General features: G+C 41.1%; 5 protein-coding genes across 11 annotated transcripts; 2 read left to right on the plus strand and 3 right to left on the minus strand.

Annotated features, from left to right (window-relative positions):
* Positions 1 to 4,365: 4,365 nt before the first annotated feature.
* Positions 4,366 to 19,912, minus strand: MEMO1 (mediator of cell motility 1). Its single transcript, XM_035108316.2, has 9 exons — positions 19,470 to 19,912; positions 12,801 to 12,882; positions 11,781 to 11,849; positions 10,816 to 10,928; positions 9,484 to 9,595; positions 8,047 to 8,189; positions 6,708 to 6,784; positions 5,363 to 5,467; positions 4,366 to 5,014 (listed from the first exon to the last, which is right to left on the minus strand). The coding sequence occupies exons 1-9, from the start codon at positions 19,528 to 19,530 to the stop codon at positions 4,883 to 4,885; spliced, it is 894 nt and encodes a 297-aa protein (XP_034964207.1). The 5' UTR covers positions 19,531 to 19,912; the 3' UTR covers positions 4,366 to 4,882.
* An 11,015-nt stretch (positions 19,913 to 30,927) lies between these two features.
* DPY30 (dpy-30 histone methyltransferase complex regulatory subunit) lies at positions 30,928 to 34,512 on the minus strand. Of its 2 annotated transcripts, none has more exons than XM_035108314.2 (5): positions 34,377 to 34,512; positions 33,483 to 33,549; positions 33,352 to 33,399; positions 32,405 to 32,547; positions 30,928 to 31,096 (listed from the first exon to the last, which is right to left on the minus strand). In XM_035108314.2, exons 2-5 carry the CDS (start codon positions 33,516 to 33,518, stop codon positions 31,024 to 31,026), a joined length of 300 nt encoding a protein of 99 aa, XP_034964205.1. In that variant the 5' UTR covers positions 33,519 to 33,549; positions 34,377 to 34,512; the 3' UTR covers positions 30,928 to 31,023. The 2 variants fall into 2 exon arrangements, with proteins under 2 accessions (XP_034964205.1, XP_060128876.1); XM_060272893.1 differs by lacking the exon at positions 34,377 to 34,512 and adding an exon at positions 34,027 to 34,337.
* Positions 34,513 to 37,153: 2,641 nt separating this feature from the next.
* On the plus strand, positions 37,154 to 67,218 carry SPAST (spastin). Of its 5 annotated transcripts, none has more exons than XM_035108310.2 (17): positions 37,154 to 37,797; positions 41,213 to 41,299; positions 43,520 to 43,603; positions 49,468 to 49,563; positions 54,916 to 55,103; positions 56,791 to 56,924; positions 57,252 to 57,345; positions 59,533 to 59,607; positions 61,009 to 61,080; positions 61,605 to 61,680; positions 62,195 to 62,286; positions 62,695 to 62,774; positions 63,700 to 63,742; positions 64,433 to 64,512; positions 64,914 to 64,984; positions 66,002 to 66,042; positions 66,631 to 67,218. In XM_035108310.2, the coding sequence occupies exons 1-17, from the start codon at positions 37,374 to 37,376 to the stop codon at positions 66,751 to 66,753; spliced, it is 1,860 nt and encodes a 619-aa protein (XP_034964201.2). In that variant the 5' UTR covers positions 37,154 to 37,373; the 3' UTR covers positions 66,754 to 67,218. The 5 variants fall into 5 exon arrangements, with proteins under 5 accessions (XP_034964201.2, XP_034964202.2, XP_034964203.2 ...); XM_035108311.2 differs by having other exon boundaries at positions 41,216 to 41,299; XM_060272895.1 differs by lacking the exon at positions 37,154 to 37,797 and adding an exon at positions 37,831 to 40,106.
* A 5,077-nt stretch (positions 67,219 to 72,295) lies between these two features.
* On the plus strand, positions 72,296 to 86,853 carry SLC30A6 (solute carrier family 30 member 6). 2 transcript variants are annotated; one of them, XM_035108309.2, is made up of 14 exons: positions 72,296 to 72,466; positions 73,911 to 73,997; positions 75,058 to 75,142; positions 77,474 to 77,516; positions 78,345 to 78,410; positions 78,926 to 79,006; positions 79,611 to 79,646; positions 80,139 to 80,233; positions 81,568 to 81,616; positions 83,663 to 83,782; positions 83,873 to 83,963; positions 85,474 to 85,521; positions 86,116 to 86,184; positions 86,338 to 86,853. In XM_035108309.2, the coding sequence occupies exons 1-14, from the start codon at positions 72,464 to 72,466 to the stop codon at positions 86,836 to 86,838; spliced, it is 1,374 nt and encodes a 457-aa protein (XP_034964200.1). In that variant the 5' UTR covers positions 72,296 to 72,463; the 3' UTR covers positions 86,839 to 86,853. The 2 variants fall into 2 exon arrangements, with proteins under 2 accessions (XP_034964200.1, XP_034964199.1); XM_035108308.2 differs by having other exon boundaries at positions 72,298 to 72,466; positions 83,873 to 83,975.
* Positions 86,854 to 88,765: 1,912 nt separating this feature from the next.
* QPCT (glutaminyl-peptide cyclotransferase) lies at positions 88,766 to 103,236 on the minus strand. Its single transcript, XM_035108305.2, has 7 exons — positions 102,758 to 103,236; positions 97,099 to 97,245; positions 94,128 to 94,409; positions 93,853 to 94,032; positions 93,123 to 93,222; positions 91,127 to 91,243; positions 88,766 to 90,716 (listed from the first exon to the last, which is right to left on the minus strand). Exons 1-7 carry the CDS (start codon positions 102,878 to 102,880, stop codon positions 90,571 to 90,573), a joined length of 1,095 nt encoding a protein of 364 aa, XP_034964196.1. The 5' UTR covers positions 102,881 to 103,236; the 3' UTR covers positions 88,766 to 90,570.
* Between the last annotated feature and the right edge of the window lie 1,369 nt (positions 103,237 to 104,605).

Below are 104,605 nucleotides of genomic sequence, written 5' to 3' on the forward strand. Positions count from 1 at the left end.
GTATCTTTCCCTATCTCCCTTGCATTTTGCTTGCCTCCTCTCCTCCGCTATTTGTAAGGCCTCGTTGGACAGCCATTTTGCTTTCTTGCATTTCCTTTTCCTTGGGATGGTTTTCATTGCTGCCTCCTGTATAATGTTACGAGCCTCCATCCATAGTTCTTCAGGCACTCTGTCCACCAAATCTAAATCCTTAAACCTGTTCCTCACTTCCACTGTGTATTCATAAGGGATTTGATTCAGATTGTATCTTACTGGCCCAGTGGTTTTTCCTACTTTCTTCAGTTTAAGCTGGAATTTTGCTATAAGAAGCTGATGATCTGAGTTACAGTCAGCTCCAGGTCTTGTTTTTGCTGACTGTATGGAGCTTCTCCATCTTTGGCTGCAGAGAATATAATCAATCTGATTTCGATGCTGTCCATTTGGTGATATCCATGTGTAGAGTCGTCTCTTGTGTTGTTGGAATAGAGTGTTTGTGATGACCAGCTTGTTCTCTTGACAGAACTCTATTAGCCTTTGCCCTGCTTCATTTTGAACTCCAAGGCCAAACTTGCCAGTTGTTCCTTTTATCTCTTGATTCCCTACTTTAGCATTCCAGTCCCCAGTAATGAGAAGAACATCCTTCTTTGGTGTCATTTCTAGAAGGTGTTGTAGGTCTTCATAGAATTGGTCAATTTCACTTTCTTCAGCACCGGTAGTTGGTGCATAAACTTGGATTACTGTGATGTTAAAAGGTCTGCCTTGGATTCGTATCGAGATCATTCTGTCATTTTTGAGATTGCATCCCATTACAGCTTTTGCCACTCTTTTGTTGACTATGAGGGCCACTCCATTTCTGCTACAGGATTCCTGCCCACAGTAGTAGATATGATAGTCATCCGAACTGAATTCGCCCATTCCCTTCCATTTTAGTTCACTGATGCCCAGGATGTCGATATTTATTCTTGTCATCTCATTTTTGACCACATGCAGCTTACCTCCACTCATAGTTCTTACATTCCAGGTTCCTATGCAATATTTTTCTTTACAGCATCGGACTTTCCTTTCGCTTCCAGGCATATCCGCAACTGAGCGTCCTTTCGGCTTTGGCCCAGCCGCTTCATCAGCTCTGAATCTACTTGTACTTGTCCTCCGCTCTTCCTCAGTAGCATGTTGGACGCCTTCCGACCTGAGGGGCTCATCTTCCAGCGTCATAACTTTTATATGCCTGTTGTCTTTGTCCATGGAGTTTTCTTGGCAGGGATACTGGAGTGGCTTGCCAGTTCCTTCTCCAGGTGGATCACGTTTAGTCAAAACTCTCCACTATGACCTGTCCATCTTGGGTGGCCCTGCATGGCATAGCTCATAGCTTCTCTGAGTTATTCAAGCCCCTTCGCCACGACAAGGCATTGATCCATGAAGGGGATGATCCATGCTGCCCCCTAGCAATGTGTTATTTATCCCATAGCATCTTCTGTCTGCTGTATATTACCCTTTTTCATTTGGAAGCCTCTCCATAGCTGCCAAGTTCTCCCTTTTTTAAATGGAAATTCCCTTATGCTGAATAGGCTTCCTCGTGAGAAAAGGGAAAACTTGGCAGCTATGAGCCTCTCCAGTTTTATCATGCAGCATAAGCATGCAACTCCTTCTCAACTTATCTGTCCTGACTGCCGTTGTCTTCTATAGATTTGCTGGTCTAGCTTAAATACTCCCCTCTCTAAACATTCCTTTGTGCCTGTAATAAACTGTCCATTTGATTAGCCCCAACACTGGCTCTCATCTGACCACTAATAGAAAGGTCCAGTTGTCCCCATGGTGAACCATGATTCTTGACTCAAAGACCAACACATGCTCCTCCTGCACACATGTGAAGAACACACACTAACAATATGCACAAATGCAGTTAATTTCAACTGAGTTGAAGTAATAAGGACTTTAGGAGGATAGGCATCAAACTTCCAGGAGAAACGAGTATGTGGATTTGGCAGGGTAGAGATGTCGTATATATTTATTATTACAGGTAGGTAGCTGTGTTGGTCTGAGTCGAAGCAAAATAAAAAAATTCCTTCAGTAGCACCTTAAAGACCAACTAAGTTTTTATTTTGGTATGAGCTTTCTGAAGAAGTGTGCATGCACACGAAAGCTCATACCAAAATAAAAACATATTTATTATTATTCTGGAAGCCCTTCCTGCATGATACAATCTTGCAAGTCACATGGCATTGTATGCTTCCAGTTCTCATTTAACAATCCTATTCTCTGTTTACAATTCTAGGAGCTACTATACACCTCCAACTCAAAATATATTTACTTTTTGCTGGACTAAGGATGCAGACAGACCAAGAGTTTTTCCTACAGGAATTTTTAAAATTCTCAAACAGCCTGAAGAACAATCTGTACCAGCAGCACTAAATTTATAGATGAACAGAAGGGACATTTCATTGACAGGATAAGAAAAGCCTATGTGATGTATGCTCTGGAAAACAGAATTATTTTTAACTGTTGACTGAAAAGAGAGAGAGACCAAGTAGGATGGGTCGCATTGGCATTTATTAGTAGCTGTTTTTGCTGTTTTTAAAGTTGCTTCCCTTAATAATCAAAGCTGGTTCAGTAGGTCAGAGAAACTGGAGTTACAGCTGCCCCAATTATGTAACACTACAGGAAAGTCACCTCCCTGCACCATTTTTACCAATACTAGAATTCTTCCAAGCCTATGTGAAGCACGAGTTTAGATACCTTATGGGGAAAGTAGCAAAACACCAGGTGGGTTGCAAAGAAGTGGACAAAGAAACACAAGACAGAAGTGACCCAAGTAATGGATGCAGCATAAAAAGCTACATTAGAGCTTAGATGTCATTGACACCAGGACCTGCACAGTAAAAATTTTTTAATGTTATCTAGTGTGGTACCTTGTAGTTACTCCTATCTGAGAAGATGGAATGCTGTAGTGTCTTCCATATTGACTCTAAATGTGTCTCCTCTGAATGAACTTGTACATAACTGTACTTAAATCATAATCAACCCAGTGCATGGCATAGAAAATCTCTGAACTACACCTAGTAGTGTCCATAATTACTGAGTGAGCTGAATTTTCATTCAGAAACTTTGAATGATTTCTATTCATCTTCACGTTCCCTTCCCTCTCCTCCACCCTGCCACAAAGCATGAGGGCCCAGACTCTTGGCTTCTTTTTTAAAAAACAAATTGGGGGAAGCAAGTAAAGAAAGTTGGGAAGCAAACTGTCAACACAACATTCTAAGGCTTATTAGGCAAATATGGAGGCACTGATGTCGCTAGGGTTGTTTAGTCACTTAATCACTATTGCTAATAAATCAGAAGGAATGTGAGGCATTTCATGTATCTTCCATGCTGAACAGATCTGCAGTCTTGCAAATGGGGCTGCTTGTAGCAGGAAGTACAGGAGCAAAGCAAACAATGCCTTGCACCTTTAGCATCTGTATGGCTGGCACGCGAAGTCCTTGCACAGGGAGAAAGGGATGCCAAGAGACCCCAGGAAGCACCATTGCCACCAGCTGCCTTCACATGCAACACTGTTATTCCAAATCAATATACCCTTGCCCTTGGCTACATGCCTCTATTTTGGCATGCTGGGACCCAAGCGGGAATTCAGTGCTGGGATTCTTGAAATTGAGGCATATGAGGACCTCAGATAGACCTGAATGGCCTCACTGCTCAGAAGATTGGTGCCACATGAGGTGGCCAAATGAGGTAGCAATATGGCCCTACAGGAGCTGTTCTGCACCCTGTTGCTGATGGATGCAAGACTGACATTCTAACAGAACAGGATCCATTGTACTTTCAAGCAAGGGTGAAGAGCCTATGACAGAGTGGCCAAATGCAGCCTTCCACACCTATTTGGCTCTTGGGATATTTCTCAGGCCACATCCCTCACCAGCCCTAGTTCATATCCTTGAGTGTTTTTGCCTGGCTGAAATGTGTCCTTGAACTCTTGTTTGCCTGAATAGATAGGGGTGTGTGAAGGAACTAGCCTCCTGTAAAAGGACATTTGCAGTACATGCCGTGACCATTTTAGGTGCCTCCAATTGATGTGCAACTGCCGATGCGCAGGTCCTTATAGATCCAGAAGAGGGCATAACACGGCACGCTTATACGTGCTCTGCTGAAGTGTGCCAGGGCCAGGAACAGAATCCCTGTGAAAAATGGTATTTATTTTCCTTTGCCCACTGTGGCTTCTGACCTTGTCTACCACAGGCCTGAGGTGCTTGGAAGGTAGCTCAAATAGGAATAGGGCCTTTGGTCTGACAGCTTTGAAGAAATCACTCATGGGAATTTCTGGAGAGGAATAAGGAGAAAAGAAAACTTGCCTGTAGAAAAGAAACCACTCAAAGTAAATCACATCACACCATGTTGGTTTGTGCAGCCCTTTATTAGCAACTAAAATAGAATAATATTTGTTGTACAACATGGGTAGTAATTGACTATACTGGAGTTTTATTATATTCCGATACAGGATCTTTTATAAATGCATTTTTTATTAAAAAGCTTCCACCCTCGTCTGTTTACAACTCGCAAAACTATTCTGAAAGCAGAGTACATGTGCACAGGTCTGCAGAGTGCAAATCTGGGATGGGGTAAATGCTTTTACATGTTGTACCTGCAAGGGGACCGCGTCTGCCACCATCCCTTTATAGCCACTGGCTTTTAGAAGTCACAACATTTTTGACACCAGCCTTCCTTCCCTTGTCCTAAACAAGAAAGCATTTTAAAATGAGTTGTAACTAAGGAAGGACTACACCTACTAGAAAAAGAAGAGTTCTATTAGTTTGAGGTTTCAGTATACCCAAAGACCAGGAACTGCATCTTTGTAAGGGCAAGGCTGGGACCCCACTGGGTGTGCAGGTGTCATTCCTGAGTAGTCAGAGGTTCAGTGGACCATGAGCGCTCCCGCTGCGTAACTCACTGAGCTGTCTTGCCAGTTTCGACACTGGCTTGACTGGGCATAATTCAAAAACGAGAAGCTCATGTTCATTCCATTCTTCTGGAGCTCCGTGATAGCCTAGGAGGGGAGGAAAGCAAAAAAAGTTTCGCTGTTTTGTAAGTAAAGTTGACATTCTCAGAGCAGCAGCACTCCGACGCCTTATTCATAATGGACTCTTGCAAACTTGGCAGGGGAGGACTGGCAGGTATCAACACTTAGACCCCACATTACTGAAGGGAAAATCCGATTGGGAATTCAGTGTTTCCCTCAAAAATTCAGTTCCACTCCAAACTCTGCTAAGAACACCACCCAGCTGAGTACGACAAAAGCTAGACCACAGGAGGTTTTGTCACCAAGGGAAGTGTATGACATTTTCTAGTAGTGGCATTTGCTGCATTTGAACTCTGCTTAACAAACAGTACTTACATTTAGTAAAACCCCAATGGGATGTCTTCCACATATCGTATTATGGTATTTCTTCAAGTAATTGCTAAAGGACACAGGGTCAAGCTGCTCTATAATGCTCATACCCTAAGGAGAATATCAATATTATGATCCGCTATAATTTAGAGATGCATTTATTCATAACCAACATTTATAGCATGCCAAGCTTGTTACCCAAGAAATACAGATATCAAACACAAAAAGTCTTAAAATGTAAGAAAATAGCTAAGCTTTATAAACATTTTTTTGTGTGAAAAAGACAGTTATAATTGTATTACTGTGTATTATGAATACACAGAGCCTTCCACTCAATGTGATATAGTCGTCACATCACCTGCAGGGAAGATTGACACCAGTTTGAGAAGCTATCAGTGAAGCAGAAGTTCTACATAACACATTAGGTCTTCTCCTCCCTGACCAGCATGATCAAGAGTTTTCCCCTTGCATTTTAGCTCCAACTCCAAAGAGTTTTGTGATAAACTGGGAAGGCCCAACACCTCCTCCCATTAGAGCAGGCATCCCCAACCTTCACCCCTCCAGATGTTTTGGACCACAATTACCATAATCCTAGACCAATGGTCCTGTTAGCTAGGGATCATGGGAGTTGTAGGCTAAAACATCTGGAGGGTCGCAGGCTGGGGATGCTTGCATTAGAATCTACAACTGTCTCTTAGAACAACTGGTAGAATGCTCTTAGCATGCTTGGATGCAAAGAGCCCCACTGAATCAGACCAAGGGTTGTTCTACTCTAATCTTGTTCTAGATGTCTCAATGGAAACATCTACGAGACAGGCATGAAGACAACAGCCATCCCACTTGGCAGCTAGTATTTAGATGCAAAAGTGCCTTGGAACATGGAGACACCATTTAGTTATCATCACTAATAGATGTTGACCTTTTAAAAGCCTTCTAAGGGTGCAATCCTCTCCTTACTTACCTGAATTCACTAGGACTTACATGGTTATGATTGCACTGTAAAATAGCTATGAATTCTAGAGCATAATTGTGCCTTGTGAAAAATTACTAAGTTCTCCCTGCTCCACCCTGTCACTGAACCTATTGATGATCAAACACCATTGGGAAATTCTGGATTCTAACAATGAGGGAAGAAGAGGAAGAAGAGTTTGGATTTGATATCCCGCTTTATCACTACCTGAAGGAGTCTCAAAGCGGCTAACAATCTCCTGTTCCCTTCCTCCCCCACAACCAACACTCTGTTGGGTTGAAACAGAAATGGGAATGTGTTATTTGGGGCTCTGGAAAACTCCAGGAGCCCTTAAAAACACAGGAAGAGCAGACAACAGAAATTATGAAATTTAACACTTACCATTTTATCTAGGTTTTCAATGGACCTATAGATCTCTCCTTGAGACTCATCATAGTAACTGTATCTGAACCGCTGACCTTAATTAATCAAATTAAGGAAGACAAGAGTAACTAGACATCTATTATGTGGTTATGATTTTTTAAAATGAAATAAAGTGGCATCTGAGCAGGCAGCACAAATCTAGGGTGTATGGCATCTTTAAGATACTCTCATTCAGTATACTGACTGCATTTGGATGATCAGCCATCAATTTAATGATATATGAAGATGTTTTCTGCCCATGCACAGAGTCTTTATGCCCATCACTTTGTATGAATAAGCTCACAAACCAACAACTCTTTCATTAACTACTCCTTCCCTTTTCTTCCAGCACTGGTAACAGCTTTAAAACAAGCCATGGTGTTAAATCACAATGTGTGTAGCTGAAAGGCTCATTTGTATCTCAGGTTATTAAGGTAAAATATGACTTTTTGAATTTTTCCATTATATTGCAATAAAACTAATCCCAACAAGACAGCAACCAATCAGATTAAAGTGTCCTTAGAATGCAAACATGATTTCTATCAACATTTGGCGCTAAGGAAATATAATACGGTCATACATTAAATATTTATTATTTTAAAGTAAATTTAAATTTGTATCAATAGTTTTTAAAACTATAAAGACATCATTTTGGTTTATGTTGCTTTATTTGCAAAATGCCAGAAGAGCTGTTATTGTTTTTAATTGCTAGTGCTTTAAGAACACTGCCACTTGTCAGAAATGTTCTTCCTGCTTTGCCCCCATAGCAGCAGTGATAGAGATGCCTCCAGTAAAAGCTTGGGAAACTTTAAAATGACACAAAAGCCAGAAAAAACTACCAGTAGTTCACAGCTGCCTTCTTTTGCTGGCTCTGCAATTCTAATATGAGTAGAATGAAACAAATATGAAAAAGAATGATCAGATACAGGTTTGGAATGCAAATTAACTGCTGGTGAATCCTTGCTACCCTGACTCAACCATGGGAAGAGTTCTCATTTTTGATCACAAAGGAATGTGTCATATGATTTTCCTCTTTTAATAATGTAACTCTTAAGACTGTGTGTGTGTGTGTTTGTATTTATCTCTGTGTATTTGGTTGTGTGTGTAAAGTCAAGCTCATGCCTTAATTATGACTGTGTCTTTTGTCACCCCTGCCACACCATGCAGGTGTGCAACCAACAAACTTCAGCTTCAATTTTTGTCAAACTAAAATGGTTTGTCAAACTAAAATGCATTTCAATGTAACATACATGTATTTTGTGTATATTTGCCAATGTATGCAATTGGAGTTCACAACTATTAACATGCCTCAACTTACCCCAATGACAGAAGTCAGAGGAAACCACAAAAAGATTACAAGGATCTGCTAAATATTTGCTGAAGAGTTTTCCAAATTCCTGTTCTTTCGTCTCACTCAGTGCTCCAACCAGCACAGGAACAATGGTAAACTCATCCTTATGGCTTAAAGAAGAGAAAAATAAGTTTGCATTTTAGAGGTTCAAAACAAGATCGTTGCTCAATGGTGCCCTCATCCTCCTGATTGTGCTGCTCCCACATGCAACTTTCCCCCACTTCTTGTAGGCCTCCCTCCCATGTGAAAAACACTGAACATACCCCATGGCACATATTCTGAATCCATGATTCAGCCTTATTTCTTAAAAAAAAGGAAACAAGATCGTTTTGATCTGTTGCCATATTTATCTAACAAGCACTTTCTAAAAGTTTGCACCTCACCAGCACGCTTTGAATAGCGCTTAAGCCTGACAAAAACAGCATGCTGTAAAGCAGGCTTCCTCAACCTCGGCCCTCCAGATGTTTTTGGCCTACAACTCCCATGATCCCTAGCTAGCAGGACCAGTGGTCAGGGATGATGGGAATTGTAGTTGCAAAACAACTGGAGGGTCGAGGTTGAGGAAGCCTGCTGTAGAGAAACAGAGTATGCTTCAGATGACCAAGCAAGGCTCTCTTTGTATTTCAGAATCAGAAATAGGTACTCTGGTGGTGGTAGCTTCATAAGGAAAACAAGCTGTGGTTTTTTTCATTGTCCCATGCCCAAAGGGACAGTGATTTTTCAAACACTGTTTTGTTAAATAGGTGTGTTATATGTAGTCAATGGCTTATGCTTAGACTTGTATTTCGAAGTGGTTGAGTTGTGGAGTTTATTGCTGAGTGAACTTTTGTGATTAATTCAACACTGTATTGCTTATATGTATTATCTACTATTATAAATTGTATTCACAGAACTGTTTTGTTTGGATTTTAAATTATGTTACCATGTTTTAAACTGTCCTGAAGCTACAATATTTGATAAAGAGTGGTATATACATTTCTTAACAAACGTTTACAGGTAATTTCTTTATGGAAAGATGCTGCAGTTTTGTAGGATTTGGGTCTCCTATAATTGGAACAAGCTGCGCAAAGCGGGACAGTGCACTTCCTTGATTTTTGCCAATTCTTCCAAGTCACATAACGAAGGATGGAAGAAACATGTAATAACAGATGTAGTAAGATGAGATAAAAGTCCTGACCGCCTGAACTCTACCCAACCCAAATTATCCATGTGTCTAAAAGTTACATCCCACAGTTCTCTTACTTGTTTTAATGAGCTTAAGACTCTTGAGGATTCCAGCATACTGTATTCTACATTAGTGGGGTATGGGAGAAACAGATGTCTCTCTCAATATAGATTTATTAAAAGCAGGAATACAATATGTACATTCTACATATGGTGCAGCTTCTTAAAAATTAAATGTACCTTTCCATGGCTTTAGCAGTATAAGGCAAATGCATTTCAATACTGTGTTCGTCTTCATCTGTTTGCAGAGACATGCGTTCAAACATTCCAGTCTTCCATAGTTCTGCATAAACTGAGAAGTTTTGAATATATTAGTCTGACTAAAAAAATAGCAGAAGGCTGCAACAACTGAGTGAGAAGCTGTCTTTCTGCTTTATCAGCTTTCTGGTTAGACTGCACTTTACTCAAACTAGGATGAAGTGTATCTCCTCAACTGAGTATTGTGATATAAAGTGCCAAGTTAAAACCTTTGCCTTCAGGCTGTATGGGAAAGCAGACAGTTTATGTATTAAGATTACCAGTAACCACTGGATAGAGACAGAATCAAAAATAACCTATTGTCTGTTTATTGAAAACAATGATTGTAGGTGCCTACAAAAGTTTTCACGTGCTCAGAAAAGCTCTCTCTCTCCCTCCCAATCCGTCTATTAACTCAGCTAAAGTATTTAACTACAGAAACTCTCCTACTAAGTTACAGGCATGTCAGTCTCTTTTATGCAAGAAAAGGACCCTGTTCCTCCAGATGTTGTTGACTACAGCTCTCATCAGCCTTGTCATCAGCCTTGGCGGTTCTGGTGGGGTCCAACAACATCTGTAGAGTCAATGGTGCCTCCTCTCTGATGCAAGATTTGATATAAAGGCTATTACAACTGAAATTAAAGCTAAATTTTATTCTGTAACCCATCTCACTTATCTCCCAATATTTTATTTTAGTTACAAGCAGTGGCGTTATATATTTTAGTGTACTGCATCAACTTTGTCAATGAAGGACAAGTGGTTACTGTAAGCAGGCAAAATCCCAACAGGCTTTCTTCTACTAGGGAGGAAAATACGATTCTAGGCTCCTGAAAGTGTTCAGTAGTATCACAAAGGCAGAACTATGGCTGCCACAGGAATCCTTGGACAAGTGTCCATTTGGTTCATTCATAAGACACTATTCTGTTAGTCCTGTTAGTTCCCAAGGTTTTAAGATACAAACCAACCAAATGTTTAAAAAATCAAAACATGAAGAAAACAAACAAATGAATGCTTTCTCCCAGATACAAAGCGAAGGCCACAGAGTGCAAATAAAACAGTTGGATTTGCACTCCTTTACTACGTGAATTCTAAAAAGTGCTCTTCCTTAAAAATCCACATTAGAATTACATCCTGTGTCATACCCTATTTTTATTTTATGAGAATATTTAGAGGTACGGACGGCAAATAAAAGGAAAAGTCACAATGGATTAATAGTTTTTTGAGAATTAGTTTTGCTTGTGTACTTCAGTGGTTGTGTGTTTTATATACAATTACCCTTTTGATCAATTCGCAGATCATATAGTGGGGTTCTATATATATCCACACTGGAAAGTGCACAGCGGGAGAGGGGCACGTGGTGGGAAGGCCCAAGGATGAAGATTCTCCGTCTGAGGGTGAACAGAAAAGATGTAATATTAGCGACTGTCTACTCAACAGAAAAACAACGGATTCCATGAATAGCTAAAGACAGGTGAATGGTACCACTATCACTGTTTGCACTCCAGCACACATGGACATGCCTCCTGCTCCCTGGTTACATCCCCGTTACAGTTGTGTCCAACCACTGTAGGACTTGAAGGAAAAAGACATGGCTCCCAGTTGGATGCCTTTATTACAGCTCTTTTTTGCATAGCTGCCAAGTTATCCCTTTTTTACAGGGATTTTCCCTTATGCTGAATAGGCTTCCTCGCGAGAAAAGGGAAAACTTGGCAGCTATGTTTTTATGTTACCGCCGTAGCGTGGCAAGTGAGATGCTACATCATTTAGCATCTAATCACAGAAAATGAGGACTGTATGGTCCTGATTGTATACAGTTCCAGGCAATTTTAAACACATTAGTGCAACCCGAAAAATAGTGCTGTGCTCCAAACTGTCTCCACCCTGTATAGGAATGTCTTCACACCCATGTGCTCATTGGTGCAATCTGGAGCCCAAGCAATTTCGGATCCTGATGGCAACCACGACGCCAAAGCTAACACAAGTATTGGGTGGGTAGAGTAAAGTAAAGTAAAGTAAAGGGGGCATTGACACTAGACACACAGCATTTCTCCATTCATTCTACAAAGTATACTGTCTCTCAGAGGCATTATTCAATTTGCCCCAAGGGTTGGGACAAAACAGCAAGTTATCTCCATTATGTGTCAGCCACTACAGTACAGGTATCCCTCTGTCTTAAAGCCAGCATGTATGCAAATCAAGTTCTGTTGTACACACTCTAAGAATCTTCTAAAGCGACTTACGTGACTGAAGGATCCACTTGTTTGTACGCATGAGCTGCACACGACCCACAGTAAGTATAGCCTGCATGCCTGCAAAAAACAGACACATTGTACAAAATTAACAGTCAGCAAATTGCTGGTCCATATAGGGGAGCTTGCTGATGTTATGGAGTTGACAAGCAGCATATATTCAACTGGCTCTTGAAAAATGCAACAGCAGATATAAGCAGCATGCCCAGTTGGTACACTGACAATCAACGAGCAACTCAGCTTACTTACGTGACTCTCAGACAGCAGATATGTATATACCCTTATCAAGGTTATGTTTGCAAGACACAGCAGTGTCTTGCATGAATACGCCTATGACCTAAAATTGTGATAAGAGACGGCTGTAATTTGAAGCTATGAGCATTCTACTTCTTAAAGCAAAACCATGTTTAAGATTGAAATATATGAGTACAGTAGTAGTCTTCTGAGCAATTACAAACAATGCTGAAATGAAATAGCACTCTACCTTTCACAAACACAATAAGTGTTCTCTCCTCTGGTGATAGGGACTCAAGGGAAGGAAAAAGTTCACACATTCAGAATAAGGGGAATGCAAGATAAAGCACTCTCCTCCCTCTGAATTAGCTTGGTTTACCCATGGTGATGTAATCACATAACCTCAGTGAGTTGAGTCCAGAGAAGTTAGTCATGATTTAGTTTCACTGAAATCCATGAAATAAGTTAGTCCCAATTGACTAGCTTCCTCTGGATCAATTACAACATAATCATAGACTTTTTTTTTTACATTGGCACAAAACAACCAGCTGATCAGGATAGTTGATAGAAATAATCAAAACAAAATAGGACAAGGTAATCAGACACTGAAAATGACACCAAAGAATCAGCTGAATCAGGGCAGCTAACCAAAGTGACCGACATGAACTGGCCTATTTCTCTCCATGAGCACCACTTTTTGCTGCAAATATTGGAGTGTGACAATTTGTAACAGTTCTTTTAAAATGGTCTGCATGTGAAAATAAAGAAAAAACTTACGGTGCAATAATAGCTCTAGCAGGCCTCTTTGTAGATTGTACTTGAGAAAGCCAACCTTCAAGTTGTGCACTCAGCTGAGGTCCTAGAAAGAGAAATAAGGCTTTAAAAACAACAACCACAGGGGAACCAAAGAGCCCTTCTTAGAATAAGCAAAATGGGCAATAGTTGCAAACCATAGCTATAACTGTACACAAGTAGCATTCTGGTACATGCTGCTCAAATCATGCCTGTCCTGCTCCTCCCTTTGCCAAGCTGGGAGGAAACAACTGTATTGCTGGTTTAGCATTGGGTGTGAACCAATGTGCATGGTTTGTCTCTTTCCAAACAAACCACAGGCGGAAGCCAGAGAAATATACACCACTAGTTCTATTTGGCATGTGAACAATGTAATTTTAATACTTCCAGGTGGCTTCAAAGATGATACCTTGCTGATTCCATTTTTAATCAGTAGCATGTTTGATAATTCACAGGGAGTCATGGCAGGAAATATACCTAATAACATTTAAAAACATTTGAAAAACACTTAGACATTAACCGGTCTATTGACAAATAGCTGCCAGCTTGATTGTTGCTTTGTATTCACTCACATTAGCAACTGACCTATTTCAACTCAAAGGGAAAATGGCGTTCTAGTGTGACCCTTTCCAATATCTCTGCAACATCCCCTTCTCAGTGCTGCGTCCCCGAATGCATCTAGTTGTGCCAAGAGCTACTGCTGCCAAAAACAAATTTAGAAGAGGATTGCTTCATTAACACACCACTTGGAAGTTCTATAAATACATGCTTAAACAAACTACACAATAAGGATAATTTTAAAAAGCTAAAGAGGAGTGCGGAAAACAGTGCCTGGCTCCAAGGCATCATTGAATATTAACAAGGAATTCATGTGAATTCATGGAAGCTGTATTGTTTAATGATCCACTATGGCCAACAGTAGTTTGAACATTTACATAGGCACTGGCATGGAATTGAGAAGATTCTAGAACTGAAAGCACCTAATCACCTCATGCCATTGTTGCATCAGGTAATTGGCAGATGGGCAACCATCTGTCAAACTTGGTCTGAAAGACTAAATCCTGATAAAGATCTAGCCTGCAGAGCCAAGGTTTCCCATCCATGCAATAGAGCAGGGGTTCCCAAACTAAGGCCCGCCTCCTCAATCCAGCCCGCGGATGGCCCGGGAATCAGCATGTTTTTACGTGAGTAGAATGTGTCCTTTTATTTAAAATGCATCTCTGGGTTATTTGTGGGGCCTGCCTGGGTTTTTTTACATGAGTAGAATGTTACAGGTAGGTAGCAGTGTTGGTCCGAGTCGAAGCAAAATAAAAAAATTCCTTCAGTAGCACCTTAAAGACCAACTAAGTTTATATTTTGGTATGAGCTTTCGTGTGCAGGTATCTGAAGAAGTGTGCATGCACACGAAAGCTCATACCAAAATATAAACTTAGTTGGTCTTTAAGGTGCTACTGAAGGAATTTTTTTATGAGTAGAATGTGTCCTTTTATTTAAAATGTATCTCTGGGTTATTTGTGGGGCATAGGAATTTGTTCATATTTTTTTTTCAAAATATAGTCCCGCCCCCAACATGGTCTGAGGGACAGTGGGCGGGGCCCCTGCTGGAAAACTTTGCTGACCCCTGCAATAGAGTTTGTGTGGGATTTTACTTCGGCACATCCAGTTTAGAAAACCCAATTGACATTCCATAGTTCAGAGTAGGGCCTGACAGCTACAGTTTTTCCTCCTTTAAAATTTGGCCTAAATTTGCATCTCTAGATATAAATTATTAGATGCAAAATTTATGCAAAATTGTGTTCTGGGCATGTGCCGCAAGTCTTTCAAGTAGTAGCTCTCCACACCATGTATGTGAGCATCCATTTGATTTGGTAGTTCTCATTTCTAGACTGCAGCTCTGCTTTTTTTACTGCTATCATAAAAACCTAGACCTGGCTAGTGGATGAACAGTTGCCACACAGTGACCCCCTCCCCTGTATAGCTGTGAAAGGCAGCCACCTCCCATAAAACATTTGATGCAAGAAGATGCTCAGCATCAAGGCTGCCTGTGAGACACACAAGATGGAGGGGCTGCAGGGAGTTGGGCGGTGCCTACTATTAAACAATTTCACCACCTGATAAACAGGCTCACAACAACCAGGGCTTGTAGCAAAATGATGGGAGTGTTCCTGCAGACACATCTTCACAATTTCTGAGGAAAATTCATTAAAATGAGGAAACGGTAATCTTTGTGTCTCCCTGGAATAACTGGATTTGAATTATGACCCAAATAGGCCTCTGTTTTTAAATTTAAAAGGAAATGTTTTGATGGTACCCACTGAAGCAGTGAAGAAGTAAATTATTATACATGCTGAAATAATCTACAGGGTTTTTTTCCTTTTAGGGGGTGGGAAGGAAGAATCTTATAACTGGAGGCAGGGCCACAGTTCTCCAAAAATTTGCTCAAGGTCACATTGCCTGGAAATGTATGCTCTTTCTTTCTGCTATAGAATGAAATGTAAACCTTCAACAGTAGTTAAGAGTGCATTTTGCAACTCAGGATCTCTTTTTAAAATGCAAATGAACAAAATGAACAAAAATACAACTGTATATGATGTCCTATCACTGCAGGCTTTTCATGATATTTTTTTTTGGGGGGGGGACATATATTATCTCCTCTGTGCAAGTAAATCCAGCAGTTGCTTTGGTTACTTCCATTCACCTACTAGTAATTAGTTCACCTAGCATGTAAAACTTGGGAGGCTACTTAATTTCTGAAAAACACAGCATCTCATCCAAAATCAGCATGTGTGGAAGGTGCTTTAATGTTCAAAATGCATTTTCTTTTCCTTTTCCTTTTTAAAAAACCACTTCATTTGTTCATTTAGCATGGAATGCCCCTTAATGGACTACAAACACCCAGTAACTATATGAACTATATAAATTGCTAAAGTTCAAAAATCTGCAAATAGAAAACATAAAAACACCTATATGGAAAAGCTTGATGCTTCCATTGGTAAACTAAAAGATCTACAATGGACCAAAGTTGCTTTCATAAGTTATCTTTCATTTATATAAATATACTTTTGAACACCACTTGAATGCAAGAGTGTAACATCATATCTTAAGCCGTAACAAATTTATCCATGACACGACCTTTTGTAGGTGCAGATGGCTGCCTATAAAAACACATGCCACAGTATATGTTATGGTGATAAAAGCATACAAAGAAAACAATTCTATGAATGTTTAATCAGATGCATGACCAGCTGTGTTCAATAGTATTTACTCACTAGGAAATGCATGTAGGATTGCAGCTTATTTAAAGAAGAAGCATTAACAGCCTCTGGAATACATTTTATCCAGTATTTCTTTGGTTAAATGCTATAAAGCAAAATATGGTGATAGCTCTCACTTGAGTCAATGACAAAAACAGGATACAAAACTGTCCTTTTTTCTGAATTTGTTTGCCTTGTAAATAAAATATAATTTGGGGTGGGTTGGCTTTCCTTCTTTCCTCCCCATCACAAAGTAATTTGTATCAGGAAATTTTCTGATGCCCCAGAGTGATCGAATTTAGCATTTCTATTTTACTTGTATTTAGCATACAAAGCTAAAAGCTTTGAAACTGCCAAGCTGGCCTAAACTGTATCTGCAACTGACATCTATTCAGTTACTAAAGAACTTATCAAACAGGAAAAATATCCACAGAAAAAAGCACTGTAAAAATTTCCATCCATCATTGTTGCTTGACATATCCCTTTGTGATGCAACAACCATTGACAACTTGCTGAGAATGGTCAAGGTGCTTATCTTGCATACATACAAGTTTTACAGAACTGTCAAAGACTGACTTGTATTTCATGGCCTTCTGACACATCCTTTTACATATTTTTCACACACACATATACCAAGCGAGAATAACACTTTGTGCATTTGATGACATGGGCTCTTTTCCATGAAATCTTGTGCCATAATAAATATGGTAGTCTTCAAGAGCCACAGGACTCTTTCTTCTTTAAATGAAATTTGTGTTTGCACATCACTTTGTGGTTTGGCAGTTAAGTATTTGCTACAGCAAAATGGCCTGGCATATACAAGTTTCTCTTATAACTGCTAAGCTCACATTAGGTTTTTCTGTAGAGTAAGCAAGAGACCCCAGGAAACCTGTCTAGCCAGCCGGTGCAGTCTTCTTTGTCTTGCTGCCAGCTCCCAAGAGCAGAAAATGTGTTTATTCAGCATTGCATCCAGCAAGCTTGGACACTGCATATGTATGACAAATTACTAACCAGTTTTAAATCCACCGCTACACCTGTTAGAAGTTGTAAATTGACACTATATCTCCTGCAGCAATATCTTCGGCAACCTGATTTCAAGCTGTCAAAATTACCAATAGCATTGCATCATCCACTTGCATGACTTCCCCTTGTTCCCCCATCCATACTTTATTTATTGATTTATTTATTATATTTATCTGCTGCCCCTCATCTGAGGATCACAGGGTTGTTTACAATATCAAGACACAAAAATACATAACATAGTAACAAATAAAAACAATTCCCCCCCCCCATTTAAAGGGTCATACCTTGTTTAATTAGCCAAAGGTCTGGGAGAAGAGAATGTTTTTGGCTGACTGCAAGGAGCAGTCTGACTTGTTGTGAGCTGCTTTGGGGGAGACCTGCTCCACCTCATAACAAATCCCAAAGCATTCAGAAGCACCATGCTTCAGTTCTGGATTCAGGCTTCCTCCAAAGTAGGTGCACATTAATGGCATGTATTGCAGCCCTAAACCTACATTTCTAGTTGGAAACCATCTTTCTTATGCTAAATACAAGCAATTAGGAGTGACTTCTAAAGGTTAAGATACCTACTACAGTTGCTAACAAGCAGACATGCAGCTAGCAAGTTGCAAGTAGCCAGCTGCAATGTACTTATGCTTGTCAAACCTGCTGCTACCTTCTCTCTCCACATCACATTTTTCAGGCAAGACCATAAACCATCAAGCCAGAGGAAGTGTTTGTTTTGTTTCAGCCCTGAAGGTTCTTTTGTTTCTTTGTAAGGCCAATTGAAATATCTGGTTGCTGCATACAATACATACAGGAAGAAAACTCATTCTGGAACATGTACGCCTTTCATCCTGCAGAGGGCAGTTCTGTGTGCAGCATTTCCTCAGGAGGGCCAGAAGAAAGAAAAGGGGGCAAAGACTGACAACATCACTGGTCCTATTTGCTCTTTTTAAATGGTATCAGAAATCCAGAAACACCAGTTAAAAGCATTATCTCCCTCATATCTTCTGTGCCTGTTCACTTTAAAAACACAGGTATGGGAAAACACAAAGACTTCCCTATAAACATACAGTCGTTAAGTCCTTTGTTCTTCTTAAGAGTAATGCTTCATTCTCTGGGGGTTTAATAAATTGTAATGGTTATTTTTTTAAAGGGGAAAAAACAGTACACTAGGCAGTACAAGATGCCGGACTTGACAAAATGCCTACTAGCTCGATTCAGAGACAACTGCTGCGTTCCCATAATCCATTTCTTTCCCCTCCCCCGTATTACCCTAAATGACCCCTTTTCATTCACACACTTCAGATCTTTGTCGGTCCCTTTAACTCGACACCGAACTACCAGGGGATTCGTCTCTTGGCTTCTTTTTCGCAATCACCTCTCCCGAAATGCGCTGTTTCCTCGGGGTATAATAAAGGGAATAGGTACCAGTGCAGTTTCCTTACAATCCCCGGGGCGATCTCAGGGAATCTCTTTTCTCCAGGCGCCGATCTCCCCACCCTTCTGGAGCTTGGCCGGGAATTCAACGACGGCAGCTTATGGAGGGCAAAGGCAACCGGAGGTTCTAGAAAAGGGCCTCGAAATGCCCGGCTGAAAGTGCTGATTCAGTCAATGGCCCACCTGCCGGGGCGAAGGAGAGGGGGAAGCCTTGTTCCCGACACAATCCACGCCGGATTCCCGACCTCCCTTCAATTCAACGCCGTGTGTTTGTGTGTTGCAAACCGCTCCCTTCCTTCGCCCCACGTCTTTTTGACGCCAATAACACACGCACACACAAATGAGTCTCATGGCACCATAGAGATTCACAGAATTACAGGGCGATCCTAAGGATGCATACTCATCACAAGTCAGTCCTACCGAACCCCCTCAACGGGGCTTACTCACAGGTAAGTATGTACAGGGCTTGCAACCTCATTGTGTGACAGCGTTCGTAGGTTACAGGGCACTTCACCAGACCGCTGCATCCGATCTGGGATACTCAGGGCCACAAAAAAAGGTTGTGCGCCCGTACATCAATTTGCCTTTAAGTGGCCACGAGATTCCTCGCACCCCGGAGTGAACACTCTGGGATTTATCACGGATATGCGTCCGTGGGGCACCCATTATTCCCCCACTTTCGGATAATCAAAAAAAGCTTTGCATTCCCGGTAGGAGGTTGAGTTCGGCCCATCTTTGCAACGAACGAGGAACCGAATCGTAGCGGCGCTGAACGGTCAATAACTCGGGATTAAAAATCTCCAAGTGCTTTATTCGCCTCGGTCGTTTAGATACCGACCCCCCCGCGTATAAGAAACGAGCAAAGCGAGCTCGTGGAGAGCAACCCCGCCCGACGGAGCAGTCTAGCCCCTCGCCCCCACAGACCCCGGAAACCCCCCGCCGCCCCAGCTCGTACCTGAGGCCGTGTACCAGCTGCCGGCGTGGCTGGCCTCCCGGCAGAGCACTCGGTTGGACATCTTGGTGCCTGAGCCGCCTATGGTGTTGGGGGAGGCGGGGGTGAAGTGAGGGAGGGGGTCTGGGGAAGAGTCCGGCCGCGGTGCTAATCCCCCTCCTCCGCCTCCTCCCCCAGCAGAGCCCAAGCCCCCGCGAGGGGGGGCGGCGCTGCCGGACGCACGGCGAGTAGGGCCGGCGACGAGGCTGGGGAAGCGGCGAGCACGAGGAGCAGGAGGGCTGCGGGCTCTGCCGGAGGCTCCTCCTGGCCTGGCCCGGGTGGAGGAGGCAAAAGAGGCAGCAGCGGAGACCCCGAGAGAGACAAAGGCCAAGGCAGCGACCGCCGCCCGGGCGAAACCCACAGAGCAGGCGGCAGCCGCCGGGTTTGGCCTAACTCGGCTCCTGTGGCAGAAGTACTACACCAGCGCGGCTCCCCATTGGGCCAAGGGAAGCAAAAGCCCTTCGGCGATTGGGTCGCGCTTTGCCTATTCCCTCGACGGGCGCAGCCGCGGCTTCCCATTGGGCGGCGGTCCGAAAAACGCCCTCTCTATTGGAGGAAGCGGGAGGCGTGGGAGGGACCGTTTAAGATTGGCCGAGTGGAGTTGCCGTGGCAATGGCTTCTGGCCTTCGCTGATTGGCGGGGCTGTGTCTCTGAGGTGAAGGGAAGATTAGAGGGGGGAGGTTGGCGGCTGAAAGGGCCTCCGGGCGGGGAGCGGGGTCGGAGGGGCATGTGGAGCGGCCCGGCTGCTCGTCCTGACAGCCGGGAGAGAAGCTTGTGCGGGAGCCCCTGTGCCCCCCTCATGTCGCGGAAGGGGCCCTACGTAAGAGTTGAAACGAGAAGTACCGTTGAGCGCCGGAAGTAATGTAGCTGCTCTTTCAGCCTCCGCTTCTAATCCGATCCGTTCTCTTTCCACTATTCTTTAATATGGAGACAGGGTTAAGGATGGGAGAAATAGTGTGTGATCACATCTACATTTAAAGCACACGACTCCCTCCCCAAAGATTCCTGCAAACTGTAGTTCGTTAAGGGTGCTGGGAATGGTAGCTCTGCAATTCTGTAAATAACAGTTCCCAGGATTCTTTGGGGAGAAGCCATGTGCTTAAGATGTGCTTTAATTGTATGGTGTGGGTTAGAATAGAGCACACTGCACGCACGCCTGAGATACTTAAATCATTAGTAGGATGGCAGCCACAGCCTCCACTGTTCAGAACGTAAAAGGCTTCACTTTATTACAGTATTTAAGACCAAAGGTCCGTCAGGCTCAGGTCTTTTCCTCCCAAATGAAGCAGCTCTTTGAAATACAAGACAAGAGCAACCTAGTATTCTGCAACACTGCAAGGCATTTTGCTTTGAAGCAGCTCAGAATGACAAAATGGACTGGGCTGGCCCTAAATCAAATTTGCCATAGGGACAGCTTTCTAAAATAGAGGGCTGGACCACAAGCTTTATCTTGCATCCAGGACAAAAAGGCAGGAAGGAATTGTGGCCAAGTCATTTCAGAAAGCAGTGTGAGTTTTGAGCTCAGGAGTGGCTGTGTGACGGAATACTAACAAGTTCCAAATTTGCAGTCCTACAAGCATGTAAACAAATGCTTAAGAGTTGAATAATCCAGTGACAGGAATACTGAAGTGTAAAATGCACACAGTTTTTATAGTTGCATGCTTAGGTTCATTTTGAGGGAGATGAAACTGGATCATGGTTGGTTATACAAAGGCAGCCACTTAATCCACTTCAGCTCTTCACCCACCCAATTTGTCATCTGGTATATTATTGGACCGCTGCCATGGAGACACCAACAGCCCACAAAGGCCTCTTCCAAAATAGCTAATAAGACTGAACTGGGGAGGGGGAGTGAACATGACAAACATCATTAGATTGGAGAGAGGGAGTGAAAAGGAGGCAGAACCCTGGAAGTCAGCAGGGGAAAAACTGAGCAACAAAGCCAAAGGGGAGGGAGGCTGTGCTTTACTCAGGAATATCCCATCTATCAAAGCTTGGTATGTGCAAGTACAAACATGCACCCACAGCTTCACAATACCCTTGATTTTTTAAAATGTTGGATGTACTGTAGTAACCCAACATTAACAACTAACACCAGGCAGCAAATAGGCTGCTACTGTAATTCATGGGAAGTAGCAAATGTGGCTGGATTTGGGTAACCATGAAATAATCTAGTAGCACAATTCAGGGTTGAATATCCTTTAAAATTTAAAAACCTAAACTCTATTACTAAACTTTAGGTTAATGTTAGTCAGGAAATACTGGAAACACTGGTTCAGATCCAGAAACCTTTGTGGCTTACCCAAAGGCTTAAGGTGGAGTAAGCAACAAGCATTGCACATTTTAAATGAATGGACTGGAGTGTTCAGTTTAAGGTAGCAATGCTGTGCAGACTTGTTTGGGAGCAAGAGCTTTTTGTTCTCCAGACATTTTAAGTTTTGAGCCCTAGGCTGCAATTCTATACCTGAAAGAACCATTGAACTCAGCGAGGTGTCTGAGTTTACATGCACATGATCACACTGTTAAGCAATTTAACCTGCTGCTTTTAGTTGTTGGTGCCCTCCTTTTAGTTTGGAAATATTCGAGTTTCGTGTTGATTTTATTGGTATGTATGCCTGAACAACTCTGAAGAACCAACTGACTAAATGCAGAATATAAATAAGTTATGTTAGGCTTAGTGTAAGTGTGCCGTGCCTAGGATCCAGTGTAAGTGTGCCGTGCCTAGGATCCAGCTGGATTACATACAACTATTAATTTTAGGCAACTTGTTATCCTGTGGGGGAGGAGGCTGTGAGGACTGGATATGTGAAATCAGCATATCAAGTGTCCTGTGTAGTGATGCCTTTAGGTATTGCTTATTCTCTGTTTTCATACAAGATTATTTTAGCAAATGGAGGAACATCTGGAGTACCAACAGGATTTTCTGAACCCAGAACTGTATATTGATTGGGCCCTCCACACAACCAGCATAGGGGAATAATAACACTGGCTGACTTTGCAGGGCTCTTGGGATTACTAAAATACTATGTATGAAACATTCTGAACATTTGAGATGTGCTGTATAGAAGATTAGTCAAATTTTTCGCCAATAACTATTCAAACTAGATTCTGAATTGCTTTGTGACATAATTATCTGTCCCTGGTGCTTGTAAGTTATGGCTTTGGACCTAAATCCCCAAACAATCCAATATATAAATACCTCATGCTGGGAGTATTAGTCACCAAAGTGGTTATCCTTTCAATAAAACTGATAATTAATGCAATCCCTTTTATTTAATGGAGAGACCCTTTATCACCACACATTTGCTCCTGTGTTCATTGCTGTTGAAATGTTTAGGATAATCAGACATGATAATAGAAGATGGATTGATTGTTTGAGATTCAGCAAAGATTCAGCTTTGGCAGTTTAGCAAAAATCTGAAGAACTGGTTTTTAAAGTGTTGTGCTCAAGCTATTATTTATCTGTATTAATAGTTTTTCTGACTTGTAGTTTTGTGGTTCTATTGGAACATGCTGCTTTGAGTCCAATGCTATGACTCCATTTCCTACTCACTTATTTTGCAGATTCATGGAAATACATGATGTGCGCAAGCACATGCACACACACACACACACACACACATTCAGAATCCTGTTACACTATAAACATTCTCTTTCCCACCCCACCCCCTCTGCAAAACATGCTTTCAATTAAAAAATATCATTAGGGGCCTGTGATTTGGAAGTAGGGCAGGTCACAAAGGCAGAGTGCTACAAACAGCAATTTTCAGTTATGCCAGGTAAGGTTTGCTAAAACTCCCTGAGAAATTGAAGGCGCAAGCAGTTGTTATGAGAATTACATTCTTTGCTACTGGAATTGCTTGACCAATTTTTCTATGGCATTCGATTGGGGTTGCCCACAGAATGTCACTGTTTTGGAAGAGGGATTTAATTGTGTACTGGAAATTTAGGTTTGTGCAACTAAATCACTCTGGATTAAAGCACTCTGTACAACAAATCCACTTTTTAAAAGGAGAGTTATTGGGAAATGCACTGAAAATAATGATAGATTGACAGGCAGACCTATAACCTCTTTGAAAACTCATCAGGATCAAATTAGGGTGAATGCACATTATTGCACTCTCCCCAGAAACAGATTAGAATGAAGATAAAGAGCAGGCATAATATAACATCTGTGTCAACTTTATGCAAGCAAATCAGGATAAATGGTTGATATCCTCCAAACTAAATAGTGTATTAAGTATCACTATTGCTATATTGCTATATAAATGAGGAACATGAAATTTCCAGTACCTTATTCGACCACTTGTTTTCCCCTATGTTAGTCCTGCTACCTCTGGAACAACATAAAATAGCTTGTTTTGAACATGCTTTTATCTCCATCTTCATTTGGCTTGGGAAAGCTCTGCATGCCAAAAGATGCTTCATGTTCATATGAGTTACTGAAAATGATTTTAGGCTCTATATCAAGTGTAAGGTTTAATTATATCAGACTGCTGATATTTTGCTTTGCTGCAACCTACTATTTCTTTCTCACTTTATCTTGACTCCTTAATAAATACTAAGTACTTTGCAAACTTAGGGACCCAGGTGGCACTGTGGGTTAAACCACAGAGTCTAGGGCTTGCTGATCAGAAGGTCGGCGGTTCGAATCCCTGCAACGGGGTGAGCTCCCGTTGCTTGGTCCCAGCTCCTGCCCACCTAGCAGTTTGAAAGCAAATCAAAGTGCAAGTAGATAAATAGGGATCGCTCCAGCGGGAAGGTAAACGCCGTTTCCGTGCTCTGCTCTGGTTCGCCAAAAGCAGCTATGTCATGCTGGCCACATGACCCGGAAGCTGTCTGCGGACAAACGCCAGCTCCCTTGGCCTATAGAGCGAGATGAGCGCCACAACCCCAGAGTCAGACACGACTGGACCTGATGGTCAGGGGCCCCTTTACCTTTAACTTTGCAAACTTAGGATCATCTCACCAGTTTTTTAACTAGCTTGGGTCCAGACTAGAGATTTGTGAAAAGGTAATGGGAATTACAGTACTTGATTGATTCTGGCTCCAGAGGAAAGGCAGGTTTGAAGGATGTTCCTTCCCTGCTCTCAAGAAACCCCATAGCTATGAAGTGCCTTCTGCTTCAGAGCTAGAGAGATAATGCAGGTGGTTGTGATTATTAAAGGGTCACTCTTCTCTTGGTGGCATTTCCCTTTTTGTTACACATCACAAATATCCAGAGTTCTCATCTATAGAAAACTACACCTGGTAGTGCTGTCCTGCTAGGGCCCTTGGTTGGTTCTACTATGCAGCAGGCTGAATTGACTCGCTTCTTGTGGCATGGGCGGGAGAAGGAGAGGTGAAAGCAGGAATTAGTGCCTGAATTATGCAGGAAGATTTTGTCAAGCATTAGCCCTAGCGAGGTTGGGATACCATTAGGCTTTGCTTCAGGTAGCTCAGCGTCTTGGATCAGCACTGCTGGGCTTAGAAGATGTGCTGCATTTTCAAAAATGCAAAACAGATTGCACTATGCCTTGAAGACTGAGACATCAGAGTGAAAGCTGGCATGCCTACTGAGGACAAAATGCAAAGGATGGTTCCCCAGCACATGCATACACATCCATTTTCAAGGACCAGGAACAAACTAGGGTCCTCAAACACTCTGCTTTATTGGTTCTATCAGGTGTTGCAAGAATTCATCGTACATCCTAGCATTGTGAACCACAGCAGAAACTGAGTTGTGCTTTGAATGCCTAATGTGTCAGAAAAGCAAACCCCTTTCAGAGTCGCTCAAATTTCTTGTTTCCATGACAGTCAAAAATGTAGTTTGTTTTACGGCTTCATGTTTCTTGCAGAAGACCTTCCTAACAAGCCCTTTTGCAACGTACAACTTTGATTTATTTTTTCTTCCATCTGTCCTTCCTGGATAACAGGTGACACATCATATACTAAGATATGTTGACATGAATGACAGCTGAATGATTGGAATGCTGATGGTGCCTGGCAGCTGAACTAAAGATTGGCAGGGATGTTAAGAAGATTGGTCTTTGAAATACCAGTTTGATCTCAATAGCGCGTGGCCTCTGAATTGTTTGGAAACTTCTCTGCAGAGTGCTTTTCAGGACAAATTCAACAATTTATTCATGTGCCACAGATGATGTACCACCATCTAGTTTCTGTGTTTCATGAGATCAGAGGCTCCAACCTTCACCAGAGGATTGAGGGGGCCTGTGCGCAATGCCCTGATGCACTGACATCGTGGGGGGGGGGCTCTGAACATTGAGGGGGCCCGGCTCCTTAAAGAAAAAAAAAGATCACGGGATCCCACAGTGCTTCAGCCCCTAGGAGCCGGTGCTACTGCATGGAATACAATGGTAAATTCCAGAGCTAAAGAAAGATGGAAGCCATTTCATTGTACTACTTGCTTCATTTATAGAAAAAGAAATGTTATTACTTAAGTTAGTCTAGATTTACACTACCTGGAGATCCTTCCTTCTGAGATTAGGGAGTTTCTGTACTTTAACTGGAGAAAGAGAAAAATGAACTATGCACTTGGCCAGGATACTTCCATGTATTGTTGCTTCAAATCTTCCTGTACCTAAACTGAAGTATACAGAGGTGAAGTACCTGGATTGCTCAGTTGGTTAGAATGTGGTGCTGATAACACCACAGTTGCAGGTTTGATCCCTGTATGGGGCAGCTGCATATTCCTGCATTGCAGGGGGTTGGACTAGATTATCCTCAGGGTCCCTTCCAACTCTATGACTCTAAAGTCTAAGTAATTGTAATCTCTGAAAGCTCAACTCTGCCACCATCTTCCTTTCTGCTGATTCTTGTGTCCATTTTTAGATGATGCCCCCTTGACGTAGCAAACTGTAAAAAAAATAAAACAAAACTTTGACTATATGCTGCTATCAAAATAAAAATAAAAAATCCTTCCAGTAGCACGAAAGCTCATACCTATGACAAACTTAGTTGGTCTCTAAGGTGCTACTGGTAATAACAAGGCCAGTGGAAGTGATGATATTCCAGCTGAACTATTTAAAATTTTAAAAGATGATGCTGTTAAGGTGCTACACCCAATATGCCAGCAAGTTTGGAAAACTCAGCAATGGCCAGAGGATTGGAGAAGATCAGTCTACATCCCAATTCCAAAGAAGGGCAGTGCCAAAGAATGCTCCAACTACCGCACAATTGCGCTCATTTCACACGCTAGCAAGGTTATGCTTAAAATTCTACAAGGCAGGCTTAGGCAGTATGTGGACCGAGAACTCCCAGAAGTGCAAGCTGGATTTCGAAAGGGCAGAGGAACCAGAGACCAAATAGCAAACATGCGCTGGATTATGGAGAAAGCTAGAGAGTTCCAGAAAAACGTCTACTTCTGCTTCATTGACTATGCAAAAGCCTTTGACTGTGTCGACCACAGCAAACTATGGCAAGTTCTTAAAGAAATGGGAGTGCCTGATCACCTCATCTGTCTCCTGAGAAATCTCTATGTGGGACAAGAAGCTACAGTTAGAACTGGATATGGAACAACTGAGTGGTTCAAAATTGGGAAAGGAGTACAACAAGGTTGTATATTGTCTCCCTGCTTATTTAACTTATATGCAGAATTCATCATGCGAAAGGCTGGACTAGATGAATCCCAAACCGGAATTAAGATTGCCGGAAGAAATATCAACAACCTCAGATATGCAGATGACACAACCTTGATGGCAGAAAGCGAGGAGGAATTAAAGAACCTTTTAATGAGGGTGAAAGAGGAGAGCGCAAAATATGGTCTGAAGCTCAACATCAAAAAAACCAAGATCATGGCCACTGCTCCCATCACCTCCTGGCAAATAGAAGGGGAAGAAATGGAGGCAGTGAGAGATTTTACTTTCTTGGGCTCCTTGATCACTGCAGATGGTGACAGCAGTCACGAAATTAAAAGACGCCTGCTTCTTGGGAGAAAAGCAATGACAAACCTAGACAGCATCTTAAAAAGCAGAGACATCACCTTGCCGACAAAGGTCCGTATAGTTAAAGCTATGGTTGTCCCAGTAGTGATGTATGGAAGTGAGAGCTGGACCATAAAGAAGGCTGATCGTCGAAGAATTGATGCTTTTGAATTATGGTGCTGGAGGAGACTCTTAATAATAATAATAATAATAATTTATTATTTATACCCCGCCCATCTGGCCGGGTTCCCCCAGCCACTCTGGGCGGCTTCCAAAAAAACAGAAATTCTAAAATACAGAAATCCATCAAACATTAAAAGCTTCCCTAAACAGGGCTGCCTTGAGATGCCTTCTAAAGGTCTGGTAATTGTTCTCTTTGACCTCTAGTGGGAGGGCATTCCACAGGGTGGGTGCCACTCTTGAGAGTCCCATGGACTGCAAGAAGATCAAACCTATCCATTCTTAAGGAAATCAGCCCTGAGTGCTCCCTGGAAGGACAGATCGTGAAGCTGAGGTTCCAATACTTTGGCCACCTCATGAGAAGAGAAGAATCGTTGGAAAAGACCCTGATGTTGGGAAAGATTGAGGGCACTAGGAGAAGGGGACGTCAGAGGACAAGATGGTTGGACAGTGTTCTCGAAGCTACGAACATGAGTTTGACCAAACTGCGGGAGGCAGTGCAAGACAGGAGTGCCTGGCGTTCTATGGTCCATGGGGTCACGAAGAGTCGGACACGACTAAAAGACTAAACAACAACAACAACAAGGTGCTACTGGAAGGATTTTTTATTTTGACTGCGTCAGACCAACACGGCTACCTACCTGTAACTATATGCTGCTATGTTAAACCTATGCAGGTTGTATCCAATGATGGCTTTGCCTGGAAAGTGCTTCTTGCTCATCTAAGTTGGCTGTGAAAGGCATTGACACTGAAAGCAGATTTCTTGGCTATAGACCCAACCTGCCCCTTAGTCACAGATCCTTACAAACCGGTTCAGATGACAGAGTGATAAGAGGAAAGCACTCAGTGAAAAGGTACAGCGTAAGGTGGCCAGGTAAAAGAGAGGATAGGGCTTCTGGACTTTTAATAGTTGTTCAGAAGACCGGATTTCAGCAGGTGTGGCTTGCAGGACAAGCCGGATCTGTTGCAATTCTTCTACACAACCATTCATGCTTCAGGACCGTTTTCTGCCCTTTTGTGACACCCCAAATAGCTGCTTAAAACAGCTGACCCATAACGTACAGTGTTAGGTGTTGCTGCTTTTAACCCTGTAAGCTGCTTTATTTTGCATTAAAAGTGGTATATGTGTGTACTGTTTGGTGATTTTTGAAATATTAATATATATGTCTGAATGTGTGTGTGTGTGTGTGAGAGAGAGAGAGAGAGAGAGAGAGAGAGAGAGAGAGAGAGAGAGAGAGAGAAAGAAAGAAAGAAAGAAAGAAAGAAAGAAAGAAAGAAAGAAAGAAAGAAAGAAAGAAAGAAAGAAAGAAAGCACTTTTAAATAAAATAAATAACTTGGCACAACAGTGAGGCTTTATATGGGTTTTACAGTTTGGACAGAAATACCGTAAACACAAGTAATCTTTCAGCCCTAGTTCAGCATCATTTGTGTAAAATGGCCTTAATCTTTTTCTCAAGGGGTCCCTCTCCTGGCTGCTGTTTTGCCTGCAGTACCCAGTAGCTTAATTAGAAACAAGGGCTGAACATACTGAAGCATAAAATAAATATCTGTATTAGAAAACAGTTTAGCTGCTGGAGAAACATGAGAAAGGAACAAAGTTTTACAGTAAATTGTTAACAGATGCTAGAAAAGTTCAGCATATGGGAGGCTACGTAATACTGAAAAGTATGAAACATTATGGCAAAAATAATAAACCAAATATTTGCAGAGAACATGGGTAACACTATTCTTCAAAAGGCTGTGTTATCTTTCAGGGGTACAAGCTTATCAACTAATTGTGTAAAAGAGGAGTATAAAGATAAGAGTACTGAGGCTATTTTGATTACAGTAATTATGTTTTTTAATTAAAAAAATGCCCTTTAAAATTTAGAATTTTTTTTAATGAAAGTTCTCTGTCATCTCCTCCAACATCACCAAAGGCGACATATAACAGTCAGATATAATTAAATATAATAAACTGAGTTTTTAAAATTCATCAGACAAAAAAAATCCAAAAGTTTATATTTAGCAATACTTTTACTTAATTATATCTTAAGTTAGATCAGCATAGTCAAATACTACTTACTGAGCAGTGCTGGTATCCTGATTATGGAACTTCCTCCCTAAGTGGATGCATTTAGCTCCTATGTCAATGAATTTTCAGCAGAGTTTGAAAATGCTTTCCTCAAAACTGACATTTTAACACTGCATTAAACTGCTGCTTTTAATGATTTCTTTGCTGCTTGGTTTTCGTATTTATACTAATGTTGTATTTTTACTGTCAACGATCATGTTTTAACTGCAGCTGTCATTCTAACATTTTAATATTTTGGTTGTGGTTTTGTGATTCATAATGAGCTTTTATCTCATGACCCATCCCAGTTAACCGTGAGATGTGGCCTATGAATACCCAAGTAAATGAATATGGCTTGTGTCCACTGCCATCTAGGAATGAAGCCTGCAGTCTTTTGATATGTAGTTATTACTATGTTTTTGTGCTGCAATCTTTATTCTTCAGCTTGAAATCATTACTGTTCCCATTTAAGTTAGGCCTGCTAGATCCATCCACCAGACAATTGTTCTTTGGACCTGGCAACTGATGCACTGGTTTGTTTCTATAAAGAACTATTTACTTTAATGGGCTGTACAGTGGTTTGAGAACAAGGTGAACCATAAAATCTGGTGCCAACTCCACCTTAGATCCTTTATAACAATAGCTTTGACATTTGCGAGCCAGTGTGGTGTAGTGGTTAAGAGCGGTAGACTCTGGTGAACCGGGTTCGCGTCTCTGCTCCTCCACATGCAGCTGCTGGGTGACCTTGGGCTAGTCACACTTCTCTGAAGTCTCTCAGCCCCACTCACCTCACAGAGAGTTTGTTGTGAGGGAGGAAGGGAAAAGGAGATTGTTAGCCGCTTTGAGACTCCTTAGGGTAGTGATAAAGTGGGATATCAAATCCAAACTCCTCTTCTTCGATGAATCCTGCTGGGATAGTACCTGGCCGGGCTGGCTAATCCTGCAAAATAGGAAGTGTACTAACGGTGCAAGTATGGCTCTCTCTTTTGTCTCTGATATGACTGCACAACAAAAGCTGAGTATGGCCCCTGCTTTTAACCTCAAGCTGCCCAAGGCTGCTGTCATCAGCTTGTGTCTGCCCTTGTTGTACCTCCTGGCCCCTCCCACTGGCAAAAAACCTTTTATGTGCGCTGTGTTGTATAATTTTCCCTTCTAAGGCTGTGCATGTATAGGATACAGTGTCGATTTTGCTGACACAGTGGTAGTGTTATCTCCCCATGCCCCTGGCATAACTCAAAAAAGGCTAAAGAAATTGAGCAAAAGTGATTTTGTTTTTGTTTTTGTAGGATTTATACATCAGACAATGATTCATGGTTATTTAGCATATATACTGATCAGTCAAATGGTCATCAGAAGATGAAATTAATTTCGGTCCTCAAACTGTGCCTTATTTTTTAACAGGTATGCTGCAAGGAATTCAATAGGATTTGGTGGTCTGAAAATAAAAAGAGAATAGTGGTTTTGTACATAGCTACCAATTCAAGAATTCTTTTAATTTCATTTAAATTATCAAAATTACCCACCTAAAATTTCAGGAATGGAACCCACAGTATGTAGTAGATTTAAAAAGACTAAAAGTACTTGAGTATTGTTTGGGATCACAAAACATTTTACTTTAATACTTTACAGCGGCAGTCCTAACCCTACTTATCTGGGAGTAAGCCCCATTGAATTAAACAGAAATTTATTTGAGTAGACATGGGTTAGGATTCTGCCATAAGTAGCAGGCACTTGGTAAATGTAGAGTTGCTAGTGAAAACATTTTAATTTCTTATATCATTAGCATTTTTTCTCTTAATTCCATCTGTTGTGGGCTAAATTACAAAGTTTCAAAGAATGTCAGATTTTTACAGCTGTTCGTTTGATCTGCTTTTTTATTTTAACTTGGGGCAAGTGTTAAATTCCTTAAAATGGAAATGAATTCCTTAACTCCTATACTGGACTGGCATGGCTTAAAGCTGCTGAACTATAATGTTATGTGGTGGTTGTTGGGCCTGAAAAATGAGGGGGAAATGCTTACATTTACTTACTTTATGCTTACTGTCTATCCCAATCCCCTTCTGCTTGGGAAGGGAAATGAGGGAAAACTACTAGACATATGGAAACAGGGATTAAAAATATGTAGATTTAGGAATGCTTGGCTGTAGGAGCTCCCACCATCTCTTCCTACAGAAATAACAGGAGAGTAGTAGTGATCCAGTAGCAATACATCCCCCCCCCCCAAAAAAACAGGATAATGAATGCTGTGGTCTCTCATTATAGCCATGTCAAATCAGATTGTATATCAATCTTATCAAATTAAGTAGTGCTTATCAAATTAAGGCTGATGACCAGAGCCAGCATAACTACTTCTAGTTTGTGTAGAAATTTTCACACTTCACACACATGCATTAAAGTCTCACTCTCAAACACAACAAATGAGGTGGCATATAAGTGTCAGGACTATATCAGTTCAAAATACAAGTGTGGGCTCACATGAATGAATTATTCTTCATACAAAAATGCTTGAAAAACAGCATATCAAGGAGTAAGGTCTAATGATGCAAAATGCTACATTGTTTATGTGCAAATGATTATTTAGTGTGCAAAATTCATTCACCTGAGCTCCTACCCACTGTTGTAAAGCCCAGTCATATATTTCCCACCTCGCTGTTTGTAAGAACTAGACCTATAAAACGACTGCAAGCAGAAGTTTGTGAACGTTGTTAAGAATGAAATCATGAAAGATAAACAAATATGCTACCTTTCTTTTGCAAGTACTGCAAGACCTTGTAGTAAGATAGGCACAACTGTCTGGTCCAGATAGGCACGCGTAGGTAGTGACTGAAGATCTACTTTCTGCTTTGATGTTTTCTCTGCACTTGCTTTCTCATTTTCCACTATTCGCTTAAAATGTAAACAAACACTAGATGAAGACAGCAATTCAGTGTTCAAGTTGAAAATATAAAGTCATGCATTTCTGGACTATCTAAAAATTGACCAAAAATCCATACGTTTTACTTATTCAGTGAAATAAGTACTGTATGTTTTCTCCAAAAAAAATCATGCAGAAGCCCCATTAAAAATGTTTCTTTCCTTGAAAATTCTGTTTGCTTACCATGGTTCCATGAGACAGCCATTACTGTTTCATGGCCTGATTTTTACAGATTTACAGCAAAAATGTCTAGATGAGGTGAATGGTGGTGAAATAAAAATTATTTTGCACAAAAATGCACACAAATATGCAAATCTATTCAATAGGTTAACATCAATCTGAGGATCTTCATATATGCAACAGTCTAATACTATACTAATACTAATGCCAGGATGAAAGCTTTTAAAAACAGCAAAATAAATCTTTCTCATTCTGAGCCGCACAAGCTCAGGCACTTCCATAATAAATACCTGAGATTGTACAGTTGTATTAGACAAGCTATCCTAACACATGACTGGATCAGAGGCCTTATCGCTAGCTTCACTCAATTCTATGAATAAACAACTTTAGCAAATTGTACTCTTAATTTAAGAGTATCAATATAAGACTATTATTATTTTAATTCATTACCCACCCTTCACTCAAAGTTCCCACCATGGCCAACAACCATTTACAATACAGTTTAAAAACTTACAATTAAGAAATACAATCACAAAAAATAGAGCAGATCCCAATTTCAACAGGGAATAGTTAACTCTCATTATAAACTTAGTTACCTCTACGTTCTCTGTAAGACCATACTCCGCATGAGGATTTTCTGGAACCTGCAAAGCATCACACAGTTATAAAATATCTCTTACACACACAATCTCACTAACGCAGGTATTGTTGGGGGGTTTGGCATTACCTGTGGCTGGCTCTCCATAATCTGTTCTGTCTCCATGATGTGTGGAAGTTAGCAAATACGAAGTAGTCTTAGTGGGGAGGAAACAGAAAGTTACTGATTACACTGTGATCAGTTTTAGAAATCTCTCTCTTAAGTAAAGCTGATAGTTCATGTTACCAACAACTTCCAAGTGTCTTTTGGTATGACACATTTCATAACTCCCCGTTAAGAGATCTTTTATCAGATATATTTTCATTAAAAATAAATCCCTTAACAAGAAGATCAAGGGTTTAAATGTCAGTTGTTTTAAGCAGAAAGGTTAATTTCTATCCAAATGATGGGGGAAGCAGGATCAACTACATGCACTGCTGAGAAAGCAATGATACCTTTGTCGATCCAGATGTTGCTGACCTCAACCTCCACAATAAGCACAGAAAACAGATAGGGATGGCAGACCAACAGCATTTGGAAGGCCACAGATTCCCCATCCCTGTTGTAATGGCTGCGTATTGAACTTGCGCACGGTTCCTCAGCAGTAAGTCCCCGTTAATCTAATGGGTCTTACATTACTCCAGAGTAAGCGTGCCTGCAATTGCAGCCTATGCGTCCGTAAGGAAAAGCTTCATCCGATCGAGGAGCAGCCCGAACGCGACTACCAACAGCCGGCTTGCCTGCCTGCTTTTCGTTTCTTAAAGGCCGCGCTGTCAAGCGACCCTCGTGGCTCCGAAGGACCCGCGCTGGCTACGCTCAGAATTATAGGACCCCCGGAGCCCGAGCGGCAGAAGCGCCAAGAGGGCAGCAGGCGGCCCCTGGACATCCATTTCCCCGCTCCCGCTCTCCGGCCACAAGGCTGCCTCGGGGAGGATGGACGCCGCGCCGCGAACCTCGGTCCGCGGCTCGGCAGCCCGCGCTCACCTCCGCTTAGCCGAGCAGCTCTTGGGTTCGAGGATGAAAAGTCAGCAAGAAAAACCACCCGTCGCGGAGCAACGAGCGAAACAATCCGCGAGACGAGTCGTAAACAAGGAACTTCGGCTGTCGTACAGCGGCGCGCCGTAAAGGAGGGAGCGGGGAAATGTCGCGCTTCCAAAGCGGCAAGCTATTCGGGCCTCTAGCGCGCCTGCGTAATGGAGAGAGCTCACCAAGGCAGAAGCGGCGGGGTGGGGATTCGCCTGTTTGAGAAGATAGGAACTCTCTGTCGCGGTCGCAGCTCCTTCTGTGAAGGATGGATGGGCTTTAGCGTGGAGGTTAGCTCATCGCTCAAACCCTGTTCTCAGTTTTCGGCATGTGAAAATCAGAATAAAAAGAAAAAGTGTGGTCTTGTTCGTTTCTCTTCACCCCGATCAAATAAGTTTGAATTCTGTTGAAGTATTTCTTCATTCTGTGTTCAGTAATAATAAATCATCTTGTCTAGCAATTAGTACTCAAGATGGATGTCAAAGTTTTGTGCAAAATGTAAAAAAAAATATGTAGGGAACCAAGCAGTAAAACAGCTGTTTGTCATGGCAACCAGCATCCTTTAAAAGCTGGGTCGAATGAAAAGAACATAAATTTCAAAGGGAACTGGGCCAGGTACTGCAATTCAAAATGTGCTAGTACAGAGAAGCCACTAATTTAGCTTGCAGTGTTGAATTGACAGAAAGAGAAAACACTCTCCTGAAGGGAGCAGGATATCCAGATGGGATTGAGTAGTAAAGCATCTCTAGTAAGAAAGGAATCAATAGTCTACTTTCTTCAACAGGTTTACTCAGCATTTAAAATTAAGTTGCCATGTCGGATGCATAGCTGCCAAGTTTTCCCTTTTCTCGCGAGGAAGCCTATTCAGCATAAGGGAAAATCCCTTAAAATAAGGGATAACTTGGCAGCTATGGTCGGATGTATCAGTCACTCTACATTGGAGTGGGTGCACCCAGTATTCCCTTGGCTCTGCTAACATATGGGCAATGGTATCATCCCTTTCCCTGCAGTGGAGGTGAATCTCAGAAGCATCAATATTGCAGTGAAAGCACAGTCTCATTCCAAGTGCACAAAGAGGAGGAGGGGAGGGGATGCTGGGATGCAATATTAACTAGGCAACCCTACCATTGAAAGAAAGGATACTCATTCTGAGGGTATGACTGAAGTTTGCCTCCAGTATTCATCAAGAAAAAACGACCGCAGGTTTTCAAAATTTGACAGAAAACTCCTAGTTTGGAATATTCCATTCATTTATGTTATTTGACCCACAGGACAGATAATTGCATCCTTTAACATTGGATCTGATTGCCTTTCCTTGGCAGCATAATTGTGATAGGTACAAATCATAATGTCTGTAAATCCAAACCGATGCTTTTCCACTGCTTTTCCACAACATGCTTAAAATTACTATTTGTGAAATGAAAATGAAAATTGTATTCTAGGAATTAGCTTTCATATAAATGCATTACTGATCCTATACAGTTAGGTATTACATTGAAATCAATAGGTTCAAAAGTGATTAATTCTGCATAGGATTGCATTCTATGTGTACTAGAAACTAGATAGGTTGCCTATATTTTATGCCATCTTCCAATTATTTGATTCTTAAAGTTTATTATTAATAACCTCATCACAGCCTGATGCCCTCAAAGCAGTACACAAGATAAAATGAGATAAAAACAACAACAAATAATACACACTCCAAAAACAAAAACATTTAAAAATATGAATAAGTAATATTCCATAAAAGGACTGAGTCACACTTCAGGGAAAGTCTTCAAAAACATATTCAGTAGCCACCTAAATATGAAGACATGGGGCGCCAGTCTAATCTCAAACAGTAATTAATTCCTGAGGGCTAGAGCTTCAACACTCAAAGCCTCATTTCCAGTACAAACTAAGCACACCTCTGAGGCATACAGTAGTCTCAGCAGTGCTTCTTTAGAGGTGTGCAGTTGCCAGGCAGGGCTATATGAGGCAACCTATTCCAACTTTTTAAGGGGTTTGAATACTGAAAGTAAAACCTTTAATGGTGCCTGATAGCTTTTTAGCAACGACAAACATGGGTCCAGAGACACACCCCAGAAAGAGCGCAACCCTATCCAGAACAGACAACTGGCCTACCCCCTGGATATGGGAAATTATATAGGAAGAGATAGTGACATTGTGGTGATCCATGTGGTTAAATAAAAGGTATTGGAATAGTGAATAGAGCTTCTAATTAATTATTGTTTTAAATAGGTCCTTTATTCAAAAACATAACCAGCATCACATATGTCTCTTAATGCTTTGCTGCTTCATTCTGTAGAATGTAATTTTATGTGTTTTATATTACTTCGAACACCCTCAGATTAGTTTTTAATTGCGGCGATCTGTAGAAAACTTCCCTGCCTCCCTCCCATCTTGACTTGACATTCTGTCAACAGGCTGAGGACAGAAGGGAGAAATCCTAACTCCCATTACGCATTGCATTCCCTACTGACTACATTGCCCAGAGTGCACCGCTTTCACACAAAGCGGGTGCAATATAGAGTGGTACTACCGGTAGTACTGTACAGTACTGCATTGGCTCTTACGCCAACACTAAGAGACACACCAGCCAGCCAATCCGCTATCTCCATTAATTACGTGAGAAGCATTGCGTAATGGTAGCCTTCCGGGTTGACCTGCCTCCTTCCCCTACCGCCTGTAGTGCCGACCACGCCCCCTATTGTCGCTTATGCGGTTCGCGCAGGCGCAAATTGACGAGAGCGTCCAGGCGGCCGGCGAAGGGCTGCTGTAACGGCGCTCCTTATTCAGGAAGCGTCGCCGCGCATATTGCCTCGTGCGCGCGCTTGCGAGTGCCCCCTGTGCCTGATAGCAGGGCTGAGGGAAAGGGGCGTAGCCTGTGCCATGGCAGGCCCGCGCGGCTGGTTGTTGTCAGTCGCTGGCAGCGGGTTATGGCGACGGCGGTGGTGAATGAATTCTCCGGGCGGGAGAGGGAAGAAGAAGGGCTCAGCCGCCTCCAGCTCCCCGACTCGGGCCGCCGGGACTTCCTCTCCGCCCAGGGCCGGGCCGGCTCCCTCGGTCCAGCACCAACAGCACCACCACCAACAGGCGGCGGCGGCGGCGGCGGCGGCGGCTTCCCCTCACAAGCGCAACCTCTACTACTTCTCGTACCCGCTGTTCGCCGCCTTCGCCCTGCTCCGCTTCCTGGCCTTCCAGCTGGGGCTGCTGTTCGCCTGGCTCTGCGAGCGGCTCTCCCGCGGCGGCGTCCTCATGGCAGCCACCAAAGGCACCGCCAGGGCCGGCGTCGGCGACGCTCCCGAGACAGTGCGAGCCTGCCACAAGCGCGCCTTCGAGTGCATCTCCACGGCGCTGCGCATCGACGAAGACGAGGCCGGTAAGGGAGGCCCCGGGAGAAGTGAAATGGCTGCGGCAAAGGATGGGGGTGGGTGGGGGGAGCGGTTGTGTAGCGCGGCGAGGACGGTGCCAACGGAGGGAAGGGGATGCCGGCCAGGAGGACTGGGACGGGCGTGCGGCGAGGAGAAGCCCCCTTTCGCCGTCGCCTCACGCCCGTCGGATGGCTGCGCCCCCCATCTTCGGTGCCCCCCCGTTCCGTCAACCTCCCCTTCCTGGCGCCGTGTCTCATAATGCGGATAAATTGCTTCCGAGTTCGCTCTTCTCGCCCATCTGCTCTCGCAGTCGAGGGGACTGAAGAGTGTTTTTTTAGGTCCTCCTTGTAGTGTTGGCAGCGATGGTTCAGTCCGCGCGCAATTAGGCAGGGGTTTAAAATCCATGGGGCTTTGAAGAGAATTGCTCCAGAGTGAAAAGTCTGTGGTGGTATAGGTATATTAACCCCATAACAGGCGGCGAATGTTACGATATATGGAGGGTGCTGAAATGTAGGACTTGGTGGGTGGAGTCTATGTAAAGGGAGGCTTTGCTGTGAATGTGAAAGAGACTTTGTGTTACCCGCTTAGTCTCTTTGTTCTCCGAGTTCAGCTTGTACTACTGTGGTTCATCATACACCTTCACCCAGCCGCTGCTTCTGTTAACTTGTTTGGGCTGCATATCAAATTCAAGTTTCTAAGGGGTTCAGACAAATTCTTGAGATGGTAATGCTGAGGGAGGGGGGAAATGTGTGGAATGGTGAGCTCTGTGGATGCAAACTATTCAGAAGGGCCTTTTTTTTAAAGGGTGATTGTACTGTACTGTAACAGTAGCTGTTAGTCTTGTGAGAGAACATGAGAGTTCAAATATTTTAAAGCTAAATCGTTTGCCATTTGTAACCTTCAATGTTTCCTGGTGTGACAGCTTTGGTAAAAGATAAGCCATTGATAGAAGCTTTTAAAACGTTGTGTGCAGAGACTCTCGAATATTTTAAATGTCTTCAACCACCAACCACTTTTTGTGATTACAGCAACAATAAACACATAAATAAATAAATAAATAAATAGGGACTGCAGTGAGGTTTTTGTTGTAAGTTTTACTTAATGTACAGGTAATAGGTTAAGACCCACTCTTTCCATTTACTTATTTGGTTGTGATTTAGAATAACAGTGAAAAATAGCCTTTCTAATGCAGAAGTCACAAATATTTTTAAATACAATGAGCTGGATATGTTGAAGCAGACTTGCACTGACTTAGGCAACTGGTTGATTCTAACCTACCTCTGGGTCTCAAGCAGAGGTTATTCCCAACACTGATACCTAAGATACTTTTAGCTAGAGATACCAGGGATTGAACCTTTTACATTCAAAACGTTTTCCTTACCAGAAGTTATGGTTCTGAACAAACAGCATTGGGCTGCCAACATATGTAACAAAATTAAGAAATAAGACTGACATTAAGAACATGGTAAGAGCCTACTGAATCAGGCCAGTGGCTCATCCACCATCCTGTTTTCATAGTGGCCACACGGATGCCTGTGGGAAGACTGCAAGCTAGACATGAGTGCAACATCACTCTACCCAACTGGTATTGAGAGGCACAATGCCTCTCACAGTTGAGATAGAGAGAGACCATTACCAGCATGGCTAGTAGCTGTTTACAACCTTGTCCTGCGTGATTTTTTTTAATCCTCTTTTAAAGCTGCCTAAGTTGGTGGCCATTGATGCCTCCTGTGGGAGTGAGTTCCATTGTTTAATTATGTGTTGCCTAAAGTACTTTCTTTTAGCTGCCCTCATTCTTCCAACATTCCGCTTCATTGGATGTCCATGAATGTTATGAGAGAGGAAGAAAAACTTTTCTCTAACCACTATCTCCATGCCATGCATGATTTCATAAACATCTATCATGTCACCTCTTGCCTTTTGTTATTTTTAGGAATTGATGGTGAATTTGAACCCCGTGTCCAATCACTTTCAAAACATAGCTTGAATTAGATTTTTCCCCCCAAGTTGCCCTTTTAGTTTCTTTACTTAGTGATTGTGGCACTACATGGCTTTCCTGGAAAGTGTGGAAATAATCAATATCCGGGAGTAATATAGCTGATTGCCCGTTGATTGTTTTGTATGAGAGATTAAACAAATCTGAAACATTAAGATTAAACCTTTCTATCTCATTTGTTCAGCAGAATCAAGATAAGGAAGTAAGTGAATGAGTTCAAGACAGTTTGACAAGCCTATGAAAATATCTTTCCATTGCACTCTGGGTGTGCTGACCCCTGCGATTTCCCCAAATGTGGGAAGCTCAACTGCATAATTTGTGGTAGGTTTAGGATAGGTTAGGCTGAGAGAGTGGGGGAGCCGGGGTCACATAGTAAGCTTCATGACTGACTCCTACGGTAGTATAACACTCTGATTCTTCACATGCAAAAAAATTACTGCAAAACTTCGTGGACTGTATTGCAAACGGTGTCAACATATTAATGTGGTTTGTTCAGTTCAGGATTTGAACTGAAAGAAATTCTCACATATTGAACGGGTATTTGCCCTGCTTGGCTGTGCTTTTCTCCTTCTAGCATGTGGATTTGCTTGCTAATGTGAGCTGTCTGGAGCTTCTTGCTTTTAAGGTGCTTTTTTATAGTTCACCTGATATAACCATACCCGTTTGAGGTCTGGAGTGTATGGATTTACTTGTAGCAGCTGATGTGTGGATGATCCAGCATTCCTGTGTGGGATTGAATCGGGTAACTTTCAGACTTTGATTATGTGCTCTCTTGAGTAATCTGATATTAAAAGCAAGGCACTGTGAATTCATTCTCATATTCTCTTGTGATCCAGATTCTCGTTTTTCTATCTAAATACTTTATTGACACTTTGTTTCTTTAAAACAAATAAAATTGGAATGTGAAGGCAGTCAGAGTAGCATAATGTCAAGGTGAGTTCTGAACCTGAAAGTCTGAGGTCACTTCAGTCATGAACTTCCTAGATAGCGTTAGTCAGACCACTATCTGTATACCTTAGCTTTCCATCTGCATATGGGGATACTGTTGATTTACTTGTCGGCCTGCAGGCAATCAAAAGCACAATATGAATGTTCTGTATTTCATCAATTCCATAACAACTCCTCGATGTGTAATTGACTTTTCTGCATATATTGTTATTGGGTTGCTTTCTGAACAAGCTTTAATACTGGTTGAGATCCAATGTAGTGTGGAGCAGTTACCCCCTGCAGGCCCCACAAGCCTCAAAATCTGTTCCAGAGGGTTGAGCAGATTTGGGGTGTTGGGAGCTGGAGGATGGAGAAGAGAAAACACAAGTCTGAATGTGCATACTGGTAGCCATCTTCAAATAACTTCCATAGGCTCTATACAGTGTCTGTAGTTCTGACCATTCTTCATGACGGAAAGTATGCAAACAACTTTTTCTCAGCAGGACAAAAGGAACAAGCTGTTGAATGGTACAGAAAGGGGATTGAAGAACTGGAAAAAGGAATAGCTGTGCTAGTTACTGGTCAAGGTAGGCCAACCTTGTGTCTGTGAAACTGTGAGCTTATTTTGATACTAAATTTAAATGAATAAATAGAAGGAGCAATTGAAATTGGCAAAGAAAACCTAGTAAATCTTTTTTTTTTTGCAGAATTAAAAAAAAAAGTTTTTCATGGTTAGGTTTTTTTTCCTCTGACCTTGAGCCATATTACCATGTTTTTTTGTTTCCTTGAGGTTAATCACTGGTTGTTTGCTCCTGCCACACTGCCAGGAAACAAGCCATGGTCTAGTTTAGCATCATGGTTGTGGTTTGTTTGGAGCAAAAACTACAGACTTCAAGATATGTTGGCCACCAGACCATAGCTTGTTTCCTGTCAATGCAGCAGGAGTGGCAGAGGAGTAGTGTTCATATTAACTTTCAAATGTTTGCTGTAAATTTTTCTTTGCCACAAGGCTTATGTAGACAATTAAGAAACATTTCTCATAGTAGTCAGCTGGTGATCTGTTTTAATTGTTTTTGTGGTTTTTATTGTATTATAATTGTTGCAGATGGCTTTGGTATTTTTTCACAAAATTATAAACAAATGTTTATTAAAAAACCTAAACCTTAGTTTATGTTTTAATGTGGTGTGTGAACAGGGCCAGAGTTGTTGAATGCAATACACTTCCTTAATTGCTGACAGCTAATTGTACTTGAAATAAAATCTCTGTTTTGGAAATACTCAAACCGATTCTCATTAAATTTTCTAAATAATAACCAAAAAATCATCTGCCATTAAAATTGTACTGAATTAATTCTGGTTCAGGCTAATAAAGTCAGATCCTAAACTGATTCTGTTCCAGTTCATGTTGAATAATACTGAATTCAGAATGGGATACAACAAATATTTAGGATTGATCCTGGACAATCAGAACCATACTTTTAAATGGAATTAATCAGAGGTTGCTAGACAAAAGTTTCCAGCATCCTTGACCATTGGGCATGGCTGCAAGGGCTAATGGGAGTTGGAGTCCAACAACATCTGTAGCCCCTTTCCCCACCATGCCTTCATCATGTCTGTTGCCAGTTACTTCTTTGAAAGAATGGAGTACGTACAGAAATTTGACAAAATGCAAGAATAGAAATCCTTCCAGCAGGAGTGCCACCTTGGCTCCATGATCATAGGTGCCATGCAGTGAGCATGGCCCTGGCACCAAAATTTGTGGGTGCCCGGACCCTTCATGGGGAATTTTGTGGGTGCTCGGTTAGCCAGGGCCCCGGCGAGTTGGCACCTATGCCTTCCAGATAACTCTGAACCACCCTGAGACACGTGGGTATAGGATGGTATATAAATTCAATAAATAATAGTAATAATGGGTTCACGTGCTAATGGTTCACTCTGTTTGTGGATAGTTTATATTATCTACCACTTGTTTCTTAGCTGAACTTTTATTTTGAACAGATATCCTGGATTTCGTTTTTGTTTGTCAGTTGTGGTTCTACAAAGTACCGGTATCTCTGTTGATGGTTCATGGTCTCCTTTTAGAGGGGATGGGGATAAAAATCAGTCAGATTTTTGGCTCAAGTTAATCTTGCTATCGGTACCTTCGCACTAACTTTTTTGGTGTTGCTTTTAAAAGCAAGTTGAAAGCTTTAAATACACATTTAATTTTGATGTAATTTCCTATCTGTAAATTGGCGAAACAAGTATACTAAAATTGTAATGTAAATGTGGCATGGTAAATAGTTAGCATTTATTAATATCTTAGAAGTTTTTGTTGTTGTTTAGAGATTCTTGGGGCTAAACTCAATCCAAAGGATTGCACTTCATGTTCCTTTAGAATGGTTTTTTCATCAGTTTAGAAATCTGACATACTACTTGTCAGAAAGAGACCTAATACTATTGCTAGTTCCATATCAGTATTTTGAAATAATGGCAGGGAATAGAAAATATGAACAGGGAGGCTAATTGCACATGTAATGGGAAAATACAGCTAGTCTGAACATGTTCTTACTACTGTGTTCATTTGCATATTTCCCCATTTGTGCAAATGTCCCTGAAGAGAGAAAAGCATGCACAGACTTGTTCTAATGTTAGATATCTATGCAGAGCATCATTAGGTTTTTTCCCCTATGTCAGTTACTCTTAGATTCATGTATATTTTAAGTAAGTTGTAATTTTAATATTTACTTCTCTTTTTTGCTATAGTGTGGGACAAACATTGCTGTTGTAATTATGCTTGAATCTGAATATTTAACTTTCTTTTTAAGGAGATCATTGTGATCGAGCTCGCCGTCTGCAGTCTAAAATGGTGACAAATTTGGCAATGGCGAAGGACCGTTTGCAGCTGTTAGGTATTATTTAATATTTTTATTTTGGAAAACTGGAAATGATAGTTACACAATGCATATATTTAAGAAACATTTATTAATCTGGCTTTTTAACTTTTGAAAGGGGTATCTCGGTATTGGATTTTAACTGCATAGAACCTATATACCTACTGTGACACAGATACAGGAATATTGGCAGAGTCTGGGTCGTTTAGGGGGGAGGGATTTAAAGGGGCTGTGAGAAAAACAGACTCAAGACTCTATGAAGATGAAGTTCTGGAGTTCAGTTGGCTCTCTGAAAAGATGATTTATTTGGTACACCCAGTGGAAGTAAATCCATGTTACACCTAAAATAAACATTTTAAAAGGTCTCATTTAGTAAATCTGAGTGAATTCACTGTCACAGTTTGTCATTCTTATATCAAGGAAAAAGAATAAAGGACCAAACTAGACAGTCTGTGTAAGAAACCAGCCTTAGGAGGATGCAAGTTTGTGTGAAACAATGGCATTGAAAGAGGCTGTTTAACCCTTCCCCTTCAGACTGTTTTCCTACTTAAAACCCAACCACTCCTGCTGCAACTAACTTTGGGCAGAAAAATGTATACATGCCATATGTTAAGCAGCCTACTCACCACCTGGCATACCTCCACTCAAACCAGCAGCCTCCTGAGATTGCTCTTGGTGTAAGAGATGCATGCAACTTGCTGCATGTCACATTGCTATATTGCAGTAATGAGTGTTGGATGTAAGAAAAGCTTTAGAGCTGATGACTGAGTCACACTAAAAAAAAAAATCTAATCATATTCCATGGCCATTCACAACATACAACTTTTTTTCAAGAGAGCATAGTAAAAACTTAAAATTAACAACATACAGGTGAAACTTGGAAAATCAGAATATCGTTGAAAAGTGCATTTATTTCAGTAATGCAACTTAAAACGTGAAACCAGTATATGAGATAGATGCATGACATGCAAAGCAAGATATGTCAAGCCTTTATTTGTTGTAATTGTGATTATTGTCGTTAGGTGGGTCAATTATAAATAGAATGTAATTAATGAAATGTATTAGCAATGTTTATTTTTGTATTATTGTAACTATTTGTTTTATTACTGTGGAATTTCCAAAAGAAAGCATTTGTAAACATTAAAATAAAAATAAAAAGTTGCATTACAGTACTGAAATAAATACACTTTTTTGACGATATTCTAATTTTCCGAGTTTGTATGTGCTCTGTTAACAAAAGCTTTTTAGGTATGAGGAGTCTGGCTTAAGTATCAGTCTTCCTGAGCTATAACTGTACCTCTTGCCCCTCCCGCCCGCCCTTCCATTCTCTCCCCCTCACCAGTGGGTATCTAGTCCTACTCAGAGTTTCAGTCACAGGAGGAAGGATATCTTTCTTCCTCACAACATAGTTTAAATATAACTCTGTTTTTTCTGGAACACTCCAAATTAATCTTGGTGCTTCTTGAGATGAGAGCTTCAAGTACTAATTTATTGGACCTTCTGGTACTTGGCAAAAGTACAGAAGCAACTGAGTCCTTAAGGTGCCGTAGGGCACTGCTTTGTTTTGCTGCAGCAGGCTTAACATGGTCATCCCTTGCAGTAAGTCTTAGGCCAGATAGTAGCCCAATCTTATGCATATACTGTATATTTAGTAGTCTCCCTACATTTAATGGATAGGATTTAGATCTCATGTTAGCGTGCATATGCTTGTAGCCTGAAAGTCAATCTGATAATTGTTTTATTTATGTGGTGTTTTATGGAAAAAGTATAATTTTAAAAGAATGTTTATTGTTAATAAGGCTTTAGGTATTGCCATTGCATAGATAATTGTGACATAGAGTGTAATACTTAACATACATTGTTTATAAGCAGCGGAAATCTGTTTGAAACGGTGCAATTATGGAAAGAAACCACATTTAGTTTGGGGGGGCTGATAATGGCTTCATAGTGGTTTTTTCATTTATGGGGTAGCATAGGGCTCTGTATTGTTGTTCCATGTCTTTTAATATCTACATGAAACTTCTGGGGGAAGGTATCTAAAGATGTGGTTGCAGTGTCATCAGTATGCTGACAGCATGCAGCTGACTGTTTTGTTTCCATCTTCTGATGTACAGTGGTGCCTCGACTTACGAATTTAATCCGTTCCGAAGGCACCTTCGTAGGTTGAAAAATTCGTAAGTCGCAATTCCCATAGGAATGCATTGGAAACAGAAAAAAGTCGAAGCAACCCCATCTAAAAATTCGTAAGTCAAAAAAACCCTATCTAAAACCGCCACGGTTTCCGTTTGGATGTAGAGAAATTCGTAAGCGTTTTTGCCCCATTCGTAAGTCGAAAAATTCGGTTGTCGAGTCGTTCGTAAGTCAAGGTACCACTGTAATTGAGGCTGTTGAAACCCTAAACCAGTGCCTGAAGGCATTTGTGGGACCGATGAACTGAGGTTAAATCCAGGCAAGACAGAGGTGCTGTTGGTTGGAGATTCCTGGCTTCAGAAGGAGGATTACAACTAGCACTGGACAGGGTAACATTGTTCCCTGGAATGGGATGGATTCCACCGCCCCCTCCAGCCCAAGGGCTGGATCAAGGACTAACTCACTAGAGTTATTTTTTGGGGTGTGTGGGAGGGGCCACCTACTTTTAAAGTCACCTGATGTCATCAATTCAGGTAACCACAGAGGAGCTCACTTTCAGCATTGATCATCTGATTGGTACTGACAACAAGCCCTTTTGAAGCTGTCAGTTTGCAGATATGATTTGAATCCAAACCACACGTGTGAAAGGACAAGTTCAAAGGGGCTCACTGAAAGTGTCAGTTGGTGCTGAGAATGGGTGCTGCTTGCCAAGGAACACTCAGGAGTGCTTTTTAAGCTCCCAATTGTTCCTTTGCAGCTGTGTCTTTAGCTGCCTGGCATTGCATATGGTATCAGGTGTGGGACAGGTGAGCATGGTTTGGCGGAAAATGCCTTGTGGACCAAATAAAGCCCATGCAACAAAGGCTCCCCACTGTTGCTGTTAAAGGACCCAAGTTCTCCTGGCTTCAATACTGACTGGGGGAGCCCAGGTAGCATTTGTATCCAGGAGTGTAGTTTATCGACTTTGGCTGGTACACTAAGTACAGTCCTTTCTGGAGCTGACAGACCTACTAGCCACAGATCTGATCCATGCTGTGGTCACATCTAGACTAGATTAATATTGTAATGCACTGTATGTGGGGCTCTCTTTAAATATAGTCCAGAAACTCCAGCTGCTTCAAAACACAACCACCAGAGTTCTGATGGGTGTATGGCAGTCAGCTTCAATAACACTTGTAATGACACTGGCTCCTAATATGTCTTCAGGCCCAATTTGAAGTGCTGGTTTTAGCCTTGAACGTTCCAAATGATTTAGGTCCAAGTTACTTCAAAGGCTACATGCACCATACCATCCTGCCCATGCACTGATATCTCAATTATAGGACCTCTTGATGTATTCACCTCCTAGATCTATTATGTGAATGACTAGGAGGCAGAGAGGGAGTCTTTTGTGGCTCCACAGTTTGGACCTCTGTCCAAGTAGAGCTGTGGTGGTCAGCTTTTCAGAATGTTTCAAAATAATGGATTTGTTTCAAATTGCCTTCCCTGGTTAATTCCCCCCCCCCACTCACTTAAGGAAGCTGGAATGTTTTTGTGTTACTGAAATTCTGAGTTTATATTTATCTATGATCTTTATTCTTGATTTTAATGCTTGTAGTTTTTATTGGCTGTAAATCTCTTCTGATAGCCTTTGCCTGGGAAAGCATCACACAAGCATTTTAAAATAAAAATAGTTTAGAGCATGCAGGTGAAATCTCTCAACATCTTCACCCTCTATCAACAAGACATACTGTAGCCTTTTCCATAAGCCCTAGGTAAAGGGTAAAGTCGCGAACAACTCTGGGGTTGCGGCGCTCATCTTGCTTTACAGGCTGAGGGAGCCAGCATTTGTCCGCTCTGCAGACAGTTTTTCCGGGTCATGTGGCCAGCGTGACTAAGCTGCTTCTGGTGCAACGGAACACTGACACCAGAGCAGCGCACGGAAATGCCGTTTACCACCCTGCCGGAGCAGTACCTATAAATCTACTTGCACTTTTGGCGTGCTTTTGAACTGCTAGGTTGGCAGGAGCTGGGACCAAGCAATGGGAGCTCATGTCCCTATGTTGGAACAAAACCCCAAGGAGGCCTGTAACTAAATTTAACACGTGTTATAAATAACTGGTCGTATGTTTGGCTCTAGGCCTCTTATCGTGCAACTTTGTCTCTTTGACGTATGATGAAAACATCAACTGGGGTCACTTTGTGATCTAAAGACAAGTGGATAACAACACAAGTACAATAAAGTGTACTTGGCCTGATCCAGCAGACTCTTCTTATGTTCTTCGTTGGTGATAGATCAGTAATTGAATAATGCATTTTGTGAGCCAAAACTGCATTGAAAACTGTTGCTTTTTGACAGTGGCTGTTTTTCTTTTCTGTGTGGGTTGGATTCAAACTTGCATGCAATGAAGTTTTGATCATGTGAAACTCGGCTAGAGGAACAGAGAAAGGAAGATTGTTTTTGCTAGTTCCTCCTTTCCTGTGTTGCCCTCTGAAAAGCTGATATCAGTGGCTGCAGGCCCCTCTGCAACACAACACTGAGGGCTGCAGGGGAAAAGGGGGAGAGTAGAAAATAGCCATCTTTATTCCAGCATAAGCTTCTGCTAGATCAGAATCACTTCCATCTGCAGAGTGGCAACCCTGCACCCAACCTTTCTTTTGCTAAATAAAATGGGTGTTGACCCCTCATTCTGAAACCAATTAGTGTGAAGAACTCCAAATAAGTTAAGTGTGTGAATGCTTCAGGGTGTTATGACGAGTCAAGTTCAAGAGGCTGTTTACTATGTTACTTCAGAAAGATGACAAATAATGATTGTCATAAGGGCTGGAGTGTTGGAATTGAAGCAGTATAATTTATTGGAATATTTCTCAAGTATACATCATACTTTAGAAGTGGCAGAAAGGCTTCATCAGTTTACCCCAAATCTGCTAATTGTACAATAATGCTACACCCCTTTAAGAATCCATTTTTCCTTTAGGATATTTGATATTTAGTAATGTAGTGTTGAAATTTGAAGATGCTAATTTGATCAGAAAAGATGATTGTTGCTCAACCTTATTAATTGAAGAATTGTCTGACATGATGTAATCTGAAGCAAGCATTAGCTGTTAAATATGGAGTGGTACCGTGTTTCTCATATTATAAGACATGTCTTATATTTATTTTTTCCTCAAAAAAACACACTATGGCTTATTTTCAAGGGATGTCTTATTTTTTTCCTCCTCCTCCTGCCGCGGCCGGCATTGCTGCTGCGCCTATCACTATGTCTTATTTTCGGGGTATGGCTTATATTCCTTGAATGCTTAAAAATCCTGCTATGGCTTATTTTATGGGTATGTCTTAAAATATGAGAAACAGGGTAATTATACACAAACATTTGCCAATAAAGCGTACTATAAAGATAAGATCTGGCTGCAACATGCACCAACTGGTTACAAGCTCTCTCACCTAAAACCTTCGTGTTCCCATGGATAGAGATACCTGTGCATACAGCATTGAAAAGTTTCCCATCAATCTTTTACATTGTGATTTCTGACTAACTTGGTTATTGACTGTAATTCACAACCTTTCCATAATATACAATCATCTTTTAGATGTTCTTGTAGCTTCATAATACAGTATAGCAAACATAAGACACATGCTTTCTAACTTAAATCCATTTCAAGTCAATCAAAGGCAAAGTCATTTTTTGTGTGATTAGTATACGTAACTTCCATGGGTTCATTTTTTGTTTTTTATTTGTCCTTCCCCACCCTTCTGTTTTGTTGCATAGAGAAGATGCAGGCAGTTAAGCAAATTCCCAAGCTGCAAATGGAAATCTGTAGTGACAGTACTAACCTGGTATGCCGCAATGGACATCTCCAGTCAGGTGGGTTTGGTTTTACCAGCACCTAAATAATTAGGGGGATGTCTCAGTATATATTATGTTACAAAGAAAATATGCAGTGCTAAATTGCCTGCACCTAAACAAGTTTTAAAATGCTTTTCTACTGAAAGGTTTCTGTAGTGCGTTCTGTCCTCAAAATTGTTAACATTGCTTTTGTTGAACTCCTTTCTTTGTACTTTAAAGTTCACCACATTTGAAATGAAATGGTTCCTAAGGCAAAGTGTTAATTTTTAAAAATCACATGGTTTTAAAATGCAGTTTTAACTTAACTAGGATAACTATATGTGGGAGTTGGTTGAAGTCATATATTTGGGGGAAGGATTGTAACCTAACATTCTGAAAGTATGCACTAAAAAGGATAAGTGAACTTAAAACAGCAGATTGTGAAATGTTCATTGTTAGTTTTGTTTTGTAATTTTGTTAAGTAGGGTAGCTTCTCTGCATACTAGCTAATTGGTCATCTCAGTTATTTTCACTGTTTGTAAGACAAATGCTTTCAAATGAACAGATGCAAATATTGTTGAAAGCACAACTAAGCTAAAACTCAAGCATTGTGGCTTAATATTTTTGCTTTACAAATTTGGTATTTTATATGAGAATCCCCAGAGAGTTGAGGTGGAATGGGTTTCCTCAGTTGTTTTTTTTTAAATCTGCCTGTTACTTTTGGGCCATAAATACTCTCTTCATTCTTGCTAACCATTCTTAAATGAGGCTTTGAAATACTACCTGCTTTTCATATACTTTTGCTTAGCTCATGTACACGGCTGGAACTTCCATAGAATCTTAGAGTTGGAAGGGATCCCAAGGGTCATCTAGGCCAATCCCCTGCATGCAGGAATCTCAGCTAAAGCATCCATGACAGATGGCCATCCAACCTCTGTTTACAAACAACCTAGGAAGGAGAGTCCACCATTTCTCATGGGAGTCTGTTTCACTGCTGAACAGCTCTTACTGTCAGAACGTTTTTCCGACTGTTTAGTCAGAATCTCCTTTCTTGCAACTTAAAGCCATTGGTTAAAGTTCTACCCTCCAGAGCAGGCATCCCCAAACTTGGCCCTCCAGCTGTTTTGGGACTACAATTCCCATCATCCCTACCACTGGTCCTGTTAGCTAGGGATGATGGGAGTTGTAGTCCCAAAACAGCTGGAGGGCCAAGTTTGGGGATGCCTGCTCCAAAGCATGAGAAAACAAGCATGCTCCCTCCTCCATGTGAGAGCCCTTAAGATTTTTTGAATATGGCTATCATATCTCCTCTCAGTCTCCTCTTTTCCAAGCTAAATATAGCCAGCTCCTTCAAGCACTCCTCATAAGGCTTAGTTTCCAGACTCTTGATCATCTTGGTTGTCCTCCTCTGCACACGTTCCAGCTTGTCAACATCCTTCTTAAGTTGTGGTGCCCAGAATTGGACACAGTATTCCAGTTGCGGTCTGACTAAGGCATTGCCAGATATCAGATGAATTTTAATTATTTTTTGAAGGAACAATATAGTTTTGTTCCATTTAATGCAAGTTGTTTTGATAAATAATTTGAATCTGTGCTGATGATTGAGAGTCAGTAATATCTTCTTAACTGCACCATAAAGCTGTTAAAGCTTAGAATAAAATTGCTCCTCCAACTATATTTGGGAGGTACTCTCAAGTAAAGATTACTTCTAAGAAGCTTTGCTCCCTTCACATAACCCAATCTGGTCTCTGGTTTACCAGTGAGTTATAGACAATGAGGTGAAGCAGGAAAAATCTAGAACATGTGGTGTTAATCTCAAGTCTGAATCCAGTCAAAAACAGGTAGTGACTTATCAAGTTGTCTTCGTGGCGGTGATGGTGATGAAGAGTTCTCTGCCATTTTTACATCCTTGGTACTGTCCAGTAGAACTATTCTGAGTGATTCAGGGCCTACCTCAGGTTGTCCCACAGAGTGACGCCATAGATCCTTGGAAACATGCTGTGATATTGCTATGTGCTTCCAGGACAAAGTTCTGTCCTGAGTTGGTATCCAACTAGTTTTGCAGTTTGGTCTTCTTCTGCTTAGAGTACCTTCTTGTCTAGTTTTGTGGTATGAGGATGTAGATACGGGGGTTGGAGAGGTGCTGCCTACTGCAAGCCTGCTTAACTGGTTCCCTTCTTGGCTTATTGCATCTAGCCTATACCTATTTGCTAGAAGGAGTGATTCCAGCTGCTTTGAAAGTAACAGTTATGAGGTTGCTTCTGAAGAAACTCTCCTTGCACCACAAGAGCAGTAATAACTGTTAGTCAGTCCCAACTCTCCTCCTTGGGCAGAATGCTTGAAGGTTGGTTGCCAACTAATTCCAGTTACTTTTGAATGAAACTCTCAGCAGTATTGGTACAATCAGCCTCCTTTTGGAAAGACTCCCTGATTTGAGAGTAGAGATCACAGTAGTAAAGTAGTCCCACTCCTAGCTGAAGGGCCACTTCCAGAAGGTGGCACTAGCAGGTACAGTGGTACCTCTACTTACGAATTTAATGCGTTCCGAACACACATTTGTAAGTCGAAAAATTTTGTAATTCGAATCCCGTAGGAATGCATTGGGAGAAAAAATTCGTAAGTAGAAGCAACCCTATCTAAAAATTCGTAAGTAGAAAAAATCCTATCTAAACCGCGTCCAAGATGGCGGACGGAGCTCCATTCGTAAGTAGAAACATTCGTAAGTAGAGTTATTCGTAAGTAGAGATACCACTGTACTACTGTTGGATCCCATAGGATATATGTTCGTTATGCGGTCCTACAAGGTTCTTTTTTCTCCCCTCTTCTGTTTCACATTTACTTGAAGCTGCTGGGTGAGGTCATCCAAGGTTTGGTAGTGTGGTGTTTCCTGTGTACACTCTTGTCTCTCCTTGACAGTGGATTTAGTCAAGGTAGTGGAAGTGCTAAGTTATCCATTGGAATCATGAATAGACCAAATGATTGCCAACAAACTGAAGCTCAAGCTTGTCAGGATTTATTTACTGTTAAAAGGTGTTTTGTCTAGGGAACCAGTAGTCAATCAGTTCTGAATAGGGGTGTACTCCACTCTGCAGATTTATTTATTTTGGTGGGAAATACTCATGGTTCTAGCTTTAATACTATTCTTAGCAACCCTGAAATCAGTGGATGTAACAATGTTTTTAATTATAACTGGTTTTAGACTATTTTAACCGTTTTAGAATGTTTTTGAATTGTGGGTGTGTTTGCAGCCTTAGGCTTCTGCAGTAGGTAGGACAGGATATATTTTCATTTAACAATAGATACAATAACCTGTCCACAGTTATCAGTGCTCTGGCGGCTTCCAGAATAGACAACTGCAATGCTTTGCATTTGGGACTGCCTTCTGAAGTTCAAGTTACAGGTTAGGTAGCCGTGTTGGTCTGCCGTAGTCAAAACAAAATAAAAAAATTCCTTCCAGTAGCATGCACACTTCTTCAGATACTTCTTCAGATATTCTGAAGTTCAGTTAGGTTACTAGCTGGGATCAGGAGCATAATGCTAATACCTAAAGAACTCCATTGGCTTCTGATCTGTTTCTAAGCACAGTACAAAGCCCTGCATAGGTTGTGACCTGGTTACAATAGGTATTGTCTCCTTCCTTATCCATCTACCTGGGTATGTATCTGGGTATTAATATAAATGTTTGAGGCCCTCCTTTGGATACTCTTGCCAGATAAATTGAAAATTCTCTCCTCAGATATTCGCACTTGGTGCCTATTTTGCTAGGACTATAATGCACAAGGCAAAGATTTATTGGTTTTCCAGACTTCTAAAATTATTTTTAACTTTTGACTTCTTAATGTTTGCTGCTGTTACTACTTCATTGTTCATTGTTTTATTTGTTGTCCTTAATGTTTTGTGAAGTGCCCTATGAATTTCAAACTGAAGTATGGCACAAAGTTTTAAAATAAGTGGAGAGTGAGTCTGGCATTCTAAGATTTACAATATGTTTTTACTTCTTTGCTTTCAACTTTGACACTGTACTCTGAAGTGACAAAAATGTGATTTGGTAAAGATAAAGCATGCTGGATCACATTGGTCAGGCCACATAAAATAATTATGTTAGCTAAAGTGTAGTGGCTTAGGCAGAATTATTTTTAAACTGAATTTCAGGATTATTTTCAGTTAAACATGCAGCTGTGTAACACAATTCAGATAATATGCCAATCAATGTAAGAGATGAACTATAATCTTCATTCAGAATTTAGCTGTTGGGTTGGTTACCTGTGCTATTGTTGGCATTGTGTTTCCCAGAAATGAATCACTGGATGTATATTGGACTTGGCTGACATAAGCCATGTCCAGCTAGAATTTTGGCTGCCTCTTCCTATTCTAAAAACACCATTCAGATGCTGCAGAGTTGATACTTTGCTTCATACAGGTACAGTGGTACCTCGGGTTACAAACGCTTCAGGTTACAAACTCCGCTAACCCAGAAATAGCACCTCAGGTTAAGAACTTTGCTTCAGGATGAGAACAGAAATCATGCGGCGCAGCAGCAGCAGCAGGAGGCCCCATTACCTAAAGTGGTGCTTCAGGTTAAGAACGGACCTCCGAAACGAAATAAGTTCTTAACCCGAGGTACCACTGTATAATGTAGTGATTAAGAGACTCGGTCCCTAGTTCAGATATTGTCTCTGCTATGAATTCATGAGGTGGGTCAGTCTTGCCATCCTCCGTTGACAATATGTGGATAATAATACTACCGGTAACTTACCTTACATTTTTCTATTTCTTATTAAGGACTGTAACATTGGTTTAGAGTTTTGAATATTCTAAGTGTTATGTAGATGCCTAGCAATTATGATTATGCTAGTGGTAATTACAGTTCATGTGTACCAAGTGAATGAATGTATTTGTAGGATTCTAAAGACCAGAAAACTTATTTGCTGTAGTATTAAATGTGGTGGTTGACAACTGCATATCCAGTAATGTTTAAACAACTAATTGTTAAATAGAATTTGACTAATCTGAGTTACAGGTAGGTAGCCGTGTTGGTCTGACATAGTCAAAACAAAATAAAATAAAATCCTTCCAGTAGCACCTTAGAGACCAACTAAGTTTAGTTGGTCTCTTAGGTGCTACTGGAAGGATTTTTTTTGACTAATCTGAGTTTATGGTGGTCCAGGAGTGGTATTAATGTAGACTTACTGGAATTTTCTACCAAGAAAAAGCTGTTTTTACATCACTAGTAACAAAACATATATTAATATGACTCCTCCACTTTAGAAAATGCTATAAAGCAGTACATTTGATCAAGACATCATTCATTATTTTTAAACAGAGGATTGTGTGCAACTAGTTGTTTTGAGTATACCCTATATTGACATATCTGTGTCTTTCTTTTTGTAGAAAGTGGAGCTGTTCCAAAAAAGAAGGACCCATTGACTCAAACGAGTAACTCACTCCCTCGTTCAAAATCTGTGGCAAAAACTGGATCTGTGGGGCTTTCAGGGCACCAAAGGACACCTAGTTATAGTGGAATATCCAATTTTTCTGTACCTAGACAAGGAACTGTTCCTGCAGCTTCAACTCAGAAGGTAAGGCAATAGGCTCCATGTGCTGCTTGCTTGTCAGTTTGTCTTTATAACAGAAACGTTACCATTCAAAATTGAGGAAATACATGGCAACAGAGAGCTTTATTTCAAAGCTTAGAGTCTTGAGAGCCAGTGTGGTGTAGTGGTTAAGAGCAGTAGACTAGTAATCTGGTGAACAGGGTTCACGTGTCTGCTCCTCCACATGAAGCTGCTGGGTGACCTTGGGCTAGTCACACTTCTTTGAAGTCTCTCAGCCCCACTCACCTCACAGAGTGTTTGTTGTGGGGGAGGAAGGGAAAGGAGAATGTTAGCCGCTTTGAGACTCCTTCAGGTAGTGATAAAGCAGGATATCAAATACAAACTCCTCCTCCTCCTCCTCCTCCTCCTCCTCCTCCTCCTCCTCCTCCTCTTCTTCTACATTGCAAAAAGAGTTTCTAAAGAAAAGTGCTACTTTTATTGTCCTAGCTCTTTTTTTGATTGAGACCATGTGTTAGAAGTTGGCAGCCAGTAGTGCTATGCCTGCTTGAAATCAGTTAACAAAATGGCTCCAAGGGTATATAGGTGTGCAGTGGCTTCATTTGTGATTCACCTGCTTCCCAATAGGAAACTAGAACAGGGGTCCATACAGTTGTTGACTGTCCTTGATCATCTTTCTGAAAAGATGGTTGGGTTTTCCTCAGTCTAAAGCAGGCACCCCCAACCTGTTGCCCTCCAGATATTTTGGCCTACAACTCCCATGATCCCTAGCTAACAGGACCAGTGGTCAAGGATGATGGGAATTGTAGTCCAAAACATCTGGAGGGCCAAAGGTTGGGGGTGCCTGGTCTAAAGTGTGTCAGAAACCTCCAGAATTTGTTTCATCAGAGGATGCTACATGATAGTACAATGCTGTGTCACTATCAAACCACTCCCTCGCCACCATTACTCTTTTAAAGACTACTTGTTGGTAGTCTATGTTCATTTCCCCCCATGTACTTAAGGAGAATGCCAAAATTAACTGTCAATATAGAATACCCTAGTAAGAATTTTCAAGAGTCCAAGACCTCCAAATAATGTTGCATGAATTAAAACATACTTGTTGATTGGTCTGATTAACCAGGAAACAGAGCTTGGGAATGTGGTGGATAATCTATCCAAAAATCAACAGAATGTGTGGCAGTGATGATAAATGCAAATTTCTTACAAGGGTTGATTAGGAAAGGGACTGAAACTAACTCAGCCGGTATCATTCTGCTTTCATACAAATCTATGCTGCAGATGCATTTGGAATATGTACAGTCCTGATTACTCCATCTCAAAGGATTTCAGAATGAAAAAGCCACCTGAATGATAAAGGGATAGGCACATCTCTACAAAGGGATGCTAAAGTGTGTGAAGCTCTTCAGTTTTTTGTTTTTTTAAAAAACAACAAACAGGAGGAAGAAACATGATAGAGGTTTCTACATTTTTTGCATGGAGTAAAGGAAATTGATTCCTTTATTTGTGGAAATCAGTATTAAAATATATGGTGATTGCCACTGACTTGAGATGACTCCAAAAGGGGATTAAACAAATTCATGATGCGTAGCTCTGTCAGCCATAATAGCAGTGGAACCTCCAGATTCAAAGTCAATATTCCAAGGAACTGGAGGCTATCCTTGTGTTTTTCCCCCAAACATATTGAAATATATGAAAAAAATTGTTTCTTCAGGCTACTCCGAAAAATAATAGAGCCAACAAGCCTTCTACTCCTACAACTGCTGTACGAAAAAAGAAAGACATGAAGGTTTTTAGAAATGTGGACAGTAATCTTGCTAATCTTATTCTCAATGAAATAGCAGACAGGTAAGCAACGTCAGTGGTTGTCTTTAATAAAGACAGGGTTATTTTTTTAGATTAGCATGCAAGAAAAGTGGGTTTCTTTTCCTAATAGGGCAATTAAGATAAAACATATTAATTTTTCTGTATGAGTTGATAGCAGAATTTAGTTTTGGGGGTCTAAATAAAACATGCAGATGTGGTTATAGGAAATGAAACATTGAATATAAATGTGGGTAATTTCATAAATTTAATGGATTTATTAAATGGCTGTAATGGTGTAAAACTAGCCAGCTGTACTCCAGAGCAATGAAATGTCTATTGTTGCACTAATTGGTATTCTGTATCTGTTAGTGGGCCATCTGTCAAATTTGATGATATTGCTGGGCAAGAGCTGGCTAAGCAGGCACTGCAAGAAATTGTTATTCTTCCTTCACTTAGACCTGAGGTAAGCAATATGTTTTCTATCAGTTTTTATTTTGCACCTTAGAGCCTTCTGTTCTGCGTATAAAAGATGTATTCTATTTATGTTAATGCTGCTCATTTACAATTTGGTATTAATTCACATAATGTACCAAGAAAAGGATCAAGACTGTTTCCAGAGAAACCTTGCTGTATTTGCATCTCTTCCTTAAAAGTAGTAATAAAGATCATGCTTCTTCATTGTAACCCAGTAGGGTTGTTAATAATTAAGACTATTCTTGTCCATAGTATCTATTTAAAATATTTATAAACCGACTTTCTTAGATCTAATATGTGTTCTATATATATCATTGCAATATGTATACTAAGTAGTAAAGGTAAAGGTAAGGGGACCCCTGACCATTAGGTCCAGTCGTGACTGACTCTGGGGTTGCGGTGCTCATCTCGTGTTATTGACCGAGGGAGCCGGCGTACAGCTTCCAGGTCATGTGGCCAGCATGACAAAGCCGGTTCTGGCAAACCAGAGCACCACATGGAAACGCCATTTACCTTCCCGCTGTAGCGGTACCTATTTATCTACTTGCACTTTTGACGTGCTTTCGAACTGCTAGGTTGGCAGGAGCTGGGACCGAGCAACGGGAGCTCACCCCGTCACAGGGATTTGGCAAGCCCTAGGCTCTGTGGTTTAACCCACAGCGCCACCCGCGTCCCTATACTAAGTAGTAGCTAATCACAAACCACACACTAAAGCTGAAATGCATTCCCATCCACCAAAATTTCTAAAAGCTCTTCTATGAATTTTGGTGCTAAGTATACACTAAATAAAGGGGCAAAAATGACAGCCAAAGTATACAAATATCACAGGAAGGAGAGAGAGGGCATTAGGTTGCAAAGATCTGCTGATTACACACAACTTCAAATTCTGATAAACATGGTTTGAAACACTATAAAGTTAAATATATACTGTTATGCTGACACAATGCAAGTTCAAATTATTATTTGGCCAACATGTTAATAAATATCCTTTTATGATTAGGTATGTAATGTAAATGTAAATACAGCCACTGGATACAACCTACAGTGTGTGTCAGCAGAAGGAAGCTTGCAAACCATTATTTCTTTTCCCCTCCTCCCTCCTGCAGCACCCTGTCACCCTCTCCCGGAGCTAGTGGGGAGGCGACTTGTTAATAGTATGGGCTGTGTCATACAGGTAGTAATGGGTGGGGGAAATCACCCTTAATTGTGTAGAGGAATCTTGCATCAGTGGAGCTCTTCAACTCAACCCATTATAGCTTTGCACGAAACAGCCAACAAAGCTGTGAAGAGAGCTAACCTGGCCCTGGAAAAAATGGCCCATGATTATGGGCCATTGGAAGATATTCCTTTCCTGGGCAAGGTACTGGAGAAGAGAGTAAAGGCTAGCCAACTCTAGATACTCATGGATGAAACTGGCTTTGTTGACCCATTTCAATTAGGCCATAGGCCTTATTTTGGGACAGAAGCTGAAATGAATTGATTTATTATGGTCACAGACCAGAAATACATTGCACAGAAGCTGTGCATCCCTGTGGGATGACCTTTCTAAGGGGCGGGAGGTGCAATGTTGATTTGCTTGGGTCTTTCTGACATTTGATGCCATTATCCATAGTATCTTCTGCGTAGGGTGTCTGAGTTGCTTATTGGAGGAACTACTTGGTAGTGGAACTTGGTATCTCCCTCTTTCTGCTGAGTAACTGGCTGATAATACAACAAAGCACACACTGCTCTGACAGTAGACGAGGAAGAGCAGAATGCTGGAACTGATGGCTTGAAAATAGGTGGACCTGCATAGAGGAGTATTTTTAAAAACTTGTCCAACTCTGGGCTACATACAGATCACTTCTGTTGTGTTACAGCTAGATGATCCAAAGCTATTCAAGCTACAACCCTGTCCTTCTTTCCTTTCCTTTTTTCTTCTTTGATATGGCCTGCCCTGGCCTTCCCCCTCCCTTCTTGTTCTCTTTCCCTATGCTTACCCTACTGTTGATATTAAGGTGGAAAGACTGGGTTGAGATAGCAGGTCTTCCAGTAGTCTGGATCACCTGTCTTTTTGATAGTTACATCTTTTAAAGAAACACCAGTGTTAAATGTATGTGTAGATGCTGCCAGTTTCCATATAACCTCAGGCTTGTTTACAGTCAGAAAACTGTGTGTAACTCCGCTATTCTTTCAGCTGTTTACAGGGCTTAGGGCTCCTGCACGTGGATTGTTGTTGTTTGGCCCACCAGGAAATGGAAAGACGATGTTGGTGAGAAATCTGTTTTGTACTCTAGCATGTTGTTCTGCTCAGGTTTTTGAGAACTTTCCACATTTGCTTTCTGTTTTTATGAAAGAAAGGTGTTGAATAATCTCTTTGAAATAGGAGAATATTTTAATGTTGGGCTGTTTGCACTCTGCTTGGAAGAATACCGAGAATTTTTACAGTATCTTATGAGGAAAGTACAGATAACTTGCAACTTATCTTTTAAGAACTGAGAGTTTACATTGAGGAGGAAAACATTTGATGCACTTGGCCAACAAGACCAGCAAGAGCCCGTGGTGGCATAGGTTATGTTTAACATCAGTAGTGCCATGGGATTGTGATACCTAATTGGTCTGAAAGGGCAATTCTGTGTGCTATTATGGGTGGATATGAAAACAGTTCTGCTGTACAGTTCTGCTGTATAACGTACACTGAGGTTCTAGAGGTCCATATGCAAAGGCAAAATAGCATTAAATCAGAACAATCCAAGGAACAACCTCTGCCATCCAGGATTTCCCTGCAGCCTACTAGAGGCTTTGTGCAACATCCCCAGAACCCTGTAAGCAAGGTGCAAAGCTTGAAAAGCTCTTTCTGCAAAGGAAAAGCCTTTGGGTGGCCCTGCAAAACCTTACAAGGGCTTCCAGAGCCCAGTAAGTGAGAGTCTCCCACCCTCTTTCTATTCATATATGCATAATAAACTGCCTAAAGCATCTTACACTTATTTTACTTAGGCTATCACAGCTTTGAGGGGGTGGGTGGGTAAATTAACTTAAGCTTGGAGAGATGGCCGTAGATGGTTTTTAAGTGAATTTGGTGCTTGGTATTAACATGCAAATACTCTCTTAAGAGTAGGAATGAGCTGTATACCTTTATGGAAAAAACAATGATTTTCTTGGTTTACTTTCAGTAAATTGGCATTTCTTTTTTTCCCTTGTATAAGAAGGGGGGAAAGCTTGTATAAGATGCTGCATTGTGGTGCTTTAGTGTAGCACATTTGGTACATCAGGATTTGTAAAACTGTTTTCAGTTTATTTCCTAATACTTTATGAATAATAAAAAAGAAGTGCTTCATAAACTCATGTTATCTCAAATCCAATAGAGGAAGTTGGTTCATATTCCAGTTTTAATAGTTTATATTTGAATCTCACTGTACGGTGGCTGACAGCCTCAGATTAGCTGCATACAGTTTTTATGAATAAATTTGAAGAGATAAAGCATTTGAAAATTCAGCTGACTACCTTGGCAGACATGTCACACTTTTAGGGAATGACATGCTATATATTGCTAAATCAATGATAGACTATTTGGATTTTCCATAACTGTACTGTACTATTTCTTACATATTTAGTAAGAATACTGTAAACCTTTTATGCGGTAGCCCTCACTTGGCATTTTCTCTTATTCAAGGCCAAAGCAGTGGCTGCAGAATCAAATTCAACTTTCTTTAACATAAGTGCTGCAAGTCTAACATCAAAATATGTAAGTAGCAGTTGTATATTCTAATTGTACACCTTAGAAAAATACCTGGGGTTCTTGATAATGTGGATTTGGCTAAAAAAAAAATTGTAACTGGCCCCGGGCTTTTTAGGAGCATTTGGCAATGAAAAGTTGCTATAAACACATATTTCTAAAGAAATGTGATAAGGCAATCACTTAAATTTCACTGCAACTTGTTAAACCCTATGACAAAGTTATTGGCTTGGATCCTAACTAAGTTCACAGAAAGAAAGTTTCTCACCTGCATTCCCCCTGCAGCTATGTGCACACCCAGAAATCCACTTTGTAAGGTTTTCCTTCCATGAACTTCCTTAAATTGATTGTGTTGGTATCCAAACCATTGAGTTTAGGTTTTTATTCAAGAAGGCAGATAACATATATTGCAAGTACCAGCACAGAGTTGGTGTCAAAATTTGGTCTTGGTCTTGTTTTATATAAATGAAAAGGATATGAATGAACCATATTAACAAACTTTTTCTGAAGTAGATGCCTTATCTTCTTTTTAGGTTGGTGAAGGAGAGAAACTAGTGCGTGCTCTTTTTGCAGTAGCCAGAGAACTCCAACCTTCTATAATTTTTATAGGTAAAAGTTTAGCATTTGTGAATTTAAAAAAGTAAAGCACCTTCAAACTTTAACTCCGGGATCCCCAACCTTCGGACCTCCAGATGTTTTGGACTACAATTCCCATCATCCCTGACCACTAATCCTGTTATCTAGGGATCAGGGGAGTTGTAGGCCAAAACATCTGGAGGGCCGCAGGTTGGGGATGTCTGCTTTAACTTGTAAAAGAACCTGATGTTGTGATCAGGTGAAGCTGCATCATAAGCTATTGTCCATTTTATTGGATTTGTTTTATAATTTAAATAAGTAGGAAGTTTACAGAACTAATATATTAGAAGCTGCTCTGCGAATATATATTAAAAAGTCTGGTATTGATGTACTGAAGACAAAAAAGACTTATGCCTGCTCATTCTCAAATATGTTATTAACTTCATGGCTCTCAATAATAGATTTTGAATAAAATAAGTTATTTTACTTACTTCAGTTATATTTTCATTATAGGAAATGTTATAATGTTGCTACTTTCATTTTTTAGATGAAGTGGATAGTCTCTTATGCGAAAGAAGAGAAGGTGAACATGATGCTAGTAGACGTTTAAAAACGGAATTTTTAATAGAGTTTGATGGTGTAAGTATTATGTTTGGTATGAAGCTACATCAATGCATACTGATTTGTTGTGTTTAAACTGTGGATTATCCCTTTTATTAGTTCTATTTGGATCCTGAAGAGCAAATAGAGAAGGGACAAGGGATATTTTATTGGGAAAAAGGAACTGTTTTCTTTTCCTGTTTTGCTGAGCTCTAAGTATTGTCCAAAGTGGTGGCTGGTGAACTGGCGCAATATGAAGTCATGAAAACCAGTGAAGTTGTTTGCGTTTTTATAATATGGAACACTAAGCAAAGTCATTGCTTAGCAAAAATTAAGAGTATACCAATCTATAACATTAAGCTTTTTCAGGTAACTACTGTATTTTGTGGTAGTATTAAGTCTCAATTTCTAAATATTTAAGCTTTGCTTTTTTGGAAAAAAAAATAGGTACAGTCTTCAGGAGAAGACCGAATACTTGTAATGGGAGCAACTAACAGGCCACAAGAGCTTGATGATGCTGTTCTCAGGTACTTTACGCCATGTGTTATTAACAGCTGTACATAGTGAGGGTTGGCATTAAATTTAGTAGGTATTCTTGATCATTTACTTGGTATGTGTTGGGTTCCAGTATTTCAAAGAATAATTTAGGGTGTGTTTGTGCACAGAATTATTGGAATCTGCACTGTAGATGTGGTATCACACAGGGGAATTATTGAAAATATTCATAACTGCTTGGAATGTTTTTAATAGGAATAAAACTGAACCTTATAATTTTCCTTTGAAAATGTATGAGACATAGGGTTGAATCTAAAGGTGCCTTTCCAATTACAGAAAGTCCTTTGGCTTCTGCTAATGGAATGGGAGGAATACTGTTTTTCAGGGTGACTTAACACATCAAATGGCACAGCTGAGATAATGAGGGATAGAAGCGTGATGGGGATGAAGCTAGCTCTTTAGCGGAGGATATAGGCTGCTGTAGGTGGTACAAATTTACTGTTAGAAAACATTGAAACAATTTGAGCTAAATAATAATAAGGCCTGGGAGATCTTCAGGTCAGTCTTGACTGCCATCTGTATGGGTGTTATGTATTGGATTTGCTAAAACAACAATGTACAAAAGAAATGGTTTCTAAAATAAAGGACCCCCCCCCCCTACCAGCTACCTCATTTAGTAGACAGTTGCATTTTTCAGGCATCAGATGCTATTGAACACCTTTGTAATGCCATATGACATATTTTAGCCAAAAATATATCTACATAAAGAGTGCATTTATTGAAATTATTCATGTGTAGTTTTAAGCTATTTTTAGTATCCTCTTATTACAGGAATTCTTCTTTCATACCGTCAGAGTGTGATGTTTGCGCTTTAAATTTGGCATGATACAGAAAATTGGCTTTTTACATACCGTGCTTCCCTAATTATAGTTTCTGTATCAATATTTGTGTTTTCAGGCGATTCATCAAACGAGTGTATGTATCTTTACCAAATGAAGAGGTACGTAGCTTGTGATTGCATTTTTACAAAAGACTGCCTTCCTGCTTGTTTTTGGTGCAAATTTGTGAAAGATTGAAATCTTTCGTATAATTGCTATAAACATGATTTTTCAGTGAGCATGGTTTATAAAAGAGTTTGCAGCATAGAATACATCCTTCCAGCTCACAATCTGCTTGTCTTTTCACATTTTTGAAAATCTAAGCTTTCAGTAAAAAAAGGATTTCAAGTCATATGGAGCAAAAATCTTAATCAGATGTTGTCAGCATATGTTCAAACTTTGAGAAAGGTCTGTGGTTAGTTGTTACTGCCCAAGCTGAACAATTCCTCTTTCATTTTTAGTTCCTTTTCTCCTGCAAACCTCTTAGTAGCTAGCGCTTCCTTCTTTCTCTACTATTATCCCATTTTCTGCCTAAATCTGGAAGAGAACCTTACAATCTGGATTGGTTTATATGGGAGGAGGTAATCTTCAGGTAACCTAGACTCAAGATACAGAGAGCTTTTACTGAGGCAATACCAACATTTTGACTGGGCCTAGAAATGAGCTAGCAGCCAGTGCAGAAAAGCATAGGTGTAATATAATCATATTGGCCAGTTTATATCTTTGGCAGGCCTCTTGTTTTATGTATTTTTATAACATTAATTTACACAAGATTTCTTGTTTGTATAAATAGTGAATATTGTGCCTTACAGACACGACTGCTTTTACTAAAAAATCTTTTGAGCAAGCAAGGAAATCCATTAACCCAAAAAGAGTTGGCACAGCTAGCTAGGTGAGTAACGTTTTGATCGTTGTTCATTACAGCTGGTGTATGTGTAGTAGGATTTGAAACTGTTGCATATCAGCAGGGATTCTAAAAATAATTCTCTTGAGTATGTCATGCAGATATCTTCCTTCCTTAGTTTCTTATGTAAATATCAATATTTGATGCATCCATCAAACATAACACCACTGACAGTTTGATACTAAAGCTAAAATTTCATTACAGAAACATTAAATATTCAATATAATGCTAATTTTAAATTAACATTTTATTTAGGTTTTTTAAAAAATAAAAAACAGTCTGCTTTTGCTACAAGCTAGTGACTTAAAATATTGTAAACTTGCTGAGTTTCTTTAATGCAGTTATCCACAGGAAAAAACTAAAATTGTGTTCACTTTCTCTTTACAAAGAATGACAGAGGGATACTCAGGGAGTGACTTAACAGCATTAGCAAAAGATGCAGCACTGGGTCCTATACGAGGTAAGCTTGGTTATCTGTTAATGAAAAAAATGAGATCATGAACCTTTTTCTGTTTTGTGTTGTGCTAGATAAAGCCCTGATTTCAAAGATTTTTTAAAATACAGCTGGATAGTATTAGACAAGGATTTTTATTGTGCCATTCACTATGAAGAGATTACATGATACAGGACACCGTTTACCTTCCCGCCGCAGCAGTAAACCATTGAGCCTCTTGGGCTTGCTGATCAGAAGCTTGGCAGTTCGAATCCATGTGACACATGAGCTCCCGTTGCTCTGTCGCAGCTTCTGCCAACCTAGCATTTCGAAAGCATGCCAGTGCAAGTAGATAAATAGGTACCACTGTGGTGGGAAGGTAAACGGTGTTTCCGTGTGCTCTGGTTTTCGTCATAGTGTTCCATTGCGCCAGAAGCAGTTTAGTCATGCTGGTTGCATGACGTGGAAAACTGTCTGTGGACAAATGCTGGCTCCATTGGCTGAAGCGAGATGAGAGCCGCAACCCCATAGTCGCCTTTGACTCGACTTAACTGTCCAGGGGTCTTTTACCTTTACACCTATTTATCTACTTGCACTGGTATGCTTTCGAACTGCTAGGTTGGCAGAAGCTGGGACAGAGCAACGGGACCTTTATAAAAGTATAAATGCTCTGTTGTATATACATTCTAGAAACTAACAATTTATTCCAAAGCATCTGATGCATCTCTCAACAAAACTAAGCCTAGTATCCAGTTTTAAAATGCTAAAAAATCATGAATGGAACAAAGCTTTAAAATACTAATTTCTCTTTTTAAAAATACTCTCCTAGAAATAATAATTTTACAATATAACCTTAGAAATTTTTCAGATCGGGACTGAAAAAATAATGGAACCAGGTGATTGCTGTTGATGCCTTATATCTCATATGACTATTAGTGTGTTTCACTTTCCAGTACTAAGATAGGGATGTTTCAGATATTGGGACTTCTGGTGGGAGATACTTTTTTTCAAAACACATTTGATAGTTATTTCTTTAATTTACAGAACTAAAACCAGAGCAAGTGAAGAACATGTCTGCCAGTGAGGTATGCTATTTTAAGATTTGCTTTGCCAAACCAACTACTGTAGCTGTTTTTGCTTGTTGTTGTTTTTACAATTTCTTTGAAATAGAATCACACACTCGTTTTCAGATCTTTCTGCCTTATCTTTTCACAAGGATTTTGTGGTTTTTGTTATTGCTGCATTGGTTGTGTAAATGTGGTGTTCACTTTAGGTTTGGAGATATTCCTAAGAGAAAAGCAAAGCACAAACACCGCAGCCCCAAGAATTCAAGTCCCAAAATGTATTTCTGTACTGTTTGAAACACAGCCAAGACTATAAGGCTGAAAGTTAAAAGCGTTCATGCTAAGCAAATACTTTTTATGTGAGAGGAAATAATTCACAGCCTTTTATTTTGACTGGACTTCTGATCTCATGTATTAACACCACCTGGAATTAAGGCAGGATTTATTTTGTTCTGGCTGTTGCTGATACTTTCCCCCATGATCCTGACTTTTGTAAGTTTAATAGCTAAATGAGCATATTTTATATTCTGATTCAGTTCAGTCCAAAATGCAACTTAGAAAACAAGCATCACCAAGGTGGTTAATGTAAAAAACCTTCTTTGCTTCTAGATGAGAAATATCAAATTATCAGACTTCACTGAGTCCTTGAAGAAAATAAAACGCAGTCTCAGCCCACAGACCCTGGAAGCTTATATTCGCTGGAACAAGGACTTTGGAGACACAACAGTTTAATATGCATCTTTGTCAAAGGAAGGGAAGAATGTTGCCAACAAGGGACGGTTGATGCAAACTGCTGCTGGAATGTGACCAGAGTTTACAAGACTTTATAGAACTCTAAATATCTGCACTAAAACAGGGAACTGACTTAAGGAAAAAATGAATAGAAATAGGTTGATCAACATCTCATAAATCTTAACATCTGGATTTACAGAACCCAGGGCACTGTAAGATAGAGCACAGTAATATGACACAGGGGAAGACCTCTAGCAATTGAACAATGGTAGGAAATGTAATTTGTATATTTTGTTGATGAAGTATTCCAGTAGGATTCTCAGTTGGGAAACCCCTTTTAAAATTTGCTCATGACATTTGCTTTTGCTTTGTTGTACACTACTAATTGTAAGAGTATGAGTCATACTCTCTCTTTTTTTTTACCTATGTATCAATTATGTGCCAAATAAAAACACTTCATATGCATCAGGAAGGACAGCATTGTGAATACTGGGACACAAAGAAACTGGTCTGCCACTCTTCATTCTCTTGGAGTTCTACAGTCACAAAACAGCTTAGAAAGCTTTCTTTCACAGAACAGCACTGACCAGTTCAACCAAATGAAACTCTGAATGGATTAAAGTTACCAGTCTTATAGCATTCACTTCCTGCAGCGTCTCTCTAATGTATTTATATAAACTTTCTATGGTTGGATACTTGTTTCTATACTGTTGTTTCTCAGACCAAGAGTAAGGATAAAAGGATAAATTTCATTTTTACAGTGACTGAAATCCAAAGAAGGTGGTTCTTGGGTAATTTTATAATAATCCAGGTAATTGTGGTCTTGGTTACTTCTTTAATTGCATTAGACTTTCATATCCTTCATGTGCTTGGTTTGTAGAGGCACAGCTGACTTTAAAAAGGAACTTAACTGTAGGAAGAAAATTTCCATCTTTGTTACATTGATAGAAGTTGTCAAGAGGATGGAAAATTAGAAGAAACAAAAGAAATTCTGTTGAGAATAAATGTATGCTTATCTTCTCAGTGTTTAAAATTATGCTTTCTAGTTCTAGGGAAGATTTAATTTGACCATAATGATTTGAAATGGGACTGTCAAAATTCTTTTGAGAAAATATAACTCTTTGCCATTGAAGTAAAAATCAAAACCGTTTGATCTTCAACTTGAGGAACTTTGAGCACTTCTACAGAGCCTTCTTTATCTATTGCAAGCTATCAGCGTTGATAGCATTCCAAAAGTGCAATGCCATGCTAGTTGCGCACATGAAAATCTACATAGTTCTAAGACCTATAGGGGTTGCTAAAAACAAACAAAATTTGTTAAAGCACTGCAACTGGATATTTCACTATAATGGCTGTTATCTATAATGGTCGGTATCTTCATTAGTGTCCGAAGCTTCAGAGTAAACTAATTGTGAACAGCTTCTGGAAGCTGAAAAAAAACTTGATATTTCCTCACACTTCGATGCCTTCAATGTCCTTCTAGTTTGTTTGTAATCTTTAAGTTTCTTTGCACTGAAAGTTCAATGTAGGTGGCATTACTTTCTGTTTGGGCTAAAATTTGTCATACGTATTTAGCTAGGGACCATTAAGTATCATCTCTTGATACATAACTAATCACAGATCTCCTTTCCTTTCTTGGTCTATGAAATAAAGTCAAGGCCACTTCCCTATATCGTCTGAAGGTAGAAATATTGTGCAGTGCCCCTCATTGCATGAATGGTAAAGTAGGCCTTATGGTAGTACAAGTTGACTGCCTACATGGACAGAAACGTCGTTATTTTTAGATACCATGAGCTATTTATTAGACTATGGATAAATTTATGTGTGACATACACCATGTTTTTATTGTGAGGAAACACTGGTGTGATTATGACATGATTGTGTGTAAAGTGGTTCCAGTTGTATTCTATCTTACGTACGGTAAGCTAATATAATAGTTTTAACTTTTTTGAAAGATCTTACTTGTATGAGTTGGATGACCCTGTCATGAATTCCCAATGTTTTCCTAGAGCATTGAGCTTTTATATTTTGATTCACCTTCCTAATTGAATATTGTGGTTAGGAAACCTGAATAAGATAAACAAGTAGAAAAGCTTTGTTAAAAGCTCAAAATAGTTCATGTCTTGAAAATGTATGTGGTGATCCTAGTCGCTGATTAGTTATAACTTAAGGCTGAAATCCTTTGCTTTAAGCTTACGAACTACATGAGACTAAGAACCCCTAACTGAGTTCAGGCTTACATCCTGTCTGGCTAATTCTAGAGCAAGCAATTTTATGTAGGCAGGAATGAAGGACTCGTTGCTGCTTGAAAAATTGCCCTCTAAAAGCAATATTCAGGAAATGTGTTGAAGAATTTTCCTGCTGTTTGAACCTAGCAATACTTAGCTCTAGATGCATTAAATTCTGAATGAGAACCGCTAAGTCAATTGGATGGGAAGACTTCAGCAACAGCTACTCACTTGAACAAAATACAACTCTGTGTATCCTCGTGCTCCTTATGGCCTTTTGTGCTCTGTAATAGTTTTTACCATTCTATGTATTTCCATTTGTTCCACAGGAATTACAAAGGTTTTAGTTTGGTATTCTTGTGTGTTTTTTCCATTTGTGGGAATGGCAAGACTTTCACTCTTGTACTCAAGTTTGGTGTTGTTGTTTTTTATTTAAAGATTATCCAGAGTTCAGTTAAACAAATTAACTCTTAACATACCAAATTCAAAACGGGGCTGGGGAACACAACTGTGTGGTGCAACTTGTGGTTACCTAATGGTGTAGCTCTTACCCTCCTAATTTTGTACTATCTTAAGACAAATGTGGACATGACTAATGCAGTTTCATTCACCCCATAGGGTGATAGCCAATGTTAACCAATACTTAGAGGAGATCTATTAAAATAAATGAACTGAATTAAAGTCCACTGAGTTTAATGGGTCTACTCTATCACTCATATTTCAGTAATATGATTTGGTCCTTTGCTTGTTGTCAGGTGTCTTAAGTAGTTGCTAAATTCATATATATTCTAGCATAGACCTTAAGCCATTAGAGAAAACCTGGTGATAACTCTTGTGTTGAGTCCAAGATAATGACTAGATTTGTCTATTGGTACATATTGCAATATTGTATGTGACCATTTGAAGTATCATTTGTTATAGTACTGGAGCCCTAGGCAGGTGAAAGGAAACTACAAGAAAGTATTAGGCTTTCCATCTAACAGATGCATTATGCTAGTCATAGCAAAGAACAACATTTGTATGTGTATATTTAGATTACATTGACTTGTTCCCTGAAAATGCTATTAGGCAGCTGCCACCTTTTCTGTCATTGAGGGCTTTTCTAAAGTAGCATCCTTTAAGAAGGATCTTGAGATATAAATAGCTGTTTTGAATTTAAAACCAAAAGTGCTGTCAAAACCAGCAGCACTGTTCATACTGAGCAGTTTCGAAGCTGTGGAAAGACTATGTTATGTTTCCTCAATGAGAATTCTCAGATGGCTTCTCCCCACCCCAACTTCATTTTTCTGAATGTTGGACATAGATTTTCAGTATTAAGATATGAAACCTTAATGGGAAATTGTGTAAAAGCATGAAAAATGTTCACATTGGATTATTGAGAAGTTTGATTTTCCTTGATAACATGTTGCAATTTGTCTTCATGTACAGTTTTAGTACTTTCCTAGGTCCAAATTCATGCCTTTCAGATCTGTTGCCTATGCTGTTAATATTTCTCATGTGAAAGATGATCATGGAAAGTTTTTGAAGATTATTTCCATTTGGTTTCTCTGAAACAGTACTAAAATTAATGTAAGTTCTAATGAAAAAAAATGTGTAAAACAACATTTTTAATTTTTATTACCTCAATTTGTTAAGATTCTAAATAAAAAAGTTAAAACAATAAGTTGGGTGATTACTTTAATATTACAAATGCTGAAAGCAAGCCTCTGTCACATGCAACATGTAGATAAATTTAAACTAATACCTTTGTTTACCAGATGTGAAATGTAATACTCCTCTAAATATTTTCATCTGAGTATTTTATCAACCTACCAGAATCTCTTGGGCAAGGGATGGGAAACATCCAGCCTATTAGGCTAATCAGCATCTTCCTCAGCCCATGTATCCCAACCAGGATGGGGATGAGAATTGCACCCTTTCTGTGGTGGAGTGGAGAGGGCCTAATTTTCATCTGCATCATGGTCTGCGGGATCAGGGTGGGGAGGTTTAAAACTCCCTGCCCTAACACTAGGAAGAACTCCCAGTGTCTGGATGGTAAAGAAAACTTGAACCTTCCCTGTTGTTGTTTAGTCGTGTAGTCGTGTCCGACTCTTCGTGACCCCATGGACCATAGCACGCCAGGCACTCCTGTCTTCCACTGCCTCCCGCAGTTTGGTCAAACTCGTGTTTGTAGCTTCAAGAACACTGTCCAGTCATCTCGTCCTCTGTCGCCCCCTTCTCCTAGTGCCCTCCATCTTTCCCAACATCAGGGTCTTTTCCAAGGATTCTTCTCATGAGGTGGCCAAAGTATTGTAGCCTCAGCTTCAGGATCTGTCCTTCCAGTGAGCACTCGGGGCTGATTTCCTTAAGAATGGATAGGTTTGGTCTTCTTGCAGTCCATGGGACTCTCAAGAGTCTCCTCCAGCACCAAAACTCAAAAGCATCAATTCTTCCGCAATCAGCCTTATTAATGGTCCAGCTCTCACTTCCATACATCACTACTGGGAAAACTGTAGCTTTAACTATACGGACCTTTGTTGGCAAGGTCCTTCCCTGCTGCTCAGCAAAGGTGTGGGAGGGCACAATTTTCTTCCCACCCTAGTTGGAGGGGAGGGTTAAATCAAATTTTCACCCCCATTGCGGTGCACTAGGCATTACTAATAGAAAAGAAAACTGATACCACCTCTCAGAGGATCAACTGAGGAACAGTGGGGGTTTGGACCTCCCTGGAGAGAGTGCACAGCAATGGGATGTAAGAGTTTGCACAGCTCAGCGGAGAGGGGGTTCAGTTCGTGGCCCCATTGTGTATTGGAATGATGTCCTTGGGCCGAAAGAGTGCCCAGCCTGTTCTTAGTGGTTGAGAGTACAATATTTGTTCCTAGTTCTACAGCAGAGAGCATAATCATAGCAAGAATCTAAATGTGCTTGTGGCACTTGTACCAGTAGATTTAACACTGAGAGCACTGTGCTGCTCATTCCTTCTCTGCGGTCGCCTGCAAGGCATTCCCAAACGGCCAGGTTAAAGAGGGATACAACGGGGGTACACATGATGCATATTTATGATGAATAAATGAACGAACACATTGGAAGAGAGAGAGAGACGGTGCATAAAAACCAGGGGAGGTTTCCCCCGTGATCCGTTTCCGACAGCGGCTGCCTAAAAGCGCACAGCTCCTCTTCGGCGTGGGCGTCAACGACGCTGCGGCAACGCTACGGGCTTTACCAGACAGTTTCCCCGTTGCTTCATTCAGAGCTGGCGCATGCGCAGCTGCCTTCCGTCCTCTTTTTTCTCTCTCTCGCCCCGCCCTACCTGCCACAAAGCTAACTAAGGCGCCGCGGCATCCTTGAGGAGGCAGCGCCGGGGCGAAGGCTCGCGTCAGTTCCTGTTCATATGCTGGGCTCGGCCAATTACACGTCGGCTCCTTCGGCTCCCGCCTCGTCTCCATGGTGACAGGAGGAGCCAGCCTTTTCCGGCCCCTTTGGGGAGCCACTTGTTCCTCAACATGGTGAGTTGCGTTCTGTTTTCACCTCGAAGAGGGGCGCGGGGTGGGTGGCGGGTGGCGAGGAGGAGACGAGGGACAACGGTTGAGACCTCGGACTCAGCTGGCGCGGGGAGAGCCAGCGCGCACGCGCAGCTCGGGGGTGCGGCGCGAGGACCTCTCAGAACCCCGGTTCTGGCTTGCCAGTTCTTAAGGCTTGGCTTCCTTTCATTGGGTAGCTGCGGAGATTGACGTCACTTTTCAGAGGTCACCTCTCTGCGCCTCGTCATGGCACCGTGACGCTGCTGCTTCACAGAGGCAATGCGGTGTAGTGGTTAAGGAACAAGGCATATGAGGTTGCCAGCTTTCGAACCGGGCCCTGCAGCTGTTCCCTTAGCAGCAGTTTGAACTGCAACCATTAGCAAGTCGGTTGTGTGTTTAAGCCCATGCCCTATAAAAAGGTTCTCCTCCTCCTGTGGACTGACTTGACAATTTGTTTGAAAAGCAGGGTATAAAAATTAGCAACAGTTTAATGCAGTGGGTTTTGGGCCATGCCCCACCTAAGCATCTCTAAAATCCTGATGCCCCCCCCCTTGTGACATATAATTCTTATTATTCAAAAAGTGAACTCCTATTCATGTGGAGGAAGCCTAAAAGGCCATTAACTATTAATTACTCATTCTCAAATTGCCCCTCCCCTTAAAAATCAAATTGCCCCCATGTGGGGCATGTGCCCCACGTTGGGAACCACGGGTTTAATGTGTATCAGATTTCTACTAGCCTGGACTTGAGGGGACAATCTTGACAAGGATGCCTGAGTTCAAACCCCTTTTTCAGCCACAGAGTTCAGTGGTAGGCCCCTGAGCACAGAGTTAGGTTATCTGATAGGCCATCTATTAGGCTAACCAAATTTATAGATCTAGTTACAGGTAGGTAGCCGTGTTGGTCTGGCGTAGTCGAAACAAAATAAAAAAAATTCCCCTTCCAGTAGCACCTTAGAGACCAACTAAGTTTGTCATTGGTATGAGCTTTCATGTGCATGCACACTTCAGATACATTCTTCAGATAAATTTATAGAGATATAGTGGAGATAAAACCACCTCAAAATTATTAGAGGCCAAATGGGTTAGAAATGTGATAAATTAAAAACAACCAACCAAACACTTGGTGCAGGATGCTGTGATAATGAGAGCTTCACTTACTGCATTCCTGCCTATTAAATGGCTCTTAAGGGAAGAGGAGCTTTTCCAACCCGGGCTTGGTCCTGCTTGCCAGGGTTAACTGTATTTATTCTTATCTCCTAAGTAAGTGTTACTTTGCGACAGTGTGTAACATTGGTGTGTAACTTCCCTTATAATAAAGGGCAGCGTTCAGAAATCAAGCACATTTTGGGGAATGTGATTGAAGAAATGGAAAGTTTCAGTAATTAAGAGATTGACAACAATTTGTGCTATTGCTTTTTTATTTGCAGGGGACAATACACTTATTTCGCAAATCACAGAGGTCTCTACTTGGCAAGTTAACACAGGAATTTAGATCAGTAGCTGCTGATCGAAGGGTAAAGTTTTCTTTTACAGTACAGACACTAAAACTCTAGTTACATGTCTTCTCAGAGAAATATACCTCTTAGCTTGCTGTAATAGAAACTTGATTCCAATAAATATTTGTTTTTCATTAGAATATATGACATTAATGAATGATTTTGGAAGAGAGGGGCATACTGCCATGTTGTTTCAGACAATATTTATGCTGCAGTTGCCTGTCCTTATTTACTCCTGTTTGATTTTAATTTGTTGTGTGATTTTGTACTACTTTCTGAACTGGTGAGAGTCTCCTTGCTGTCTATGATTTTATGAAGTTAGGGATGAGCACACTGGCTATATACTCCTCCTTCACCCATCTCCTCCTCCTCTCCTGGTTTATTTTCATGGCTATTTAGCCCAAGTTCCCCAGTTTGGATGTAATGGTTAATTCTCTCTTAATGTAAGCTAGGATCATTGTGCTGAAAGTGGCACGCCAGAGGAGGGGGGAGCACACTTCATAAATTGTTTTTGAGGCTTTGAATGACCATTTGAATGCAGTGTAGATACAGCTGTCTAGAACAGGTGTGGGGAACTTTTAGCTCACCAGATGTTGCTGAACTAAAACTCCCATCAGCCCCAACAAGCACGGGCACTGGCCAAGGATAATAGGAGCTGTAGTTTAGCAACAGCTAGAGGACCAAAGTTTCCTCACATGTGGTCTAGACTAGCAGTGGTTCACAATTAGCTAAGTACTGTGGACCCCCTGTTTTTTCAAAATCCAAGCGATGGAGCACCTACTTTTGAAAATTTTGCTATCTCTATGGTACTTTTTGTTATGTGAACGGTGCCAAGGACCCCCTGGCTGGGTTACACAGATCCCTGGGGGGTCCACGGACCACCAATTGGGAACCACTGGCCTAGAGTATGCTTCGCTGCTGTCTCTTGAGATCAGCAAGGGTGTTAAAGCTAATGGTGGCGTAAAATGCTAATTCAAAATTGTGTGAGTGTGTTACAGGATTGTAAGTTTTTTAATGACAAATAAGCTTTATTGCAATTCCCTTGTTAAGTAGTCACTTTAACTATTGTCATTTACAGTCATGGAAGATCTTGTTGTTTGGTGCGATAAACATAGTGTGTACTGGCTTCCTCCTTATGTGGTGCAGTTCAACAAACAGCATAGGTATGTTTATGTTATTGCATTTAAATGCTTCTGCATAGTAAACTGATAATAGTATTAATATAAAGAAGCAGAATCCTATATATGTAACAGAGTTAAGCAGTCTGTATTATAATTAGAAGAGTTGTAAATCTGCAAGCATCTTGTGATATCTAACTGTGTTTGTTATGTACTTCTTCCAAAATGTATTTTAATGGTCTGAGCATTCTTGTTGTTCCTCCCCTGGAGTATTCTTGAGGCAGGGCCTATTAAGAATAATCCTACAGTCTGTAAGCCTTTGTCTGGATTTGCAATTTATTGCCAGGTCTGTACCAGATGAATGCTCCTTGATCACACTGGCACTGTTAGTTCTTAAAGTACTGTGAAATCTGTGAAGCTAGCTACTTCTGTGCCGTTAATACTGTCCATATAGAAGAGGGGCACATTTTTCCACATTGCAAATATGCATGGATCACGGATATAATGACTACTTCCTGTGACTGGAGCTGATCATGACCCTGTGCACTTTTTTTGCCTTGGTTGTCATTTTTATTCTTGCTTAGGTTTTGCAAAAGCATGCCTTTCTTGGGTTATGTGGCTTGTGCAGTTATGTAGAGATTTTTTTATTTTTTAAAAAAACTTAAATCTGTGGCTCTGGTGAATGGGTAAGATAATTCTGACATATATGGTGCTCCTTTGCACCTAGTGCCTTCCTTGTTTCTTGGCAACCAGACCCCTCATATTGCTCTAGGCCAGAGATGTGGAACCAGTGGCCTTTCAGATGCTGGTAGACTAAAACGCTTGTGGGCCTGGGTCACGCTGTTTGAGGCTGATGGGAGCTCAGTGATATAGCAGGTGCTTTGCATGCAAAAGGCTCCAGCTTCAAACAGAGACACTCATGTCTGAAACCTTGGAGAGCTATTGTCTATCAGTGGAGACAGTACTAAGCTAGATGGACCAATGGTCTGACTTTGTATGAGGCAGCTTTGTTCCTAACATCTGGAGGGCTAGAGGTTCCCTATCCATGCTCTAGACCAGTGTTTCCCAACCATAGCTGCCAAGTTATCCCTTTTTTTAAGGGAAATTCCATTATGCTGAATAGGCTTCCTCGCGAGAAAAGGAAAAACTTGGCAGCTATGTTCCCAACCTTGTGCCTCCAGCTGTTTTTGGACTACAACTCCCATCATCCCTAGCTAGCAAGACCAGTGGTCAGGAATGATGGGAATTGTAGTCCGAAAACAGCTGGAGGCACAGGGTTGGGAAACACTGCTCTAGACATTGACTTGAAGGACAGGAGTGGAGTAGATTAGGCTTCCCCAAGCTTTATGGGCCTGGGAGCACATCTGAAAATTTAAGAAACTGTTGTGTGCACTAGAGCTGGGTGATATACTGTCTTGATATATCACCCAAAACTGATTTGAAGTCCATATTGTGATATTGGTTTCATAATTTTTGACATGACCTGCCAATATATTGTGAATCATGATGTGTGTATGTGCTGTGCGAAAATCACACTGCTTCTCTCGATTCCTGCAGCCCCTGTTAACTCTGCCAGCTCAGCTCTTCCCTACTTCCTGCAGGGGGCAGCAGATCACAAGAGCAGACACTGGCAAAAATCACGATGTGGGGGAAAACGTGAAGCCAGCCAATACCTCTACATTGCTCCATCCTTATTCCAGACATTGTGATATATCATTATATCACGCTGTTTAGCTGGTGATGGTGTTGAAAACCAGATATCGCCCAGCCCTAGTGGGCACCACGATACATCCATTTCATAGTAGAAAAACTGGTGAAGCTCAGAACATGCCTAAACATTCAGACTCTGAAACAAAGAACAGGCAAAAAAAGAAAGAAAAAAGAGGAACCTGCCCAAATAGGTAACCCTCCCCACCAAACAATCCCCACAAATTAAAATCAGACATTTAAAAAATGAGCAATTTTTCTGAGGGCCCCATGGTGCCCTTGGGCTCTTGATTGAGACTCCAGGAATAGCTGCTTACAGCTGTAGCTGCTGCTTGTCTTCCAGCTGCAGTGGAGCAGTCCCAGAATCTTAGCACTTACAATTCCCTTGAGCTGCCTTGCAACCCACGGTTTGACTACTGAGCATATGAGCACAAAGCATAGGCAACCAGTAGTCGTGATGCAATATTTGGAAGGTCACAGTTTCCCCACCACTATTGTAAAATGTGTCTTGTATCTTTAGAAGACATGGGTGTATGTAGGTAATGGTATGAAGCATTTAATCCTTGAAAGGAATATTTTGCAGGCAGGAGAACTTGAAGCTTCTTTACTATGTATTCATTCTTTATTGTGTAATTATGTGTAAGTAAAGTATAAACCTTCTTTCCACAGCTTTAACTGCATATACCTACCTAACTATCTTTGATCTTTTCAGGTATGTTTTACTTTTTAAAAAATCCTCATCTCATTTTGTAACACTTCCATATAATGTATGTGACTTTTCTTTATACTATTATCTAAAACCAGTGTTAGTCATACCCATAGTAAAGGTAAAGGGACCCCTGACCATTAGGTCCAGTCGTGACCGACCCTGGGGTTGCGGTGCTCATCTCGCGTTATTGGCCAAGGGAGCTTCCAGGTCATGTGGCCAGCATGACAAAGCCACTTCTGGCGAACCAGAGCAGCACATGGAAACACCGTTTACCTTCCCGCTGTAGCGGTACCTATTTATCTACTTTGACATGCTTTCAAACTGCTGGGTTGGCAGGAGCTGGGACCAAGCAACGGGAGCTCACCCCATTGCAGGGATATATATATATATATATATATATATATATATATATATATATATATATATACATACACCCATAGTAGACCCATGGAAATTAATGGGCATGACTAATCAGGTCCATCAATTTCAATGGGTCTAATCCAAGTACAACATACCAGGAACTAAGACCCGTTCAACATAATGGAGCTTATCTGAAGGCAGCCCTGTTTAGGGAGGCTTTTAATGTTTAATAGATTATTTTATTTCATTTTTCTGTTGGAGGCCGCCCAGAGTGGCTGGGGAAACCCAGCCAGATGGGCGGGGTATAAATAATATATTATTATTGATTGATTGATTGATTGATTGATTACTCTGTCTTTCTGTATGCAGTTGCACTGCCAAAACAACTTTATTATAATGAATTCTTGGAAACTGAGTTTTTATTAGCTAGATTTTGCTTATTTGAATTTCCATTGTTTTCTTTTAATATAGCTTAATAACATGCTTGATAAGTTATTGGGTAATGATGAAGAAGCCCACCCCAGCTTATTCATTTGGGTAAGTGATATGCTGATATTTCATGTCTCCTGAAAATATTTGTTCTAAAGTATGTGATAAACATGTAAGGGGCTTTTTTAATTAAAAAATGTATCAAAGTCTGTCTATGAAAATGTGTAAAACTTGTATAATCGGTCATATTTATATAAAGAAGTTTGGAACTTGCATGCAAAAATGGTATTGCATGTAAGATTTCATTCTAGCCTTGTTTTTGCCTGATACCAACATATATATTCGCTTCAGATGTGAGACCTTGAATGCAGGGATTGCCAACTTATGCACCCATAGGTCAGATCAGCATCTGTCCCCTACCCTGCACCATTTTATTTGGTCCCTGAAGGCCTTACACCATTTTAACCAATCTATGAGAAAATAATTTCCTCACAGTTTATTGTACAGGGCAAATCATTTAGCTTTGCAGGCAAGTCCCTCTGAATGTGCTGAGAGTTTACTTCCTGATCAGAATACTTGTCTGCCCATATTGATTTTAAAATGTTTGACCTCTCAAATTTCAGGTTTGAGAGATTTGAAGTCCTAGCAGTATTTGCTTCCACGGTTCTAGCACAACTTGGGGCGCTCTTTATACTCAAAGAAAGGTAGGAATATTGCTTGAACTTATAACTGATATGTAACAAGAGGAATGAAATAATGCCAGAAGTCAATTTTAATTTTTGACACAATAGTCTTCAGCTTGCTGCTTTGTACTGGTGTACATACATCTGATGTGTGACTAAGGCTGTAATCCTTTGGTCCTTGGGATTTTGTGAATCTCCCCCTCCATAGCCAGAGAAAGAGGTGCATCCTTGGAGTGGGAGCTCCAACCATGGGGGCCTCCCTGCAGCAGCAAAATCCAATTGCAGAGAGGGGTTCTTGGGACAGATTGGGGAAGGCATTGGATCTGCTCGGTCCAAAACCCTCCTGGTCCTCTAACCCTGTCCTGGAACGAGGCAATGCAGGGGTTGGGGGGGTGAACAGGCCCTGGGGCTGGTATATGTATTTGTGTGTGTGTATTATTTAAAAGGAGACCCTCCAAAGGGAGGCAAAAAAGAAAGATGGGCAATCCCTCAGCTTCTACCCTGCTGGCATGAGCTCAGAGGGATTTGGATCGACTATGCCTCCTGTTCCACCAGTAGGATTGCTTTGTAACAGACGTCTGGAAAGAACAGTTAACTGTAAAACTATTATTATTGTGTCTTGCAGTGCTGAACGATTTCTGGAACAACCAGAGATTCACACGTAAGTGCTTTTAATATGCAAAAGAATTGAATTAAATATTACAGGGATAAGGGGGAATGGCTAATACAGTGTTAATTCTCCACATTACTGCATTGTTAAATGCAGAACAATAAAGTATACACTGACATGATCTTGAGGCCATTGGCAAAATTCCATTTGAATTTAATGTCTCTCAATTGTATTTGTAGTTATAAATTAACTCTCATAGTTGTGGGGCAAGATATTTAAAAAGATTTTTATGTGTTTGTTGCTGAGGATGTAACACTCTTAGATAAATATTGTAGAGCAGAACTGTAATTCTACTGTATACATTGGAATAGGATTAAAGAAATAAGTTTTCTATTTCAATAAAAGCTGATTAAATGTAGCTAAATGAAGGAAGAAAAATAGGATGATAAACAGGTTAGTAAATTAAAAAACTGGCTAAGGTATCTAGTACTTGGTGGAATATTATGATAGCCAATGGCATTACAATTGATTTTTTGTTTTTAGGGGTCGATTGTTGGTTGGGACCTTTGTGGCACTCTCTTTCAACCTGTTTACAATGCTTTCTATTAGGAATAAACCTTTTGCTTATGTCTCTGAAGGTACGTAATGAATACATGTGTTAAAACGAGTGAATGTTCATGAGTTTGGAGATACGACTTTCTTATAAAAACAAAAATTACTTTCTGGGTAGCCACTATTTTTGACTGCCACGAAGCCCCTACTCTCCCCCCCAAATCTTCTTGTATGCCTGGAGGGCCTGGGAGAAGTAGGTGGTTTATCATTTGCGGTGGAGAAAAAACGTGCTCTCCAAATCGTACTGCCAATGAGAACTCTTTGCTGAGTGATGCTACTTGCCAGAGAGCCTGGGGCAATTCTTCCTGACAAATGTACTTGTGGATGCCTCTGAGTAACAGTTGTTCACATCTAGATGATGATTTCTCTAAAGAACAGTTATGGAAGGTGGAAGGTGTGTAAATCTTATGAGGCTTGCTTATGCACATGCCAGAGGCTGATTCAGGATAGTGCAACCAGTTCCCCCGCACGGGTCGCTGAGCCAAGGGGGCACCTTTCTGCGTCCTCAAAGCCTCGTAAGGGCCTGGTTTGGGAAGGAGGTCTGAGGGCTCTGACAGGGTCCTAGAGTTCTTCCACCTCCTTCCCAAAGTCTAGTTAGCACTTGCCCAGCTTTGAGAAGGAGTCGTGAGGACTCCAGAACCCTTTCAGAGCCTTCACACCTCTTTCCCAAAGCCCAGCACCTCCCTTACCCGGCTTTGGGAAGATCGCAGGAGGGCTGCAGGGAGGGCAGCAAATTTTGGCCTAGCACATGGTGCCATATTATCAAGGTCTGCACCTGCACATGCCTTTTTCAAAACGTTTTAAATGTCAGTGAGCTTAAGTGTTCAGTTTCAGATATATACTGGTCAAGCTATAGTATTTTTGTCTGATATTTTTACTTACTGCACTGTGGTTACTGTTGCTGGGGAAAATGTTTTATTGGATTTTCTCTTAGTGGGGGGGTATAGGATGATTTTAACTTTTGCATTGCTCATTCCGTCATTTTGCATTTTTTATTTCTGTAAGGCATGTAGGATTTCCCAGAAAAGTAGCCTATAAATATTTTAAAATACTGTTTTAAGAAACACCTGCTGCTAAACCCTGACTCACACCTGTGCAAACTAGTCTTGCATATTGTTCTTACAATATCAGAATACTATTACTGTATTAAAGTGCTAAAAGAACACTGTAGCTATGCTGGCACAATAAGTGTGTTGACCTGGAACAATAAAACATACATCCAGACCTATTATTTTCCTGCAGGCCTGACATAGAATTGCACTTGCAGTTTTCAAAAATACATTTCTGTGTGTTTCAGTGACTGACATGCTATCATAAGTATTCTAATAATAATATGTGCTATGGTGGGGTTTTTTTGTAGCTGCAAGTACAAGTTGGCTTCAGGAACATGTTGCAGATCTCAGTAGGAGGTAAGTTAAAAGGATGACATGGTAATAGAATCATGGAACCATAGAATTTTAGAGCAGGAAGGGATCCTTAGGACCATCTAGTCCAGGGGTAGGCAACCTCAGGCCCATGGGCCGGATGCGGCCCAATCGCCTTCTCAGTCCGGCCCACGGACGGTCCGGGGATCAGCGTGTTTTTACATGAGTAGAATGTGTCCTTTTCTTTAAAATGCATCTCTGGGTTATTGGTATGGCCTGCCTTAGTGTTTTTACATGAGTAGAATGTGTCCTTTTATTTAAAATGCATCTCTGGGTTATTTGTGGAGCATAGGAATTCGTTCATTCCCCCCCCCCCAAAAAAAATATAGTCCGGCCCACCACATGGTCTGAGGGACGGTGGACCGGCCCACGGCTGAAAAAGGTTGCTGAGCCCTGGTCTAGTCCAACTCCCTGCTATGCTGGAATCTCCACTAAAGCATCCATGAAGATGGCCATCCAACCTCTGCTTTAAAACCTCCAAGGAAATGAGAGTCCACTACCTTCCAAGGGAGACTCTTCCACTGTCGAATAGCTGTTACTGTCAGAAAGTGCTTCCTAATGTTTAGTCAGAATCTCCTTTCTTGTAGCTTGAATCCAGTGCTTGAAATCCTATCATCTAGAGAAGGAGAAAAGCTTCCTCCATCTTCCATGTATCAGCCCTTTAAATATTTAAAGATTGCTATCATATCTCATCTCAGTCTCTTCTTATCCAAGCTAAACATACCCAACTCCCTCAACTGTTTCTCATAAGGCTTGGTTTCCAGACTCTTGAGCATATTGGCTGTCAATATCCCTCTTAAATTGTGCTGCCCAGAACTGGACACAGTACTCCATCTGTGATCTGACCAAGGCAGAATAGAGTGGTAATTTTACTTTCCTTGATCTGGGCACTATATTTCCATTGATGCAGCCTAGAACAGGATTGCATTTTTTCTTTTCTTTTTTTGCTGCTGCTGCAAGGTTAATATAGAAGGAATAGTGGCTTTGGCCATGGGACTTGCTTGTCATGCAGTTTGACAAGACCAAGGGCTGCCTCTGACCTGCACCCTCTTCCCCCTACTAACATGGCCTCCCTGTAAGATGAGTTACTGAGCAGAGATAAGCAGAATTTAGAAGACAAGGTACATAATTCCTACATTTTCCAAAAGTATTCAAGTGTGGTGGTCTGTGTTTGCTCTCATTTGGTGTAATGGTTTAGAAACCTGACATCCTTGCTAAACCAACTGTCCTATGCTTCCATCTGGTCTTGGGAAAAGTGGGTTCCTGGAAAATGTTTCTAGAAAATGTCACAATAATATGAAAGTATTTTGAATTTGCTAGGTTGATATTTGATGGCATCTGTCTCCGCTCTGGTTAACATTGTGAAACACCTCCCTCTTTGAATTCCCCAATAACCTTTGTATCCTGTCCGTCATCAGATCATATGGTGGCTGGTGATGGCCTTCATGTTAAGTTTCTTAAAATACATATATGAAAAAGCAAGATGATTCCCCATGTCCACTTTTGCATAAAAAGCTGCCTTATACCAAGTCAGACTATTTGTCTGCCTAATCCATTCTGTCAACACTTGATTAGCAGCAGCTTTCCAGGATTTCAGGCAGAATTCTGTTTCCCAGCATGTGCCAGTTGATCCTCTTAACTGACGAATGATGCCAGGGATTGAATTGAGAATCATCTGAATGCAAAGTGTGTGCTCTGCCACTAAATAAATAAGTTATAGTTGGAGAGGCCATCATGTCATTTCAGTAGCTAAAACCTTTTATGAAACTGGGCACCATCAGTTAAAGCTGGGAGGAAATATGTGTAACTAAAATTGAAGAGCTTTTTCCTTGATTTTATTTCAGCATTTAGGTATGCTCCTGCCCCTTTTATCATTTCCCTCAGCAATAAGGCTCCCACCTGGGTCAAGTAGAGTTCCCTGTCTGCAGAGGGACTGCCATAAGAGCCACCACTGTACCTATAAATTGCATGTGTTGCTGTTTCACTGGATGTTTCCACTATTGATACATGTTATTCCTCGCTTTCTTTTAGTTTGTGTGGGATCATTCCTGGGCTGAGCAGCATCTTTCTTCCACGCATGAACCCTTTCATCTTGATTGACCTTGCAGGGGCTTTAGCTCTTTGCATTACATACATGCTAATCGAAATTAAGTAAGTACTCATGAACTTAACGAAGACATTCATAGATAACAAAGGCTGAAAAACAGGTCTGCCCGCTAATGTTACCCTTGTTTCTTTCAGTAATTATTTTGCAGTAGATACTGCCTCTGCTCTAGCCATTGCCTTGATGACGTTTGGTACCATGTATCCCATGAGCGTCTACAGTGGAAAGGTATTGCTTCAGGTGAGCCAATGAGAGAAGTGACTTTGTGATAGCATCTTTCAGTGTAGCCAAGGTTGGCAGCACCCATTTAATTTAAAACACACAGTCTCTCACTTTATGAAATGTTTAAAAATGTTCCATATTGCATATTACAACAGCTGCCTATATGATACTGGACCCAATTTAAGATTGCTGTTGGTATATAAAGCCTAGAATGACTTGGAACGTGGATAACTGATGGAGCGCCTCTCCCCATATCATCCAGCCTATACTTTGAGATAGTTGAGGGGGCCTCCTTCATGGTTCCAATGCTGAGTGTGCTCTGTCATGCTGGGATGCAAGACAAGCACTTCTTGGTCATTGTGCCACACCCCTTTAATTCCATCCCCCTGGGAGTGTGGCTGGCATAATCACTGTTGGCTTTCCACCATGTAGTTAAAAACAGAGCTTTTCTAGGTCTTTAGAGGATCAGATTAGTTTGTTCTGAATTTGAGTGCTCTACTGTTGTAATCTTTTATTTGTTTTACTCGCATTTTTGTCTTCATGATTGTATTTTTTAAGACTATGGGGTAGTGTTGTGGGACCTTCTGATGGAAAGCAATCTCCAAATTTTACAAATAAATAAATGTAAATTTTAAAAAAAATTCATTGAATTGTAAACAAAAGCCTACAGGGGCAGAAAAAAGGCCTGGTGAGAACTGAGCATGCTCAGGGCCCCCAACAACCACAGAATGATACATGCCAGTCAGGAAAGAAAATCTGGAGCAAAGCTGTCAAGTTTCCCCTTTTCTCGTGAGGAAGCCTATTCAGCATAAGGGAATTTCCCTTAAAAAAGGGGAGAACTTGACAACTATGACCTGGAGGCGTGGGTGGGGAGGGTTATGGAATGGAGTATCCTGGGAGGAGAACACGGCTAGTTTGCTAGAACGTTGAGCAAGAACGTGCCTATTAAGAGGTGAAAAGCACAGTGTCGTTTTTTTAGAGTCCCACTTTAGAGTCCATAGTGCAGGCATCCCCAAACTTCAGCCCTCCAGATGTTTTGGACTACAATTCCCATCCTCCCCGACCACTGGTCCTGTTAGCTAGGGATCATGAGAGTTGTAGGCCAAAACATCTGGAGGGCTGCAGTTTGGGGGTGCCTGCCATAGTGCGTCCTCAGCAGAAGCAGCTTTATGGGTGTAGGGGATCTGCTATGCTAACTTCCTGGCATGTGAGCTGCTATTCCTTACCAGAGTGGGAGGTGACAGGGAGGTCAGTGTGGCACAAACACACTGGTGGAGCCAAATCTAGTGGTGTTCTTGGTGCATTTACATTATGCCAACCTCCCTGCCCCCTCCCTTCCCCTCCTTCCTGTTAAGCAACGGTAGCCATCTGCCAGGAAGCTGGCATAGAAGTTCCACTCCATTTAGTGAGCCACTTTTATTGTCTTTATATTGATTGTTGAGTCATTTAAGAACTTAGGGGGGGGGGAACCCTCTTTGGCAGTTTTTAAAAGTAATAGTATTTTTTGTTTTTTCAGACAACACCACCTCATGTGATTGGACAGCTTGATAAACTTATAAGAGAAGTAAGTTAGTGTAAAATGTTACATTGGTATACAGTGGCCAGGGCCACCCTTGCCCCAGAGCATGCACAATATATATTTTTATGGGTTGTGTATCCAAGGGAGAGGAGGCAATATTTCCTTATTTTCTAATACTGGTGTTTCAGTTTTCCGTATCAATGAAATATTCTGCTTTTTGTAGGAATTTGGTAAACAGCATCTCCCATTAATTTTCCAATGATCTCTTTGTTCACATTTTTAGCTTGGATACTATAGAAGCTATAGATACACATTTTTTTTTAAAAAAAGAACATTGTTAATACTTTACTAATAAATTAATATATAAATATAGAATGTTCTGATCAGTCTTATGAGATGTATCTGATGCTGTCTTGTGTTCCAAGTGGCCTTTTGAAGAATGCAGTTGGTGGAAGTATAAATAGGCTTACTGTATATATTGATCTTCTGCATGTTTACATAGAAAACACATTGATTTCAAGGAGGCTGGACTCCAAGTGAGCTTTCTATTAACACAACCCTTGGGGCTTTATGAATAAGCTGTCAGAAGCATTAGCATTTTAATACCAATATTTTGATCCATTGTGTGTCTTCAATTAGGTTTCTACATTGGATGGTGTCTTAGAAGTACGAAATGAACATTTTTGGACATTGGGATTTGGTTCTCTGGTATGTATCCCCCCACCTGGCTTTATTTTATTTTTTCAAAACAAAGCATGTCACTCTTTTTAATCACATCACTTGAAGATTGTTTCTATCCTGCACAGTTTATATGCTTCAAGTGCAGGGGAGAGATGAGCTTATTTTTCATTTGCTTTCTAGGCTGGATCAGTACATGTGAGAATTCGAAGAGATGCTAATGAACAAATGGTACTTGCTCACGTGACCAATCGGTTGTATACGCTAGTGTCTACGTTGACTGTTCAGATTTTCAAAGATGACTGGATTAGGCCAACCTTGACCTCTGGACCTATTGCAAACAATATGCTGAATCTTTCAGATCATCACATCATTCCAATGCCACCTCTAAAGATGGCAGAAAACTCTAACGTGGCTACATCTACTCCAGCTAAAGCAAGTAGTCCACCTCCAGAATTCTCCTTTAACACACCAGGCAAAAATATGAATCCAGTCGTTCTCGTGAATACTCAGACAAGGCCCTACAGACTAGGCTTCAGCCGTGGAACTGTACCTTACAGCAGTGTCTTCACACAAGGATTTGGAGTCCCAGGAATAGGGGCAACCCAGGGATTCAGGACTGGTTTAATAAATGCTCCCCACAGATATGGAACTGGCACTCAAGGTCAGCCCAGGCCCCAATAAACTATTTCCCATATTTATTGTTTGATTATTTTTTATCTATTTTATTGCTCACTTTTTTCTACAAGACTATTCATATTTTTTAGATGGACCAGGATCAAATATTCCCAATCATGAAAATGTGTTTTTGTTGCTTCATTTACTATCTCACGCAGTTACTGCTCTCTGACTGTAAAAGTTGCAACTATACAAGCGGTGAGCTTATTCATGTTTTATTTTTGCTTTTGTAAGTGATTACAGTACACTATATCAATGGAGCTTCAGAAGATAACAAATTTGGTCAGAAGTGAGGTTCTATACCGTTTTCTTGATGGTGATGAAGAGTGTTTCCAATTACCAAATTTCTCCAAAACTTCTTTGCATATGATGTAATCATACAATCATTTTTAAAAGTTACCTTTTCCTTAATTGGAAAGGTGTGTGTCATATAAAAATGGCCACTTGGAGGTCCAACAAACCCACTTGAAATCTTATTTGACATTAAGAGATGCTTATCTAAATAAATACTTTATATTGCTGCCAGGTTCACAAGAGTTATCAACTCTCATATGGAGTTAACTATCACAGATTCATTTTTATTTCTGTCATCTGTGTTTGACAGTGTGCTGGGAAATCTTAGGGTGGTCCTTTTAAACTATTGGTAATCCTGTTTGAAGAGTTCAGAGTAGTGGCATGGTACCGGTATGTGGAATGGATGCTTTGGTTAACCCAGTAGCATTTATTTAAGGAAACACTGATTTTAAAAGTTCTTTCCAGCTGCTTTTTTAAAACTGATGGTACCTCTGCATGAAGGTAAGCAAGGTGCTTAAATGGGAAGTATAGCAACAGGTCAGTCACTCTGTTTTTTGTTAGCAGTTTCAACTAGCATGATCAGTAACTGATTTGAGTGCATATTTTAATGTTTTGCTAATAAGTATTGTGATACTTTTCCCTTCATTCTGTTGCCAGTGAAAATTTGTATACCACCTGCCTACATTATATACTGTACTGTACCTAGTTTTCCTTCAGTGAGTCCTTACCTACAAGGGCACATGATTTAGATTAGTTGGTGACCAGCATCAACTTTACTTTTCTACCACGGAAAACCACAAAGTGTGGCTGCCTCTCTCCTCCACCCTGCTCTCCAAAACAGTCACACTAACAGCATGCATGAAACCAGGTTGCTGTAGCAGACATGTGGACTCTCGCACCTTCTTCCTACCTCTAGGTTTCTTTCCTGGCAGCCATTTACATTCCTACCCTCTCCTGTTTGTGATTCAGGGGACCCTTCTGCAAGGAGGAAATGGGGGTGGTGGTTTGATTTCAGGATTTGGCTTTTCCACCTTCCCTTTCCCAAATGCCTTGCTGGATAGATACCCTTCCTTTTCTAGCATGTCCGCTGCTGGGTGTCTGGTTATTTTGATTGTGAGACATATCCATTTAATGCTAAAAGGGCACATGATGTTCTTTGAGGCAGGACAACCGTACCAGAGCCATTTCAGGTTTTCCAAGTACCTCTCCTTGATGCGGAAGAAGTTTATATGCCCTCTTCCACCCAGCTCAAAGAGGCGTGTGTCATTGGGTGTGGGTAGAATTTAAAACAGGGCTGAATCCAATGTTGCTGCTTTACATGTGCAACAGATTTCCATGTGCCCAGTGGAACTTCCTCTCTCAGCCTCAAGATCAGCTGCAAAGGGATAAGGGTCCCTCTGGAGCAGATTTGGGGGTGTTGGGTTCTGGGGGGAGGAGAGGAAATGGAAGTTGTGTTGTATGAGTGGAACTCCCTTTGGTATAGATTCCAAACATTCCTTTGGGCTGTTTGTATTCTGCTAAGCCATAGAAGTTGCCCAGTGAAATCAATTCTCTTACCCATTTTGTATATCTTGGTCCTTCAAACCAACATAACTCTGGAGAACTAAACGTGAGGGAGAAAATAGGCTCCAACAGACTTAAGTGTTTATTTTATTATACAGTGCCAATATATAAGACACTTGCTTATCCAAATATAAACACAATGAATGGTGCTCTGTTTTTAAAGACTACATCCAGGTCATTACATATTCAAGAATTAGATACAAATCAGACTTAGGACTTTTATTTCAGAATAACTTGGTAGTGTAAATGTTAGATCACCTATCCAAAGTGGAAAATTTACCAACAGCCATAAGGTAATGCTGTTAATCCTGCATGGTTGAAGGTTTAAACATTCTTTCTAACAAATGCATTCCCAATTTTGGGATATAATGAAAGATAATGGTTATAGAGTGTTGGATTGTGACGTGATACTAGAGTTAAACTCAACACTCAGCTGTAAAGCTCCCTGGGTGACCTTGGTCCAGTCATTGTCTCTTGACTTAACCTATCTTACCAGTTTGTTGTGAGGATAGTGTCTCCCTTGTTCTCCTTTGAGGGATACACGTGTAAGCAATAAATGCCCATACTACCATATACTAAAGCCCATAGTTACAACTATTTGGAAGGATATAATTCTACAGACCATGCTTGTGTAATTGAGGTATTGGAGCTCAAATGTATTTGCAGACATCCTGGCATAGCAACAAAGCTCACAAGTTGCAGCATTATGTTCCAACACAGGCCCAAACTCTGAAGGGAGGTGGTGGGGAATAAGCAAAGTGGAAGGAGGCAGTGAATCTTAGTGGTGGAAATGTTCTGTGTGTTCATGTACAGGGAAGAGGGACAGGAACTGGGATTTGACCAAGCCCGTCACAGGACAATGTTTTGGCTGTAGTGGCAAAACCATTCCGGTACAATTAAAGCAGGGTTCTGAGATTGAACTGTACAATGAAATCTGCAAGATACTACCACTGATGTGCATTGTGTTGTTGTTGGTTTTTTTTAAGGATCTAAAAATGCAGCCTGAAAACGTGTTACATTCAATATCAGAGTGACTTGATATATTCAGTGGAATTTAGTTAGGCATCAAGCAGTTGCTTCATCTATGATTCGCCTCTAAGCTTGAATTCCACTGTTGAATAATTGCCTGTAGAGATAACACAGTAAGATTCGATGACTCTTCACTTGATAAATGATCATAGGGCTATGCAATCAGGGCATTGTGTGGTAACATTATGATTTAAAAGAGACCCTTATCCCCCTCCCACCTTGTACAAAATGGTAATCCATGTATAGGGACTCCTTTTACCCAGTTAGACTACAAGTTATGGCACAGTAAATGAACATTTATTTTGGAACCTCATACAGTGGACCACTTCATGAGATTCATCTGGACAGAAGGATATTAGAAGAAATAAGCTACAAGGGTGGATTCCTCTCATCACCTATCTTCTATTCACATTTAACTGCATACCAAGTATGCACTAAATTATTATCACTTGATGTTAAAAGAAATAGCACTTAATTTTTTGGAATGTTGCTGCAGCTGAAATCATGAAATACTGTACTGAATAACATTGTGTAGCATAATGAAACTAAGCCTTTTCATTTATTTCTTCTTCAATGAAAGATGGACAGTGGTGTTTTTCCTTCTACTTGAACACAGTTTGGTACAAATGTTTATTTTCCCCACTGCCAGAATTTGGTTTACACACAGTTGTATGTACCATTAAACCCTGAAGAATTGCCATTATTTCCATTTTCCTCTAGGGGGTAAAGATTAGAAACTAAACTATTGTATTCCTATAGTCTCCAAAGGCCTGTTTTTGGAAGCAGCTAAAGAGGAACAAGTGGTAGCCTTAAAAACAGAGCAAGAGTTGTGTGGGAGCCAACAGTGTGCCATCACAGATTGAGATATTCCAGCACAAACACTTGTAGAATCTTGTTGAGGTTGTCAGTGGTTGGCTTGTCAAGATTTTCTTCATTGTCTTCCATGGTGTGCCACACTCTAGGGAAAGGAGCTGGAATCAGGTGTAGGATTGGAACCCCTGGAGGGAAGAGAACAAAGATGATTCTGGAGATTACTGGACTTCTAGGCATGTACTTTACTTGGTTATATAAACACAATAGCACTATGGTGTTGCATTCTAGTCCAGTGATATTTCTTTAGTGAGTATTAAATAAGAAATAATTCCAGAGCTTACTAGTAAGAGGGTAAAGAAATTAGAAAAGCAACCATATAAATAATAACTTTTAAAAAAATTATTTCCACCTTTCAAGCCCTACAGAAAATGCAATAATATCACATCATTAGTTAATGCTGAACAGGTTTATATTTTAAAGTTAATACAGGTACTGTATGTATAAGGGCCTGCCTTATATCCCTTCTGCCATTGCCCCAAGTTCTCATCTTTCAGACTCTGCTGCCAAAAGTATAATGTATAAAAAGTTGTCATACCTCTTCTTAAAAATGGAACGTGGTCATCCTCTACTGGATGTCTTCGTAAGTCAGGCCGGAAATAGGGCCTTTCAGGAGAGTAATCGTTTAGCAAACCCAAAGCAATGAGGTTTTGTTCTGCAGGGTTTTTTTTAAAAAAAAATATTAAAAAAAAGTTTAAACTGAGTATGGCACTATTTTGTTAAAAAGCCAAGGCCCTAAGTCTGAAATGTTTTAAACATTTTGACCATCCTTCCCTAACCCAAGGTCCCCAGACCCTAGCTAGAAATGATGGGGGTGTAATCTAACAAGTGGGGCTCGAAGGATAGGGAAGACAAACTTTGATGCACAAATGAGTAATTCCCCCTGCACACACAATTTCACACAGTACAATGGCCTTGTGAATGATGCAGCCCATGTATTGTGGGGGATTAGCAGCCAAACAAAGCTACTAACATGAGTTTGACCGAACTGCGGGAGGCAGTGGAAGGTTGGAGTGCCTGGCAAGCTCTGGTCCATGGGGTCACGAAGAGTCGGACATGACTAAACAACAAAGCAGCCAAACAAATGCATATTCTTGCTAGTTAGCATGAAAAGGCGCTAACTGTATTGTTGATAGGCAGACCAAAGAAATACAAGTCGTAGAGAGTGCTCTGTGTGATGTCATTTCCACTCCTTTTACTGGAGAGGAAGGAATATAAAATACTTCCTGTTCCTCTTTCCTTTGACCAGTGTTGGATGCAGACATGTCTGCACTTGCTCCAGCTCCAGGCACATGCCTGAAGCTGCTTATACTGTAAATATTTTGCCTGCATAGATTTGCTGCTGCCTTTGTTGTGATCCAATGCATAATGATAAAGTAAGTAAATCTTACTTTTAAACTTACTTTACCAGTTGTTGCCTGATTCTTAATCGGGTTAAAAAGGGGAAAGCCAACTTACTTCATAGTTGGATTTGCTCAAAACAAGCTTTTACAGCATAATTCCTATTAATTTTGCTACCAAGGGTGGGATTTTGAAACTCTGTTCAACCCAGACATGAGGGCACCTGGAGGAATAAATTGCAATGAATATAACCTCTTCTACCTATTAAAACCCATCCCAACATTTACTATCTGTGGCCCTCCAGATGTTGGTGGATTCTCAACTTCCCACATCCTGGTGCTAAAGGGACTTGTAGGCCAATGATGCCCCATCCCTGATTTATGACATCTCGGGTTGAAAACAAACCAGTTTGGGCTTCTCATATGAAGTACAGTCGTACCTTGGTTTTTGAACAGCTTAGTTCTCGAATATTTTTACTTCTGAATGCCGCAAACCCAGAAGTGAGTGTTCCAGCAAATCTATGCAGGCAAAATTTTGGGAAGCTGAACATCCTACGCGGCTTCCAATTGGCTGCAGGAGCTTCCTGCAGCCAATCAGAAGCTGCGCTTTGGTTTCTGAACGTTTTGAACAGACGTTTTGAAGTTGAACAGACTTCCGGAACAGATTCCATTCAACTTCCAAGATACAACTGTACTGCTAAATAATGCTGGCCAACTAGCAGCCCAATCTAGCAATTCACTGTTTGGGTAATATCAGCATAGATTTTTATTTTACAGAGTTGGGTCTGGAAGCTTGAAAAAGAAAGGAAGAACCTGGCTATTGTCTCAGACATTTATGAAAAATGAACTGCTGTGAATCAGCTGTAGGCGGTTGATTATTGTTTCAGTTGTTTTTGTTTCAGCTGCTTTGTTTTTTTATGAATTAATTCATTGATTTTAAATGATTTGACCCTGTGAGGCTTATGAATATTTTAATAAATAAAATGTGAGACGAGTTATAATATGATATGTGAGTACTAGAGTCAGAAATTATTCACCCAAAGGCAAAAAACAATTGCCATATGCAGAGCTGTAAAATTTGGAGAGTAATTTACAGCCAGAATTTAACTCCTACACACATGAAACTAGAAGAGCTTAGAGTTCCTGTTATGTCAACCATTTTAAGTTATTATGTTTTGCATAATCTAATCTTACCGATCGCTTCAAGTCTCCCCAGCCACCGGGCTGTGTTCAGAAAGTAAAGGGGGAATGTTGGGTTCCGAGCACCGATTAAATCCAGTAGCACAAAAAGATCCTATGAGAAATCAATAAAGAAATAGGCCTTTTAAATGTACTCACCGAACCCTTTAAATATGTTGTACTGACTGCCCCAAATTGGAGTGTTGACAGACCCAAGGGTTATTCACATGTACCTTTCCTGTTTTCCAGACCCAACCCACACTTTAAAGCTTTTTTTCTTTTTGCTCCAGAGCTTTCCCTGCAAAAAACCCGCTCTTTAGAGCAGAATTGGAGCAAACTGCAATCTTTGGAAAACCCGAATTGCCATTTGTTGCACTTAGAGCTGGTTTTTGCGGGGAAGTTCTGGGGCAAAAAAGTAGTAGTGCTGAGACAATGAGCTTTAAAATATGGGCCTATGCCTGGAAAAAGCAAGGCAAATAGTATGTGTGGATAAGCCCCCAGAGACATTTTGTGACACAGGCATTCACATGGTTGAACATTCACTGTGGACAGTGGTTCATACATGACCCAATGGCTGCATGCTCCTATTTGAAACGGAGATGATTTCTTCCACAATTCCAGTGAGAGAGTAAGTTACATGCTAAATTGCCTCCCTTTTTAAAAATCAACAAGACTGCGGAGTGCTTAATTTTGGCTGGATTATGTGCCTTGACCCCCCTTCTCCCTCCATAAAGTTCTCACTTACAATGCCCTGAATCTGAGTTGTATGTGTGGCGCCTGGAGGGTGTGGAGTCGTTGCCATTTTCTGGGCCAAGTGCCGAGAGCCATATAGAGAATCTGAAGGGGACCATCGGACGAAAGCTTCTTCGCCGTCAAAGAAAATGAGCTGCAGGGAGAGATCTGACTTGCCGTTTGAGACGGCCTTCTGTGGGATGAGGGACAGAGGACAAAATGTAAGGTCAGTTGCCATGCTGTGGTTCATGGTTAATGCAGAAACAACTGCAGAAAAGAACCAAATACCTTCAGACAATGAAGCTGCTTGTCCAGGGAGCGTGCCAATTCTAGCATCATAGCACAGGGCACTGCTGAGTCGGTGGCTCCAACAAACACTTTGCCGTCCAGCTGTGGTGGGAAGTATTTTGAATCGTAATGGCAAGCAAGCACCAAGTGGCGCTTGGCAAGGGGATTGAGGGTGCTGATGATGTTTGAAAAGGTGCGGTATCCGTAAGGAGTATGGCTCTGAAACGTGTCTTCTTCAACTACCCAGCCAGCCTGTAGTCCTTGCAGACGATGCTTGATATGCTGAAAGTCAAAGGAGCAAATGTTTCTTATTTTCAAGCAAAACTATTTTGCTTAAAAAAAACTGCCTAGAAAGGTGTGCCATTATCTGCTGAAATTCAACACTGAAAGGTTAAAGGTAAAGGTAAAGGACCCCTGGGTGGTTAAGTCCAGTCAAAGGCGACTATGGGGTTGCAGCGCACATCTCGCTTTCAGGCCAAGGGAGCCGGCGTTTGTCCACAGACAGCTTTCCGAGTCATGTAGCCAGCATGACTAAACCACTTCTGGCGTAATGGAACACCATGACAGAAGCCAGAGCGCATGGAAATGTCGTTTACCTTCCCGCCACAGTGGTACCTATGTATCTGCTTGCACTGGCGTACTTTCGAACTGTTAGGTTGGCAGAAGCTGGGACAGCAACATGAGCTCACTCCGTCGTCAGGATTTGAACCGCCGACCTTCTGATCAGCAAGCGCAAGAGGCTCAGTGGTTTAGACCACAGCGCCACCCACATTGTTAGCCGTATGCAGAGTAGAACTGTGGAAACCAAGGGGCTTAAGTCTAGAAGGCCAGATTCAACTAAGCTGGCATTCCCAAATTTGCTCTGGAGAATCAAGAGAGCATCTAGAACACAGTGGGAGGCGAAGAGGATCCTCTTGCCCGGCAAGCAGAAATCAGAAGAGCACAATGTTAAATTTGTCCCATGGATGCCAATGTGCCTACTCTGACTGTACCACCCTACCCATTATTGGGAGTAGAGGTGGTAAGTTGTTCTAAGTGTTCTTAACATTTTTCTTTTTGATTGTTGTAATGCACCCTGGGACCTTGGGGTGAAGGGTGGGTAATGAACTGGAATTGAATTGTAATTGTTTGAGCCAGTTAAAGTCCAGAAGATTAAAGGGTTGTTGAGTAGAGGCAGCCAGAGATAAACCTTGGTATCCACTTGGTGTCAGCAGCGAAGTTAAGAAGCAGTTGGTTTGCTTGCCTCCCTTTCCTCTCCTAATGCTGACTACAGCCTGTGCTGTCCCAGAAGGCAACCAGGTTTTGGAGCCTAGCTGCTGTCAGTTAATGACATTTAATTGCCCCTCATTGATGTTTCCTTAGCAACACGTCTCATCTGCTTTAGAAATGGTCCCTGCGGCACATTTCATGTTATTGGAATAAAGGTTTAACAGGGCATCTTATATAACACTTTGATACATATGCATAAGAATCATGCTGTACAAATGAAGAGAGATGTGACTAAAGGATAGCTCTTGATTCAGAAGGATATTATACACTGTCACTTCCATGAAATCAAGCCAATGAACAGGAAATCCTGGATTCAGTGCTTATGATAAGCAGTATGAGAAACAATAATTAAATAAGATGGACCAGCAGTAACCTGCTATTTGACATTGGAAATCCATACCTAAAGGAGACATTCTGGTAAACCCAATTTCCATTTTCATTTGCATAATTTAATATTCTTTCTAGGAAGTTTTTACTTTGATATTGTTCTTCTCCCCTAGCAGTACAAATTCTTGTCTGTACATGCCCAATGATTGCTGTTCCAGAGATGTCACTGTTTTCTCTTTGTTTGGGCTGTCTGCCAGTAAATCTCCAAGGAAACGACAGCACTAAATGCAATAGATACTCTTTGAAACTGGCTACCCGCCTCCCCCTCATCAACTGCAGATCATTAAACTCACCTGTCTTCAGGTTGCAACTGCACCAAGATGGCTCACAGCTGTTTGAGGGCCTTTCCAAGGGATAAATGCTCAGCTGTTACACATTCTGTGTTCACTTCGTGCAACTTCCCTCAAAGTTCTACTTTGACTGAAAATATTTTTGATATTTCCAATATGCAGTGTAGCTATTTCATTTCATTTCTTTGCAACTGAGGAATCTGGTCCATTATATGAGAATGTGATATTATATTACATTACTGGTGCTAGATCAGAGATATTTATTATATTTATATACCACCCTTCATCAAAAGATCTCAGGGCGGTTCACAAGATAAAAGCACAAATAAGTAATGAAAACAAAAACAACAAAGCAATACAATACAGTGCTACCTCGGGTTAAGAACTTAATTCGTTCTGGAGGTCCGTTCTTAACCTGAAACTGTTCTTAACCTGAAGCACCACTTTAGCTAATGGGGCCTCCTGCTGCCGCCATGCTGCTGGAGCACGATTTCTGTTCTCATCCTGAAGCAAAGTTCTTAACCTGAGGTACTATTTCTGGGTTAGAGGAGTTTGTAACCTGAAGTGTTTGTAACCCGAGATACCACTGTAGTTGGAAGTGGCTTCTTGCTATGGTGGCTATGTTCTATTTCTACTGCCAGAGGCAGTATGCCTCTGCATCCCAGTTGCTAGAAATCACAAGTAGGGAGTGTGCTGTTGCCCTCTTGTGAGCTTCCCAAGGACATCTGGTTGGCCACTGTGAGAACAGGATGTTGGGCAACAGGGCTATTGGCTTGTACCAGCAGGGCTCTTGTGTTCTACAGAGTTGGGAGGGCCAAGCCACTGCTGTGAATGCAGAGATTCTTATGGCGAAATGTGACCTACAATCTATTGGGTTGTTATAATAGACCATTGTGTGAGTAATTTACCGAAAACCAGCATGCCTAGAACTGGTAGAAGGTTAGAGGTATCCTGGAAACAGAAAGAGAAGGATTACTGTATTGCAGACATTAGTGTGGACTGCACATTCAGCTTGTCAGACTCACCTGACGCACAGCATAACTGCCGGGTGATCCTGGATATCGCTCAATCAGTATCGGGTGCAAATCATTTTGCCACATTCGGTTGATATCTGTGTGAGCAGCAACTTGTTGGATGCTAGTTGCATTTAAAATTGTTGGACGGTGGGAGTACTAAGGAAGGAATTGGAGGCAAGATTATTTTAACATAATAAATAATCATAATGAATGACTGGATGAATTTTGCTATAGTGTTTTTGTATATGACAATAGTGTAGGAAGTATTATTTAAAAATACCCATTATCAGTTTTCTGTTAAAATAATCATCCAAAGTGCCAAACAATGGAAGTATGGATACGCATGTGTCCCCACCCCCAGAAAGAGAGAAATATAGAAACATATCAGCATAATAGCTGCTGCATATAATGGTTGCATCCAGACTTTGCTCCCAACAATAGAGAGGAGGGTTGGGGATCCCCAAACTCAGCCCTCCAGCTGTTTTGGGACTACAACTCCCATCATCCCTAGCTAACAGGACCAGTGGTCAGGGATGATGGGAATTGTAGTCCAAAACAGCTGGAGGGCTGAGTTTGGGGGTGTCATTCCAGGGCTGGTGGGAGGTTCCAGAGTTACGGGGGAAACATAAAAGTTATTCTCCCATCTGCAAGCAGCATCTCTCACTGGATCATACGCCATCTGTGGACAGCAAAATATGGATCCAACTGGAATTTGGGATAGTCATCTCAGACAGATCATGCAACTGTATATAAACACTGGGGTGGGGGGAGGCTACAATGCTGCATGCAAATCAATCAAAGGCCATATACAGACCATACATTTAAAGCATAAATGTACAGATGATACATTTAAAATCCCCCAACCCCAAGAATAATTGGAACTGTAGTTTACCCTACAGTTACAATTCTCAGTACCCTTAAACTACAATTCCCATGATTCTTTGGGGGGGGAGTCATGCGCTCTAAATGTAAGGTATGTACACAGCCCACATGCAGTCTGCCTTCACCCACCATAGCCATGTAGAAATTGCCTTTTCATGGCAAGGATCCACACGGCAGCTGTTAGTTAGTATGTGAATATCAAACCCAATTACTACCCTGCTGGGTGAGATGATGATGATAACTAGATGGGAAAGGCCCACAAAAGTAGTCCTACACATACAATTCTAGTATTAGTCCTCCTTTTGTCCTCTTTTAATGGTCCATCTTCCCCTGACACGGGAAGCTGGTTTGACCTGTATTTTAACATGATAAATCTAGCATCTAGTAGCCCATTTTAAGACTCCAAGTGTTGATTAAATTCTAACACTTACTAAATCCAGGAATTATGGGTTCCTTGCACCCACAAACTCTAGAACCCAAACTCATAACAGTATAATTTGAAAGGTATGAAAATATGCAAATAGTTTGGAAGAGAAGTCTTGAAGCTAAACAGAGAGGGTCTTTGCAAATTTTAATCTTCTTGTTTTCTTAATTTTTAGCATGCTCAGTTTACTGTGATTCTTAAATTATAGCTTTCTTGAAGTATGAGTAGTGGGAAAGCATTATCCATCTTAGCCAACAGGGCTCTTTGAACCACAGTGAGATTAGAATGAAGTTAGCGGGGAGAAATGAGCACACTTAGTATGAAAATCAATAAAAGACACATACGGCGGCAATCTTCCTGGCAGGACCAAACAAACATTTACTGTAGCCAGTGTCTGCCATTATAAGACAAAATACAGTAATGCTGTAATCATGCTAATGCAGAAGAATACATTTTCTTTGGAAGCATGAAAGAGAAATGGAGAAATGGAATTGCTAGGTCTGATCACTGATTAAAGGAAAAGTTGTAAGATCTCTCCCGTCCCTATTATTTCAGGTTGTAAGCTGAGCTGAGTCTCCTTTTTTGAGTAGAAAGGCAGGGGGGGTGTATATGTACATCTTCTCCCCACCCCCACCCCCCCAAAAAAAATTTAAAGAAATAAATGATTCACATTGTGATATGCATGACTTTCTTTACGGGTTTATTTAAAAAAGAAACCAAAAGGAGCATCAGTAGAAAACAAGGGCATTTCCAGATGACTACCATTTTGAAGCAGGATTCAATCACATACAGTTAGAGTTGCTTGGGATGCTTTCTGAAATAAATGCAGTACCCCAAAATATCAGACTTTTGTGATAAGGAAAGCGATGGGAAGACACACTGGAAAGTGTGCAACATTGTCTAGCCTCCTCACAAACAAATTAGGATGAGTGCTCAATATACAGGTAACCTGGAAGACCCCAAAGAACCAGGCTGTGATATATAGCCTGGGTTCTCTGACCACCAGTGCAAAGGCTGTTGTGTGAAAATACTGGTTGTGCATCCAGTGCAACAGCTGTGCAAATGGAAGTGTATTATGCAGCGGGAAATATAGGAGTCACAGCAATCTGTGGTAGGACGGGTTTCAAATGTGCTTCAAAGATATAGTGGGTATGCAGCTGCAGAAAGGGAAAAGGAGGTGCCACTGGATTTTGAGCTGACACATGGGTGAGCAGCAGTCAGTTAAAACAACAGCAGCAACTGAAATGCCAAGTTTATTTGCCCTTAAGTGGATTAATTCTGCCCAGTTATTTTTCTGCCTACTTTGGCATAAATCCTGGACTGCATCTGTGGCCCCATTGTATGTGCTTTAACAACATATGCACACAGACAGAGCCGTTATTTTATAAGAGACATTGATGTCAGGAAATCATATTTTAAAAATCCTTCATTAGCACCTTAAAGACCAACTAAGTTTTTATTTTGGTATGGTCTTGAAGGTGCTACTGAAGGAATTTTTTTATTTTGTTTCGACTCAGATCAACACGGCTACCTACCTGAAACTAGGAAATCATATGTTCTCTTAAAATGGATGACCCATTAGATCAGAAGCAGCAGAAAACTAGACAGCGCTTAATGTTGGCCGCAATAACCACAGACTTCAGAACGAAGATATTACAAAAGTACAGCATTAGGAACTCTCTTGTGAACAGGGGGGAAATCCTTATTTAGGCTTGGCATATGATCTTGCAATAAGGAACTTACAGATGCAACCTTGCTTGCCATAGCCTGGAATCTGGGATGGGGACCCTATGATCCTCCACACTACAATTTCCTTGGTTATGCTAGGTGGGGCTGATGCAGGTTGGGGTCCAACAGTATCTGGGAAACCACAGGTTCCCCATCACTGACCTAGATTGCATCAAACCTGCGACAAAAGCAGCAAGGGAAGGAGTAAATAATTGCTTGTCCTTAAAAATGCACGGCTTAAAGACGCTTTCTGTGACACACTAGTATTAAGCGTATAGTCTACTGCGGTTAAAAATAACCCACATTTCCCCAGTGCCTTCAAAATGAATTGAATTGAACCCAGGAGGCCTGGTATCTCAGGGTCTAAGGGACTAATTTGCATTTACTTTATGCCAGCGTAAAGAGTGCTAACCAGGCAGTAAACATGTAGCATTATTGAATGTAATGCAATGCATTATTAATACAGTAGGATAGCACATAAGTGTCTGAAGTTAGCATTCATGAGCAAGCTTGCATGAAGTTTCAAAACATGCTTCCTAAACTTATGCTTTTTGGCCACACAGAGACCCGCCCCAAAGCACAATGCAGTGCAGGTTGATTGTTCAGCTTTGCACTTGTATCGGTGGCTGAGCCAAACCTTCTACAACCATAACCACACTTAACAGCAGCACACTATCTTATGAGAGTCTTGTCCAGTTCGGTTCAGAATGGTTATCATAGGGGAAAAGAAGTGTGCATTGTTAAATAAGGTTGAAATCTTATGTGCCTTGGAGTAGCAGGGCATACCCAACACCTCACTGCCCTCTCTTTTTTAATTGTAGGGTTTGTTTCTTTTTGTTGGTAGGGGAGGGCTGCCTGTCTTTGGGGGGGGGTGTCCTGCTTTCTTTGGTCTGTTTGTTTTGGGGTGAGTAGGTGCTGATTTGCAGAGAGGGGTTCTGAACACGCCCAGTTTTTTATTCAGTGAAATGGGTATTATTGTATGGTGCCCATAACCATTTCTTTAGATTTGACAATGTCCCTCTGGGGCCAAGAAAGTTGCTATACCCACTTACTTTGGAGAAAGCTTACTTAAACTCAGTAGGTAAAGGTAAAGAGGCCCCTGACCATCATCAGGTCTAGTCGTGCCCGACTCTGGGGTTGCGGCGCTCATCTCGTTCTATAGGCTGAGGGAGCCGGCATTTGTCCGCAGACAGCTTCTGAGTCATGTGGCCAGCATGATAAAGCTGCTTCTGGCAAACCGGAGCGGTCCCCATTTATCTACTTGCGCTTTGATGTGCTTTCGAACTAATAGGTGGGCAGGAGCTGGGACCGAACAACAGGAGCTCACCGCGTTGCAGGGATCCAAACCGCCGACCTTCTGATCAGCAAGCCCTAGACTCTGTGGTTTAACTCAGTAGGAGAAAGCTTAATTAAACTCAATAAATAGGATTGTCCTTTAAGTGTCTGTCTCCATCAGCAAGCACCTTGATATATATAAAATGGTAATCAGATCCATATAATCAGATCCATATATGGTTACAACCATATAACCTAAGTCAGGCATCCCCAAACTGTGGCCCTCCAGATGTTCTGGCCTACAACTCCCATGATCCCTAGCTAACAGGACCAGTGGTCGGGTAAGATGGGAATTGTAGTCTAAAACATCTGGAGGGCTGAAGTTTGGGGATGCCTGACCTAAGTTTATAGCTCCAATCTAGTTACAAAGTTAGCCACCATTTTAGTTTCTGAGCAGATTTTGAGAAGCTTAATTTGAGATTCCTGGGGTACCAGCATATACCAAGTGTGTGCTCTAAGGTTAGCACCATTCTGGTTTAGGATTAACTCCAGCTGTACTCATTGGAACTTCTGAGTGTATGCAGAATTCGACTGTTGTACTGTATGTGCATTGTAGGATATTCTAGTTGTAGTTTGTCCTTTTACTTAGTGGATTTGTACCCTGCTTTTCTTCCATCATGGAACTCCACACACACACACACACACACACACACACACACGTAAGCGAGCGTGCCATCCAGGCACCAATCAGACCCAGAACTGCTTTAGAAAGGCTGGTACATCCTGTGCCTTCAGACCATGCCCTCTTTCGATTCACTATGATTCACTCTCAGCCTGTGTATCTAGTGTGCATTTTGCTTGTCTTTCCCTCCTGGTTTTTCGGGGTGCTCTGCATTGTGTCAAGATGATTGGGCTGAGTGGGTGGCCTTTACTTGTACACCACCCTGCCAGATCGCCTATTTTTAACATACACAATCGCCCTACTAGATCATCTGCCTTAAGGCCCTTCTGACAAATCCACATATAGAAACATACACAATTATATAATAAGTGGATATATAAAACACACAGTAACTGCTGGAACATCACAGAGAGCTCATTCCTCCCACACACCCATATTATCATCTTAAAGGCGCACCTTGGCACCAGTGATTTGCCAGTAAGGGTGGAAAAATCTGATGCCTGATAAACTATTTTAAATCCTGCAAAGCCGTGGTGACTGAGAGGCCTGTGACCTTTGCCCACGCCAAATCCCTTCATCCCTGTCATTCCCTCCCTCCACATGCTACACGTAGCCCTCCCCACAGAAGCAAAATTACAAAAAGCCACCAGAGAGAGACAGACAGACCACTGACATACCTTTTCCTGGGTCCAGTCCACTCGTCCGCTCACGAGCTGAGGGAAAGAGGCCAGAGCCAGGGAGAGGGTCCAGGCCAGGCATAAGGATGCTGCAGCCTGGCTGCCTCTGGCTCCCCCAGCCATGCCTCTTCGGAAGCGGCTTCTCCTGTTTATGTGGCAACACCCGAGGCTGCCAGTTCTCTCGCTGAGGAGGATCTCTCTGCGCAGACAAGAAGCAGCTCTGAAGTACTAGGCTGGAGGAGGAGGGAAAGGGGGCAGAGCTGGGAGATCAGGGCAGCCTTTCAGCTGGGAGAGCAGGCATGAAATGTGCGCGGCTGCATGTGATTCACCCGGCAGCCTCTACCTTTGCATCTGCTCTCATTAATTAGGCACCTTTTCTGCTTCTTAACATGCTTCCTGCCTGCCCGCCTGCCCTACTGAAAATGGAGAGGGATTTTATTCACACATCCAATCAATCCAGCTTTGCCTATCATTTCCTCGGGGAAGTGAATTCTGTCCCTGGCACCATGTCAGCAGCATCAGGAGGAAGACATATGACTAATTCCTCAGACTTGGGCTGCAGCCACAGCAGTGTGGTCTCTCCCCTCCCTCATTTCCTCTCCTCTTCCCCCAGAGATACAGGGAGTGTAGCAGTGCTGTGATACAGAGGAGGGTGGTTTTTTTTTTTTTTACAAGTAAATCCATAGTGAGGTGCACTTTGCAATTTTGTTTTTCAAAAACAAGATCCCCATGAAGAAGTATGGAATCAAACCACATTGTTTATTTCTGTTGAGAGAGTGTCAATTCAGTGAGCTCAGCCCCAAGCGCCAGCATAAATTCACAGGGTTTTTGGTTTTTTTAAAAGCCACTTATTTTAATCTCCTACAGAAAGTTTAAGAGCCTAACTATTAGGTCCTTTCAAAATAAATTGCACTATTGTTGTTAATCTTCTGTATGAGCCTTGTTAATACATCAGTCTAAGGCTGCAATTCTGTGCATCCTTATCTGGGAGTAAACACATACTGTTATGTGTTTGTGGGGCGCCTGGACTCCCCTTCTAATTCCTGAGTCCCAGACACTGGATTTAGCATGTTAACATACAAGTCAGGAGCCAGCCTGGTAATGGCCTGTTAAATATGAGGTGGGGTTTGGGAGTAGTTTAAGAGGGCAAATGGGAGGGCCCCTCCCTCAGCTCAGAATTAGTTAGAAAGACAAGAGCCTTTGAAATAGTTTTAGAGCTGGAAGAAGAACAGTTGTTTTAGGTTACAGGTAGGTAGCCGTGTTGGTCTGGATCGAAGTAAAATAAAAAAATTCCTTCAGTAGCACCTTAAAGACCAACTAAGTTTTTATTTTGGTATGAGCTTTCGTGTGCATGCACACTGAAGAAGTGTGCATGCACACGAAAGCTCATACCAAAATAAAAACTTAGTTGTTTTAGGATTGCAGTTGACAATGATGGGGGCTAGAGGGGAAATAGTTGCAGTCTGTTAAACACGGCAAGCTGAGCAGAGGGCCATGGATGATTTCTCCTGGCACCCAAGACTGTGGCCATGGGAGAAGCAAGAACCTCTTGGAATGTTAATGCTATGAACCCTTTCATGGCAGGCTCAGGTTGTATACATGTTTAAATAAACAATGTATCATAAAGACACCACAGTCTCCGCTGTGCCTCATTTCCAAAAGGAAACATGAACCCAGGGTAAGCGCCTGGAATCCCTGGAATCTCACATCAGCTTGGGTGGCATGTAAGCAAGTAAGCATACATAGGATTGCATTGTAAGTCTTTGCAAAAAGATGGGTTTGCATTTGGGTCTCTGGTCTTCCTTCCTCCCTCCCTTCTGTCCTGCGAGCCACAGATCCAGGGCAGCA

The sequence above is a fragment of the Zootoca vivipara genome, chromosome 3 (genome assembly GCF_963506605.1).
Source record: "Zootoca vivipara chromosome 3, rZooViv1.1, whole genome shotgun sequence".
In the NCBI taxonomy this organism is placed as follows: domain Eukaryota; kingdom Metazoa; phylum Chordata; class Lepidosauria; order Squamata; family Lacertidae; genus Zootoca; species Zootoca vivipara.

What these genes read in the sequence shown, in the direction of transcription:
- SLC30A6 (XM_035108308.2), top strand. An exon ending in ACTATCTTTGATCTTTTCAG is followed by an intron (nt 77,517 to 78,344) that starts GTATGTTTTACT and finishes CTTTTAATATAG; the next exon opens with CTTAATAACATGCTTGATAA. An exon ending in GTGGAAAGGTATTGCTTCAG is followed by an intron (nt 83,976 to 85,473) that starts GTGAGCCAATGA and finishes TTGTTTTTTCAG; the next exon opens with ACAACACCACCTCATGTGAT.
- SPAST (XM_035108310.2), top strand. Translation starts at nt 37,374, where the DNA reads ATGAATTCTCCGGGCGGGAGAGGGAAGAAGAAGGGCTCAGCCGCCTCC. An exon ending in CATCGACGAAGACGAGGCCG is followed by an intron (nt 37,798 to 41,212) that starts GTAAGGGAGGCC and finishes ACTTTTTCTCAG; the next exon opens with CAGGACAAAAGGAACAAGCT. An exon ending in AGAACATGTCTGCCAGTGAG is followed by an intron (nt 66,043 to 66,630) that starts GTATGCTATTTT and finishes CTTTGCTTCTAG; the next exon opens with ATGAGAAATATCAAATTATC.
- MEMO1 (XM_035108316.2), bottom strand. Translation starts at nt 19,530, where the DNA reads ATGTCCAACCGAGTGCTCTGCCGGGAGGCCAGCCACGCCGGCAGCTGG. An exon ending in GCTAGAGCTATTATTGCACC is followed by an intron (nt 11,850 to 12,800) that starts GTAAGTTTTTTC and finishes TGTTTTTTGCAG; the next exon opens with GCATGCAGGCTATACTTACT. An exon ending in CTCTGACTTCTGTCATTGGG is followed by an intron (nt 6,785 to 8,046) that starts GTAAGTTGAGGC and finishes TGATTAATTAAG; the next exon opens with GTCAGCGGTTCAGATACAGT.
- QPCT (XM_035108305.2), bottom strand. Translation starts at nt 102,880, where the DNA reads ATGGCTGGGGGAGCCAGAGGCAGCCAGGCTGCAGCATCCTTATGCCTG. An exon ending in TGGACTGGACCCAGGAAAAG is followed by an intron (nt 97,246 to 102,757) that starts GTATGTCAGTGG and finishes TTCCTTCCTTAG; the next exon opens with TACTCCCACCGTCCAACAAT. An exon ending in AGCAGCTTCATTGTCTGAAG is followed by an intron (nt 94,033 to 94,127) that starts GTATTTGGTTCT and finishes CTCATCCCACAG; the next exon opens with AAGGCCGTCTCAAACGGCAA.
- DPY30 (XM_035108314.2), bottom strand. Translation starts at nt 33,518, where the DNA reads ATGGAGACAGAACAGATTATGGAGAGCCAGCCACAG. An exon ending in TTATGGAGAGCCAGCCACAG is followed by an intron (nt 33,400 to 33,482) that starts GTAATGCCAAAC and finishes GATGCTTTGCAG; the next exon opens with GTTCCAGAAAATCCTCATGC. An exon ending in GCAGTACTTGCAAAAGAAAG is followed by an intron (nt 31,097 to 32,404) that starts GTAGCATATTTG and finishes TTTTATTTTCAG; the next exon opens with ACCACCAAATCCTATTGAAT.